This window comes from Bacillus rossius, chromosome 6, assembly GCF_032445375.1.
Source record: "Bacillus rossius redtenbacheri isolate Brsri chromosome 6, Brsri_v3, whole genome shotgun sequence".
Taxonomy (NCBI): domain Eukaryota; kingdom Metazoa; phylum Arthropoda; class Insecta; order Phasmatodea; family Bacillidae; genus Bacillus; species Bacillus rossius.
In genome coordinates this window covers 58,156,460-58,300,638 of record NC_086334.1, presented here as the reverse complement: position 1 = coordinate 58,300,638, position 144,179 = coordinate 58,156,460, and the positions used below count along the sequence as shown (strand labels likewise).

The 144,179-nt window shown below is 39.3% G+C and overlaps 1 protein-coding gene across 1 annotated transcript; it reads left to right on the top strand.

Annotated features, from left to right (window-relative positions):
- The first annotated feature begins 36,302 nt into the window (after positions 1 to 36,302).
- LOC134533231 (putative helicase mov-10-B.2) lies at positions 36,303 to 134,601 on the top strand. The gene is made up of 20 exons (XM_063370638.1): positions 36,303 to 36,535; positions 41,624 to 41,677; positions 47,740 to 47,930; positions 58,755 to 58,851; positions 65,956 to 66,124; positions 67,798 to 67,928; positions 70,572 to 70,687; positions 73,869 to 73,991; positions 80,582 to 80,744; positions 81,498 to 81,655; positions 84,273 to 84,458; positions 84,746 to 84,893; positions 90,599 to 90,735; positions 93,664 to 93,786; positions 94,556 to 94,797; positions 103,245 to 103,402; positions 104,499 to 104,629; positions 110,939 to 111,059; positions 118,073 to 118,249; positions 124,545 to 134,601. The coding sequence occupies exons 2-20, from the start codon at positions 41,675 to 41,677 to the stop codon at positions 124,749 to 124,751; spliced, it is 2,781 nt and encodes a 926-aa protein (XP_063226708.1). The 5' UTR covers positions 36,303 to 36,535; positions 41,624 to 41,674; the 3' UTR covers positions 124,752 to 134,601.
- The last annotated feature ends 9,578 nt before the right edge of the window (positions 134,602 to 144,179 follow it).

Genomic DNA, 144,179 nt, shown 5'->3' with positions numbered 1-144,179 from the left:
TGCATGGCTTGCTATGCACTCGCTTAATTTATTTAATTGTGAACCCAGCCTTTAGCCTCCAGTTAAGCAGCTAGCGGCCGGTTCATCCACCCGCTAGGTTAGCCAGGACTTTAACTGGTAGGTAGACGTTAATAGGGAGTCATAAAACCAAAATATGAGCTAGCCTGCGGTTAAATTTTAGCCGGAGGTTTAGGCGGGGGTCATAAAACCGTCCCTAAATATAAAATGCTTCGCCGTATTCGTCAAAGTTTTATTAAAAATTACATGAAAGTGTAGTCACGATTTTCTATTCTCGTCGAGTCATATATTATTATTTGACTTTAATTGATCACGAAGTTCATAAACGTATGCAATGTATAAAAACTTAAATATTCCTGCTTAAGAATATGTGTAAATTAGTGCATTTTAAAATTGCAAAACGAGGGTTATCGGCATGACCCTTTATATGTTGGTCTTGTTTAAATTATACTTTTGTTTTCATTTAGAATGTTGAAAAATCCTGTACTTAACACAAAATACCTAACATATCACGATACAAACAAATTATGTCAGGTCTTGTAAGAATGTATTTATTTCGTATACATATTACAATCATAATTATTTCACCAGTGAATACCTATGTCTAGAATCTCTCGACCTACTAAATTAAAACAGCAAGCATCCTATACCACAAACTAATTCCATCACGATCGGATTAATTTGGATACGTGATACGAAACTATTAGTACAAAAATGAAACCTACACCAGTGAAATGAAAATCGACAAGTATTTTCCCGAAACAGGGTCTATATTATTTTGATTACCTATGAAATAAATTTATAAAAGAAATAAGTGTTCTCTAGCAAAAATGTCTTATCCCTATTTATTTGTTTGTATAGAATTACTACGTAAGTTTTGGCTTAATATATAACCTAACAAAATCATGAGTTTAAATACAAGAGTAAAGTTAAAAACACACGGTTTTGAATCTTAAATTGTAATTTTATGGTTTAATACAAAGCAGGTTTGACGTCGAAGTAGTTTTTGGTTAATTTAATTATATCTGTTGCAAGATAAAGATCGCGGCATATTTCTTGACTGCAGCTGTAAACATTACGATTCACAATACAAACAAACAGCCGACTAACATTCTACCAGAAAAAAAAACTGTCTCGCAACAAAAGTTAACAAATTCTAGTTTATTTCATTACCAACACACCCATTATTACACCACACGCTTCGTCAGGTTCCAGTTAGCCAACCGCAGGCTAAGTATGGGTTATAATACACCCCTCGTTCGTTAACCGGAGGCTAGCCTAACCTGATAGCTAGCTAACCTGAAGATTTAGCCGAGGGTCATAAAACCTGATTCACATCTCACCAAATATTGTAATAGGATAATATGGGAAACATACAAAAAAAATGCGAGACATGTTGTTCAGCGAACCTGGCGGCGTGGACTGAACCTACGCTTTGGAAACGGCGGTAAAAGGCATTGAAGTGTGTTTGGTGCGATAAGATGATGGTTCTATTTGCGAATAAATAAACACATTATTATGTGAACAGTAATTCAGAATGGCCGGAAATATTTGTGCGGTGTTTGGCTGCAAAAATTACAACGTTACTAACTGCTGAAAGTCTTTTTTTCAGATTTCCAGCGGACCCAACGCAGTAAGTGTTTCGCGTTTCGCGCATTCACAATTTTAACCCCTTTGTTTTATATTTTTGTCTCTTATTATAAAGTAATTATTTATTATAATTCCTTACCATTCTTGTAACATGATTTGTTTGCAGCAGTTTCTTTCGGTTTAATTAAGGATTTTTATTTAAAATGCAGTCACATTTTCAGGTGAGAAATTAATTTCATACATACAATTTACTTCCGTTACTAAAACTAGTTGTTCTTGTTTCCTTAAAAATAAAACAGCTGGAAAACCAATTAGATACTACATGGGCCTACTACTTGTTCAGTTATTTTGATAGATTATATTTTGCACATAATTACATATCTATCTTTGACACATACCTTTAAATAAAGCCTGAGAACAGTTCTGTATGAATAATAGTGTTTTAATTTCTAGTTTTGGTAAAAACAGCACTTATATTAATTGTGTAAACATGTTGCCTTTAATATGCACGTAAAATTGAATTACGCGGGGCTTTCTTCAGTCCACGCCGCTAGAATGCGCTGCAGTCTGATGTCTCGCGCTTCGCCAATGCTAATTGGCCGGAGTTTCCCATATTATCCTATTACAATATTTGATCTCACTGAAAAACTATGCAGCACAGCTAACCACCATTTTTGTAGCACAACTGATACCAACTTTGTAGAAATTACACGCCCTTAGAAAAACTGTCAGCCATTTTGTATTCATGAAACAGCCACTGTATCATTTTATTCTAGTTTGCTATTATCGGCCAGGTTCCCCTACATCATAAGCTTCCCCCGAAATGTTTCTTCTTTAAGATTGATGTGTTATTCACAAGGTATTTTCTTGGGTTATTGTACGAAAGTTGTAATACATTTAATTATGATAACATCTAAAAGTCAAGTTTATCACAAAGGATAATATTAATTTTCGTCGTACTTCCAAACCGTTAGTACCGTTTTTCCACTGATGGAACGCACCCTCCCATCCAGTCCGCATGAGTCAACGATATAATAGTCTCAACATGCAAGTAAAGTATAAGTGCCGTGCCCATTGTCCCCGTCATCATGTGTTCTTAAATAATTTTCACAAGAACTCAAGTAAAGTAATTCCCTTCCCATAGCACCCACAAAGAGAAGGGCGCCATGAAACATGTGTGTTGGCTTCTTAAAGACACAGTGAGTAACGTACGCTCCTAATTCATTTTGCGGCCTTGGACATGTTTTAATTCATAGTGCCAACAATTGTGTTTTCTAATGTATTTAAATGGAGTAGTCACAGCAAGCAACAGACAGTCTACATTTGTTTCATGTTTTCAACTATGTAATTACTTAAAGTAATTAACAATGGAATTTTTGAGCACTCAGCAATTTGCTTTCCATTCGAGGAATTTATTGAAGGAAATTATAATATGTTTACCTTTTAGGGTTTACGTAATGTATTTACAGTTTTTGACGTGACGTCTAATAAATCGATGAATGCCGGCTGCACGCACGAAAAAGTGTCCCGTAATGCACATTGTCCCACTACGGATGTCCCACTATGGATGTGTCCTATTATGCTCATTGTACGCATGCGTGGCATCTTTCTTCCACTCGATTGGAACAACCATCGATTTGATTTTTCAATCATATTTTCGTCGTTTGAATTATTAATATTATGTAATTTAACGATCGTCCACCGATTTTCAGCACAATCGGTATGGTTATTTAGAAGTAATGTTGAATATTCAAATACGTTTTTATCGAACAATGGTGATTTACAGTTACACATAATAATTCAAATTACACCCAGGATCTTTTGCACAATGTTTTAAAAAATATTGTAACACATTATAAATAAGTTTGGTGTATATGGGATCTGTATTTGTTATAAAATCGTGTTATAAAAACGAAATAATATTATTCCCCTACTGTGAACAAAATTTATATATATATAAATATATAACATCTGAAACTATTATTTCATTAACATTGTAAACTGCATTCTTACCACAGGTCATTATCCACTCATGGCGTGAGGCTACAGTTGTACCAATTTACAAGGGTAAAGGTGCCAACCTGCCAGCTTCGTATCGCCCCATATCTCTGCTGTCTATTATCTCTAAAGTGGCAGAGAGCATTGTGTTGGCCAGGTTGGAAGCGGAAGTAGCACGCCTACAACCGCTGCCAGAGTTCCAGTTTGGTTTCCGACGTCACCTATCAACCCAACATGCACTAGCTCACGTCACTGACAAGATCACCCTCAACTTCACATAACGAGTTCATACCGGCATGCTGTTAATAACACCTAAGTCGTGCATTCGATTCATTTAACCACGAAGCCCTTATCCTCAAGCTGGCCTTTTTGGGATTCAATCCGGCACTCCAATTCATCCTCCACTCATTCCTGGAAGCTCGCACATTCACTGCACGGGTGGAAGGGTCCACCTCATCCAGCAGACAGATCATCACAGGAGTCCCACAAGGGTCCACGCTTTCTCCTCTCCTCTTTTCTCTTTACTGTCATGACATCCCGGAGCCCCCAGAATGCACGATAGTCATGTACGCGGACGATACCGCGCTGATGGTGCCGTCGTCCGGGGTCTCGGGTTCGAGTCCCGGTGCGGTTCCTAGCGGGAGTGGCTGTTGCAAATGTAATGAGTCCGGGTGGGCGCCAGACTAGCTCTGGTGCTAGTCGGTAGTTGGGTCGTGGGGTCGATTGCCCTGCGTGGCCCACTAGGACTGTCGGCGATGTTGCGTGGGTTTAAGGAATTCCCTACTCGGCGGTGATTGGGGATAGCAGGTTTAAAGAAGCATACGCTAAATGAGGTAGTAAATGACGGGCGTCATTTATTCAGGCGACGGTGGCTCTGGTGTAACTTTGTTGGTTACACGCCACGTCGTACAACAGGTGACGTCACAAGATACAAAAACTACACAATTACACGCAACTAAGTCTGAAAGTTACTTAATTAACGTGGCACAAGTTTACAAAAGGAATGTTACACGAGGTTACGTTACACAAGTTTACGAATGTTACGTGGAGAGATGCGTCGCACAAGTTTACAAAAGAAATGTTACACGAGGTTGCGTTGCACAAGTTTACAAAGAAATGTTACAAAGTCACTAATTGTTCCGTATTATCGTGTCCCTAGGCGTTTCTGAGCCTGGCTGCTCAACGAGGGGTGAGGGTGATTGGAGGCGGCCAATCCCGTAAATCTGCGTATCGAGGCGGTGCTCGCGTCCACGGCAGTGGAGCGCGGACCGCAGCTAAATTCGCTCAAAAGTTCCCTTACGGGGAGTGTCAGTGCCGGAGCGACTGAGTTTAACCAAAGTTCTGTCCTCGGGAGACGGCCCGTACCGGATACTGAACCTACCCCGCGGACCAAGTGTGGTGCAGGGGGGGGGGGGGTTAGATCTATGCGGCCGGATTAGGTCCTGGACCGAAAAACTGGACCGGGGTACACACGGAGAGATTATTAAAAAGGGGTTTTAAGAATGACTATATTTACCAGAAGTGAACTCGGTGTGGACAAAGGATGATGTCTCTCCATGGGACGTGCGTCCGCCCCGGTCCACGAGTCGCGTTGTACTGGTGTCATGTCATGGCATCCGGCCGAGGCTCGGTGGCCCTCGCGCCAGGGTTGACCTCATTACGTTAGTTTCTGATATGATATATTAATAAGAGAATTTAATGATGTTAAATTCTTACATTAATTATAAAAGCTGAATCAAGGTCATTCGTCCCTTCTACAAATGAAAGTTATTATATTTAAGAATTATTATGTTTGAATTTTTACGTCACACCAGCGACTGTTCGTCTCTTGTCGGATTGCTCTGGTGGGGTTAATGACGCAACACAAGGTTTGAATAATTATGTCATAAGGTCTGATTGACTGATTCAGGCAGAAGGCCGCCAGGGGAACATTCACACGCGTATTGCTGTAGTTACACACGTGAGTGCCCGGGCACTCCTACGTCGCACTTTCGTTGACCAACTTCAAATAAATACGTAACACTGTTTAATAATCTATGTTTGTTTTTTAACGTGGTAGTTTTTAATGACGGTCTGTTTATTTTGGGGGGGCCGGGTTCTACCTTGGTTGCTGGTGGCTCGCCTGACTCGGGTGGGCCATGGCTAGGGGCGCGTTCCGTTAGCGGGGTTGCATACTGGCGGTTGCAGGTCGGGCTTTAGGGTGGCCTTCGGTCGGACGACGTCAATGGTAACACATCATGATCCCATTCAAAGTAAAGCCAGGCTGACCGCGGCCATCAACCTAGTTAATAAGTATTTCATGTCATGGGGCATACTTCCTAATCCCACCAAAACAGAAGCCATCTTCACCAGACAACGCCCCCGTCTGCTCCCTGCACTGTTTGTGGGAGGCACGGTGATAAAGTGGAGCGATTCAGTGAAATACCTCTGTGTAACACTGGATCGCACACTGCGCTATTCACCGCACTTCTCATCTGCCACTGCCCGGGCCTACCGCGTTTTTAACTCGCTCTCCTCCATTCTCCGCCCCCATAGCCCCTACCAGACCAGGACAGAGTGCGCCTCTTCAAGACGTACATTGTCCCCATGCTACTCTATGCTTCAGTAATCTTTGCACACATTCCCAACATCCGGCTCCACCCAATAACCACATGCTTTAACAAACTTCTCAGATCAACACTAGGTAAATACATATAATGAGTGCAAATAAAAGTAAATTTATCAATTAAATTGTAGATTTCATTTCACTCATTCTTTGAATCCATACAAAATAGTGATAATTCAATAAAAATGATTCAATTTTATTCATAAAAGTATGCAGAGGTAGATTTTATCATACAAAAGATAGAAAAATTAAAAAAAAATTACTTCCTCAAAGATTAACATATTTTTAACAAACAATGGTGTTTTACAGTTACACATAATAATTCAAATTACACCCGGGATCTTTTGCACAATGTTTTAAAAAATATTGTAACGCATTATAAATAAGTTTGGTGTATTTGGGATGCGTATTTGTTATTAAATCGTGTTATAAAAACGAAATAATATTATTCCCCTACCGTGCTGCTATCTACTGACGCCAACCGCCGGTGCTCCCTCTGGTCCGCACAGGCCGTTATGTCACCACAACACTTACTCTTAAGTGCATCGAACACGCCCGAGCGTGATGTCCGCCGAGTGAGTGAAAGTGCACCGCAACGAACACCAAGTCGATTACAGCGCTTGGCCGGGTGTGGCAATGCGCTAAACTAAATCAGTAATCATTCTTTTAAATCAGAAACAACCAAATTAATAGCAATTAAAAGATAATTAATTCAAGGGAAATTATGTCCAATTGTTCAATAATCATATATTGTGAAATATGTAATTTAAGTCCAAAACTGGTCGGAGCTGTTTTCCCGCGCTTCACGTGTCTCGGCGCGAGGTCGCACGGCACTCTCGCTCCAGTTACCGTCGGGAGCTCACAGGGGTCGGTCGCTCCGCGAACACAGAGCCTTCAGATTTCGCACCACATCCAAGTCTCAGCAATAGTGTAAGTTCTTCAAATCCTTTTTCCAGCCCTGCGCCGACTCCACTCAGTCGCAAGTCATTTCGTGCGACTCGTTACTTAATCATTTAATCCCAACAGGGAGGTTTTCTACTTATTACGTAATTTTCATGTCCAAAGTTTAAGGACAACGTAAATGAGTCTTACGCAGTTTTCAGGCTTTGAAGCCAAGTAATCATTATCGTCAAAGGCTCCTAGCCAGCCTCGTGTGTCGAGTTCTAACTCGTTAATCTACGTATTTAATTTTCATCTTATTTAAATGTGTAACATCTAACGTGCAATCTAACCACGTAATAATTGTTTCAAGCTGTAATAAGTGACTGTGACTTTTATGTTTTCATCTAACCGGTCCTACGTACTTTTCGGGACTTTAATGTTTTGTAACAGGTTAGATTGCAAATAACTTTAGAACATTCATTTGTATGTGCTGTTTTACATGTTAACGTCAATGTCTGCATAAGCTGTTGCAGCATAGTAGCTCCGCGACTATCCGCCGCATCCTTCACGCCGATAACGGCCTCAGTATAAGTCTGCACATACTGTTTTGCCATCTATCCTGGTCGCGCGCATCGTCTACGTATAGAGACTCGCGTGCCACGACGGTCAGACAACAGACGCAGCTAGTACTTGGACCAGTGTGTGTAACGGTTCTTAATAAAGTGCAGTGTCGTGTCAATCAGTTTACCATTTATTTATAAGGCGTCCTGGGTGGCCTGAACAGCCCAGGTAGATTTCGAACTGCGACGCGCTCCTGCCTGCAGCCACGAGGCCGAATCCCCGTTATTGTCCCTGAGATCACTTTTCAGATTAATAATTACTCAAAAAACTTAAACAGGCAGCGGGAGTGGCGTCACTACATGACGGACGCGAACCGAATGAAACGTGATATCTATCCGTTATTTTTAAAAGATTTGTGCAATGGGAGTGCATGACTTGATGTAAGTTTTTGGACATACGCCATTGCTAAGAACTTTTTCTGTTAAAGAAAAACTAATAAATAAAATAAAATAAAAACAAATGCGACACAGGTCGCACCTGTGTTTCCGTACCATGTGCGTCTCTGCCTGAGGACGGGAGCAGATAGCAGTTCCCGAAACTTCGCATGTTTCTGTTTTGGTAAAACTATTGTATTTTTTTGTCTTTTCGTTTTGCCGTGTTTTTGTCTCGTTTCAAGTGTTGTGCTGAATTATTTTGGTTTCAATATTTTTGTGTTGTCATCATTTGTGTGTTTTTTGTTTACTTAGTACTTTTTTCTTTGTTTTTTCTTTGTTTGTTGACCATATTTCTGTTTCGGAATATTTTGTGGTATTATATTCTTGTTGACAACAGCAATTGTTTGCTTTATTTTGTGTTTTTTGTCTTTCTTGTTTTTTTTTGTTTTTTTATTTTATTTATTAGTTTTTCTTCAACAGAAAAAGTTCTTAGCAATGGCGTATGTCCAAAAACTTACATCAAGTGATATCTATCCGCTATCGCTGGAACCAGGCACGCGAGTGCAGTAACAATAGGTTATGTTACAATTGACTAAAGAATTATGGTAATTCATATAATGACGTTCCTCGGCTTCTGGTCCCTATTTCCCCGTTTACTAAAAATTCCTGTTGTGCCTGTACTGCTCTCGTCGGAGAGGTGTGGGTCCAGGCCAACGTGGCCGGGACCGGGGAATACAGGACCTGGAGGGAGGGAGAGGTGATGAGGAAGAATTATAGGCAGTTTTTAAAGGACCACTCGATGTTAACAGTTCTACGAGCCCCTTTATTGTAATCCTGAGAGCCTGCCGCGGCCTGGCGGATCCGTCGCGGGATGAGCGCCCTTCCCACGAAGACCCGGACTCCCGAAGACCGTCTCGTGCATCCAACCCGTCTCGACACGATTTACTAGAAATCCTCCCACGTAACAAAGTTCCTGATTGCAAGTTGCTCCACAAAGGCGCGTGACCCGTGCGCGGTTCTTTACGTAACAGACTCGTAACGACGGCGAAAGTTCGGCAGTGCGTAACTACGCTTACGCGTCCTATAATGTTCGACTCGTGACGTAACTCGTAACTCGTGACTCGTACGCTCAATCGTGTGAGCGGCACAGCGAAGGCAGCTCAGCTGCCGCAAACCCGTACAGTGGCGCTGTCGCCGGACCGCGAGCTCGGTAGGCGCGCCTCGCGATCAGCGCGGAGTGACGGGCACATCCGCCGCTGAACGAGTCCTGAGAAACACTGCCCTTCCCCGCCCGCCCGCAGACCGTCGCGCGCGGGCTGCGGGGGAGGGGAGGAGAAATCGGCCGGCGTGGGAGAGCGCCACCCCTCGCGACGCGGACGAGCGCCAGGCCGCGATTACATATTAACACTGCGAGACATTTGCGAAAATTACAAGATTATTTACACAATAATTAATGCATCACGGTTACATTATTTACACACTTACTGAGGTTCATGATCCTTTGAAAAATATATACAACACAGAATTATTCGTAACCCTAAGGAAGCCACTGGCATGCTAGGGCGCACGCGGGTGCGTCCCTGGCCGATGCACTACACTGATGGTTCACTGGGGAAACAAGGGAGGACGTTGACCAGGCATAACGGCCTGAAGGAGCCGAGGAGACACTTGGGTCGACGTCAATAATTTATGATAGATATTTGTTTATAGTTTATTTATATGAAAATTTGTTCATAATTATATTTAAACTTTATATCTAAACACCAGTTTTTAAAATTAATTACAAGTCATCTAGACGTGAACTGTTTCGTCGACTGTTTATAAAGTGAAGTGAAAAGTTAATGTGCTTTTCATTGCTTATAACACCAATTTCGGCAATAAAGGTTAATTATTCTTGCATTTTAAAAATCTGATTACTAGTATAATTTCAAGTATTTATTCTTTTATTATTAAAATAAAAATTATTCAAATTTATTCATAAAAGTATGTAACCATTTCATCAATGTTTTGTTATGACGTCACGTTAAACTATCGTCCGTAAACCGACTTTACAGACAACCAATTTTTTTTGTAATTTTTTATAATTACATTACTCTTATGTGATGTACTAGCCCGCTTTGTCGATATGTAAAATTGCTAAAATGCGAAGCACCTCATTTTTGAAAATAAAACAAATTTTTTTATTAAATTTCAGTTTTTCACAACAAACACATTTAACTCCTTACTTTATTATAATTTAGCATTAAAGTATAATTGTATATATTTCATGGAACAATTGCTCACTGAAACAACATTCCTCAGAGTTTTATAAAAAAATTTATAATCATACATATATATTGGTAATTCTACAGCTTTGTATCACAAACACATACAAATAATTTATTTGTTTGAATATGTTGACACCAACCGACGGTGCTTCTCTGTCGCACAGGCCGTTATGCCACATTGACGCCTGCCGTGTAGTGTTGACGCCACTCCCGCTGCCTGGTTTTAGCTTTTAATTAATTATTAGTATTGTAAAATATCTCAGGGTTTTTAACGGGGGTTCGGCCTCGTGGCTGCAGGCAGGAGTGCGTCTCGGAGTTTGAAAATTACGTTCAGAAATTACCTGGGCTGTTTAGGCCACCCAGGACGCCTTGAAAATAATTAATAAACAGATTATCAGAACACTGCACTTTATTCAACGTCGATACACTGGATGGTCCTTTTACTGGCCGCGTCCGTTGTCGTACCGCTGTGACACACGTAAACGCCGGCGAATAATACGCGCGACCAGGATAGGTTGCAAAGTGAATCGACGGGCTGAAGCTGTGGCTACGTGTCTCTGAGTAAGATTTTGCATACAGTCACGGAATTGTGGACGCGACAAATTATACAGAAAAGTTAACGAGTAGCGGAGTCCCTGTGATCAGGGTGGTTTGCAGCCTAGCCTGCGACAAAACTACAGACTCGAAAAGTTATGCAATCACGTCAGTGAGCGACGTACGCGTAAAGTCTCAATGCGTGGCAAGATAGTCACTTAAAACACACGTTGCCAATTACACTAAAACATGATGAAAGTTACAATATGAAAGTTATTCAGTCTTTCACAAGATTCTCGACGATAACAATTAATTGGCTACTGGAGCCGAAAACTGTGTGCCAATATTACGCGGTCCTTAAACTGGACATGGCCTTACGTATTACGTTAAAAATCCCAAAAGGGAATTAAATATTAAGTTAAGTGTCGCACGAAGTATCGTGCGACTTAAGTGGGGTCGGCGCCGAGCTAATTGAAAGGTTTGTAGAAACTTACACTATTGCTGAAATGTTGATGAGAAACTAGAAGTGCTGGCCCGACGTTCGCGAAGCGTCCGACCCCTGTGAGCCCCCGATCCAGAGTGCTCGAGACCGCTCGGCGGCCTCGCGCCTAAAAGCATGGAACGCGGGAAAACCGACCCGACCAGTTTTGGACTTAGAAACAAATTACACGACATATGCTTATAAGACAATTAGACATAATTACCCTTACATGAACCCTTCTTTTAAATTGTTATTAATTTGGTTGTTCTAATTAACAAAATAATCAAGAGTTTAATTAGGCGCATTGCCACACCCGGCCGGGCGCTGTCGTCGTCGCGGCGTTCGTTGCGGTGCACTTTCTTACACTTAGTGAAGATCACGCTCGGGCGTGTTCGTCGCACTTCGGAGCCAGTGTTGTTGTGGCATAACGACCTTTGCGGACCAGAGGGAGCACCGGCGGTTGGCGTCAAATGCCCCCCCTCAACGAGGCCGCTATGCTCAACAACACTGCTCCTCACACGCATGGAAGGGGTACGCCGATCGAAGCACTGCGGGGTAGGCAAGGTGGGGACCTGAGTGTGGCGTACCAGTGGAACCGTTTATAACAGAATCATGGGGTGATCTGGCGTGGCCCATCTGAGGGGTGAGAATAGTGATTGCGAGCCTACTAGTGGGTCGAAAATTGCGCGTAGGTCCTCCCTCGCTGAGGTGGGAGACCGTCCTATCATCCCTCGGGGTTCCTCTACCATGATCTGCCCCAGAAAGTAGTCTCCTAAGCGAGTGGGTACCCGTGGAACACGGCGAGATACTCTGGTAGGAATCAATATTGGTGTCGTCTGTTCCCGTCGCCCTCCCTGTTGTGCGCTAGTCACCTCCGGGACGCTTGTCGTTACCTGTTCCTGTGTATTTCCGGTGACGTAGTCTTGTGAATGTACCGGGGGGCGAGGTATGGTATTTTCGCTAACACTAACATCTACAAGTGCCTGCTCCTCCCCTTCACCACCGACCCTATTGTTCTCAGCCGTGCGCTCTTTCTCGGAGCTTGTCGCGTCTCCAACTGTCGGTTGTGGTTGTGAGCAGCACGTGCGGGTCATCAAACGCCGCTGCCTCTGCGGATACCGTCTCTGCACAGTCTCACCCTCCCCCTCTGACGTAGGCTCCTCAATGGACATATTAAACGCGGACTCGCTCAAGCTGACGTCCAGCGGCCACCAGGGTTCGTCGACCTCGCCCTCCACCTCGGGCGCGTCCCCATCGTCCAGCTGCCAGACCAGGGGAGTCGTCTCCTCCCCCTCCAGAGAGATCGGGTTTAGGTTGGTATTGTCTGTCGCAAGAGGAAGGAGGCTGGGTGGGAGGCCGTTGGGGACCGTGGAGTCCATGATGTTGATGGACTCGGCTGGAGTCCTTGGTGCGGAACTTCCTGCAAGAGGAAGGAGGTTGGGTGCAGTGGAGGTTGTATGGCCGTCGTGGTGTCGGTGTGGGTTAGTTACGTCCGGTTCGGGCGAGCCCGGAATCGGGCCCGGAGGTGTGCCTGGTGGCCTATCATCCGGGGTTCCCGCCCCTGTTGGGGCCAGGTGGAGTGCTGCGAGACGCAGGTCGTCTCGGTGCACTTTGGCCGGTCGTCCGCTGGGGGTGCGCACGGTGTATGTTGACGGCCCGGTTCGCCACAGAATTTGACGGGGTTCTGACCACTTGGGGGCCAGCCCCGCGCAGAAGTTATTTTTTCCGGAAGACAAATGGTGTTGCCGCACGTACACCCACTGACCGGGCTCAAGCTGAGTCGGAGGGCGGGTGGACTGCGGTGTCTTTTGGGCCAGGAACTGTGTTTGTTTTACGCGTGCCTGCTCCCTCATGGCTGCGATCTCCTCCCCCCATAGATCTTCAGTGGCCGCCGCGGCTACCCGACACTCCCCAGGTAGGGCCAGGTTCTGCCCCAGGAGGAGTTCGGCTGGAGAGTGGCCCGTGACCACATTGGTACGTCGGCGCAGACAATACAGAAGTTTTGGTAGGTGTATGTCCCACTTTGAATGATCCTCCCCGAGGCGGAGGCGGAGCTGAACCTTTATCTCCTGGTTCCTCCACTCGGTGGGATTCGCCTGAGGGTGGTACGTAGGAGTGGTATGGTGAAGAATTCCCCACTGGCGGCATCCGGCTTGCCAGCGCCCCCCAGTGAACTGGCACCCATTGTCTGTCAGAAGTACTTTCGGGAAGCCGAATCGTGGGTAAATTTCCGTTTCAAGGAGGGACAGAATGGTGCCTGACCTGACGTTGGAGACCGGGAAGGCTTCCACCCAGCGGGTGAAAAGATCGGTAATGACGACCAAGCACCTTTTCCCGCGTGACGTGCGGGGGTATGGTCCCATGATGTCTAAGGCAAGTGTGTGAAAGGGTTCCGTTGGTCTGCGGGGCTGCTGCTGCTCTACTCCGTCGGCTCGCCGCGACTTGCGCTGCTGACACAGCTGGCACCTCCGCACGTAGTCGCGGACATCCCCGGTGACACCGGACCAGTGAAACTCCCGACTTAGCGCCTCTCGTGTCTGCTCCGCGCCCGGGTGGCCGGCCAGGTCATGATCGTGGTAGAAGTTGATGACAGCTGCACGGGCCGCTACGGGCACGTATGTTCTCCAGGCCCCCCTGTCCCCTGGTACCCGGGTCAGCAGCGTCCCGTCCACGCATCTGTGGTGCGGCTGCACCTGCTCCCCGCACCTGGCCACCCACCCCCTTGTTGACTCGTCGTCGTGCTGTGCCTCCAGCACGACACGATGTAGGGCCGTGAGCGTGTCCGGGGAAGACGTGTCTGGATCTGGGTTGGAGTTGGTGGCGTACAGAACTGCGGGTTCGCCTGTCCCAGGAGTGTGCGCGGGGTGTCCTACGGGCGGTAGCAGCTCCTCCCAGCTGCCCTCGTCGTGATACTCCGTGTTAGGGTCGGGATGTCGTGAAAGTTCGTCTGCCAATTGGTTTTCGCGCCCTGGAACATGATCGACGTGGAAGTCGAAGTTCTGGAGTGCCAGGGCCCACCGCGTGAACTTCGACTTCCGGCCCTGTGCCGAGTCGAGCCATTTGAGAAATTGGCTATCAGTTCTTAGGGTAAATGGCCTACCCTCCAGGTGATGTCGGTAGCGCCCCACTGCCCACACGACCGCGAGGCACTCTTGCTCGTTGACATGGTAGCGGCGCGCCGCTGGGCTGAACTTGGCGCTCGCGTATTCCACTACGCGCCGTTCCCCCTCCGGACCTACTTGGTACAGCACCGCCCCCATCCCTTCCTGACTAGCGTCCGTTTGCAGGAACACGTGCTCCTCGGGGCGGAGGCGGGCGAGGGTGTGGCACTCCCGGAACAAACGCTTCACGTCAGCCAGCGCGCGGTCCGCCTCGTCTGTCCACCTGAACCTGTTCTTGGGAGAGAGAAGGGCTGTCATCGGCGCCGTGACAGTGGCGAAGTGGGGAATGAAGCCCCTCAGCCAATTGAGTAGGCCTATGAGTTGCTGCAATTGTTTGCGGGTATGTGGTGCGGTCTTGGACTCAATTAGGTCAAGTTGCGCTGGCAGGGGTCGGCATCCGTCCGCGCTCACGATGTGACCTAGGTACTCAAGTTCTGTGGCGCCTACGTGGCATTTGTGCGGCGCGCAGGTCAGCCCATGTCTGGCCAGCCGCTCGAGGACCATGGCAAGATGCTGCGCATGCTCCTCCCATGTACGTGACCAGATGATCACGTCGTCCAGGTAGGCCGCGGCAAACTTGCCCACGAACCCATCCAGGACGCGGACCATCATGGTCTGGAACGTCGCGGGGGCGTCCATCAGCCCGAACGGCATGGCACCGAACTGGAACCTGCGGCCATCGGGGCCAGTGAAGGCTGTCTTGGGTCTGTCCTCCGGGCACACTGGGACTTGCCAATACCCTGACTTCAGGTCTAATGAGGTGAAGACGCGGGCGTCCCCCAGCCCCGCCAGAGCGTCGGTTATGTTGATGAGAGGTGGAGGTGCTGGTATGGTGACGGAATTGATGGGCTTAAAGTTAACGCAAAATCTGAGTGAGCCATCTTTTTTCTTCGCCATCACTACTAGACAGTTGTAAGGCGACTCGCTTGGCTCAATCACCCCGTCCCGTAGCATCTCTGCTATCTGCACCTGTATGGCCTCACGTTCTTTGGGTCCAAAACTATAAGGTTTTACGAATTTAGGTTCGTGAGGACGGGTCGGGATCGTGTGCTGCGTTACCGAGGTGCGGCGAAGCATGTCTGCGGCCGCGAACACCTGCGGTTGCTGCGCATAGGACCTCATTGAACCGACCTATGTGTTCCTTCGGTACCTCATTACGCAACTCCCCTATGGTAATGGCTGGTGCGGTCGCGAGGGGCCTGTCCCCGCCGACGCTGTACACCGTCCTGCGGCTCGTACGTCCCACGTGTACCTTACCGTCCCTTACGTCGATGGACGCGTTCTCCTGAACGAGCCACGGGAGGCCCAGGATGAGGTCGTCCCTCAACTCCCGCAGCACCAGGGCAGTGGTCTGACTAGTCATATCTCTGATGGTGATCGTTACCTGGGCGCGCCCAGACGTGAGCGCGCGGGTCCCACGAGTGGCCAGGAGGATGTCCTCCTCCCCCGGCTCCAGCTCTGCCTCAGGTACCAGGTGGGCGGCGATGTAGGAATGGCTCGCCGCGGTGTCCACCAGTGCGTGGACAGGTCGCCCATTGACCAGGACCGGCACACGGATCAGCGCCTCCGCGTTACCCCCTGCACGCCCCAGTCGGTTTGGTGTTGCCGTCTGCGCTGCCTGAGTCGCCGGGTGCGCCGACGAGTCGGCGTGGCGCGGCGGCGACCCGGGGCGGGGCGGCGACACGTGGTGCGGGGCACCACCGCCTGACGTGACAGGTGGCGGTGGTGCGTGGTCGCGCCCCGCAGGTGGTGCCGGAGTCTCCTGGTGCGCCGACGAGTCGGCGTGGCGCGGCGGCGACCCGGGGCGGGGCGGCGACACGTGGTGCGAGGCACCACCGCCTGACGCGACAGGTGGCGGTGGTGCGTGGTCGCGCCCCGCAGGTGGTGCCGGAGTCGCCTGGTGCGCCGACGAGTCGGCGTGGCGCGGCGGCGACCCGGGGCGGGGCGGCGACACGTGGTGCGAGGCACCACCGCCTGACGTGACAGGTGGCGGTGGTGCGTGGTCGCGCCCCGCAGGTGGTACCGGAGTCGCCTGGTGCGCCGACGAGTCGGTGTGGCGCGGCGGCGACCCGGGGCGGGGCGGCGACACGTGGTGCGAGGCACCACTGCCCGACGTGACAGGTGGCGGTGGTGCGTGGTCGCGCCCCGCAGGTGGTGCCGGAGTCGCCTGGTGCGCCGACGAGTCGGTGTGGCGCGGCGGCGACCCGGGGCAGGGCGGCGACGTTCCTGAGCGCTGAGCCTGCTGCAGCGCGGCGAAGGTGGGGCAGACTTCGTGCCAATGATACACCACCCCTTGGCAGTACCGGCACTTAGGTGGCCGTGTATGTTGCTCGCCTGTTCGTCGGGTCTGCTGGGCTGCCTGGTCGGGACGGCGTGCGGCCATCGGAGGAGTGCGGTCCCGTCTTTCGCCCGTCGGTGTAGCGTCTGAAGGCGCAGGGGCCCTGTAAGGCACTACCGCCAGTCGATCCTCCGGCGCCACATGCCGCGGCAATGCTTGTACGTCCCGCTCGATCTCCCTGGCCAGCTGTACGAAGTCCTCCAGGTCCCGACCAGTGGCCCCCCTCAGGTGAGGGCGCAGCTCCCGCCGCATCAGCTCGACCACTATCCCTAGTGCCTCACTTAGATAACCGCCCGTGGCTAGGCGGCGATGAAGTCGTACCTTGGCCCGAATGAACGCCTCCACGTCCTCTCCGTCGCCTTGTGGGGTGCAAAACAGGGAACGTCGACACTGCGCGCGTGCCCGCGCGTCGTCGAAACGGCTTTCCAGTCGGGACATGAAATCGTCCCAGGGCATCTCTCCTTCTCCGACCATGGTCCACCAGTCCCGTGCGGCTCCCCTCAGCTGTTCACTCACTAGCTCTGTCCATTCATCGAGCGGGACGCTGTAACGGGCCAGACGGTCTCGGCAGGTGCGGCCGAATGCCCCCGGGTCTTCATGTGCTTGCCCGGCGAATTCGGGGAGTCTTATTCCGGCGCCTGCGCGGACTGGGCCGGGCATGACTGCTACTGGCGCCGGCGCGATCGCCCTGCTCTCGCACGCTTGGCACATGAATAGTCCGTCCCGAAACGTCAGAAACTCCCGCGCGACTGTACATGTCCGGTGGCGCAGCGTGCCACACTGGTAACACGTGGCTAGCTCGTCGTCCCGTCCGCGGCACTGCGCGGACTCGCACTCGCCTACTCGCGACTCCAGTTTCTGTGGTTCCTGCTTCGCGGCTTGGTCCCTCTCGTCCCCGGGACGTCTTGCGGTGCCCGTCTCCGCGGCGTGCTTTCCCGCCCGTAAGCACATCTCCCACGGGTCGTCCCCGTTCATATTGGCTTGTGACCTGTTACGCGTTCGCGGTTGACTGTCCGGTCGACGGATCAGGGCGCCGATGACAGGGCGCGAGCAGGTAGGGAGGATCGCCTCCCCTCACCCCCGGGTCGGTGTCCCGTGCTCGCACGCCTCCTGTCACGCGGAAGACCGGTGATGCGCGCGCGGCTGTGCGCGGCTGTCTGTCCGGTCGACGGATCAGGACGCCGATGACAGGGCGCGAGCAGGTAGGGAGGACCGCCTCCCCTCACCCCCGAGTCGGTGTCCCGTGCTCGCACGCCTCCTGTCCCGCGGAAGCCCGGTGATGCGTGCGCGGCTGTGCGCGGCTGTGTGTCTGTGACGTCACTCTGCGCCGCGCAGGTGTCCCGCGGTCGTGGCCCGCTGTTCCCGCGGTACCGAGTCGTAACCGATCGCGGTGAGACGCCGCGTAACCGATCCCGGCCGTATCTCGCGAAGCCGACGTTATCGTGTCGTGGCAAAACCGATCTCCCGTCGTTATCTCGCCGCGCCGTCTCAGGTCGCTATCTCGCGGCGCCGTATCCTGTGACCTGGCGCGCCGGCTTCCGCTGCCGCCTTGGCGTGAGACTCGCGTTGAAGTTATGAAATGAAGTTATAAAAAATTTTAAAATATAAATGTTCCTTATTAAATAGTCCCGAAATGTACTTTACAGTTCAAAACACGTTCACTAAGTTCGTTTTTGAAAGCCACACTAGTTGGGCGACAAATTACGCCACTCCCGCTGCCTGGTTTTAGCTTTTAATTAATTATTAGTATTGTAAAATATCTCAGGGTTTTTAACGGGGGTTCGGCCTCGTGGCTGCAGGCAGGAGTGCGTCTCGGAGTTTGAAAATTACGTTCAGAAATTACCTGGGCTGTTTAGGCCACCCAGGACGCCTTGAAAATAATTAATAAACAGATTATCAGACCACTGCACTTTATTCAACGTCGATACACTGGATGGTCCTTTTACTGGCCGCGTCCGTTGTCGTACCGCTGTGACACACGTAAACGCCGGCGAATAAAACGCGCGACCAGGATAGGTTGCAAAGTGAATCGACGGGCTGAAGCTGTGGCTACGTGTCTCTGAGTAAGATTTAGCATACAGTCACGGAATTGTGGACGCGACAAATTATACAGAAAAGTTAACGAGTAGCGGAGTCCCTGTGATCAGGGTGGTTTGCAGCCTAGCCTGCGACAAAACTACAGACTCGAAAAGTTATGCAATCACGTCAGTGAGCGATGTACGCGTAAAGTCTCAATGCGTGGCAAGATAGTCACTTAAAACACACGTTGCCAATTACACTAAAACATGATGAAAGTTACAATATGAAAGTTATTCAGTCTTTCACAAGATTCTCGACGATAACAATTAATTGGCTACTGGAGCCGAAAACTGTGTGCCAATATTACGCGGTCCTTAAACTGGACATGGCCTTACGTATTACGTTAAAAATCCCAAAAGGGAATTAAATATTAAGTTAAGTGTCGCACGAAGTATCGTGCGACTTAAGTGGGGTCGGCGCCGAGCTAATTGAAAGGTTTGTAGAAACTTACACTATTGCTGAAATGTTGATGAGAAACTAGAAGTGCTGGCCCGACGTTCGCGAAGCGTCCGACCCCTGTGAGCCCCCGATCCAGACTGCTCGAGACCGCTCGGCGGCCTCGCGCCTAAAAGCATGGAACGCGGGAAAACCGACCCGACCAGTTTTGGACTTAGAAACAAATTACACGACATATGCTTATAAGACAATTAGACATAATTACCCTTACATTAACCCTTCTTTTAAATTGTTATTAATTTGGTTGTTCTAATTAACAAAATAATCAAGAGTTTAATTAGGCGCATTGCCACACCCGGCCGGGCGCTGTCGTCGTCGCGGCGTTCGTTGCGGTGCACTTTCTTACACTTTGTGAAGATCACGCTCGGGCGTGTTCGTCGCACTTCGGAGCCAGTGTTGTTGTGGCATAACGACCTTTGCGGACCAGAGGGAGCACCGGCGGTTGGCGTCAGTGTGTTTCCACGCCACAACCGCCACAGCGGTGTAAGAAAGTGCAGCGAGTGAAATGGCCCCGCGGCCAATATATCGATAGTTGCCCGCGTGGCTTTACACCAATTATAATTATTCACAATAAAATGTTTCGTATGTTTATTTTACTTGAAAAATTAAAAATTGCAATATGTAAAAATAATAAAAATGATTTATTATTACCGGTGACCAGGAATATGATCATTATCCTAGAAAGTAGGTTTCATTTTCTAACTAGTTCATAGGTGGCAGCACAAACACAATGTCAGTACAAAACTAGTCTTTTTCTTCTAGAGAGTATTGTTGTTATGAGTCCCTATGACAAGTGCGATCTCAGTTATGTGTAGTTTACTTGTTTAAAAGTTAATTCTTATTTTTCCATGTAATGTTTATCAATAGTCATATTCCTCGACTTTGACTTATGATACATCTTGGTAAGTGAAAAACTGTTTTATTATTCTAATTAAAATGAACAATGAATGCATGCTAACAGTGCTTTCAGTGTAAACCTAACCTCAAAAGACTTGGAGGGAAATCTCAATCTTAATATGATGCACTTTCCACTATTGCCCTGCCTATTTAGTCAGGACCACGGACATATAGATAGGTCTGGCAACTTACCTTCATTCTAAATAGGCTTAGTGAAGCTTGCGGTGGCCTGCGAACTAACGGCACTACTAGTAGTTGAACCCATCATTAACATTGTGTTATATGGGAGTTTCATGTAAATGTGGATATATTTTTTAAAACTCTGTTTCGTTTTAAACATTGGGTAAAGTTTTGAGTTTTTTTATTTATTTGGAAGATTGTTAGGGTTTAATGCATAGCAATAACTTGTAACTTTGCTGCAATTGTCAGTTAAAGTTTTAATTAACTAAAGAATCTATATATCACTTTTTTTTTTTGAGAATTGAGAAGTCTCTGGTGTAGTGTAATGGATAAATTCATGAGCTGGCAGCTTCTGAGCTCGGGTTCGAAACCTGCTAGATCCCTTACTGGTTAGATTTTAATTTTTTAATTCTCGCAAAATTAAACTCTTATTTACATACGTTAAATATGTTTAAACAGTTAAAAATGTATTATTTGATTGGAAGATGGACAAATGTTATGTTTTGTCTGATAATAAATAAAAATCAGAGTAGTTACGTATTTACTAGCTAGAATGTTTGTTAATGTTTATTTTATTCAAAATCTCATCTAATTATGTAATTTAACAGTTTAAACATATTTAAATTATGCAAGTATTAGTTTACTTTGCATTTTTATTTCTTTTGTTATTTTAAGATTACCAGCATGGACAATCGTGAAGTAGATAGACACAGACATCGCACAAGAATTTGGGAGTCTGGTGCTTCTAAAAGACGTAAGGCAGAATAAGCAACAATGAAATCAGCAGAAGAGGTGACAAAGATAAGAAAATTGGACCAGTTCTTCACTGTTCAATCAAGAAATGTGTCGGAAAGGAGTGATGATTTTCCAGAACGTGATCAACCTGACAATGCTTCAGTGGAAATGGTTGTAGATATCGGCGAAGAAAAGGCAGAAGTAGTAACTGGTCCAACTGAAGAACACATAGAAAAGGAGGCTGATAGTGTCACATCTTATGTAGAATCTGAGGGCCCACCAGGGGGAAATGACATTGGACTTTGGCCATCCATGATTTCGGAACAGATGCGGGATTACTGGATGAAAAGGGGTGTGTCAACAATCCAGCACTGTGATGAAAGTTTGTTCATTGCACACTCGGTTCAGCAACCTAGAAAGGGCCGCAATATTCCAAGAATATGCACACTTGGGCTTTTTCGTCGTCAAAATCATAATGGAGAAGTCATAACGAGGAATTGGTTATGCTTCGCTCCTTCTAATGGACGTGTTTACTGCTTCACGTGCAGATTGATGTGCTTAACTACCCTTACAGCACCTGAGTCTTCTCAGCTTTCGTCTAATGGATTCTGTGATTGGAAACATTCACAAGAACGTATACAAAGTCATGAGCGGTCAACGTAAAATGTGAAGGCTACTATTGCTTTCAATTTGAGGTTAAAAGCAATTGGGCGAATTGATACGGAGCTGACCCGACAGGTCGAATGTCTAGAGCATTATTGGAGATCAGTGTTGAAACGAGTAGTAAATGTTATTCAGTTTATTGCCGAGCGTGGCTTAGCATTTAGAGGAGATAACGAGTTGGTGGGATCACCTAGAAATGGAAACTTTCTGGGTATTCTTGAACTCATCGCCCATTATGACGACTTTCTTGCACAGCATATAGAAACTCAAGCCAATCGCGGCAAGGGTCACACAAACTACCTGTCATCTACAATAATGGAAGAACTTATCAGTGTAATGGGTGAACAAGTCCTCCGAAAAATTATTTCCAGAGTTAAGAAATCAAAATATTACTCCATCTCTTTGGACTCCACACCCGATGCAGCCCACATTGAACAACTAACCCTTGTATTGAGGTATATGGAGAAAGATGGCCCCGTGGAACGCTTTGTAACATTCATGGCAAACAAAGGCCATGGTGCTCAAGACATGTTCAATGACTTAGTGCAATTTTTGAAGAGACATGACCTAGACCTGGGAAACTGCCGCGGACAAAGTTATGACAATGCCTCTGCAATGAGTGGGAAGTACAATGGTTTACAAGCCAAAGTGAGAGAAAAGAACAATCTTGCATCCTGGATTCCTTGTATGGCACATTCTCTAAATCTGGTTGCTAAAAATGCTGTAGAAAGCTGCTCGAGTGCTATAAATTTTTTCTACTTCCTTGAAAAGCTGTTCGTCTTCTTCACAGTTTCAACGCATCGGCATCAGCTTCTGACTGAGGCTTTGAAAAATAATGACTCAGCATTGACGCTCAAACATGTCACAACAATATGTTGGTCCTGCAGAGCTGACGCAACTAAGGCACTTAAGCGTGACTATCAGCAGATTAAGAATGTACTTAAACATATTGCGGATGACTTAGAAGAAAAAGGCTGTGTACGGTGTGAAGCAGAAGGACTGTTAACATAGATGAATCAGCTTGAAATTAGTATTTACACCACCTTCTGTAATGTTATCCTGCAAAGAACAGATGCTACTAGTAAAAATCTACAACAAGCAAAACTCGATCTAAATACAGCTGTGGCATCACTGACCAGCTTGAAAAACTATGTCGCATCAAAGCGTGACTCCTTCGAAATTTATGAGAAGCAAGGCGGAGAGCTATCTGGTTCAACAGAGTATGTTCAGATGAAAACTCGACATAAGCGCCAAAATGTGCGTCTTAACCCATTGGATCATGGCCATATGGATGAAGTACAACTCAGCCCTTCTGAAAAATACAGAACAGAAACTTTCTTGCCTGTTATTGACCAGTTTATCACTTCTCTTGACCAACGTCTTCAGGCATATAAATATATAGCAAGCCAATATAGCTTTTTTAGCCATATGAAAGAACTGTCTTCAGATGAGCTTAAGGCCGCAGCAGAGCAGCTCGTCAGGTCTTATTCAGATGACTTGGACATTACATTTATTGATGAACTGTGTCAGTTTGTAGCATTTGCCAATATATTCACTGACGAAGAGCCAAACGATATCAGCACTGAACTTTTCATGTACAAGCTTATCATGAAAAAGGGTGTACAGGACACTTTCCCAAACATTGAGATAGCTTCAAGGATATATCTAATTTTGATGGTAACAAACTGCAGTGGCGAGTGCTCCTTCTCAAAACTAAAATTAATTGAAAACCGATTAAGGACATCAATGAAGCAGGAACGACTTGTTAATTTGGCTATCATGAGCATCGAGTCAGATATACTGCGTGAATTGGACTTTGGTGACATCATAAGCGATTTTGCAACACGAAAATCAAGGAAAGTGCCTGGATTGTAATGGTTTTATAATGCTATTCATTTGCTGATTTGTAATATATTTATGTGTTATTTATAAGTTATATAATACTTTTTAATGAAAAAAATCAAATAATTCTAATTGAATTATTTGCGTGAATAAATTTGGTAAATAAACTTGTGTTCGTTTCATTTTGTGATTTTGCATTACATATTGCAACACCTTGAATCAATGAGCCTCCCACCCAAGTGGGCCCCGGGCCACCCAAATCTTAAATCCGGCCCTGATTATATGTGTATTTCGGGTAGGTAATTTGATACAGTACATGGAATTTATCTCATCACTAAGTACTATTAATTTAAAATAAGAATTGGGCATTATGTTGCAGTTTTTAGCTAAACATAATCAAAAATGTCTAAACAATCAATTAAACACAACATCTGTTCATTCGTCACGTAATTTTACATAATGAACATAATTCATCCCGTAATATTACATAATTAACTTAGTACACTGCCACTTTTCTGCTGTCAACGTACGTCGTCTGCTAACAAAGCACTGTTTGCCCACCATTCTGTCAAACTCAATTGGAATCAAAGATGGCCTCCCACTAGCAGTCTATATATATATATATATATATATATATATATATATATATATATATATAGGTCGTTGTAGCAGTCCGAACGGTTTACCGAAACTCCTCCTGTTCGACTGCTGACCATTTGAATTTGGCACATTCTCCAAAAGAAACTATGTCCAAAACAGGGATTCTGTGAGGAGAAAACTGAAATTGAGACCTTTCTTTAAAACAGATTTTTTTTTTTTTTTTTGTTTTCTGAAAGAATTCTTCTGAATGTTTTTATGACTGAATTTTTTTCTTTTGTTTTTTTTAATTTGGTGTTCGATGTGCTGACGTCCCTCGGCCTAAGGTCCCTAATTTCCTGTTTGCGAAAATGTCCTGTTTTGCCAATGTAGCTCTCGTCGGTGAGGAGTGAGTTCAGGCCAACGTGGCCGGGACCGGAAAATACAGGACCTGGAGGGAATTTTACATGGGGAGGAGGAACGGTAGGTAGTTCCAAGGATAAATCGGTGATGTCCGTTTCCACGAGCCCCTTTTATTTCCGTTTAGAGAACCTGCCGCAGCCTGGCCGGCACGAGTTCTGTATTGATGCACAGCGCGTACACGGCCCGTCACGTAAGAGGAATAAGGTCCTATGAGTGTTCGTACTGACTGAGAGGTTCGGCGGTCCGGAGATGCAATTACACGGCCTATAACTTAGGCAGGTGAAGTCCCGGAAAAACTCGTAAAACTGAGTACGTTCAGCGATATAACGAATGCAGCTCAGCTGCAGAGACAACCAGTGACGTTTCACTGTCGGCGAACTTCGAGGCCCTCTCCCCGCGTGAGCGGTCGTCATCGGCTCCCCGGAAGGCAAGACCAGGACTACCTGCTGGGCCCTGTCGACATCGCCCTCCCCATTGAGGAGCCGGACCGTTACCCCGTCTGTCACGTCCTTGTTCACGTCCGTCCTCGTCACCCGCCGTTCCCAGGGGTGAACGCGTCTCCGTCCACGCCTCTGGACAGGCTCCGGCAACGTCACTACTGGGTCACTCAGGTCGACCAGATCGCCCTGTACAATGTCGTCATGCTTCACGTCCTCGATGAGTGGTCTGTCGTTAACATTGGCGTTGGCGTTGTCGTCGTCGGGCGGAAGTACCCGGTCCACAAAGCGCTCCAGCTCTACCATGCTCGCACCACACGGGCCCTTTCCACCCCTCCTGTCGGGCGTCCTTGCCCCACCCCCTCTCGCCAGCCGGGAGCTGCCGTCTCCTCCCTGATGTCCCCTCGTAGGGGGCGGAGTCGGTATTGTCGTCTGGGCCCGTCCGTGCGTCGTGCCCCATGTTTCATCATCTCCGTCAACATCCTCGCTTACCACCCGCCGTGACCCGGGGTGGGCATGTCCCCGTCGACGTCCCTGGTCCAGCTCCGGTGGCGTCAACACGGGGTTACCGAGGTCGACCAGTATTCCTACGGCGATGTCGTCATTGGCCCTGTCGGAGCGATCTACGAGGTACGTGGTGGTCCCCAGTCTGTCAACTACCTCCTGCGGGCCTGGCCACTTAGGGGCCAGACTGGCGCAGAAGCCAATCTCGCCAGACGACAGGTGGTGACACCTGACAAAAGCCTGCTGGCCAGGCTCCAATTGTCCTGGGGGGTGGTTCGTCTGCGGCGTGCGTCGGGCCTAGTAGTCAGCCTGGCGACATCGGGCATCTTCGCGCAGATCGTCCGTGGTCGTGTCGTGCGAGTCGGGGGGTGTGCGTGCTTCCCCGGGCAGGGCGAGGTTTCGGCCCTGCACCAGTTCAGCGGGGGAATGGCCCGTGACAGCATTCGTCCGACGGCGCAGGCAAAACAGCAGCGTCGGCAGGTGCAGGTCCCACTTGGTGTGGTCCTCGTCCAACCGGATGCGCAGCTGAGTCTTAATGTCCTGATTCCACCTTTCGGTCGGATTCGCGCGCGGATGGTAGGTGGGCGTCGTGTGATGCTTCACCCCCCATCCCGCGCAGGACATTCGCCAGTTCCTCCCCGTGAACTGCACCCCGTTGTCCGTCAGCAGGACCGCGGGGTACCCCTATCGCGGGAAGAACTCGCGCTCGAGCAGGGCAATCACGGTGCCGGCCTTCACGTTTGGCACTGCGAACGCCTCCGCCCAGCGGGAGAAGACGTCCGTGACCACAACAATGAAACGCCAGCGACTAGACGTGCGAGGATACGGCCCCATGATATCCACCGCCACAGTGTGGAAGGGATCCCGGGGCCGTCGCGGGACCTGTTGCTCCTTGCCGTCGGTTCACCTGGACTTCCGCTCCTGGCAACGCAGGCAGGCCCGCACGTAGTGTCTCACTTCTGCCACATCGCCAGGCTTGTGGAACGTCCGTCTGACCTCATGTAGTGTCTGCTCCGCACCCGGGTGTCCCGCCAGGGGGTGGTCATGCAGGTAGCCCATGACCCAGCGCCTAGCCTCGGGCAGCACGTGGGTCTGCCACCTGCTCGTCCTGTAAGCCCCCCTGGTCTGGAGCACCCCGTTCACACTCCGGCAGCTCGGTACCAACCCTTCCCCGCACTCCTCCAGTCGAGTCTGGGTATCGGGGTCCCAGAGCTGCGCAGCGTGGACCCACGTGAGCAGTTCAGTCATAGTCTCTGGTCGCGCGTCAGGCGCAGGGGCAGTGGAGCTGGACAGCGCGTACAACACACACGGTCGTGGCACCGAGTCCTCGACCCCGCATTCGCGCTCAGGGAGGAGCACTTCCTCCCAGCCCTGGTTGTCGCGGAACTCATTCTCAGGATCCTAATTCCAGGACAACTCGTCGGCCAGCTGATTTTCACGTCCAGGAACGTGTTCGACCGTGAACGAGAATTCCTGGATCAGCATGGCCCACCGAGTGAACTTAGACTTCCGGCCCTGAGCGGAGTCTAGCCTGCGGAGGCATTGGCTGTCGGTTCTCAGCGTGAATGAGCGCCCCTCGATGTGGTGACAGTACCGCTGCAGGGCCCAGACCACCGCAAGACACTCCTGCTCATTCATGTGATACCTCCGTTCAGCCTGCCCAAACTTGGCGCTGGCATACTCGATCACGCGCCTCACGCCTTGGTCATCCATCTGGTACAGTACCGCACCCATCCCCTCCTGACTTGCATCTGTCTGGATGAAGATGGGGCGGCTGGGCACCAGGCGCGAGATCGTGTGACAGTTCCTGAACCGGTGCTTCACCTGTCGCAAGGCCTCGTCCGCGGCGGGGGTCCACCGGAACTTAGTCTTTGGCGACAGTAGGTCCGTCATCGAGGCCGTGATCGTGGCGAAGTCGGGGACAAAGGACCGCAGCCAGTTGAGCAGCCCCAGCAGCTTCTGGAGCTGCTTCCTGGTCTTCGGTGCCCCCTTTCCCTCGATCAGCTCCAACTGCTCGGGTCGGGGACGGCACCCCTCCGCCGTCACAATGTCTGGGCATGGGGAACTCGCGGTGAGGTCCTCAGCTCGTCCTGGAGTTGATGCGTTGATGTTCCGGTGGTCCACGAGGCGGCTGGTCCGGCCCGGAAAAACCTCCGTCGGGGCCGCTGTGGTCATGGTGACACTCTGTTGTCCCCGTGGCTGCCCCGGCACGGAGACCGCTGGCGGGATGCCTATGTCGATGCTCAGGTTGCCCACCTCACCAACAGCATGTCGACGAGGCGGCTGGTCCGGCCCCGGTAAAACCGGCTTCAGGGCTGCGGTGGTAATGGTGGTACTCAGTTTTCCCTGGGGTTGTCCCATCACGGGAACAGCTGATGGGGAGCATTTCTGTTGCCCCTCGCTTCCCAGCGACGGACATGATGGTGTTGTAGGCGCTGGTGGTGGTCGACGAGTCCTGCTGGTTACTGGGTCTGCCGGTGGTTGGCGGGTCTGGGAGCTACACCCAGTTGTCCCTCCGCTCCTGTTCCCGCGTTTCCCGCCTGCGACATGTTGCCCTCCCGCGCCTCCTCCCACGCGGCTCTGGTGGGGCACAGGCGATGCCAATGGTATGCCTCCGGGCAAAACCGGCATCGCGGCAGACTCTCGTCCCTCTCCAGCGTTCCTGTCCGCTCGTGACGTCCCCCTCCTACTGCAAAGGTCTCTGGGCGCCCCCTGGTGCCACTTCGGTCTGCTGTCTTCTGAGGTCCCACACCGTCGGCGTAGCTCACCATGGCCATGTCATTGTCCGTGACTTCTGTGACGGTCACCCCCCGCGGTCCTGAGCGGGCCCGGGAAACTCTAGGGCCCCTAAGTGCCGTCCTCCACTGCGACATTTCGCGCTCAATCACGCGAGCAAGGGCCACGAACTCCTCTGTGTCACGTCCGGCAGCTGTCCTCATGAAGTGGCGGAACTCTGGTAACAATTGTTCGACGATGGTTGGTAACGCCGCACTCACGTCCCCACTTGTCCCCAATCGGCGGAACATGCGCAGCTTCTCGTAGATGAACTGTTCTGCGCTCTCGTCTTCGTCCTGGTTCCGGCAATAGAACGTCCGTAGACACATCGCACGCGCCTGATCGTTATCGAACCTAGTCTCGACTTGGCGTACAAAATGTCCCCACTCAGTATCAAAACTTCCGGCCATTGACCACCAGTTTCTCGCCTCGCCGCGGAGCTGTCCCGCCACTCGCGACACCCACTCTGCCCGTCGCACTTTGTACAGCTTTAGGAGGTGCTCGCACTCCCGCAGAAACACCCGCGGGTCCTCATTGTCTCTCCCCGCGAACACTGGCAACTCGAACTGCGTATTCACGTACCGCACTACCGGCCCCTCAACGTCCGCGGGCCTGTCGCTCTGTTCCCATTTACAGTTGGCATCTGTGCTGTCCATGCCGTCCGCGCCCTCGGCCGCCCCGCCGGACCCGCACACTACGCTTTTCACGTCAACTTTCGCGGGGTCTTCTTCCTTGTACATGCCTGTTTCGAAACAGATCAGTTCGTTTCTGTCTTGTCCTGTCTGTTTCCACGCCATCCTACCCGCCGGCGCTACTGATCCGGGACGTAATCGCAATCGCCCCCAGTAATACAGTCCGATCCTTCCCGTCGCGTTATCTTCAACCGGAGATCCCACTGCGCCGTCGTCTTGAATTCCCGTCGCTCCCACGTCGCGAAATCTCTCGCCGAAACGTCTCGTGTTCGCACTGTTCCCGCACCGCGATATCTCTCGCCGACGTCTCGAGTTCGCGCCTTCCTGTGCCACGTTATCTCCCGCCGGCGCGCCGGCGCGACGGCTCGACGGCTCGAGTTCGCTTCGCTCTCACGCCGCGCGGCTGCACCTGCCTCTGTCCTGTCTGCGTGCGCTTACGTGCGCTTACGTGCGCTTACGTGCTTTCGTGTGTGTTTATGGCCACACTAGTTGGGCGCCAAATGACGTCCCTCGGCCTAAGGTCCCTAATTTCCTGTTTGCGAAAATGTCCTGTTTTGCCCATGTAGCTCTCGTCGGTGAAGAGTGAGTTCAGGCCAACGTGGCCGGGACCAGAAAATACGGGACCTGATGGGAATTTTACGTGGGGGAGGAACGGTAGGTAGTTCCAACGATAACTCGGTGATGTCCGTTTCCACGAGCCCCTTTTATTTCCGTATAGAGAACCTGCCGCATCCTGGCCAGCACGTCGCAGAACGAGCGCCCTCCCCGCCGCGACCCGGACTCCCGGAACTAAGTCTCGTCCTTAGAATACGTCCCGACACGAACAGAGGAGGTAACCCTGTATCTAATGGGTCCGGTTACGATTGTTCTGTATTGATGCACAGCGCGTACGCGGCCCGTCACATAAGAGGAATAAGGTCCTATGAGTGTTCATACTGAATGAGAGGTTCGGCGGTCCAGAGATGCGCTTACACGGCATATAAGGTAGGCAGGTGAAGTCCCAGAAAAACTCGTAAAACTTAGTACGTTCAGCGGTAGAATGAATGCAGCTCAGCTGCAGAGACGACCAGTGACGTTTCACTGTCGGCGAACTTCGAGATCAGAAACGCGTCTCCCGAGCAGCACGGAGCGGAGCGCATGTCTTCTCGCTCTCGCGTCTCGTTCACCACTGCCGTCCCCCGCCCGCTAGCGGGCCGTGGCCCGAAGGCCGCGGGGGAGGGTGGGGGAAATCGGCCGGCGTGAGAGAGGCCCACCTCACGGTGCGCCAGGCTGCGATTACATTACTAACATAGCATAAGCACTTGAAAGAATCACAGAATTATTAAAACGACATGACAAGTAATTAATTTATAAAACGAAATACACGTGAATTAATTAGTTAGGAATAAATAACAAGTGAAGTATTTACACAATGTTTCAGATGTGACAGTTTTGTTACGTTACAAAATATACGCAATTGTGGAGGCTCGTGACCACTTAAAAGTACATAATAAGCATAATTATTTACAGCACAAAAAGAAGTCCACTGGCATGCTAGGGCACACGCGGGTGCGTCCCTGACCGTAGCACTTCACAGACGGTGCACTGGGGGGACAAACCTCCCTTAGGACCACGTTGGTGGACAGGTACGGCCTCTGCATCTGGGAGGGTACGACGACTGTCGTCAGCGCATTACACTCTGTCGATCCGAACAGTGTGGCAAGTTTTGATTTTTGGTTGTCTGCATTTCAGCGATTTCTTCGTCACTATATTCAAGATATATTGGTAAATACTATTGAAACCTTTGGTGCTAAGAAATGACTGGATGTCCAGTTGAAGGGGGTTCATAAATCTCATTGGAGAGCTGTGTTTTGCGATAATGGTGAAAAGCTTTTTTTTTTTTTTTTAAAGCTTGATAATTGTTTTTGCTGTGATTTTACAGGCCTGTTTGCTGTTAACAGGACACTTACAGTTAGTCCATTCGGGATGAACCATTCCTACGACATTTGCAAAACAAAGTTTATTAAAGCACTCAGATTGAGGGATCATTTTATTTTCCAGTTTCCTAATTTAAATGTGTATACCAGGTCCATACAGGGCATTAATATATTATTTAAATGAATCATGCATTGGGGAATTTTTTTTAATGCTGTTTTTTGAACATATATGCAATTGCTTTTTTGCACTGTTTGTCATGGAAAAATTCCGATAGTCAAAAAAATAAATAGAAATATGAAGATAAAATATTCACAGAAAACAATACTGATTCATCTGATGTCGGACAAATGGAACAACAATGAAAATAAACAAGAGTTATGGACAAAAAAGATGATGGCACTGACAAAAAATGTTCTACATATAAATATCATACAGCAAATAAGACAAGATAAGGTGACAACTAAGCCACACAAAATCAAAACATATGAACACATTGACACAGATCGCCAGTGCTCTTTCTGGTTGTGCAGACAATTTTGTCCCATCTATGCCTCAAAAAAGCTTGTGTAGTGGGTGTAGGGCCTGCACCATGCCGAACACTACCTAGAGTATGTCAGTGCAGCATAGTGGGTGTGACAGCCTCAAACACAGTGTTGGCTATGGTCCACACGATAGTCACAGCTGGAACTATTTGCAGGAGTTACAATTTTAAATTTCTGTAGTTACAGGAAACATTTAAAGGTGGACAACACACAAATTAATGAGAAGGGTTATGTGTTTACACAAACATGACCTACACTGGCCACAATTGATGCTTGTCTCCCGCGCAAACTGCCCCAGGTGGTGGTCTCTCTCTGCCAGAGAAGAGCAGTTCCAGCTAAGCTCCCCTCGGGTAAAGACATGTCTCGCAACCACAGCAATCAAGCATTTCTGCAACCTACATCCAGTAGCAGCAATAGTGAGTTCCTCAGCTAACCATCATGTTAGTTCCAGGGCTACACCCACATGGCACATTGAGTATATGGCCCGCTACATTTAATAAGAACATGAAATAGTGCATCTTCGAAATCATCTGTAAAGTTATGCTGGGACATGAGATTGTCCCTGGCCATTGTATAGTGAATTTGGTCACTTAGGCAGTGTGCTGGGATTATTTGCATGCTCCCCAACCAGTCTGTGATATTTAACATAAATTGACTTAGTACTGTGTTAAGGTAATTGTCTGCACAATCCCCTGTGCCACACATTATGTAATCTCTGCACCCATTCTATGCATTTCCGCATAAAACATGTGCTACTAGTAAAGCTTTCGCAGTTACCCACTGCACTCTCTTTGTGCCTCGATTGCCTAGTTTTGCATCCCTTCTGACTCAGTGATCTGGTCATTGAACAGCTGTAGTTTGCATCAGAAGATCTCTCAATGGTTTAGGAACCCGGTTGCCTTCCAAGAATCCCGCAATGGTTTATGGTCCTTGTTGCCTTCTTTCTACCATAAAGAGATGTGTAACAGCAAGTCCACGGACTTCACGCAGAGGAACAGGTAATGGACAAGCATAGTTGCTGTAAAGGACGTGCAACAATAAAATAATTTGTACTTGTGTTCCGAGTGTAATTACGTAGTGTTAGTAGCAACCTAGGGTATGTAACACCCTGGGGTATTTCTGTCTGACCAAACACACTACTGCTTGTACACCACATGATTATGTCATGCCCAGAATTTCCAGAGTCTCATCGCTCTGTGAGTTGTCACATGGGTACACCACCAGTCAACTGGCGCCCAGAATATTCACCCTTATCGCAAGTGCAGGAAGGAAGTAGGTGTAAATTTTTTTTGTGGGAAAAATTCGGCAAATTTCAACATCATCAGTCAAAACCAGCAACAGTTACACGTGGGGACAAAGGCGTGGCAGTGGTGCATGGAAAAATCTGGTAACAGACAGTAACAGTAACAGGTCTCCGCTTGCAAGAATAACTACCTCACACCCCATGATGTGGGCGAAATTGAACATGTCTGTATTTGGTTGGCCCCATGCCACTCGAGCACAACCGAAGAGAACAGAAAGTGGTAGAAAATAACATGCTGCCACTGCTCCATGCCGTTTACACATCGAAGGAGTGGAAAGATAAAACAACCGAGTCATGAACAACACAATTGGTACAGAACAACATGGAACCCTCAAACGACAGCAGCGAAGGACTGCGAGTTCCAGGAACATACCAATATGGTGATGTGTGCAATCACGGACAGGTGAAGTTTTTAACAACCAAGCCAAGACTCGTGGCTAGCGCACTCTTCGCGACTTCGGAATGCATAGTTCGCACAGAAGAAGCTGTTCAGTGTACACATTGCTATATAGTAAAGCATACGCATAAGCGCGACTACTGGAGTTTCTGACATTTCGGGATGGCTTTATTCTGTGCGAAACTAGTGAGGAGAAATAAAAAAACCGACAAGCATCCACGGCACTCATGACATGCTCACCAAGTTGCCCTTTTACCCTCCCTGAGTTTCTGAAAAGATGAGGACCTATGCAGGTTCGTGCGAAAATATCAGTACAAACTCACTAGTCACAACATTGAGGCGGACAAGTGTGCAGAGCAGGCCAGTGTACAGCTGTGCAGTGAAGGGCGTGCTTGGTGAGAGCGCAAAAGGGGTTATGACACTGACTGGCATGAGCCCACAAGGCGACTGGAAACCTGGTTAAATGACACGCGGGCACGAGCTCGATGCCAAAGCGAACTGTAAAATTTTGCGCAGGCACCGAAAGAATATATCTAATAATTTATGTACGCGAAATTGCAGTTGTACCGACGCCTTATGCCAATCAGGAGAGACGACGACGTTCTACCGAACATCGTCGAATTGATGCAACCAGAGCTGAGACCATTTGTGCGAGCAGCGACAAAGATGGATTAAAAAATTCCTGGCAGTAACTCACAACATCGTGCACGACTTGGCAGGAATCGCGAGCCCAGTTTGTTTGTGATCTGCATTCCAACACTCCAACTTTTAACTGACAATTACGACAAAGTCACAAGTTAATGCTATGCGTTAAAACCATGGAGTTAGGAATTGTTATTAAAACCCTACAAGCTTTCAAATAAATTAAAAACCCTAAACTATACCTGACGTTTAAAACGAAACAAAGTTTTAAATATATACCCACTTTAAAAAAACTTCCATTTAACACAATGTTAATAATGGGTTTCAAAACTAATTAGCACCGTTAGTTTGCAGGTCACCGCGAGCTTCACTAAGTCAAAGTATATGAAGGATTTTTTTTTCCTAGCCTAAGTTAATTCTAAGTGTATAGGGGAGGGTCCAGGTTAGGGGAGGACCTAGGTGTGTCTCAGGCCGAAGCCTATACACTCTACCATGCGGGTTTTTAACCATGCGGGAGAAGGGCGCGTGCATTGTTTGCTTATTGTGGTTTACTGACCAGCCATGGCTGCGATTGGCGCCATGACTGACGCCACATTGGTCGCCTAGCTTAAAAGCTAGCTAATGTGACCCAGGTAAAACCTGCATAGACACAGGGAAAACCCTGGGCCGGTTCATGCGGGTATCAAGTAACATGCATTAAGCAAGCAGGTAACTACTGGACAAGAGGGAAGGAGGGTCCAGGTAAGAAGAGTTGGAGGGGCTGAAAAATCAACCATGCTGGAGTTGGGTGCTTGGGCCTTGCGGCCCGCATTTAAAGTTTGGGGACTCCTGGGTTATTATTAACCAGGGGCGCAAGCGCCCCCAGGGGCGGGCGACTTCATTCGTCAGCCCAGCCACAGCCCAGGCAGCCACAGTTAAAACAGAAGTGGGCAGACGAGCCAGTAAACCAGCTCGAACTGCGGGCGCACGGAGCGAAAGGCAGCCTGACATTGAACTATCTTCATCTTCCTTCTTCAGGTTAACAGCAGTACTTTTCAAGCCAGGGTGGGGGGAGGGAACCAACCTCGCCACCCAAAATCCCCGAGACGGTTGAAGGTCGCGCTGCTCGAGGCTACTACTGCCAGACGTACAGTAGCCCCAGCTGAAGGTTCCTGATGTCTTCCTTCAGAGTTCCGATGCATTTCAATTCCGTTGCGCGCGCAGCAGTTCACAGCTCCGCAAGTTCCAGCCCGCAGTTCGTCTACAATACGCATCCAGGGAACATCGAGCTCCCCTGCGGTGCCTTCGCTGACGTAACTGCTTCCTGCCACGCGCCGAGCTACATTCAGGCTACCTTTCACCCCGATAGCCGTAATAACGACTCCACAGGCCGGCCATTTGTCCGCGGACTGCTATTGGTTATTCACAGCCACCCCAGTGAGATTGCAACTCTCGAGCTGGGCTCCCGTATCCGCCACCCGCGGGTCGCGGTCGGTAGCAGTTGGCACTGCTAGGACGCCCCCAGGCAGCCACAACCCCCCCGCAAACTGCCAGCCTTCGGCTACCCAATAGGGCGCAGGGAACTCCCAGCCAACAGTACGCGAGAGAGATGTGCACTTCCCGAGAGACGACCACCGACCGTATATGAAGGAACGTTGCCAGACCTATTTATATGATCGTGGTCCAGATGGCTAAACTATATATGGTGCAATTAATTCGTATATAATATTTTTTTGTGATCATCGGGGGACGTACCATGTGTGTTGGTGTGTCAAATGAAACATTACGATAGCGAAACTATCCTGGAACTCATTTTGTACACTTTAATGGTCATAACAACAAATAATCGCAATTTTAAAGGTACTTGAGAAAATTACAATTACACCATTTATTCTGTGCTGCTATCTTTAGAGCTTTTGGGGTAACAAATGTATCGATGGTTGCTAAATGTTAGCCAGAATGCATGATATCAGTTTCTAGTCTCGTGCAGGGGACAGTGTATTAAAATTGTTGCTTTTTCTTTACCTAACAGGGCTGACCTCCGTAGCGTAGTCGGATGCACACCGGCTTACGGTGCGAGGGGTTCTGGGTTCGAGTCCCGGGTAAGGCATGGGTGTTAATTTACAGTAAGAGATTTGATTGCTACGAAATGATAAAGATTGGAATGATTTAGTTCTGGTTGTGGGCGAAAGCCGTTAACCATACAAACAACTAAAAAAAAAAAAAAAAAAAAATTTACCTAACAGGAATTGGGTTTGAACACATTCTGGATTCGGCCAGCGATTTTTGTTACGTTTGTTTTCCAACAAGGTATTGCTCGATCGTTACCTTATTAGAATGTTTTGGAATTCCCCCGTTTGACAGAGCTTCTAAGGTGCGTGCAGTCAAGGTTTTGTAGTCTATGGGGGTTTTCCAACCAACGATACCTCGTGATAATCGCGTGTGTATTGTTTTGTTTTTTTTAATGCCTCGGTATTTTTCGATTTGACTTAACCTAAGTTAATCAAAATTATTACTTGTCATTTTTTAAGAAATATTTTTGCGTATGTAGAAGATTGCAACTGACATTGTCTTATTTTGTTTTATATTTTATGTTTCTTATTCTAATTTGTTTGGTAAACCATGCGGTAAGTTCTTCGACATAGTACTTATTTGTTTGTATATATATATATATATATATATATATATATATATATATATATATACATACATATATTTTTTACTTGTTTAAGTTTTGCAGTTAGTATTATTTGTGTGCTTAATATTTTTAATTAGCTAATACACTATGGGCTATTCCCATTTAGGAGCACACTAGGTAGCATACCAGCGGGTACATATAAAATTAATGTATTTGTTGAAGAGTGCTGCTTTTAGTGTTAAGCGGTAAATTCTAACCTGAGCTGCGCATTAAAAAAAAAACTGAAAAGGTTTTTTTAATACTCTCATTGATTATTTGCTATGTCGCAAAACAGCAGTTTTCAATCTCTCCTGAAATCTGGAAAACTGTTAAATCTAAACTTTTTGCCGTTGGCCATCTGCTCGGTTGGCAGGGAGGCGTCACGTAAGTCAAAATTTTAAGTATTAAATTGTTAACTTTTGTATATTTAATTTAGTAAAGTCTGTCAACATACTAAAATTTAGTTTATTTATTTAAATCTAATTTAACAAGTGCTGGTACTCCATGGATTATGTATACCACAGCACATGTACTGAATGTATGTTTGGTCTGCAATGGGAAATTTTCTGAACCAGAACTTACATTTTTGGGTAAATATGTAGTGTACGGATTATCGTCAAAAAAAATTTTAAAAATCTGAAATAACTTTCATTATATGCTCTTTTACATCCTCTTTTACTTGTATAGTTTTAAGTAGGTATTTATAATGTAACTGACCTGACCGAACAACGGGACAAAGGTAGATTAGGTCAGGTCAGCTACATTATAAATACTTTGAAACTGAACGGACATTAAAAATAATAAAATTAATTTTAATGGTTGTTTAGTTTTAAAGTATTTATAATGTAGCTGACCTGACCTAACAAACCGGGACAAAGGATGAACAGTAGGAACTCACGTAATTGCAACAAATAAAACATTAAAATCTGAAACGTTAAAAACTCACCTAAGTTAGAGGCGGGTACAATTCCTTTGCCATTAGTAGAAAATGATGCAGTCGTTCATCTACGTCGCGGAAAAAAAAAATCATACTTGTAAACAAGTAACAATGGTGCATGCCGCAAGAGTGCACAGGATGAAAATTAAAAAATTCGAAATCTCCTAAAGTATTGGAATTTCTTATCTCCGCCGGGTTTAATGAAAAGAGGAAGTTAAATAGTACAGAATAAAAGTATTTTCCGAATTAAAATTTTTTTTTTAACAAGTATTGCCCAAATATGAAAATAAAAAAATTCGATATCTCCTAAAGTATTTGGAATTTCTTATCTCCGCAGGCTGTAATGAAAAGAGGACGTAAAAGAGCATATAATGAAAGTTATTTCAGATTTTTAAAAAAAAATATTACGATAATCCGTACACTACATATTTACCAACAGTTTTTTCAGCTAGGTAATAAGTATATCGGTGAGTATGTATTTAATAAATTTTTACTTATTTGTTTAATGTTTTGTTGTAAGACAACTATGAGATTGGTACGGTATGGTTGTAATTATCGGATGTCGACTTCAGCATCAGGCTGGATATAAAGAAATGGCGACTGACCTGTACTCTTTGACCTTGCTGATGTTTGTTGTTACACTGTACCTACTCAGAAATTTTCAAACCCACTTGGAAACAATAAAATAAATTATAGTTGCGATTTTGAATGGTTGACGAGCGAAGCTGTAAAGACATAGGTTATGCTTGTCAATAAAAATAAACAAATTAAAATTCCTTTTACATATTATTTAGGGTATGTTGGACTGTATTTGCCTCCTTTGTCAGTTAGTGGAGCGCTATTTGAATTTTGGCTCGCAGCACACAGGGTTTTTCTACATCCCGAGAATAGCTGGTTAGGGATTAAGCGTATGAAGGAAGAATCAATTGCATCTGGCTTAAGTGTGGGGAGTCCTGAGTGATATTGTAAAATAGAGTGTTATTCTGTCAATTATAACATTCATAATGGTATAACAATGTAATAGGCAGAGAACCCCAACTGCCATGAGCTAAGTCAAACTGTCTCGTGCATAGCTGTCATGCTAGTGTAGCACAAACGCTGGCCGGCCTGGGGTGAGATGACATCAGTGGTCTCGGCTGCTGTACAGTTATCTCTCCACTGCAAGACAATGGATTGTACTGGAAAGCTTCAGGTTTCACTAATACTTTCTTCTCTGCGATATCGCTTAGTATTGCTTGATTTTAAGATCACTGGGCCTTTCAGTTTTACTTTTCCAAACTCCATTCTCATCATTCTTTTTTCTGCTCTTATCTTATCTACATCACTGTGCTGCTTGGATTTTATTTTTTTCCCGTTTTTTTAATTCTAGCTTCTCTTACAGATAGTAATATCCTACCATTAATAGGTACATGCCCAGAATATTTTGCCCTTTATTACATACTCCATTTTCCAATGTAGCTTAATCTATTGCCCTAATAGAACCCACTTATTCATTTATAAGCAATACAACCATCACGTGTGGGTAGAGAGACTACCTACCTAGCTAAACATGTTGTTCAACTGAATTAAAATTGGTTTTCGTTAAAAGAAATGTGTGGATGGTATAACAGTAATTAAAACATAATAAGCTGCAACTTTCTTGGATCAAGTAGTTGTAATTAACAACTATCTAACTTGTTTACTGAAGTAGCAATGTCTAGCCTCGACTAGATCATGAGCACCCATGTTCCCAGCAAAGCTGTTGCACATTCCACACACACAGCCAGGTGTTGGGTGGCGATCAGCGACCGGTGATTCCTGATAGACACTCGCCACTCTCACAGCACGGCTGCGAGCTGACGCTCTTATCGCCTGGGGAATCTAGCTCCTATGCATCAATGCGGCAAGCAGTGCGTCTGCACCCTTAAACTGAAATGGTATATTTCCCTTGATTCTTGCAGGAAAGTGTTATATAAAACCTAGTTTAGAGTGGTAGATCTAGAAGATAATGAAAAGGAAAGGTAGTCTTCAGCCCCTCAAGCTCTTCCTCAGATCCATCTTTGCCACCTTTGGAAGTGCAGATGTTCACGGATAAAAGAAATAGTCCTGAAATTTATTTTATAACATAAATAATTTATAGCCAGTAGCTTGGTCTGAGTGAGAAGTGTCTCCCTGACATATATGGAGAAGGTTAAAAAAGTGAGAACTGCTCAAATCTACAAATTTTGACAGAACACGATTTGTAATGGTGTAGCCACTTACATTTGAATGAACAGTTAATTTAATGTAGGTTAATAAAAGGTAATTATAATATTAAATTAATCATCACAATATTCATTTTAAGGTAACGTTAGCTGATGCTTCTGTGCTACGCTACGAGAGTCTACAGGCAAAACTCTCTTGCACTGCTTATTATACCTCCCTTTTCTCTTCGTTACACCACTGCCACATAATGTCAAACAAAAATAAAACTGTATTTTGGAATATCAACTCATGAACCTACAATATCATTAGAGTAAAATAACCAGAAATATTGGAGTAAACGGTTTTCTCTAAAGCTTTCATGTTCTCATTTATTTAATCAGTGTTACGTAGTTGCAATACCCTGTGTTGCCCAGGTAAGAATATAATATGATCTTCCACAGCAAAATGATGGGTAAGCCAACTTTCAGTTTCAGACAGTGTAACAGCATTCCTAGCACAATCAATGAATTAAAAAAATTAACTATGATGTATCAGCAATGCAATAGCCATTGTCAGGAGACAAAGAAAGCATCAACAATGCAACAGTTGTTGCCATTGAGATTATCGGGAAAATGTGGTTGAAAATTAAATTTTAAAAATGAATACTAAAACAAAGACGCACAGTCACTTCCATCAAACCCTTAGAATAGATGGTGGCCCACCACAACTGCGAGTGGAAAGCGGTGAGTGGTTCTCGAAAAAACTGAAAATATATAAAAATACCCCTTATTCACACACATGCACATATGCGTGTGTGCGTGCGTGCCTGCGTGTGTGTGTGCGTGTGGAGACACGTGTCTCTGCCCCTGCTAAGATGCCCTGCAATATTTAAAGGACAAATTAATTGTAAAATAATGAAAAATATTGTTTTAATGAAAAAAAAACCATTTATTAAGTTATCATTGTTGATTCAATATTTGATGTGTGGGTTGTCAGTAACTAAACATTTAGGGGTAGATTTTTTGACAGTTACAAGAATTTTACCCCTTTTTTAGTAGTGATGCATCAGATGAGTATGTGCATATGTAAACATTTTTATGTTATACTCACTATAGTGTAGAGATGTTCTCACCATAATAAGGCCACTGTACTGTTATTAGTGCATGTTTTTTATGTTCTTTCAGAGTGTTTGATGATTTTTGGCTGTAGGTATGCAACATTTTGTCTTTGACGAGCACCTGTTATTAGCAATACCAGGTACCGTATTCTAATCAGCAGTGCCTTGGTTGGATGAAACTTTGCATATATTTATTTAATTCAGGGCTGTTAGACATAAAGTCAGCCTAGGATAAACATATTGACAAATAAACTAGAGCTGCATTTCTTTTATAGAAATTGACACAACCCATTGTGCTACGCGACTTGGCCATTGCAAAACATTTCCCCGCTGATATGTGGTCCATGTTGGCTGTGGTTGCGCTGCAAGTAGTGTGGACTCGCAGGGGATGTTTGTTATTTTCCGCTGCCTGTAGCTGTAGTGGAAGCATTAGCAAGATTGTTGAAGTGTCGTCGTCATAGTGCTCAAGGCTATCTGGGATCCGTGTGCCTGGTGATGGCTGGAAGTCCCGTCTCGAGGCCTGGCAGCGTGCCTTTAGGTTTCCCCCGAGCATATTGGTGATTGCTTGTCTGAGGAAAGAGTGAAACCCTTTATCTCTGTTATCTTAGTGACTTATCTGTTCATTGTCACTCTAGCAGTCTCGAACGTAGCATTTCTCTGTGATAAGCTGTAATCAAACTTGCATTGTGTTTATTGTACCTGAATGTTTGCATTGGTAACTTAAGCACGAGAAAAATAGACTGAAATTTTCAGGAAGTGTGTGTGTTGTAAAATTACTACCTTATATTGAGCACCTACATCACAATATTGCTTTGTTTCAGGGTTGAATAGATGTCTGCTGATTAGCACTGTTAAACTGCATTATCATCAAAATGGTATGTTATTAATCTTAATTAATTTTTTTTTTTTTTTTTTTTTTTTTAGTTTAATTTATTGCATCCATTATATATTTTTATATTGTGTAAAAGTTTTGCACAGAGATATTGGACAACTCTTATACAAAAAAAATATGATAAATTAAATACATAGAACACAAATAAATATTTCTCCTAATCTTCCATTTTCTGAAACCACCTCTGTTTCTGCAGCGAGTGTAGCTAGTCACCAATATTGACATACCTCATGCAGTCCTATTAAAGATAATTTATTGTACATAGGATTGAAAAGTGCTAGACATAGAAACATCAGAGGCGGAAAACCGAAAGTGCTACTTCTGTTTTTGTCCATTTTGTACCTGTTTGTAGCTGTCGTGCCCACTGCTAAGGTCCTAGGTTGTTGGTAGGCATGATACAAATAAAAAATAAATGAATAAAAATAAAAATTTATTACTACACAACACCTGTTGGGTGTAAAGATAGATTGTAACATATGGGACATAAGAGCAATATTTAATTGATGAACTTAAAGAGTTAAAATATCTGGTTGTTGAATCGCAAATTGACTAGAGGTATTTATGGTTTGGAGACAAGATACATAAATATATGACGTTTTTTGGTTATCATGTCAAAAATAGTAACAATAGGTTTAAAATATATAACTCTTACATTCTCATGAAAGACTAGAAATAACAGTTGAAAAGGAACCGGCCAGTGGAGATAAAATTACATTAGCGGTTAACAATAACAATTTATATGATTTGAGATACATATTAACCTGATATTCCAGAGGCTATAATTGAGGCGGTGTACTGTGCCGGAAATTTGGTAATTCGGCACGTTTTTTTTCTTCTAATTTTATATAATTTATATTATTTTTGGAAATTTTATTTTTCTTTATAATTTGGTTACTTTGGGTGATTTACTCTTTGTTAGGCTGGTGTACTCTCCTAAGTTAAACTTTGTGCCAGTAGTCTGAAGCACCTTTCCCCAGAGACGTATCTGATATTTTGCAGATCTAAGACTTTGTTGGCAGCCCGTTTGAAATTTACCTCGCTTACAGGCACGTCCCAGGCCTGTAACATTACTTCACTTCATGACTAAAACTGCATACAACAGCTCTGGGCGAGTTGTTACCATTTCTCAGAGACGAGCTGACCGTAGCCTTTACCGTCACGCAAACGTCTTAGGTTCACTCCCCTGGAGTCACGTCATGGACGCTAGTTCCCAGCGTCGTTGCGCTTTTTGTTCACCCCCCTCCCCTCTCGGTTCTAAGAATTCGCCTAAGACCATTGACCGGTCATAAACCCCAGCAGACAGCGACCGTCTCCAAGGGCGGCTGGCATAAAAAAATGTGAGTGCAAAGATGGACCACCCCACGACATCTAGCGGCAGAAACAGTAACTTATTATCTTGGCTGCCAGAGCGCAGCACTAGACTGCGCCCTTTAACCCTTGGTTAAAGCAGACGCCTTGGGCGAGTCGTTTCTTTTTTATTTCAGACACCCCTCAACAGGTAGCGCTAAGGTCGGCCAGTGCTACCAACTTCGAGACATCAGTCAGAGTTTTTTTATTACGCCCACTCTGGGAACTTCGGAACCTTTCGGTCCGGACGCCCCATTCCCTCCCCTCTACTTTTGATTGAACCTTTACTTTTAATTACGAGACGCGGTTCTTCGCGTCGCGACTGCAGACGGACTATTTGTGATTATCGGCGAGTCAACGAGACACTGCAAGTCTTCCACCCGGGCGCAACCGACAATGTAGTCGCTTAAATAAGGGATGCTATCCCTATAATCTTCTTTATGTAGTTTAGTCCGTCTGCTTAGTACAAAGAGTACGTAATAGTTATTTTTCTTTTAAATAATTTTTTTTGAAATAATGAAAACATCCGCACCCAGCCGCGCATTCGCGGGATCCAGTTCCTGGCTGGCGACACATCGGTAAATAGAAGCCAACTTCCCTGTCTGACAGGGTCCGAGAGCCGGATGCAGAATTTGCATTTTCATCACCCTTCCTCAACAACACACAGGTGCCCTGGCATCATTTACCTGATGGATCTCCGGGAGGCGAAGCCCCGACCTCCGGTGCTTCTGTATCTTTTAACCTTTTCTACGCCGTTAGACGAAGTTCATCAGATAAACGCCACATCTGAACTTTGAGAATACTGGGATTGTTTAAACATATTTGTATTTTTTTTATTGGTTTATGTATTTTTTTAATGAAACCTATTTTTTATAATTTAATTTAGGGCTAGCCCATATTTCTCTTTAAATATATCTGAGAGCTAATTAATTAAGTAATTGATATTGTATGTCTATATTTTTTAATATCTGTTATAAATTTTCCTATAATAAATTTGACGTAATTATATTCAGACGGAATCACACCTTGTTTCTGTTAATTTCTAATAACAATGTGGAACCTTAAAAGATCCCCAGCACAGTACATAAAAAGGGCGTAGTAAGTAAAAACAATGTTTTGAGAAAACACAAAAAATAATGTTCAATATTGTGTCCTGTTTTACTAATTATAACTCAATTTTCTTTAATAGAAATACGAATATTAGCTCTTTTTATGAAGGGATATCCAAATAAATTATTTCAAATTACGTTATGTTATGAGTAATCAATTAAAAATACATGCAAGTTTATACAACCTTTTTAGGCATTAAATGGGTGGTTAAAAGACGAAGTAAAGAGAGAAACATCAATTCATTACATTTAATTACTAAATCTGGAGAAAACATCTTACAAGTATTCTTATCAATTTTTTACATTTTACAATTAATTTTTTTTATTTTCAGAGATTCGGAAATGACATAAGATGGAGCATTAGCCATTATACGTGAAGCCGTTCCCCCCACCCCCCCTCCTCCCAAATTTTTATTTTATTTTATTACATACAGATATGGCGGACATGTGTTTATCAGCTGTTCTAGCCTGCTTTTATTTACGACTAGTTACGCTGTTCAAAAGAAAAATAAATTAAAATATTTCTGGTTAATATGTCTATATATTAAAAGTCCAAACCCAATTTTCATAATACAAATGTAATTATATAAGTTGACATTATTTATCCAATTTAACCTCCAGTACAGGTACAGCTGATATATTTGTAAATAAACAGCTACCATATTGGTACGTGTAGTACACAGAAATCCCCCTCCCCTTTGGGTTTCATCCCCCTCGTCTAGTATCGGCCTTTATATCTGTATATTCCCCTAATCTCTGTTATTCACAAAAACAGCTGACATTTTCTTAAAACATGTGCACCAACTTCATTTTTAAAGATATACCAATGAAACTTGTATCACTGAGTTCTGTATAAATTGTGGAGTAGAATATATATTTTGCTTTAAAAGGGCTTATGAGCTTATACACCCTTTTTACGTTGATGGCCTCAATTGATAAAATATCTGTATTTAGACATTTAAGCCTTAAACATGTTCGCTTTCAAAGTTATTTACACTGACCTTAATTGTTTTTTCTCCTGAGTCCAAAAATTTCCTGCAGTGAAGTTCAGGTATACTAAAAAAATGTTATGCATTCCTGTTTTAACTTATCTTCCTACATGTGTACTGAGAGCTTGGATGTGAGTTCATCTTGGAGGGTAGTAGTTGATCCATAACGAAACAGAGACCCCACTGCAAACCAGAAGGTGACACAGTGATAAATGTAAAAAAGACATAGTAAAGACAGACAAGAGCTAACATTAGAAATGTACGAGCAAGAAAAAGGAGAAGAGTGAATATGACTTACCACTGTATATGGAGCAATCCTGAAATTAAGTCATGGAGCTGTAAGGTGTCACCACGAATGTGAAGAACTGCAGCACAGTCAATCAATAAAACTAACAACTACATAACGATGTCGTGAAACAGGAAAAGGAGAAAAAAAAAACCTCTTAATTGCCTACATGCCACTGCAACAAACTTAAGCACAACAGTGCCTCCGGAGACTGTACAAGCACTGCTCCTAAGGGGCAGTTTTCGTGCCTAGTTAAAGAGACACTTGGTAGTAACAAAATCGAGGCACTAGGGCAGGAGGTATGAGGTCCATAACTATCTCTAAAAAAGGGGTGGGGGTGTAGAAAGTTATGATTTTGCAAGACCATTCCCGCCACAGCTTTTAAATTTTTTTTTTTTTTTAAGAATATATACGTGTATTATGTTTTCTCAGTAATGCAATATATCATCTGGTTATAGCCTTTAAGGTCGTAATGACCTAGTTTTTCATACTTGTATTTTATGCTTGATAATATTCTTATAATTAAATTTAATGTGTAAGTATTTTATTTTGAAAAGCCTCTTAACTATAATTTTATTGGTTTTCACTTTGTTAACTTGGGTGTTATTTATGTCAGTGTGGATTACAGGATTTTGATTGCATTTAAATATACTTTTTATAATAACTATAATGTTGTGCAAAAGTGTTTTATAGTGGTTTTGAGATGGGGAATATTCTGGGTAGAGAGAAAGAAAGACGTGCGGTGACACAGCGGCAATAATTTATCGCATCCTGTGTAAGAGAAAGACAGACCTTATCTCAGACTGTGGGAATATCTGACTGGGGAATCCCAGAATTCTGTTTTAAATTAAAAAGAGACGGAAGGTATAAGACAAAGACAGAGACTTGTGACAGCGAGGGGAAGCCCTCAAAGTGGGGAATCACTAAATAGTAATTGTAAGAATAACTGTTTTAGCCAATCATAAGGCAGTATTATGAGGAAGTCCCCAGGTAACTGAAATTTTCTTAGTGTTTGGTGTGGAGTGGAGTCAGTCGTTGTTCGAGGGCAGGGCCGAGAGGTCTTGCCGTCTCGGCGGCTGGGTTATTGTATTGTTTAGAATAAATTTTCCATCTTAAGGGGCCGCCTACCTGGGCACACATACGGTGTGCAGAGCTTCAGGAAAAACAACGCGATTTCAAAACTACCCAAGATATCCGAGTGGGGCCTATTTACGAAAAGCATTTAAGAGTTCGCTGAGGGCCGAAAAGTACTTTTAATTTCGGATTAAGTTTTTAAACTGTATTTTTAGAAGCATTAAAATGCCTAAAACGCGTGTTTTCAGAGTAATTTTTAGGCATAAAACAATCAGTACAGATTCTTGAAAGCACAAGGGGCTTGCATAACACCTTTATCTTCATTTCTCCGCCATATAATGTTACGGTCACCGCTCAAATTTCACAGTTATCCTGTGCCAACGAGACGAATGCGTGCCAGTTCAGAGCCTTGCGCTTAGAGACTATACCGCGCTAGAAGCACCAGCGAGCGTCGCGCTTATCAACCCGCCTCACTAACACACATACACTCCTGACGATTCGGCCCCTTAAGTTTAAACTTTTTTACTTAAATTATATCTATAACAGTTATCATGATAGATAATAATTAACAGAGTTATAAACACACACAAGTCGTCGGGACATTTGTTTTACGGTGTTTTATGCATGTGCAATTCAGACCAATTTTGAGCTATTTGGGAGGTGTGAGTTGTTACTAAAGTATCCAACAGGTCGCGTATAATTGAGTCATAATTAATGTAGACTTCATGAGAAACCTTTTTTTTTGTCTCTTCTCTTTAAGAAATTATCATTGATTATGGTTAATTAATTTTTTTTCAAGATATTATAGTCAGAATTAAAACACAGTATTTATTTTTTCTTTCAGTACTTGTTTTTTTGTTTGTATCACCAGTAACCAAGATGGAAGGGGTTAGGGTGACTAAGTGGTAAGATCATTTGCTTCCCCCCAAAAACTTATCCATTCAACAAATAACTTCCTTCGAGTTGCTGAATGTAGTTTAAACAAGTCATCTACAACTGAGGAGAACCTGTCTGAAAATGAAAGTTTTAGTAGATTATTATTATTAAAATCATTTGTCAAACATGGTTTTGTTCCATTTATACAAACCCTTATAAATAACATTTATTTTATGCTAGCTTAGTCTGCTGTAGATGTTTGATTTATGATTTTAAAACTTGTTTTAAAATTTTTTCTATCAAATGTATTAATTTATGTAAACTTAGCTTTGCAAACTATTTTTTTTAACTATCCTTGTTTCAGGGACGAGCTAAAAAAAACAGGAATCTAGAGAATGCCATCATGAAAAGACACAAACAAAATTCTAACACTAAAACAACTACTTACTGCCCTCTGTGTGGATATAAAGCGGAAGATAGTTTGGACTTTACAGATCATTGCAATTCTTCAACTCATGTGTATAACTACATGTTGGACCAGTATCACCAACGAAGGTATGTGAGGTTATACTTTTAAAATTTAGATGCTTGCTAATGAATTTGTATTTCAGCTGGTTTCGAAAGTGAGACACAACCACATTAAGAAATGTAAACCGTAAGGTATGCTTGTGTTGATTATCGACTGAAATTTGCATGAAATGAAATCTAACACCATTTAACTTAAACATTATACGCTTGAGTAAGACTTATTCTTTTATTGAGCTTAAGCTGAAAATATTTGTAGCGATAATTTGGTTGGTTTTAGTTTTGAGTAACAACAACTTAAGGCTGTTCAAGGGTAAAAAAAAAAGTCTGAAATTTAATATTTACACTGTCCTGTCTGGAAACCATTGATTAAATAGTACATCTGAAATAACACAAAGTAATTAAAAAAATATTTATTACTTTTTTTTAAATATTTAATCGTTTTGACATTATTTTTCCAAAACGGCAATACCTTCTATGTTTTAAAGGTGAATTTTTTTTTATAATTGAAAAAATTGTATTTCTAATAGGCCAAGAAAGTTTTGTGTAGTTTCGAGAAGTCGTTCTCAAGGAAAAAAAAAAATACTTGTTGGCAAATTTTGTATCGAAAATTAGCATTATTAGTAGTACTCTAAAAACAAAATCAGTTTTATCTCTATTGAATATTACATTTATAACATATAGCAGCATTCTTCCTGATTACAACGATACCAAGTTTATAGCCATGAGAGCTTTCTATTCATTCCAGTGCTGTACCAAAGCAGCACGTGCACATCCTCTTCTGCGACGCGAGAGCTGCCATGGCGGGCGGCCTCTCCGCCGCTGTTACCTACCAGTGAGGTGGCGCTCCTCGCGCCACCTCTGGCAACTGCGTGGGGTATTTGAGAGGTGTCGGGGGCTCGCTTGCTGTATTTATTTTTCGCGGGCTTTTTGAGGTGCAGTGTTGTGATTGCAGTTGTAGCAAACAGCGGTATAGAAAATTAGGCTTTTCGTTGTCCTCGAGATGTTTAACGATGTCAAAGGCTCGGCGACGGAAGCAATCACGGCCTTACAAACGGAGTAAAAAATCTAAAATACAACGAGCTCTCTGGAAGAAAAAGAAATTAGCCGAAAATCAATTAACAAGAAACAATGAAGTTACGAGGTAAGTATTTTTTTTTTTTTTCAATCGGCTTAAAAATTACTGCATTATATATACATAATGTGTATTTAACGTGAATATTGTCTTCAACGTACTGGTTATGGCTTAGCATTTATCAGTAAAGGTTTTACTACGATAACAAAGGTTAAATACATACTATTTATTCCTTGAAACGGAAGTTACAATGTTGATAAAGATATCTGGATTCAAACTCTTTCGTTGCCTCATTTCAACAGTGATGTTATTTATTATTGTATTAATATTTTTAACAATTTTATATTTCACCATTTTTAATTGCCTATTTCAGGTAAAAATAGTTTATATATAGTTACAGTCTAGAATTTTTATAGTGTTACAGGCTAGGATGAAATGTAATATGAATTGCGATGCAGGAATAATTCTGCCGATGACAAACCATGGACGAAACCGAATTCTCATTTATAGGATTTCTGGATAGATATGTATATCGGTATGCAACGTGATAGAGCTCTTGAATTGTCTCAAATTTTCATGCAGTAAAAAAACGTAATTACCATTGTAATAAAGCGTAGCTCTTTGTAAAGCGAATTTAGGACAATCAAAGTGAATAATTCAAGAGTACGTCAGAAATTGTTTTTTTTTTCATATATTTTTTTTGTAATAATAATGCATCTTAAAATATTGCATACAAATTAGTTGTATTGATGCAGAACAGTATTTCTGAGCGAAATTGTATGCATCATGTTTGGCAGTGATGTTTCTGTTTCATCACAATTTCTTGACTGCGAACAACTTGTTTCTTGCGTTAGATATAACAAATATTAGTTTTTAAATTACTCTTTCCCAGGGAACTGAATACTCCAGCTATCATGTACGGGAGAGTGCGAGAACCGGATGCGTTGCTTAGATACAGCGATGTGAAAGGAGTAAAAGTTTACCCGTGTGGCATTTTTATTGGTGCTCAGGAACCCTTTAGCTCATCGCACACTACAGCACGCCGCGCCGCGCCGCCTTGCGGAAATTTCCGATGGGTTCTGGAGGGGGTCGCACACTACAGATGCCGTTTTCTGATTCCGCGCACTCAGTTCCTTCAATTGTGACCTACAGTACAGGAGTACCGAGGGGCTAGTTTTGCTTCCGTTTAGTTGTGTTGTAGGTTTTCAGGTTTAGTTTACTATTTAATTTCAAAGTCATGAGCAGTTCTAAGGAGGAAGATATGTTTCTATATTGTTTACTGGAATCGGAAGAGGAAGAGAAGAGACAGAGGATGATGTGGGTTCACCCGATTAACGAGAAGAGAGATTTGCTTGTTTTAGTTTCATATAATTTCACATACAACGTGACCCATCACCAATTTAAATTTTCGAAACTTAGGCAACATTAAATTAAAGGCCACAAAAAGGAGAAGGATAGCTTTTTGACTGATACGTTAGTTTGAGGTTAAACAAAATCTACACTTCTGTTATCTCAAAAACTTTTGTTTCCCGACCTGTTTATTTAAGTTTGAAAATTGAATCAATGGTTAGCCCATTTATATAGTTAAATCAAAGATTTAAAATAAAGTAATCTATGCTTTAACTTACCTAAAATAGTCTTCTGTGTACACTAGATACATACAGCCCGTGTGCAGGTCTTATAAAATAGACTCAAAAAAGAATAATGAACGAGAAGCACCGAAGAAACCCGGCACCCGAAGGTTATCTCAGCCCATATTGTGTTCCGTCTGTCACCAGACACGATAGCGCGCCGCTTGGCGCCTCGCCTCGCCCGCCTCCTTGGCGGAACAATTCCGCTCCGAATTCTCCCGGGAGTTCCGGCGCCGGAATAATTCCGCGGCGGACAGGGCGGCGCGGCGCGCCCAAGTGTGCGCATCGTCATTGCTTTACATGCGAAGAGTTCGGCCGGAATTTTTCCAGGGCGGTGCGGCACGCTGTAGTGTGCGATGAGCTTTTCTCGCTGCAACACCGGATGGTCTGGTAGAAGATGATGGGTTGGTTGAGGTCAAATGTTTACCATCAGTGAAAGAGAAGCTCCTAATGGAAGTTGATAAGGAGAAAAAATCGTCACTCTGTTTAGAAATTATTAACGGAAAACGTCAACTACAGAAAACCCACAAATATTATTACCAGGTGCAAGGGCAGCTAAATATCACTGGCAGACGTTATTGCGATTTCATTATTCTCACGGAAAAAGATTTTTACATACAAACTATTGAGAAAGATGAACTCGTTTGGATGAACGTCATGCTGCCAAAGCTAAAGACATTTTATTTACAATGCATGCTCCCAGAACTGGTAGACAGCAGAATAAAACGAAAAATGAAAGTCAGAGATCCACCTTATGTACTTGAAGCACAGAGAAAAGTTAAAAAAAAAAGAAAGAAAAACCCAATAGTAAAGTTTAAAACTTATTATACATAAATTATCCGAAACTCATAATTAGAAAACCACACGGGACTTAATGCAACCATTATGCTATTAGATCTTTTGTGTAGCATACGGTCACTGCATAAGGATATATATTATGTACAGTTGCAGGGACACGTGCCAATTATATGCTGACAATACACCTTCCTCAGATCGCAGTAATAAGAAAATATGAAATTAAAAACTATGTCATTAAGGCGCTGTAGTTTTTCATAGAAAGTCATGCCGATCACATTTAGAAAGTTTACCCTTGGTTATATATACATATATACACACATACATTTGTGCAAAACTAATTTTTTTTAATCATTTGTCAAAGATGTGAGAATTTGTGCAGTCATATGATGTACAAATTTATGTAAGCGATTTTCAAAATTACGCAACGTTTGATTACAAAAATATTTTGCTTGATTTTAACCTATGTTTATATTAAAATTTATGATACTTCATTTGAAATAAAAATTTCACAATAGGTGAGGTATTTTTATTGATAAAGGTATAGTGGCAAAACATATATTTTTTTGTTGACAAGAGTAGGTCCTATGCAATTCCGGCATGCGTACATACCACGAAATCCAGTATTAATATAAAATATGAAACTTTATCGAATATTGTTGTTACAGATAAATAGAGAATTAAAAATAGATCGTTGTAAATTACCATGGAAATTTATTTTTACTGAACGTCATTATTTGGAAATATAATGTGTATGCGCACGTTTTGGACTGCCATTTACTTTTATTTATACATATATTCTTTATATATTATACTTTACATTTTTCTGTGGTGATTTCAAAATTTTATACATTGCATATCACTACAATGTGCTAAACTCGGCTGTTACTTTTTTTTGCTTCTCTGAGTTCTTTTTCTGTAAGCGACACTGCTGCAGTGTTGTGTGAACGAGATACATTGTTGCAAAATTCCATTCCTGTTACAAGAATTTTTCAAATTACTTTTAAACATTAAAGATTCAATTACTATATTTGCAGTACAGATTATAAACTACTTGGAAGAAACTCTACTTATTTGTATGCATTTTGGTTACAACGGTTTTTTACATTCCTTTTTTTTTACATTAAAGCCGTAACGATTATTATACATTTTTTGGTACAACGTTTTAGACTGATTTTGTTTTCTTATATTATTTTGAAAGCTTTGTGCCTGTAAGCCAACACTTTAACTGCTGGTGTGAACATTTTATATTGTTATTTTATATACTATGTGTTTGTATATTTTTAATCTGTATAGTTGGTGAAGTTTTGTTCTTATAGTGTGCATGGTCGTATGTGTACTATGTTCATATTTTTTTTCACCAATTACTCTATTAATTCGTCTATTAGTAGGAAGTAACTAACTATCTGTATTTTGTTTTGGTACCTTCTGGTAGTGTTTATGCATGAAAGTGATTTTATGACAAATAAATTCTACTTCAAATACAAGTTCTAAAACAATTAACATCTTGTATATGTTCGTAAGTTTGTCAGCAGTGAAAATGTATAGTAAACCATGGTCGATCCGCATTAGATAATTTATTTTTAATCAAACCCATTATATTTTTCTTTGACTTAATTGTAATCATAGAAACGTATATCATGAAGTTCCAAGTCATAGTCAAACAATAAATGATACGTTTAACATATTTAACAATTTCCACGATTCGGCGAAACATACCGCGAGTAGTGACAATAAACATAATTACGCTTCTTTTCGCAGGCATAAAAATATATTTTTAGGAATTACTGTATAATTCATTATTATTACTATAATATTAAATTATATTTTCCGAGCAAAAGCAGTTTCTCAATTTATTTAATGTTCACAAATTTACTATATATGTACCTATATGTAAATATGCATGTATATATACTACACACATCATAGATCTATCTATAACATATTGATAAACGGTTTTCCATTTGAATTCGAACTAAAATCAACATATACATAACATTAATTGTCTTATTTGTTTTGTTATAAAATATGTAATATTTTATCTCTTGTTTGTGCCTACTATGCCAGGATAAGATTTCTTGTGTCATGCTGTTCCTTTTTATTGTTTTTTGTTTCGTAGAACAATTAACCAGGAAAAAAATAATATTCAATCCGTGTTTTTTAAGCCCTCTTTTGAGCTATGAATTTCGAGGTTTTTGTACGCTGCACTGAAAAAATGTTTGTAGGTAAAGTATAGGTATCTATGTCAAAATTTCGCCAAGAAATTTTTTTTTTTTTTTTCGTACTGAACTGAAAATCTTGTGAAATATATACAAAAAGAACGTTTTCATAATCAATTGAATCAACGAAACATTTACTTTTCCGTAGACTTGTAGTAAATACAACGCAAAGGTATTTATTGTCGATGCACGTGTTATTAAACTAGCAGTACATAGTGCCATTGCATTGGTTGTTGAAATGGACCCAGTAGCTGATAACCTGTTGCAAGCAGAAGGGTTTTTTCGGAAGTGTTACGGGATATTTCCAGGATACGTCAAACACTGCAGCGCTGGTTTGCTGCCAATGTCACACCTGAATAGATACCTTGTTTGTTATTCATAATACACACAGCATATTCATATTTCGTTGGAGTTATGTGTCGAACGTTTTGTAGAGATAATCAAACCTCAATAGTTATTTTGATTCTGATAAAAATATTTTTGGATTAAAAAAAAGCACGTGTAAACTAGCAGGACACCATCAGCATTAAAAATTCACGTTCCCATTGTAAGTATAAAATCAATTGCTAGCTAGAAAGGATCAAAACTCAAGCCAGTAGACACTCCCTCAGATATCCCAAGGAGAAAGCGGGCACCTAGTTCCGTGGTCTGTGTTCTCCAGGGCCATTCATGAAACCAGCAAAAGTTATTTCTAAGCCAAAAAGTAAAACGATGTAACTATAAATGAATAACTTATTTGACTGCTCACCCCACAACGGCGCCACCAGCTTGACGAGGCGATTACAATGCCATCTCGTGTCGGGCAGTTCTACTAGTTTTAAAACTGCATAAGAATTCTACTATGGCTTGGAGACTTCTATAAGAATTATTTATATTCAATGGTAGTACGTAGTATTTTACCATGTCTGCAATTAAAGTGTTACACAGTGACTATGTTATCAGTTAAATGTCACAATTTTAATATCAGTTTCGAAATGTTAATGTATGTAGGCAATAATTCAAATTATTATTTTTCAACCAAAATAATACTCAACAATATGCATACGAGCAATGGAGATCATGGGCCTCTCTGGCATACCTATAACATTTGGTGGGGACATCAAATAAATGTATTTAAATGCTAGTCTTGGAGCTGCTGTCACTAAGTTCCAGGAACATGAATTTTCTGGGACTCTTCTGTGAGCTCATACAAACACATGCTGGGCATGATCACTCTCCAATTTAGTGACAAAATGCAAGTTTTATTTAGCGAAATATAAAAAATTCCACTAGTTTATTTAACAACACTACGGATGTTGACTATTAATATAGTGTGTCTTTTTCCCAATACTATGCTTTGTATGTAGTTTTTTATTTGACACGTAATCAACTACTATATTACATTACTGTAATTACAGGTATTTCATAAATATGAAAAAAAATACAACTTTAGGATGAACTTGTAAATATTGGGGGGGGGGGGGGGTGTTTCCCCGGACCCCCCCCCCCCCCCCACCCGCCAGCGACGCCCGTGATGGAGATAGTGTACAATTTGACTGTATACTCTGTGGATCTGTCTTAGTGATATTTTAATGGTCTCAGTTGCCAGCTGTCAGGTTTTTAGTTTTACAAAAAAATTACTTATAACAATAATTACACGATGACGTTTATTTTATTCCAAATTATTTGTACCAGCATGATATACAAAATAAAATATATAGGTGTTAAGATAATTTTATGGAAATACTCCGGTTAACATTTTAATAGTTATTACCATAAAATGTACTCGATGTATGATAATATCGTTAGCGGGAGTGGAAGTGTTAAAAAAAAAATTATAAAAGTTATTACTGCACAAAATGTTTTTCTCTACTCAGTGTCATAAACTTTCACACACTGTAAATAGTTGTTTTATTTTTGTTGGTTGTATAATTGTATAAACGGTTTTGTACTTTTCCCAGAAAAAACAACCATTTAGTCTATATTTATCTTACCAGTTATCCCAAAATAAGCAGGAAACAACTCAGTAGCTCAATTTGCAAGTATGATCACCGTTTTCAACGTGCAGCACACCTATCACTGAGGGGAAATGTTGAGTTGTCTGGTGCATTTATTTTTTATTTAAAATATATTTTCTTACTTAAAAAATTTGTCCATATGCCACTCTATCAGTGTTGTAGTGACAAATACAAAGAACTTTAATATTTTCAAACCGTCGTTGACGTGAGGGATAACTGAAGAAGACTGGCTCAGACTCACAGCGTTCTCCGCGTCTCTCAATCACAAAACATCTCAAGTGGTATTTGTCCGGAAACCCGGATTGCCGTGGAGAGATGTTGGCGTGCTATGTGTAACCAAGTGACTGACATCAATGATACCTATAATTACTTTATTACATTAAATATATAATGTACTTTCGTGTCAGTTTGTGCGCCGGCCTCTAAAAACAGTTATTGCATAAATCGGGTAACGTTACTAAAACATGATTTAAAAAAAAGTAATTAAAAATATTAGCATCACTCTGCTCACCTAGGCTACATGCGACGGCATCTACAGGGGTCTAGTGGGCTGTGAACTACTTGACAGAATAATTTCAGTCTTGCTGGAGATAAGTTTCGAAACAACGCAGCTTCGGCTATCTCGCCGCATTTTAAATGAGTCTTCTTTTATTTTCAGAACATGAGGCAAATGACAGTAAAACTCTTTTGGTTTTATAAAGATCTAACAACGGATACTGAATCGATTTATAGCCATTGTAGCTTGCAGGTTTCGTAATGTGTTTCATGTGAATAGTGCAATCAAGTTTACTGGTGGGGAAAATCAAGGAAGTATTAATAAAGTAATTTGATGCAAAAATAGTCACATCGTTAGCCGTGTGATTTAAGTCTTGAATAATGTTTATTCTTAAATATAATGAAACAGTTCAATCTTCCAATCCCCCTTGGACAAGGATAGTATTTTTTACAAATTATTGCAGCAGGTTTTGTCTTGGCATATAAAATACAATAATGCATATTGGAAAATGTTACGGCTCTCATTCTGCAATATAAATGTATATTGATTTACTGTATTATTGGATGTAGACAATAAGTAAATAAAAAATTTATGCCTCTATAAATTACATAAGCTTATCTATTGCACAGGCCGAGCGCATGTGGATGAAGCAACATTATAGAAAATCTAGGAAGTATATGCGAAATGGTAGCTGTGGCAGTATGCCATTGTCTGCGGAGCAGGAACACGTGTGACGCTGCGCCCTGCTGGCCTGTGAGCCGGGCAGCGAGGACCTTCCGAGCCCGAGCTGTCACATCCTCCCCCTTCCCCTAGTCCAAAGGGCGCTCCCACAAGCCAGCGCGACTACCTGCTCCGGCCTTCAAGCAGTTAGGTTTCTCTCCGCTAGGAGTGACACTGTCCATTTTCTTAAGCGCGTCGCCTTTCCATTGTTCGGGAGCGGAGCGATACACCCTCCCCCTCTGAAGGCTGTCTCGCCACTGAATGCCCAGCGGCGCGACCCTGAGTCTTATACAGCGCTGTCAGGGCGCTCGGCCATCAGTTTTCATGCTATTGTGAGTGATGTATCGGTTTGAAGTCATTCTGAAGTAGGGACGATTTTTGGACCTCTTGAACAGCCTTAATGTAATATGTATATGTAAGATAGCTTGACTGTATGTTTTGTGATACTGATTAAGTTTCATATTGCAGTTGACAGGGTTTTAAATTTTTATGTTTTTTTAATATTGCAATATCGTGAATACTGATCTATGTTAAGTGAACTGCTGTATGGAAAAGTCGAGGAAATCAAAAGATTTCAGGAATTTACTAAACATAATATGAACCAACACACTTTCCCCCGTGCTGTTAAAATATAAAATTTTTGTTGTTTAAAAAAAATATTTGTTTTTCCTTTAATTTTTTAATTCTGTCACTGCGATTACAACAGAAAAGATGGCACTTAACAGACCACACCAGATTTTATCGGACACATTTACAAAAAAAAAAAATATATATATATATATATAAAACGTACATATGAGGCTTAGTTGATTTATTGAGAAATTTAGATTTGTACTGCAATATTATTCACACATTGTTTTATATACTTAACAAATAACATTGATTATGTTTTTAAAAAATATTAATAATATTCTATTTCATGTATGTAACTAGATTGACAAAACAACTTTCAAACTTAAAATTTACTGGTTTAAGAAAATGCATTGACAGGTTTTTTTTTTATTTATTTTATTTTAAACTGCTTTGTAATGGTTCCATTTATATTACTCTTTTTTTATTTTACTGTTTTTGCAAAAAAAGGTTTCTTGGATTCTGTGAGTGTGAAAATTTTTTTTGCTGTTTGTTAAAATTTGATTAGAAAATTCGACTCAAGTGGAAAAAAAAAACATTTCGTAGAAGCCTAATCATAAGTTTTTGTTTTTATTGCTTGGGCTCGTGGGAATATACTTTTTATCAGCATTTTGAAATGTCAGAAATAGGTACTATACATTCTAGGAACATTTTATATCTGAACCATGTCACCTTAGCAACTTTACCATTACTACTGTCAAATTTGTAAGTACTTTTTTTTTTAATGTAATCTAATATTTTTGTAACTGTGTGTTAGTTCATTTGTGAACGTACACATATGAATATTAAAATTTCATGTTTTGGTACATTTTTGACAATTAATTTGTTCTACTTGAAGTATAATTGCACATAGTTAAACCACTCATTAAAAGAGTACTTATGCTAACTAACACTAAAATATGAACTTTCTAAAAGAACATGTCTTGCACCAATTATCATATGGTCGTGCTGCAGATATGCTGGATAAAAATTGCAGTTTACAATAAGTCATCAAGTAAGACTACAATCATATGTAATGGTCTGGAAAATTTTCCATATGGACTGAAAAACCTGGAGTAGTTAGGGAATTACATATTCAAAAATGTGTAGCAACCCTGAACTGTAAATGGCAATACGTAGTAATTAATAACTTCCCATGTTATCTGCAAAGTAGAAATGATCAACACTAATATCTTGATTAGCTTAGTCTCCTTTTCAGCAGGACAACTAACTTTTGCCTTGTGAAACCTGGTAAATTTGTTATTGCACTACATTATTAATTACTTTAGTACTCTGTTTCTTTCTTTTGTAGAAATGAGTTGGCTCCAGATCGACACAAAGTGGTGGTCAAGATTGCATGTGACACATACAATATTGAAATTCAAAAAGATGGTGCTTACAAGATAAATGTAAGTCTGATGTGCATTTGTTGAAGCTTTCTATTATTGAGAGCAAGAACTTAATTTTTGTTGAGCTGAGTATGATATAAAATACTGGATAACAGTAAATTATTTTCATGTTAAATGTTTCTGGAATTCAGTGATACCAAGGGCAACTCCTGCCTTTATAGATCTGTGTGTTGTATTCAGACTTGTTTTGTTAAGAAGTTAGGGCTAAGTTATTTTTCTTTTGAATTTAATTGTTTAAGATTATTTTTCTTTATGCATTTGTTTTGTCATTTTTTTCAAGAAAAGTTTATTATTAAGGTCAGTGATTATTTATAATGACACAAAATTAAGAGAGTAATGAGCATTGGTTAAATTAACATGATTGGCCAGTTTTCTTCATGTCTGACAAATACTGATTGATTATCAATTATTTATGTACTAGAGAGAGGTGTGTGAAGACTTCAAAGTCAAAGATCACTTAAATATTTTGCTACATCAAGGAAAATCCATAGACATAACTCTTGAGTGCTTGAGTACGTGTATGCTGCATACAACACACTAAATAAGAACAATGTAGGAAACATCTAGCTAGCTAACCAACTTCTACTGCTTGTAGATAAAAAGCAAAAATTATATAACTAAAAATTACTTATGTAAAAGCAAGATGAACTTATGAAGTACCTACATTTAAAACGTGAACACATTACGATGAGGTATTGCATATAACCAAACGTGTATTTAATCTCTTGAAAACAGGCTGTTATGCAAAGTCTGTGTCAGGAATTTTGCTTTTTTTTTTGTTATATGTATAAATATACAACTTCCAATACACATTAAAAAGTCTTAAAATTTGTTGTAAAGAATCTTGCTGTCTCTTTCGCACTTAATGAATGTATGTAGAGGACTAGAAAGTTTGGAATATGACTGAATGCATTAGCGCGGATAGTTCAAACTTTGTGTTAATGTCGTATTGCAGAACTTTCCTAGTCCCCTACGTATAACTTGTGAATGAATCAAACAATTTAACATTTACATGAACTTGTTAGATACCTACTATACATATATTGTGCAAATGCAGGTTAACTTTAACAAACCATTAATAAGATGATATAAATGGTTATAGGGCAAGGCTTTCCTTTCTTAATATTATTATATCTCCCTGAGAATAGGCATTTGGTTTGGTGAGAGGGAAGGAGGGGGAGGGGTAAGGGAGAAATATCAGTGTCTCTGGTTGGGAGAAACAATTGGCTCTACATTATCATCTTTTCCTATTACTGGATTGTAAAAACGTAAAATGTTTTCTGTAGGTGATGAAATGAAAAAGGTGAGCATAACACTAAAGCAAAGTTACTGATGTCTCAGAACTCTATGTACAAGCTGAGAACAGGCCTACTACTGTAGGGCCGCGACGTCTTGGCGGGTCGACTTCCTAGAGCTCAGCGACCTTGTAATCGACACGTCCCGCCTTGCCTGCTCCGCTGATAGCAACGGCCTGGAAGTCTTCATGCCGTTCCGAAAACATTGGTCGAGAACAATCTCACATACGGTGCAACACAGCGCAGATCTTAATGATACAAAGATGCGATAATGCTTTACGGTAATTTATTATTTGAAGGTAGTGCACCATTTGCTCGACTGGGCAGCTTAGTTAAACATAGTTAAACATAGCTATACAATTCTTTATAAGAACTAAATTTGTAATTGTACGTTGCTGTAGGAAATACAATTAATTAAGACTTGCATGTAACTCCCTCACTGATGCTTTCTTTTCCATTTGGTTTGGCTGAAATGTGAAGACGATCGACATGACACTTTCACGCACTTCAAGAACCTTACCACTTTTATGCACACGGGTTGGTATTTTTTCCATAACAGCACTCTGAAAGAACCATTTTAGTCATTTCGAGCGGGCCGAAAACCATATTTATAACAAACCATCCTCGCGTATTTTATAGTTTCCTGTTGTTGTGCTTGCTTTATAAACAAGAGAGGCTCCGGGAAGGAAGCCCTCCCTAGAACCAACGCTTACAACTATCAGTCTGTGCATTTCCTGTTGCCATTACACCTTCAAAGTCACCTTTCTTTTGCCAATATTTCTGAAATTAGTGTCAACCCAGGATCCATCCATGTCAAATATCTTCTTCCCAGCCTCCCTGCACTGTTTCATCTGAGTCAGGTACCGTGATCGCCAAGCAACAACGTCAGATCTTTCGAGAAGAAGTATTCGCTTATTTTGGCTTCTTTTCCACACAAAACCCATTTATTTGAGTATTTAACGCAGCGATGTCATTCCCCAACTCCATTCGATTTTTTCTTTCAAAACTGGCAGTAATTTCCTTGTTGTGGGAACCACTTTTTTTACTGCATAAAATTCGTGGCTAGTGTCTCTGATCGCACTTCTATCAAAGTCATCAACTGACAACAAACGTTTCCCATTTTTTTTTTTTTTTGGCTTGAAAGGAATAATTAAACACGAGAGGCTGTTTCACGGTCAAATAAAGGAGTGTTACATATATGTAAATATAAACATATAAATTGTAAATAAATAATATATTAATATAATATACATTAATATATATCATAAAATCATATATATAATAAAATATATAATGCAATATATAATGTATGTGTTTGTATAATGTATGTAATGTAATATAGCGTAATATAATATCATGTAATATAATGCAATATAATGTGTAGCAATATTGGCTACACTTGTAGCTAACAAATATTCTAACAAGCGGTGCAGAAAGTTTGGAAAATTGCCAAATGCAAAACAAACAAACTGCGGGTGAAATTACGGGGAATGCGTTTAAAAACGTATAATGTTGTTGTTTGTTTTTTATTTGGCGTGTCTATGTTGTGTTTTCGGATGCGCGAAACTGATCTTTGGCTTATACCTGTGTATCGCGCAGCTCTTTCGGTTGCTTTTGCAAGAGGAACTAGCAGACATTTGTTGGAAGCTTCTTCATTACAACACTGGATTACACTACTTATAATTCCCCTTTCCCCACTATGTAATACTTTATTGTATCTTGAATGTCCTGCGTCGGGCTCCATTGCTCACTTCAGACTGAGAGCGTGGCGCCTGATGTTTTTGCTATGAACCGCATAGCGGCTGATGTGCGCGCGCAGCTGCTTCCCCTCTCATTTACTCTTCCCCGCTTCCCCCTTCACGCCAAGACGTCGCGGCCCTACAGTAATGACAGTATGAATTTTTAAAAAAGTTGTAGTTATTGAGTTATAGACATTTTTTCTGAAAAGATTTAAAATTATCCATCCTACAATTGATAACAATTCAAAGTAAAATCATACATGCTATACTTTGTGGGGGGGGGGGGGGGGATGGGGATTGCAGTTATGACCTATGTAGCAAACATTTTTAATCTGGTAACTTGACCATCGTATTGTAAAGAAAGTACTAGGCTAACTTGTCAAGTTGTTTTAAAAGATGGCTCATCGAAGTACAGTAGGGCACTAACCATTTCATTAAATAATAAATTTCATAAAAAATTTTTTTTTAAAACAACCAAATTTGTAAAAACAATTAAAAAACTTAATAAGCACCACTGAAATATAATTGTTGTACGTTGATACATAATTCAATGAATTAGTATTCAAAGCTCGTATTCAATTAGTCTGAGTGAGACTGTCTGTGAGGACATTCAGTGTGAGTTAGAGTGAGTGTAGTTAAATTGGAAATTAGACTAAGAATTTATTGCAATTATTCTGTCAAATTAAATAAATGACATGTTATCCTCACTGTCTGTTTCACACAGACTAACTGAATGTGATCTTTAAACATTAAATATTAGGTACTAGCTGAAGTACCCGGCGTTGCCCAGGCTAAATCACTCTTGGGAGCTGATTTTTGTACATCTTCGTTCTCAGTTGATGTCTATATAATATAAGGAAAATCCTGCCAATTTTCAAGTCAGTGGGATATACACATACTTGAAAAATGGGAAAATTTGATCCTTAACAACCCTGCAAAGTTTAATGGAGATGAAGAATGCATCAACACTGCAATAGTCATTGTGATGAGATTTTCAACCAAAAATGGGAATTTTGATCTTTAGAATTACACTCCAGATATTACCCACAGGAACTGCATTTTCCTGGAATAAAAAGTAGCCTATGTCATGCTCCAGCTTATAAACTATCTCTATGCAAAAAAAAAAAATCACATCTTGTTACGTTGTATGTTTTTGCCCGGCTAAGCACACATAGAAACGTAACAAAACAAAACAAAACAAACAATGTTCTTGAGGAATTTTTCATTACTATGGTTCTGCTTTATTTGGAAATAAAAGAGTTTGTTAAATTATCTTTGTTTATTTCTTAAAAAAAAATGTTTTTTCTCATTGTTACATGGCCTCAATACACAATTTTACAAATGAATTTAGTTAGAAAAACTTCGTTACTTGCACAGTTTTTGTCTTTTCTTATACAAATTTTAACGATGTCTTTGAATTTTGATAGGATGAGGTCCAAATACATACCACAGCACCATACATCTTGCCGTTGATGGTCGAGGAGTCTTGTCACTCGCCAAAGAAAAAAAAACTTAGTAATGTCCCTTGGTTAATTACCTAACTCAAGGTACCGTTGATCGCGGACCGAAATCACACGAAGTCGGGCCGATGCCGACGCCTAGGGCCTAAATTTCTAGTTACATATTCCGAAAAAAAATGAACTTAGGTTAAAAAATTACGGCGTGGCCCCAGCCCCTAGGCGTTAAATTGTCACTTAGTAATTGTTCATTTGTCTCGCGACTTGCCGACGACGCGACCGAGTTCGGCAACGATCGAGCAACAAGTGACTTGGTTGACGAGATTACCTTCCCTTGTAAAGGTGAAAACAAGGGAGGCAACCCCGTGGGCCAACTGACCAATCAGCGTACATAATTCCAAAACATGACCATATAAGGAAATTTGTACGGGCACATCACTTGACGCCAGGGCTCGCCCTGATTGGCTGGCTAGTGGTAGCCTCCAGAGACCCTTCCAGACGGTCGCTACAGCTGTGCGTACAACGTGACGCGTAAATCCCAAACACGCATTTACAAAGTGAAAAATAACTTTCTGGCGCCAGAGTGTCGCGCCTGTCCGCTCTTCCTTCTGTACCTTCCAGACTATTCTCAAGATATTACACTAGCAATATCCAGTAGAATTTAAAATTACCCAAAAAATTCAAATACAATGTTAAAAATTTAGTAAACAAAGTTGAAATTCATATAAAAACTTTTGTTTAAAAATGATGTCCTGTAAAATTATAATCTATACTGCTTTAATTACTGACATTAATTATCAAATGTCAACATTAATTATTATGAACTAGAGTTAACCCTCAAATTAATAATTAAGTATCTCAAGGAAATAAGTATTTTAAGGCTTTCCATGAAATTTAACCAAAGTAATTAATAACAATTCTTAACAACTCTGAACTATCCTTATCTACATATTAAATAATTACTATCTTTCATATCAAAGTGATTCTTAATATTCTTATGACACCAAAAAAAAATATATATGTATATAACATACTCATTATGCAATGCTACAATCTATTCGTTGCTCTGTGAAAGGACAAACCAACAAACACATTTTCACGTTATAATATTAGTAGGATGTAGTATTATCAAAGTATGTAAATTAATTTGCCATTAGGACTTAAAAAAAAATCAAAAAAGAAGTGGTCACTGTTGTACCATTATTAAATTTTGCTCAAATGAGCAATTTTTTAAAATCTTTTGCCAAGTTAGCGTAGTGCATCTTTTTACATTAGGAATAGTCAAAGTTTACTAAGATTAATAATTTTTTCGTAAATCGTGCTAAGAAAGTTATTTTGAATTTTATCAGTAGTAGGGTTATTCAGGATTTTGTTGAAAAAATATAATAGTAATATGTAAAATAGATATATGTAATTTCTGTATCAGATAATTTGGTGATGGGTAAGTATTTTAAAACTAAAAAAAAATTATTCCTCTAACTTGAAAATTACTACCTATGACACTTTTTTTAATATTCAGAATCATCATTAGTTAGCCTATAAATTGTTTTTTCTTGACGTTGAGTTCTGGGACATCCTTTTACCCTTTTTTTTTTTTGTCCAACATTTAAATTTTTAAATTTAATTTACATGAGATTTTTTGACTGTCCTTTAGCAAGCATTCAGACTTAGACATCTCAATATTGTCACCAGCCATATATTTTGTTAATTTTGTGAGAATATCCAGCTACGTTCACTGAACACCTGCCAAAAGTGTGTCACATAATCTTGAACGGAGTGTAGTAAATGTTTTGGTAGGGTTTTTTTTTTCTTGTGTGAAGGGAGCCGCATTTTTTTAGTGTCCGTTGGACATGAGTCAACCTTATTTTTTTGTCAGCTATACAGAAGAAATAATTGCCTCAGCTGTCAAAAAGTAAACATCACCACAGTATTGCCTCAGATGTCAAAAGGTAAACATTTCTGTGGCATCGCCTAAGATGTCAAAGGTAAACGTAGTCACGGCAGTTGTGGGCAAGAGGGGCGGGGCGGGCATGCATCCACTATCTGCCCAAGAAGTGTGCTAACAGTTCTAATCTATTTTTAACAGCTAGAGTGGTTCTCTTCCTGGTAAAAACCGCAGTTAGCTGACATTGTGGATGTTATTTATGGTACCAAACAACAGCAGTAATTCCAGTTCTTATCGTATTCGGCTATGAAAAACATCCTTCGGAATATTCAAGGTGTTTTAATTTTACAGACGACGAAATCTAAGAAAATTAATCTTCGATTCAACTTAAACTTTCCGGAACTTCGAATGCCCCTATTATTTACTGGAAAGATTTAATGTATTTTGCACAAAAATGAATTAACAGTATATATTTGTAAAAGTACTTAACCATTGTCAAAGTCAATAAAATGACTACTTTAACAGACTCATATTGAAGTATGGAAAATTACCCTGAATGACACATTGTATTTAATCTATCACAAATTATAGAACCATATATTACTTGAAACAAACAAACGCCTTGTTTTTAAAAACAAAATATTTCTTTTTGTTCTTAGTACAAGTGAAAAATAGACTTTTATGTCTAAAGGTTTATTGTGTAAGTGAAGTGTTCTTCTTGTATCCAGATTGGCGGTGACATTGATGAAGTTGAATACACGGTAGAAATTTTAAACAAAGATCCAGATCGCCCAGTAATGTTGTGTAAGGCAGTTTTATTATCACCGTACGAAGCATTTTCTATCTGTGACAAGCTGAACGTTTCAAAATGTGAAGCGATCGCAAAACTCCTTTCAAGTAAGTAGGCTAGACTTGTTATTCTTAATATGTTGTACATCATGGCATTGCACTCTAAATCATCATTCTCATGTAACAGTGTAAGAGGATAGTTTACAACTTATTTACAGCATATCTCATCATTTATGAGCTATGAGTTTGTACCCTAGTCTTTTGGAGTCAGTAATCGGGGGTGTCTTTTCCACTTGCACTTTTATTTATATGAATTTGCCACACAGAACTAGACTTCACCTTAGTAATGAATACCCTGGGCTGTACGTGAAAAAGCAAGAATTCAAATGCCTGGACATAAACTGTGCCTGGTTGATAGAAAAGCCTGCTTACTAGACAAGTTAGTGTATTAATTCATAGTAACAGTAACACATTATTCTTATTTTCGTAGATTAGTAAATAAAACTTTATCAAAACAAGATAAAACCAGTTGGTCACGTAAGAAAAATCCCCAAAAAAATGCTATATTTCTACATAATGTAAAACTGTTACCAACAATGTTGTTGTTTCAGATTACCATAATTTTACTTCCAATTGTTTTTCTAACTATTTTTGTAGTATGTATTTGTGTATTGTTGAAGAACACAACACTTGTCACATTGAATACCACTGCGGATACAGTTCCAATATTTTTCAATTCCAAGAGCTTGGTTCTATGGGCCATCAAATCCTTAAAACTCATCCACAGTACCAGATGGTATACCCAGTTCCGTGTTAAAAGGTTGTTCTGATTTTAATTGTGCCTTTGTTACAAGCACATATTTAATACTAGCATGAAAATTGAAGTCTTCCACTACAAATGGAACATTTTTTAGGTTATCCCCATCCATAAAAAGGTAGTAAAATAAATGTCACTAACTATATGCCCATATCATTACTTGATGGCTTCGCAAAAGTTTTTGAAAAAAATATATTCAAGAAAATTATTTTAACTTAAAAAACAGATTATCAGATAGTCACCATGGTTTTCGAATTGGAATGACAACCTAAACCAATTTCTTTACTTTCATAAACCCAATATATACTGATGATTGCTACATTAATCTTGCTAAGGCATTTATTTTATACTGTGAACCACTCCATGCTACTTCAAAAACTAACAATTTTTTTTGTGTGTGATTACTTTAACATACACAGACACACATTTCTTTACTTTCATAAACCCAATATATACTGATGATTGCTACATTAATCTTGCTAAGGCATTTATTTTATACTGTGAACCACTCCATGCTACTTCAAAAACTAACATTATTTTTTTTGTGTGTGATTACTTTAACATACACATACACAGACACACACACAGATATAAAATTTGCACTTATTGGTTGTACAGTATATATATTTTAGCTTGTGAAGGAATTTTGTTTTTTGGCAGACTGTCACAGTTCAAAAAAATGCTGGAACAGATTTTTTTTAAAAATTTTACATTAATGGTTGATCTTTACAGATGAATCTGTTCAATGAGTTGATATTCTTATTTGTACACATTTGACAAATGCCCTTTAATTTTTTAAAAGTACAGTACTCATTGGCATCAGTTATCATATTTGTGCAAGAGTGTGTGTATGTATTCTTTGTATTGTTTAGATTTAATTTTTGAAAACTTTATAGTTTTAATTAAAATTTTAAGTATATTAATTTAGCGACTGCCATTGTTTTATGTTGTTGATGCAATATAGATTCAACATACGCTGTGAAGGTTAAATTTACAAACTGTGGAATAGGACTTTATACAGTACCAGTTGCCTTAATGTTTGCCAAAATTAACAAACAAGATGAAGAAAAAGATTTCCTCATTGTTCGTAATTTGGTGAGTTACTATCATCACTTTTAGTTCAGTTATTTAATTTTTTTAAGTTTTGGTTCTATTAAATAAAAACAAAGTGAGTGAGTCGGTAGTCACCAGTGATGTGTAACGTCTAACCTATCGTAACAGATTCTGTGTATTAACTCAACACATTTTAGTACACAGCAAAAATTATTTAATTTATATATTATCCATTATTATTGCACGTATTTATAATGTATTAGAAAAGCAACCTGGCAATGTGTCATGCTGTTCAGAGTACTGTTAGCTGAACGAACGGTAAAGAGATTTAACTTTTTTTTCTTCTTTCTCTCTCGTCTTAAATGCCATGAAAATGTTGATACTCACTGACACGCCGGAGCACAAGCTCCGACTGTAGACCGCACCGAAAAATGAGCAGCACGCGCTTCTCCCTACTTCCTGTTACTTATTTCCGTCACATTCACAAAATTACTATATCGAGAGCTAAGATGTTACTCATAAAAAAAACACTAACACATCTTTGACATGCTAAACTGAGGGCTGTGCGCATGTTCCCGGTGACTTTAAGGTGTTATGAATGGGCGCCACCACGTGTAAGGGCACGTGGACCCGGCGGAGTCTCTCTCTCAGGGCGTGACGTAGCCCAGTTGGGGACGAGTTACCAGCCCTTTCTACCCTATCTAGATCCAGACCTGGCCCGCTCTAGGCGTCGGGCACGCCACACTCTTAGGCTAAGTAGGCTCACTCACCACGTGGTTAAATAAAGTACTCAGGTTTTACTTATACCCAGATTGAATTCCACGAACACGCTTCCCTCTACGCACGTTACACTTTACACGGTTAAAAAGCCTGAGGCACGAATCGGCTTAAGTGAATGAATGGTCCACACACGTGGCCATGCTATAAAGTATGCTTAGTACACAAAGGTTAAAAACTCGACTGAGACAATTAATTATTAATGCAGCCCGCCGACCGAGAGCTGCCCCGAGGAATAACGGACGAAAGAGATTTAAGAATTAATTAAGATACAGAATTACTTGATCAGTGGTTCACAACGGTTGAGGTCCCCGGGGTGCTGGCGCGTCTGCTCTCGGTCGGTGATGAAGATGAACTGCGCGAGAGCTCTGCTCGTCTCGACTAACATGGCGCCTCCGCGCCAACACAATTACCGTTATTACATTCTGTGATTCCGTGCCCCGGCGAAAGTTAAGTAAATTATGGATTAACATTGAAAAATATATAAAAGCTACTGGCAATTTAAAGTATATTAATATTTACGTAATTATTGAGAGTTTATATAAAAACATTCCTACCCTCGTCCAAGTCCGTGCCTATTCGGGTCCGCCCGGGCAACGTCTGTAGTTCTTTCAAGTAACATGATATTTAAATTAAAGAATACATGAGTAAACTGCACAACACTGGGGCAAAAAATGAATGAAAACAAAAGGTTTACAATTAACATTAAACTTAGCAAATTAAGGGGTCGCCGCACTGCTTCTAAGCGCCCTCTTGCCGGGCTAGAAACACACGCACACACACACGCACGAGCGGGAGGTTTGAATAGAGGGTGGTGGTGGGAGGAGAGGGGTGGTGACGGCGTGAGGCACATCGGGCTTAGGGAGGGCGTAGCCCCGGCCGACGTCAAAACAGTTAAAGTCTAGCTCCTTACTAGCTCCCAGACTATAAATGGTATTTATTATGGGATGTTGATTTTCTGAAGTTAATAAATATAATATATATTATTACACTACCTATTACTGTGTGTATATTTATATAACTCGAACATATCCAAAACACAAACAAAACAGTTAAGGGCTCTTATCTTCTCAAGTATTTTTTTAAGGAAAAACTGAGAAAAATTTTCCCTTAATGAAATCGAACAATATTTCTGTTTAACAGGGTGGCACTATTGGTTGTTAATATCACTTTTGCCCTGGAGTGATTCATTGGTTTGTTGATATTCCTAAATGTACTTATACCCATTTTGCTTCTGGGTACACTTTAGAGGAGGAGTTTTTTTTTAAATCTTAAAATTGCTATATTTTTTTAAGTGTTAATATTAGGAAAAAAACTGCAAAAAAAATTTTAAACTTACATATAATTCTGTTTAACAAGATGTTACTATGAATTTCTCAAAATAAAATGGAATGGTGCACACTTCTCCATACTTCCTGTTACACATTTGCGTTGCTTGACTTCCATCACATTCATAAATTACTCCCATCAAATGCTGTATACAGCGAACTAAAAATTTAAGCATCAATAATAAAAATAATAATTTTAATTTTTTTTTAAATTTGTTTTATACCTGAATTACAGTGAAAACTCAAGTAAAGCATTAACTGAAAGAAATTATCTTACTTAAAATATTTTTTCTACCTACATACAATATCTCTCATGAATGAGTGCACTTTCTTGCAGGTAATTTTATGTTGGATTTTTTGTCTTTGACAGCTTGTTAATCTTATGTTATTTCTGAGAAAAATAATTAAATTTGTCTATTTAGATTTTTGAAATGCCATGTAGCCTACTTTATTTTATTGAACTGAACAATTAGTGTATATTGACAGCTTAGTTCATGAATCTGTCATAAAGTTGCACTTGTTCGTGGGCTAGAGTATGTCCTTAACATCCGAATAAACGAATCTGTCGCATCTGTTTCAGGCGATCAGTGTACTTGAGTTGGAAGTGAAGGAGACAGTGCAAACTGAGGCTAGCCCTTTTACAGGAGAATTTTGGCGGGGAATGACTGAAACTGTCTTTGGTTCCATGCCAGATGGGTATGTACAGTAGTGTTACTCTTATTTTTTTTCTGGTTGTTATTGCATTTTTTGTTTATTTTTAAAATTAGTAAAATTAGAACTTAAATCAGTTTGCAATCTTGGTATAGGCACAAATTAAAAATTATTCTGTGGTCATTTTTCAAGTTAGACGAGTAGTTTTCCATCAATCCAAAGGTGAGACTTAGAAAACCAGTGTCATTAGTGGAAATTATTACTATAATTTCTAAATGAAAATGTAAAATGAAAATGTAATTTACTATTATAAAGAACATAGCAAACACAGAAACTTTCTTAAAAGAAATAAAAAGATTTTGTATACATGATATTTGCAAACCTAACTAATGTACTGAACGTGATGGGATATCAAACTAAATTGATAATCAAACCATTTAACCAGGGGGGAGGGCATTAGCCTGAATTGTTTCAGACAAGCATATGGATTGGCGTAGAAGTGGACAAATATTTTTTTTTACCAGCACTTGAAGAAATGGATTGGGCACTGTAAATTATACAAGTTCCACAAAAATATGTTACTGTCGTCATTTAGTTAATAAAAAAATTCACAGTCAACATGGCGGCCATCTTCCGACCACAAGAAAAATTGTAGATTGCAGTTACAAACAATGCACACATAACCTGTCACAGACTCCAAAAAACAAACTATTTGACTGTTCGCAGGTACCGAAGGATGGATATTAAAATACTGTTCGTTATTATGTCCTGTGGTTGCAAACAAACTCATGGTAGACTCACAATGAAGTTCATTTAATCATTTTTGAGGTCTACAAGCAACTGTGGTCAGAAAATTCTAGTTGAAAGTTTGAAACTATTAACAAAGGTTGATTATGAATGGGAGTGCCCGGACCACTGCTGCGAAATACTTTCTTTGTGCTATTAATATGTTATTTTGTGAGCAGGTGAAAGACCTCGCCAACCAATCACAGCACATCCCTCACAAAAACATAGCAGTATACACATTTCTTGCGCCCTGCAACAAGGCTTTTTTGACAGATATTACAACACAAAAAAAAATCACAAAGTCTGGTGATGACATTTTTAACCAATCAAAAAAAAACCTATAAAAAATACCAACCAATACAGGCGAATGGCGACAGCACCAAGTCCTTTCTCACAGCTGCCAAACTCTCTGTCTCTCTCTATTTATTACGCAACCATCAAACTACGGCACCTGCTTGCCTTCAGACAAAGAATCATGGCGAGAACAAAAGTACAAAGGAAAATTACGTTGAACATGCTCATTTTAGAACAAAGCAAAACCCAGCAATACTTAAATACGTGAATTAACATAAAAACGTAACTATACAAATAAACAAACGGATAAGAATAATGCCTAGAGGCTTATTCACTATAAAGCAAACAAATCTTCAGAACAATTTAAACAGCATGAAACAATGTAAGGTACAATCATAAAACCTAATGGAAACACACAAATACTTCCTAATCAGAATGAAAAGCTTTTATTTATATGATAGCAAACCTAAACAATGTACTGGAAATGTTGAGATTCCATATTAAATTGTTAACTAAACCATTTAACAAGTAAACTATAAAAACTATAAAAAAAATACATGCACAGAAATCTATAGTTAAAAAAGTAAACTGAAGATTAAGAAAAATGGTAAAAATAGATATTTATGTATGAAATATGTTTTAACTGAAATGTAATACATTTTTCTAAGATTTGCAAGAATTTAAAAATAATGTTAAATTAGTAGTTACTTGTTTTAGCAACAGCTGCTATAGATTTCAAATGAACAAAAGAACAAACTCATTGTTCTGACATATGTTTACAATACTGTAGTTTCCAGCATATAAGACATGGTTTATAAGAAGAGGTCAACTTTTATTTCCTAAAAATAGCGAAGTAAAGTTTCACCTTTATACAGGATGAACACAAATGACATGTAGGTATTCAAAAGATCATAACAACTAAACAGTGCGGTGGAGTTACCTGAAACTTATTTCAGTCAATAGAGAATCTCTGAAAGTTTATTTTACAAATTACAGTGACTCAATATGCACTCCTCGAGTTACGCTGCAAACATCAAGGCGGTTTTAAAACTCTCCCACACTTTCTGCAAGGTGTTGGCAGTGATGGACTCAACTGCCACAATGATTCGCTGTAGCAGCGTCTGCCGCACAGCAGAAGAGTTGGTGTGTGCTTCAGTTAGCGAAAAGGGAGTCAGTAACTGTTGTGCAATATGAATTTCACACACATTTCAACGCAAAACCACCAAGCTGGTGTAATGAACTGTTTGCTAATTGCCATTTAAAACTGTCAAACATTCTCACATCTAAACTGGATGAATCAGAATTTGACTAACAAAATTTGGCAGTTGTTTCAACATAAAAGAAAAAAGAGCCAGTGTAACTGAGTACACGCAAAATCACCAAGCTGGTCATTCATTTATGCCTTTTCATCGAAAAAAAATGTCACAAGTTTACCTCGACATGCTTACTTGTGGGCTCTGCCTCAATTGGGAGAAGATTCAAACTACATCATCTTCCAACAATATGGTGCACCACCTCACGTCCACATAGCTGTGATGGAACACCTAAACACACATCTCCCAGAGAGATGGCTTGGTCGTGCTAGTGTCGACGCTGCGGTGTGAGAGACAGATGCCAACCGTGATCAACAGACTTAACCCCATGCAATTTCTTTCTGTAGGGTTATGTCAAAGACAGAGACGGAAATCACAGTGGCAGTTGAGTCTTATCACCGTTGACACATTGCACAAAGTGTGGGAAAAGTTTGAGTACTGCCTTAATGTTTACCACGTAAATCAGGGAGTTCATATGAAATCACTGTAACTTGAAAAAAAAAAAAACTTTCAGGGATTATCAATTGACTTTAAATATGCACATCTCACAGCAATGTTCTTTCATTACGCCTAACATACCATGATTTTTTAACTGTTCACAAAGTATTCCTATTACTTAGGTTAATTACATTACGAGCTCTGTTCTTGGTGAACGATATACAAGAAATAAACAAGTGCTTCAATCATGTTAATTGTTGACAGCAAAGTAGCTAGCAGTAAAGTTTTCTTGAGTACATATTGTGTTTCAGGTTGACAGATGTGTGCTATGTTGGCATCTGTTGTGCTGTAATGTACTTGGTTTGGTTCTAATGACGTGAATTATGGCTGTGCAGGAGACAGTTGAGACGCCTGAGGGACTTCATGGTCCCAAATGACATTAATGTCATCATGGACAGGAATTTGAAGCCGTGGAGTGACATGACGGAAGAGGATTCGAAAACCCTGTTTATTGTACTGTAAGTGTCAGTTTTGTATCAGTTGTGTTGCATGAAGTGTAGTAGTAAGGAAAGTATATTTTTACGACTGTTTTAAAAAATGTTATTATTTACAGCAAATTCTTCTAATTGTAAACAATATTAAAACCTTGAAAAATTTATTTTTACAAAATAAAACAAAAAATGAATGCAAATAAAATATTCCTTGAAACTTTTAACATTCACAAATCTTTCAGCTTGGAAAAATCCACAAAGAAGCTTTTATTGTTTTCTTTTGTACTTAATTTATAATTTTAATCAACTATCTGTATGAAATGGTTTCCTTAATAAAATACTCAATGAATCTTGAATCTTATTTAATAGTTATAATGTTATAATATATTGGTTGCTTAAAATTACTATCAGAAAAACTATAGAAAATCACATTTTTATTCAATTAATCCTTTTAAAGAAGATATTACATTTTATCTCTCAGGTGACTCTAGTACCAAACTTCATACATATGTTTAGATACTGTATGCTCATGTACAAATTATTTTTTTTAATGTTTGGAATGATTCCTAGTTTTTTGGTACAGTAAAAACCTGTTAAGTTTCTTAATGTACTTACATAGTTAGAATAATTGAAAGGGTAAAATGGTATCTATAGATAAAATGTTAATTTTTTTTAAAACTTACTATGCTACTTTGTAGATAGAATTTTACTGTACTGTTTATGGTGAAGTTTTATGAATGTTTTTCCTATAAAGGTTTTTAATTGCTGTTCATTGGGGCAGCATGATAATTTGTTTGCAGATTTTGGAAAACTTGATCATGACTAAGAAGAAATGCCATTTACCTTTTTAATTTTCGTATGTAAACTTATCTCAAAAATTTCTTTGAAAATTGTCGTTCATGTATTAAAAGTTCATCAATAAGTTTTATGCAAAAGAATTTTAAAGTGCCTTTTAGTTGATCCTGTATAAATTTATGTGCCACAAATTTAAAAAAAAAAGCTTATCATTATAAATGTCATTCCTAAAATAAATTGAAAGTTTTAACTCCAATTTTCGTAAGTATTTTCAAGCCAAAAAAGTAGGTAATCATCTTCAGAACAGTCTAGTTTCTCTTTGTTGATGTTTCTTTAGTAGGTTAGTTTAAGGTTGTGTGAGGTATTAGCCCTCAGCATCCAAACGTGATGGTGGGACTGCCACATAGAGCCTCCAAGCCGGCTGTTTGCTGTTACTTCCTTAGCCTTTGAAGATCCCTCTTCACCACAAGGCAGTGGTTGTCCTGTTTATTTAACCCCGAGTGAAAGGGTTGTCTCCTCCGCCAACTTGGCCGTACCAAAGGCCTTCGCAGCCACCGTAGCAGTCCTGAGGCACACAATGTTCTCGCTGTACTTCACAGTTATCCATTTTATTATTTTATATAGTTTTACATCTTTTTTAATGTAGATTTCTAAGAAAGACTATTTATTGTAGTCTTTACCATGGTGCAACTTCCAGAACATTTTTACATATTTTTTTTTTAGTTTCATGGTTTGTGCAAGGACCTCAAAACCATCATCTTCGCAAAATAAAGTATGTGTTTTTATGTATGTATTTATGGAATGAATGAATAACATGATTGGTGATGGGGGAGAGGAATGGAAGTGAATTTACCGGGATTGCCTATTAGTTAATTATTCAAAATATCTCTAATTGTTCTCTGAGGGCATTAGATTGTGTGTGTGGGGGGGGGGGGGGAGGTTCCCTCCACTATTCATCTTTTGCCTGTACATGAATGAAGGGGCATGAGTCCCTTTTCAATGATACCTAAGAGAGGTCAATACTCAACCAAGAAGAGCTAGGTTTCAAATTCAATGAGAATTTTTTTATTGCAACGACAATATTGCTGAAAATCAGGATGTTCACGTAATTTTCTGAAAGATACTATAAACAACAAACCACATAAAAACATCTCAGCTTATTAGAGGTGGGACGATACCACACTAACGATACTCGATTCTGTATTGTTTTTTTCAGTTCGATACTTCGATACTTTCGATACTCCAGGAAAAAATATTTTCCCATTAAGTAACAATTATTACAAATAACATAAATTAGTTTTAAACTATATAAATTCAATCTAGCATACCAGTACCATGTCAGATTAAACTTAAAGACATGATGTGTAAATAATTGCATTATATTAATGAAAGATATGAATTCATCATTATATATAAGTTACATATAATAAAACCACCAAAAATGTAAAATACAGTCCATAATCAAGTAAAGCTGACATGAGAAACAGTGACCAAGTGATCTTACGAAATGTTATGGAGTTCTTTCTTGGAGAAGGGGCGGGTGGGGGGAGGTCACCAAGCCTAAATTAGAAATAAAAACAATTAGGCTATTGTAAAAAGAAAATCAGAAATTTATGCTTGTTTGTTTGATTTTACAAACAACTGTATGGAACAGAACAATTTTCAATAAAATTTTAACTTGAGAAACAAAATACAAAACAATCCGATCGTAAGAAAACAATAAATAACAAACGGGTATATTCAGTTCAAAGATTAATGAATGCACAAAATATGAGATCTGTGCCTTGGTAAAGCGCGTGCACCATTTTCATAATCATTGCTAGTTTGCGCCACTAGTCTCGCTTGGTGCTGGCCATAGATGCTACTAGCGAAGTGCACAGTCTTCCTGATACTAACTATATCTATGGTGCGATAAAGTTATTTTCTTACATTTGCAAAGGAAAACAATGAACTTTTTCAAAATAAAAGCATTAAAACGTAGTTTATCAGGAGGAATATAACAAAAAAAATTGTGAATTTTAGGACTTTTCCGCTTCGTAAAAACGTATGAAACGGGAAATTAATTATTTTATAAGTGTATGTTCTGGGAAAGTAAACCATTGTAAATATAGTACTTTCGGCGGGACCAAAATTAATCGGCGTATGACACGGGAAAATGAATGAAATGGGAATGTATCATCGAGGTTCTACTGTAGTTGTATTTTGTACGATGGCGACTCAAAACTTAATTCAATACAAATGAACAAGCATTCCGGTATCGAAAAAATGTATTGAACTTACAATTTCGATACTCAATACTTTGCGATACCGTCAAGTATCGAAGGTATCGAGGTATCGAAGTATCGAAAATCCCATCACTACAGCTTATACTATATCCGACCCTATCAAGGATTAGACTTTACATTAACATTTCGTGTTGTCTGCCATTTTTGTTTATAGATTCCGAACCACCTCTGTTTTTGTTTGGCAGTGTTTTGTCCTGTGATTTTACAGTCTTGCCTACTTTAATTTCCACGCAAATGATTTATTTACATTAACTTTAATCAATCTGAAGAGTTAGAAAAGTTTGCAGAGATTGAAAATTTTGTATATGTTAAAAAGTTTTCAGAGATTAAAATGGCATCTTACTTAAGACTGCTCAGCGTACAATAATATGCAGAAGTTGGCAGTGAATTTGCAGGAAGGACTTTTTTTTGGCTGTTGTTGTGTATCTGCTAGCAATTTGCAGCCAATAGAAAACTACCAAACCAAAAACAAGACTGTGGACATTCATAAAATTTAGGCTTGGAGTTTCAATCCAAATATGCAATTTACATAATTATATTAAATATTTATATTAATATGCATTGTATACCTACTGGTTTTTCGTGCAGTGTAAGTTTTATAGATGATTATTTGCACCTCAATACACCCATCATGAATTGGACTCAGAATATAATGAAATCATTTAACATGCATCAGTTATGATAATTATATATTTTCTAATAGATTCAGTAAATGTTTCGTAAAACTGTAGACGTTTGTAGTTTTTAATATGATGGTATTATTTTGCCATCTAGTGAAATATGTTGTCCAATATTCTTAATTTGGTTTTCAATGGTCATTTGTTACTTACAACATTATGATAAAACAAACAAGAAGAAGAAGAAAAATAACACTCTTGCTTCTTAACGTGAACCATTATTAGGCTAACTGCTTAAATCATAATTAGGTTATTTTCGTTACCGATTGAAGTTGGCTTGCATATTTGAAAGAACAGAAACAACCCAATGTGTTCGACATCTCATTAAAATTGTTTAAAAATAGTGCTGTTTTATTAAATAACATTACGTTTAGACTTATAGAAATTTTTTTTTAGTGCACTGCAAATATTATGAACACTGCTTTGCACCCCAGCATGCGTATCAGGTGAATATGCTGCTAATATTTATATAGCATCTTGAAATTTTGATGAAACAGTAGAACATGAAATCAGTGTTGTTAATTAAATGCCTGAATGTAACTTAAAGAAACTGTAGTAGACATTATGGTGACTGGATTGTGTATCAACCAGAAAATTAGAGGAACTAAAAATACCTTTTTCTGAATTTTATTACTTACTTTTCACAGAAGCCACTACAATCAATGTGACTTATTCACACGAAACATAGAATACTGTATGTTTATGCCACGTAACTTTTAGTGGAGATGAGTGGGTTCGAAGTTTGTTCAAAGACCAACATAATCTTTTTTATATCCATCATGTATCACGTCTACATAATTTCTGAGATTATAAGATTGAGGCAAAACATTAAATATGTAGAGGATATATTATTGAGCACATTTGAAAGAATTATTTCCAGTATAAAATGAAAGAGAGACACGTCAGCTGCTTAACTGGGTTAAATGATTGTCTTATACGATGGGCGTGTCATAGCAGTGACGCCTAAATGAAAGACAATTTTCAATCCATGCTCGCGTTTAGTGGTGATGCGTCATACCAATGACGTGTTGCCCCTACGACAGGTGAAAAAGAGAACCATACTCGCCTTGACATCCAGACAGTGTTTGTGTTCGTTTACAACAAAAGCACAAACTTTTCCTTTCCGCTGATACGAAGACTGCTTGTTGTTGATTGGCTGTCTGTTTTCTTCCTCCCTTTCCTTGCCTCCTACTCTCGCTTCCTACATCAGTATCCCTGCTCCCTCTCATCTCTACTGACCTGCTAGTTTCGTACTCTTCAGCTATTCTGAAGGTTACGGTTGCTTACTGCACGTGGCAAACACACTTGTTGTCCCACTGGGCTTGTTATGCTATCGCTAGCAAACTTTGTGCCATCCCAACCTTGAATCACGCTTTTACTTCCTTGTAAAAGGTTTCCACGTTGTGTGTTTCGCTGCCCGCGTCATTCCCTAACGCAAGGATAATTAATCTTTACTAATGTGTTTGTATAAAAACAACAAAAATCTCCCGAGTGTTTAGTTTTACTGTTATGTATCTGTGATATTTAGGGCCATGTCCATACTATGTAAGAGTCATTTCATAACAGAAACTTTTGTCTAAATAAATTTTTGAAACAACCAGCCACAACTCCAAGTGTTGGGAAAAATGGATTTAAATACAAAATAAACTCGTAACTGCCTTAGTATGTACACAACTAATTGTTTGGCAGTCATAAACACTAACCAAAACATTTTTTTCTGAAACATTTTTGATAAAGTCAATGATTAATACAAAAGATTAGGAAAAAACAGGGGTTGAAATACATAAAAATTCATAACTTTCTTACCATGTACAGTATCAAATCCGTTACAATTTTATTTTAAGCCTTCTAAATATGTAGTATCTAAAACTTTGGCTTAAAACAGTTTTTGATAAAATCAGCTATTACTGCAAGTGATTAAAAGCTACAGCCAACAGTTGCATGTTGTGGGATAACTTAACTTTTATGCACCTTTTTTATGATAATAAAATTCTTAATCTAAAGTTTCCTGCATCACAGTGTCTGTCTTTATTTAGTTCTTACTACAGCTTTTTGATTTTAATTTCTTCTATAGGCCTAAGTAGCCGGGCTCAGGTGCTCCACGCTTAGTCATGTACTGCTCGATAGGGCGGCTGCAGTTTGAGACTGCCCGGCTTATCTTGCCTGTGGTGCTGTACACCAGTTCCCATGCCTGAGAGCACGCACATTTGACAACGGATGGTTTCCCACTATGCTAGCATTTTCTCTTCCCCCCTCCCTTTTTCTTCACCCCTCCTACCCCTCCCATACATCATGGTTCTCTAGCTCCCTCCTGTTCTCTCTCCTCTCTGAGGTTGCTCTTTGGCTTCTCTACTTGGCACCTTGTTCCCCCCCCCCCTTCCCCACCTTCTTCAGCCCATTTCCTTCGAGAGGCTCTGGACTCGCAGCGCCCACCCCGTGCTCTCTGGTGGCCAATTTTGGTACTAGGTGGTCCTAGCCTAAGCCGTCTCTTGCGCCACCTGTGCCGTGTCTTGGGCCATTTGTCAACTAAACTTTTCATAACTGTTTATTCTACTTGCAAGGTTTTTTAGTTTTTATTGATTTCGTCATACTTCTCTCAAGAAAATTACTAGGAAAACAATACACATAATTTGTCTCAAGTTTAACCTACCAAATGGCTAATGAAATCATTTTTTGTTTGATTTAAGGGTTATCCTATTCATCATATAGGCTAACCATTAAAGTTAATTTTTAATGCATCCTATTTTTTTTTTGTATGATTGGTTTAGATTCTGTAGTCATTAATTACATTTTTTTCCAGCAAATATTTTGTAGTAACAGGTTTAAACAATAATGTTGTAGAATGTGTTGTGATTTGTAGTGAGTACCTTATGGCTGGATACCAACTGACAGTAGATGAGTACACCAGCTTCTTCCATACGCTCATGTACATGGATGAGCACGATGCTACCAAGAAGTTGCAACAGTACAACATGGCGAACGTTTCCATGAAAGTGGTCAATGAGTACAGGTTGGAGCTTAAGGTAAGATGTCAATTTTTAATTTGTGGAAATAAATTTGATTATACACAACTAAAATTATTTCTTTAATTCCTTCTGTAGCTGTAAGTATTGCTGTCTTATTATTTTTTCTTCTCTCTCTCACATGAAAGTAATGTGTAATAGTGTATGTCCATTAATTTGGTTTTCTCATGAAGAATTTCCAATAAAGTAGTTTTGGATTTGCGACCACAAAAGTGAATAAAATAGTACCTATATTCCTTGGAATTTTACATGTAATATTTCTTGATATCGTTCCCTTCTGACTATGCCTCTAGGCCAAAATATTTATTGTTTTCAAAGAGACACTAAAGTTATTTTGAAATTATCATATTACTTGAAATTTGCATACTACTGCACCTATCATACAATCACACATTGCTAAACATCACTTGACTTTCCCAATCCATTAAACTCATAACCTAAATAATTTTGGAGTATTGGCTCTGAGAGTTTTTTGGTGTGCAGAACATTTCCAGGAAAAAAATTATTTTTCGTAAATAATCACGTTACAAAGTATTTTGGTACATTTTGAGAAAAATTATGAATATTATTTAGCTGATTGTTTTATTTTTTAAAAATTCTAACCACCCTCCAGGATTTTCCATTCTTAACGATGCACTCATTAACATAAAGCAGCATCGATAGGACACTCTGCTGCTCTTATAGCCGCAGCCTAAGACTACTCTCAGATGATCATTGGCTTTACTGATCCTGATGTTTATAATTTCACCATAGGTACCAGGACTGGCGGAGAAACGCCCCTCGGTCTTGAAAGGTGATAAAATCCTCATTCGTGAGTGTTTTGAGGATGACTTGGTGTCAAAAGTGCAATATGAAGCTTACGTTGCAGAAGTGCATGATGAGTGTGTGTGGTTGGCTGGCATCGATGATGAGTAAGTACAGTGAAACCTTATTATGCATTCTTTTTATGTTAGTTTTTCAGCAATTAATGTGAATTTTACTTAAGTTTTAAAACTTTAAGTTTATATTTTCATTATTGAGGTAACTATCTGAAGTTCAAAGTTTCCTTTTAATATCGTATTTCCTTCTGCGATCCATTTGTTCAGCTTTAAAGTGAATAATGTTTGCAGGCTTTCACAGCCATTGTCAGTAGGTAACTGTTACCTGATGATGGCGACTGCAATGTCGACCGAAACGTCGGTGAATTATTCGCCAAGTACACGGCTACAACCCAGAAGCCAAGCTACTTCAGACAATGGCCGTGAAAGCCTACGAACATTAATAATACATTATTTTTTGTATAAATAAAGAAAATTATTGAAAATAAAAACAATAACACAGAAATCACATATTTAAATTGAACTACAGTAAGTCCTCTTTACGTCGTACCGATTTACGTCTTTTCGGATTAACGTCGCAAATTTTTTAGTACTCATGTTTCAATTTAAGTTGTCGCCGATTCACAATAACGTCGTTTACAATGACCGTAAATCTTTATTTTAACCAAAACACCGTATATAATTCGTTTATAATTCTTTGTTTCCTTCGGTAGTTAATTTATGCTATGTAGCGTAAGCTACACGTTCACCGCCTTCTCTTATCATACATCATGAGGGACGCTTCCTGCTCTCCGCTGCTCTCCGCGCGGTGATGCAATGAATACTACCAGCCTGCCCGCTCGGCCACCCACGTATCTCGCACGTAGAAGTGTTATCTACTTCCCGCAACGACACAGCATTTTCTCCTACCCCTTTTCGTCCAACTCTTTGGCACTTCAGTAGAGGTGTAAAAGTAACTAAAAAAAGTGTACCCGTATGTATTCGTTACTATAACAATTAGTACTAGTTACTTTCGTATCGTTACTTCTGATACCGCATAACATGCTATGTTATGTAACAGCAACGAATCGAGTCGTATTTCGTACGCGTACAGTATGACGTCGCGTAAATAATAATAAATCGTATATAAACAATTAAAAGTATTTGATAATTAACAGCTTTTGTTAACCAAGAAACAATAAAATCTCATTATAGCAGCTTTATTATAATATATCTTTTAAGATAAGAACAAAAAACGTGAAAATACGTGATAATAAAAAACAAAAACATACATATTTATAATTTGTAAAAAATACTTTCTTACGTTGTTTCTGTTCCAATCCCAAACTTTGTCTACACACACAATACCTTTAATAAACAGTAAAAAACTTGGACGACGAATTTCCAAATTATACTTTTCTTAATAAACAAACATCGTTCTTTGTAACGAATAAGCGCGCGCATGCGTAAAACATACGAAAAATGTGAGTAACGAAATGCATTCGTGCGTAACGTTTAGTTACTCGTTACTAGATGCCGCACCCGTTACTCAGTAACGAATACATACGGTTTGCTACAGCTCTACACTTCAGTCGCTATATCATTGAGTTGGCCGGAGTTTTAAACGTGCCGTTGTTAACTTTATCGTGATTAAATGCGTTTGTAGTAGGCCTACAGTATCAGCTCACTGCAATTTATGATTTTTTCTTCATAAGATGTCTTCCAAATGACTATATATCTGTTTTTATATTTCAATCAATAAAGGTAATAAAGCAGCTGGTTAAATAACCATTCTATAAAGCTGAGAAGTACTAGTTGGACTTGTTTCCCACGCTGTCGGTTGTAATTTTCTGATAAAATTGCCCGTTGTCACGTCTGTATGCCAGCGCTTCCGGTCGACCTTGGGCCGTGGTCGGCCGGTGGCATGAAACATGGCTCATTTTGCGTCGTTTCTATTTACGTCGCGGTTTTCAGGAACGTAACCCCGACGTAAACCGAGGACTTACTGTATAACTATACAATTTTGTCCGTAGTTATTAGCCAAATGTTTCTTGGCCCACTGTAATCTTGGGAGTTCCTGGTGTCTTGAGCATCTGAGCATTACCATGCAGTGTGAAATCTCAAGAGTTACCGTTAATCTTCTCTATCTTTGAAAAGTAAGGTAATCTATAATTGATTTTAGCAGTCTGGAAAGTAATGCTTCCTTTTTAACTTTTTTGGAAGATTTATGTTTAGAAATCATAATTCCAGCAAAGGACCCACATACATTGATTTACTTAGATGCTTGACTTAAGCCACATTTATTTGAGATTTATAAATAATAAGTTGTTGATTGTCGTCAACTTGAAGCAGTCCATTGTAGTTTTTGTCATCAGAATAAAAGGTTTAGTAATTAATAATAAAATCAAGTTATGGTTTGGCCTTTGATTTTATTATCTTAGGAGGTTCATGGTGGTCTTAATCATTAAGGCAATGTGTTTAACTGTAGTTTCCTTTTTTTTATACTTGTGTTTTATGCTAGACAATAGACTATTTGTGTAAAGTGTGACCATAAATAAATTTTGTAATTAGCATAAAGTGTAAAGATGTTAAACTGAGAGAGTGATACACTGTTTTTACCAAAATGGTAAAAAAAAATTATGGTAATAGTTTTTTTTTTCTCTCTCTCTTTCTTCTCTCTTCAATTTTCTGTTAGCAGTAACATTATGTTCAATTCTTATTGTTTTTGCAGAATGTTTACTCGGATCAAGAATAACGAGGACATGAAATTTGACATCCGATTTGAATTTAATCGTTTTCCAATTTTCTTGATGCACCGTGCCACTGAGTTGATTGAGAAAGAAAATTTTATGGCTGTTTTGTTTCCAGAAGCATCAGAGTTGATTGGACCTAGAAAAATTGATGTGGAAAATCTTGAGTAAGTTGAGTTTTTTTGTATTTCTTTAAAAAAAATTCTCTTCAAAGAATATGTTAAGCTTCATTAATGTAAATTGGAAATAAATATTGTAAGATGGTCTGTCCACCATTATATTCAACTGAGCTACAGCTTAGCTACTAACAATTTATGGGTTACTGTATAACATCAAGTTCTAATTCATTCATTGAAGTTGCCATTTATAAAATAACATTAAAAGATGCATGGTTTACAAAATTTGCATTCCACTTTGTGTGGCTGATTGCATGTCAATGCTTGTTTGGTTGCAGATTCTTCAACAACCAAGTGATGTATAACTCTGAGCAGAGTACGGCAGTGAAGAACATTCTCAAGGGAACTTCGCGACCTGCACCGTACATCATATTTGGACCTCCGGGTACTGGCAAGACTGTAACTGTTGTTGAAGCAATTTTGCAGGTAAGAATGTTACTACTTTGTCTTATTACGTGAATCAGCCAATGCTTTGGCCTTTTATCATGCATTTGACATAGAGTAAGTTTGCAGTTTTTTTGTTTATTTCTATGTTTTTGATACACTTTGTTAACTTTATGCTAATTTACAGTAGTGATGTGTCGGTTCTACTTTTTTCTCGGTTCTTAAATATATGTTCCCGGTTCTTAGTTCTCAGTTTTAGTCACACAAAAGCAGATGGTGCCGTGCAGTGGTATGGAAACGAAACACACACCGAGGCCTATAGTTTCGATACGCCGACAGCTGTGTCACGAATTTACCAATACATTCAGACACAAAGGAAAAGGTCCCGCTTTAAAGTAAATTAATTTTACCAAAAGAATTATAATAGGTAAAACATATAGATGGACAGATAAATTAAACTAAATAAAACTTCAAACAGAAGCACGAGAGAAACTGAGTCATGTAACACGCCTCAGCGCATTGCAAGTGTTTTAGTTTTATGATTAACGTGCAGTTCTCATGATATGCAAGTGTTGCCATTGAGCCAATAATAAACTAAGATAAACATGCAAGGTGTATTGCTTCTGACCTCAGTATCAGTGAACGAGCACTTTAAAGGTGGGCAATTCCATTGTTACGGGTGTGACACTTGTACACACAAAAATTAAAATAACTTGTAAGTAATAAATAATCAGTTTTAAATGTTTAGTTAGCCAGAAAAGTTTTGTCCCAAAGAACACATACCTCCATTCGAGTTAGAAAACATAAATGATAATCAAGCAACGTTGCCTTAAAAGACTCTGTTACGGGTGTGACTCATTTTGGACAAACACTTTAGCAAGCATGAAGATATACATAAAATTCTGTGAAAGTATTGTACATTCAGTTATCAATTCTCTTTTGCAATTGGCTAAATATATTGGAATTAACTAAGCATTAGCTAGTTACAAAAAATATTTTTTATTTATTCATATTCACAACACTTTTGAATGTTACGGGTGTGACAGAGGTCTGTTACGGGAGTGACCACATGCAAACATGTCACTTAATAAATGTATAAAACAGCAAAACAAATATGTCTGGGTATGCATATATTCTCATCAACATTAAACTTACTAAAACATATCTATAATTGCACACAATTCCTAACCTTTGACACTAATGCATTTCATTTCTTAACTATTTGTGACATAATGTTCAACCCCTCTCATAAACATCTACACAATCCGGAAATTCATAAACAACTCTTTCACCTCGAAACTGCAATTTTGGAGAGGGCAATATTTTCACAATCTGTTCAAAAGGTACATCAGCAATGTCATTTTCGTCTGTTTTGAACACTTTCCTATTGTTTCCGTACATTTTGAGAAACATTACTCTCACATCCCCATCAGTTTCACAAACTTCACTTTGACACACTGCTACATATTTGTAGACCAACTTTTTATTTGTTGAATGTAATTCAACGACAACGTAAATGTCAGGTCCATTGTTTACTAGCGTGAGCAGTCTATAATTTAAAATATCAGTCGATGGTCCAGGATTTTGGTTGCTATCAAAGTCGTCGCCAGAATCACTATAGACATCACTGTAGTGTATACGTTTTGTGTGGACTTATTTTGGGAAAACGGTTACCTTTTACATTTCTGATACAGCTGTTCTCCCTGCAAGAATGTTATCATCATCGTATCCCATAAAGTAATGGCACATTTGGATTCCAGGTATTTTTTTGACACCATTCCACCTTTTACTCAACATAGCTTTGTTTTTGTCCACATGGTCATGTGATACAAAGAGAATTTTTATACCTTTTAGTTTTCCTTGTGAAACAATGTAAAACTGCTCAGCTGTATTTACAATTGCCTCTCTTGCCCTCACTGTTCTCCAGACACACCGCTTCACTGACCCACCAATACCAACAGTACCCTTACCGTGTGAGGTAGCAAAAAAAATCCACACTCCTGTAACCCCAAAATCCTTTTCCATTTTGCACAAGTTTGACAATGTAAATTTATTTTTAAACTGTGCAGCACAATTATCTAGATGTAACTAATGTTAGGATTAGCAACTTTTACTTCTGAAATTATTTCTTTGAGAAAGCACCACACAGAATACTTGTCATGAGACAGGTCATCAGTCATCACTTACCACTGCGTATGATTGCACACAATTTTTTTGCCATACACAACACGTGAATAAGGTAACCTGGGAGTGGCTCCAGTGGGCACTTGTGGATTTCATCCTGACAAATCAAAGCATAAATTTCCGCAAAATCGATCTGTACAACTGCTTCATTTTCACCCAGCTCTCTTTTTTTTCCTTTCAAAAAAATCAGATTGGATTTTCCTAACATAACAGTGAAGTTTAAATGACGGAATCAGCATTTTCAGCTCTTTAAATGCATCTCGTAATGATGATATGTTTTCAATTATTTTTAGGTGACCATTGATGTCCTTCCATTGTTTCCATGAAACAGACTCTTCCAGGTTAACCGTTTGTGGTAACTGAAGATCTGGGCAACTACCACATACTCCTGTCATGCACTTTTCATTGTTTACATCACAACTTGCATTACTTAGATCTTTTGAAGTTTTTGGAAAGTTGGGTATCAAATTTGCCAAAGGATCAGTCAAAAAGTTGAAATTTGCATGATGTTTACAAACGCAAACATTGTGGGGTATTTGAGATACAGGCAAAATGTACTGCGGCCGAAGTGAATGAAACTTAGATTTCTTTATTTTTATGTCAGGGTTATGTTTCTTGAATTCCTCATAAGTTTCTCCCACTGTCAAAACCATGTAACATTTTTGAACCAGTTGTCTTGTACCAGTTATTTTATCTTTCACAGACTTGACATCTCTAATGCCAGGAGCCTGACGACTCACATCATCCCGGCAATATAAATTCTCAACTTCAGTTTTGTCGGCATGAGATATGTTCCTGGAACCTTTCTTCACTCTTTTATAAATATTTTTAGATGTTTGAGGGTAAAATGTTTCTAGTACAATTTTATTTAGAACAGCTTGCTTTTTGCTTGGGCTGTTAGGAAGTAATTTATTTTCTTTTGCCACAGCTTTCCCAAATGATTGAGGACATTTTTATGAACCAATAGGGGATGTAATGTGTACCTTTGTTACAGTCATCAAGTTCTTTTATCCTTTGCCTGCATGATCTTTGACATTCTCTATCATTTTTTCTTTTTGCATTGAGCTTTTTATTGTTTGTAAGCAGCTCACGTTTTCTAGCTTCTCGCCTTTTCTTATCTCATTCCCTTTCTCTCTTGAGATACTCTTTCCTTTTATTTGGTTCTGATTTTGTTTTTTCCCTGAATTTCCTAACACAATCCGTCACTGTGAGAGGCATTTCAGCATCTGGAACAAAATAAATGTGATATACTAGTCCTTAAATTTGAAAGTTTAACCTAAATAAAATATTGTTATAGTCATCCTAGAACCACAGCCTGTACGTTGAATTATCTTGTCACACCCGTAACATATCTACTGTCACACCCGTAACACAGTTTTTTCCTAAATTAATTTAATTAACAGGCATTTTTATACATCTGGTCAATAAAGAACACACATAACCTCACTTTGACAACATATAACTATTTTGGTGCCATTATACTAATTACTACATAAACTTTTTTGAGATATCTGTTACGGGTGTGACTAGAACATATTATCATCTTATAATGTTTACCATATTAGTATTACTTACCTGTAAAATGTAATTTTGTGAAAGTACAGAAGGCAATGTCCACTCTTGCTATTGCAGCACAAACAAAACAAGATGGATGTCTCATGGTGTGTAAAGCAGGGTTGCTAGCATACTCACAATGTAATGCCTATACGCATTGGGACGGGTTGGGACACCATAGCATGGCAAGGATTGAGAACGGGTATTTGTACACAACAACAGAACTTAACATTAATAAAGTTTTAATAAAGCCAAACAAAAATAAATAACAAGGTGATCAATTACGTAACAAAATAAACCAATATGGTTTATTAAAGTGCTTAACACACACAGCAAAAGTGAACGAGCCATTATCAAGGCCACAAAAATCAGAGAGAGTTTACGCCGGCGCAACGTGGTACAAAACATGCGCGGTCACATTAAGGGCCATAAAAAGGGGCGTCACAAGGTAGACACATTGAAACTGCTAATTTACAACATTGTCAATATAGAGGGAAAACCCACTACATTATGCGCATTACGTGCGTTACAAAAGTAAGTTACATTTTCTTTAAATGAATAAAAAGAACAGTTGCCAACAAAGTGAAGTTAAATTAAATTAAGTTACATGAAAACCAAACGTAATTTTCCAGGTGGCGATCGAAAGGGAATTTAGACAAAATACACAAAATTTAACAAACGTTTACATTATGGCAAGGGCCACCGCCTCACTCCAACTTACATTTTCTTTCCCCCGAGGTCGCGCACGTCGCACAAAGTTAAAGTCTAACTGACTGACTGACTGACTGACTGACTGACTGACTGACTACTCGAGCTCTCGAAAGAGACTAAAACGAGATCAGACGAGCTAGTAGATAGAAGACAAACAAGACCGATTAATTCAAAATCTCCAGGTTTTATAACATATGTGCCGCGCAGCGCGCATGTGCCGAATGGAGGAGGGGAGGCGAGAAGCAAGCCAGCACACACTAGGAGGGGGAAGGAAGGAGGGGACGACGTGCCGACGCCCGCGCAGACGCGCGGTTTTTGAACGAAGCGGCGATCCTAACGCTTCAACAATATAACACAATACTCTTTACAATCAACAATTACCACAAACTTTAAGAGCTTGCAAAAATTATATATGAATGTATTTCATCAAATACTCTTCAATTTTGTGAAATATAATTTGATTTTAAACTATTTATTGACAAACTGTTTTCCTAATAATAATTTCACATTTTGGTTCTAAGGTTCATTTCAAATGGAAATGCCCAGGTGCTTGAGGATGTAACAGTTAAGTAAGTCTTTCCTGGAGCAAAAACAAACTGCATAATAATTGTGGCTCTATCTATTGGTAAATATTGTGTTCTCACTTTCACACAATTTTGTATGTACCTATTTTGGCTTTATATGTTCTACGTACGTATAATGTGCGAAAAAAAACTGCACTTATTTCATTTGAACAGCAGCACATATTTTGAACATTTACACAATTGCAGACATCCTTTGAGTTAACCACGGAATCTCCGAACTCACAGACATGACTGGCAAAAGACAGCATCTCCACATGTGTAGTATGTTTAAAAAAAATCAAAAGCCACATCTAAATAAAAGTCATGTAGTATCATTTGAGGAAAACCAGTAGCTTCATTCCTTTGAGTTGTTTGTGTGCCAGTATTTTGTCTTCAGGTATGATGGTTTGCTATTATCTTTATAATATATCTTAAGATTTCTCACAAATTACATGCCTGAGAGAGATGGAGAGAGTCAAATAAAAAATTAAATACTGAGGCACCTGTTAACTAACACCCTGGCGTCTGTAACTGAGCTTTGTGGTATTCTGTAATGTGGTCATTCAATTTTAATATTTATATACAATGTTATATTTCCAGTCATTATTTTTGAGAGATTTTTTTCTTTCAATCTAAAACTATGTTAGAGTTTCTGTACAATGCTAACATACATCCTCTTTGATAAATGTTTGTATCTGGTGTAGTAGTTCCTGAATTGTTTCTTTTTCCATGTAGGTCAAAAAACATCTGAAGTCATACATTTTGGTGTGTGCTCCATCAAATGCTGCATGTGACTACCTAACACAGAAGCTTATTTCAAATGGTTGCAAGAAGAATGAGCTACTTCGCCTACACTCATCATCACGAGAATGGTGTGTATACTTGTAATGATTCCATTAGTATGTGTGTGTGAATGGTGTAAATTGTGTAGACTAGATTAATTTAAACTCACAAACAGTTTGTGTCTTATGTGATTGTTTTTGTATGTATGTATGTATGTATGTATGCTCACCAGGCAAAAAAAAATTAGTCACCCTAGTGCGCACGCACAGATGGATCTGGCACAGTGAACTATGTGCTCAACTGCACGTGCACTGTCTACGTGAGTATAAGGAAGTAGTGATCAATGAGACATTGATGTTTCAAGCGGACAGTGTATGTCAACATGGGTAGATGTAAAGTTATGACAGAGTGACAAGAAGGGGTAATCATGTTTAGCCGTGCCCGTGGCCATACAGTGCGTGAAGTTGCTGGATTTGTTGCTGTTCTGCAGTGGGCTGTACAACGTTTTTACGAACAGTGGCGTCCTGCACGTGGCCACGAAACACGAAGTCGGAATTGTGATCGGAAAAAGATCTTGACTAAGAGGGATTGGAGACGCCTTTCACGGCTTGTGATCAAAATCGCTTCCAAACCCGACAGGAATTGCTGCAGTCAGTGAATGAAAATCCATTCCAACCTGTTAGCGAGGGAACATTGTGACAGGAACTGCGTGCAGTGAACATTTTGAGTTGGTTATCTCGCAAGAGGTCATTGTTCACACAGTCACTTACATCTATGCGTCTTTAATAGGCTAGAAATCATCAAATGTGGACAGTAGCTGACTGGCGAAACGTAATGTGGTCTGACGAAACACGTTTTGGCCTGTATTCCAATGACGCACGTCGTTGAGTGCACCGAAGCATTGAAGCATCCAGGATGTGTGCAAGGTCAGGTTCAAGCCAGAGGTGGGTCTGTGATCTTTTGGGGGATTTTTTTTGTATCATGGATTGGGCCCGTTCACAGAGGTGTTTACTAACATGAGCCACTATGTTTCTGGATGATCAGGTGTTGTCTTTCAGTAAACATCTGCATGATGAGTATGCTATTGATACCTCAATTTTTCAAGATGACAACAGCAAAGTTAATCTGGCTGGATGCATATGTGACTGGTTTAATGAACACTCCCCCACCCTATTACATCTGGATTGACCTGCAAAATCACCTGACTTGAACCCCATTGAAAATCTATGGGGTATTTTGGAACAGCGGGTAAAACGCCGACAGTATCCCCGCAATTTGCTGGAATTGCACGATAAAATCCTCAGGTAGTGGCTTAACCTGGGTGCGACATACCTGCACAACCTTGTCGACTCACTTCGTAAACGAATCCAGGCGGTTATCAAGCCCAGAGACAGAGTTTCACTATATTAAATGATGCTTGCAATGATTTCTCCTGGGGTGACTAATTTTTTGTCTGGTGATCTTATGTATGTATGTATTTATATTTTTTCAAACATATATCTTGAATTTACAACTAACTGAATGTTATGTATTTGTGGTTATTTCTTTATTATGTAATTTAATAAATACTATTCTTTTTTTTTATTTGTGATCGTAGTCTTTCTGTGAACATTAAGTGTTATGTTATGAGTTGCCAGGAAGTTCAAACATTTTAATTTTATGATAATGTACAAGTATTAAATGTTTCATCAAACATAGAGTCTTAAATGCACCTATGTATTTAGAATGAAAAGGACTGTAAGTTGGCCAATCAGAGATATGCTTGTAAAGCAGCAAGTAGGGGTCAGCAGTATTTGAAAAATATTCAATTTTTGAAATAATTTGATATTTGATTTGAAACTATAAAAAGGAACATGTGTGAAGCTAAGAAGGATTTTGTAAAGAATTAGGATTGGTTTTCTGCAACATAAGGATAATACATACATGATTTTTAACACGCTTTTTATAAGCAACAAATAATCTGTGATTATAATTAAAGCTTATTAAAAACACTCTATTTTTATATATATAATCAGTTGGATTAACAAAACATTTTTGAAACTAAAAAATTACTTGTTTAAAAAAAAACATTGCCAATTTTTTTCTTATATTTTACACTACTCTATTGGTTGCATTTTACTGATTTCTGCATCAGATTATTGTGGACTCCTGTCAAGTGTAACAAAATAAGACCATTAGATGTTTAAAAATTTTATTCCTATAATATTTTATACTCCTAATTTAATTCAAAATTTTATTAAAATAAAAAACAAACAGGATTTGCAGAATTCAAGCAGCAAGGGAGGACCTGGTACTATGTTGCCCAGCCACCCACCACCTTTCTCAGTCGTGTCGTGTGAGGAAGTCCAATTCATGCTTGGCCGACCGTGCAGAAGTATTATGAAGTTTTGGAGATGAAGCATGTTTATTACAAACAAAACAAGAATGTATGTCTAAGAGAATCTATTTCAGAATCTCTCTGACTGTCTCACCAAAATGATAGGAACTGGCAGTGCTTTTTCCTTTAAATTTGAGCATTAAAACTACCTGTAAGTATTAACTCATTCAGTAAAAAATAAATAAATAACTTTTCTTGTTCTCTTAAATGAGTAGCATTATATTGAGGACACTACCAACTTATCTGCATCCGACTCCAAGCAGCTCAGTTCTCTGTTGTGTGAACCACGTGTGTGTGTTTATGTATGCCTGGTTCAGACTTAAAATAACATTTCTTCTTTTCATAACAAACTTAAAAGAAAAAGAACATCATTATTTAAGGAATATCGGCACAAAAACCACAGCCACACACACACAGAGCTGTGTGAACACCAACTGGACCAAGGAAAGAAGTAAACGAAAGTAACCTCAATGCGCAGTTAAAACAAAATTTTATGCTGTGTAAGTCGAGACCCGAAAGTACCAAAAGAACCAGGAATTGATTTTAAATTCCTGGTTCTTTTACTATTTCAAAAGTACCGGTTACCAGTACTTTTTGGACCAGAATTTCCCAGTTCTGAACCCTAGTAACCTTTGTGTAGGTCAGGTGTGCCTCAGGACATTCATGACTACAGCAACTGGGATGGTGAAGCGTACTTCATGCCCGCGAAGGACTGGTTGTATTCTTACCGCATTATTGTCTGCACTCTCATCTCTGCAGGCAGGTGAGTTAGCTCGTGACATTTCACGAAACATATTTGTAACAGTTTTGTAACAGTCAGTAATCCAGCCAAACATAAATATATGTAATAATTTACTCATTAATTGTTGCTAAACAAGTGTCAGGTTAAATATGTGTATTATACAAGATGATTCATGATGAATTGGAATAATTGAAAGAGCTGATGACTGATGTTATTTGGAGGTATTAATGTTATATCAACATGAAGTAGTCTCAATAAAAATGTAGTTATAATGATGTGCAAAATTTCACCAGTGTGAAACACGCACTCTTGCTGCATTGACCGATGGTATTTACCTCTGAGTATACGCGAGTGTGTGACGCCACAGTTGGTGTTCCAAGAGGTTCGTCACGATTAAAATGTATTGCAAGCAATGTCCGCTTTCCACATGCTGTTGGTATAATGCATTGCCCCCAAAAGTGGTTTGGTTGAATATCTACTGTAAAGGCTGGTAGCCGTTAAAATAACATAATTTAGCTCCTTCATTTATTCCACTGTACCATAACATACCTTTGAGTTTTTTTTTATGAATGGTCTTAAAAATTCCACTTTAAATTTAGCCTTAAGCCCATCCAAAAAATTTCTTTTAATTTTCTGAATTTCTTTCGTAGTACAAAATCAATACATGGGACCGGAGCTTATGTTACTTGACATGTGCTCACTGCACTATTCATTTGCTTCCAAATACTATTTCCTGTACGTAGTGCTGTTGGCTGCGAGTGGGAGTCTAGTGTGTGGGTTGCTGCCGCAGGCTGGTGCCCCAGGCTCCCAGGAACACGCTGGACGAGGAGCTGTACCAGAAGACGTACCACTTCACGCACGTGTTCATAGACGAGTGCTGCCAGGCCCAGGAGCCAGAGTGTCTGGTGGCCATCGGGGGGATTCTGCAGCCGCCCGGCGACCAGTCCTGCCCCGGCGGCCAGCTCATCCTGGCCGGAGACCCCAAGCAGCTGGGCCCCATCTGCAGCACCAGCTACGTCCAGTACACCCTTGGTGAGCCACCCCTTCAGGGGCACACCTGGCTTTTTATCACGGGTATTTCAGTGAAGCGGTGGGTTTTATAAGTTGGTTTCCAATGTGGGTGTTCCGAGCTCCCTTTCATTCTTCCGTACACACAGGTAGGACCTAAGTTGTAAGCACGCTAAACAGTCTATAGAGAAATTGCACGTCAGTCTAGAAGTGACAACGTATTTTAGGAGGCAACAAGTAAATTTTACAACAGTAACACAAATATTTGATAACAATACACCATTGGGGAGATTTGACCAAACAATATCATCAGGAGCAGCCCAAATAGAGAAATGTTAGTAGAAAGAGTAGCAAACAAAATATGTAGCAATATCAAAAGAACAGGGATTTTGGTTGGGATGAACATTACCGCTTGGGTATGATGTAAAAGATAAAGAATAAATAATAAATGAAAAAGTGGGAAAGATGATGAAACCTATGTATGTTAGGTACATGGAGCGAAAGTTGATGGCAGAAATAAGGGAAAAGGAATGGAAGGTAATTGAACTTGACATCTTATAAAATGGAGGTAATCGGAGGCATATGTGAGTGCAATGAAATTATGAATTGGTGAGGGAAGAAACCTACTGTTGCACTGAGATGTCTGCCATGTTCCCTACTTGTGGAAATTTTTTGTTTGACCCTACTGGGATTTGAACCCAGTTATTTTTGGTGGGAGGTGAGTTATTGACCACTCGACCACTATTACCCCTCTAAACAAAAAAAAATCTTATGAGCTCTGTTTTCCTTTGAGTGTTTGCAATCAACCAATCATACATGTGTGCATGCACATGTGGAAATGCCGTATTCAAGGGCTTCCTGACACTGCCATGGCATTGCAAAACCCAATTTTTCAGAGTATTTTTATGACATGTTTTTCAGTATTGCAATATATGAGCTAATTTTATGTCGTTCAAAGTCATGTTGAATTGTGTGTACATATTTTGTTTGTAAATTTTTTATATTGTTTTAGAGGGATCTAAGCAATTTGTTTCTATAAAGCTGTTTAGGTCCTTTTTTTTTTACATGTTGTCTATCTAGTGACTGATTTATAGTGTACTTAAGACTGATTATGAATAGTTAGAGCCAAGATTTTATGGTGTTATGAAAAAGGACTTTTCGTCATTAAGAATTGTGGATTTCGTCTTTATCGTCATAAAAAATTAAAACACATGTAATAACATGTACACACCTAGCAGAACTGCCTTGATCAAATGCTTCAATAATTCGTGGTTAGAGACTTAAAAGTATGCACATTAAACAATACTATGTTGAGAGTACATAAAAAATTAACAACTAAAATATTCAGTATTCTTATGCAGGTAAGTACTGTTCCTGAGTTCAGGAGAGAGTCTAAATTAATTAAAATAGAAACTACAGTTAAACTTTTGTTCTATAAATGCAATATAATTAAGCTCAGGAAAAAGCCACCATTGTCAGTAGTTCAGCATTCTCTGGTTTTAGAGATCTTCTTCTGTCACTTACAACTACAGAATACTTAGAAAAAGATCTCTCTGAGTCCACATTCGTTGCAGGTATCCATATTAACTTTAAAGCAGCAGCTGCAAATTCAGGATAATCCGCTTTCATTTTACATAGTATGTCCACCATGTCTATGTAGTTCACATGCGGTTTCTTCTGCTCTTGGGAAACCAGGTTTTGGAGTGTTATGTAACCTGTCGCTACAGAGGTCTTCTGCACCTTGCAAAGGAAAGGTAGGTTCCCAATATGTTTCTGGAATTCTTTTTCCTCCACACGAATGTTTCCTACATTTTGAGGATTCATTAGAGCGCTGATTCCCAGAAATAGTTGACGAGATGGATCAGTGTTCACCAGATCAATCAGTTTCTTGAACTGCTCTTTAAGGGCTGCAGAGTTGACAGTTTTCATTTCAGCCAAAATGTCTTCAACATTTTCAGGAAATATTCCCTTAGCCAAGACATCAAGAGTAGTTTGAAGTTTACTCAATTTTGTGCACAACTGATGAGCAGTAGGATACTTTGTTCCTTCAAGAAAATTAATTAGCTCTACAAAGGTGTTACAGTTATGAGCCACAAATGTAAGAGTGGCCTCAAGACATTGTAACTCTTCCTTCTGGAGTCCCTTGATATATTTAACACCAGAGTTATCTTCGCTAAGCTGCTCAAAGAATTCCACAATGTCGTGCAGATGGAGTGCGAGGTATGATACAGATTCAAACCATGTGTTCCAACGTGTAACAACTGGCATGGGGAATAACTTGACCAGAGCCTTGTTTTCTCCATGTTTCTGGAGAAGAAATTGAAGGTATGCATGCCTCCTCTTTCTGGTGTTAAGAAAGGCCATCTTTACCTTACAAACGAAGAGGTTCAGTTCTTCCAAGTTGTTTTGCCAGATCTGCCCAACAATGTTTACTTTATGGGCCCAACATTGTATGTGGTACATGTGGTCACCAAATACACCTTCAAGGGTGCCAGCAGATTTTGTCATGTACCTGGCACTATCTGTAACATACGCAATTATGTTTTCTTCCTTGACTTCATATTTGGAGCATACATCAATCACTGCCCGAGAACAACAAACAGCATTTGCTGCATCAAGGACACAAGAAGCCCCTAAGATAACATCTTGTTCAGCACCTGGTTTCAGAATTTTAAACAAGATGTTGAAAACACAATTATTACTCTTGTCAGTGGTTTCATCTGCGAGTATGACCACATCTTGCCCCAAGAGCTGCTGCTGCTTGATTTCCACTTCTTTTTTCTCTCTAAGTAGAGGAATGTACTTTTTCCTCATCCAATCCGCTGTTGGAAGATCACCAGCACCACTTACATGCTTCTGCATCCATGCAGTCAGCTTGCTGTAGTCAAGTTTCTCAAGAGGAATACCTGCAGCTACAAAGGCTTCAACAGTTTCGAGAACAAAATCTTCCTTTTGTTTTTTTGCGCATATTTGCGCCACTCCTGCTTCTGGGATAGAAAGCTGTCGTTTCAAAGTGCATGGGGATCGTTTAGCTTTTACATGTTTGTCGCTAATTATGTGCTTGTTTACCGTGTCCTTACGTTCATGCTCCAAACGGCAATTACAATATTTACAGAAAAGTATTTTTCCGTCACTGACATATAATCCCTCATTCTTAAACTCGTCAGCACGTGATGCCGCAGTAGCTTTATTTTTCGGCATGATTAAGAAATTTAGCTTTCATTTATGCACGTCATTTGTAAACAAAGCCCGGAGGTACCAAAAACTAGTATTTACTGAAGTTGTAGCGAAAAAATAAACCGCGGGAAGCCTACTTTTTACAGGCGAGAGAACCATATACTCAACCCGAAGTAAAAGGTTAGGTTATGTTAGGTCAGTGAAATAAATGTTTTTATTTATTTTCCGGGAGGGTTGGGTAGGTAAGAGTTATTTAAAATATTTAATGACCGTAAAATAAATAAATCCTTGCAATATGGTGCTTTTTCATTAGCGATCGGAAAACTTCGATTATGTTACGATTTCGGCTCTCTCGCCTGTGAAGTGTGAAATGAAAATGAAGGCTTCACGGCGTTGCTTCACGGTAAACTGCTTATTCAACAAGCACACAAAATTGCGTTACAGTGAAATTTCATTAAATATCAAGTGATCATTAAATATCAATGTTCGCTTTTATTTTCATAGGTATTTATTTAATGAATGCAGTTTTTGTTCACGTGTATTTTTCAAAGGATACAGCAAACAAGGCGCTGAGATTTTTTACGTTGTTGTGTTTGTTAACTTGTTTACGATCGTCAGTTGTTATAATTGCGTGATCTCTAGTGGCTAGATGCGTTTAAAAACCCTAACCTAACTGCGATAACGATCTGTTTTTTGTTCGTGAAATCGTCAATTTTTGTGATATCTTGTAATTTTTTAAGATGAATAATTAACGCATTAAATAACCACCACACTGCAGTTGGATGACGACCATTTCTTCTACAAACAGACGGAATTTTTGTCAATCAACCAATAGTCAGTAGTTAACGATTTAAATCAATATTGAGGTGTTTATTTGTGGTTAAAAAACATTTCGCATTTTTCGCGGTTTGGGATGAATTTCGCGTGAAAATTCGCGATTTCGATTAAAACCATATAATCTTGGCTCTATGAATAGTGCATTGGTGTAGTTTACTCAACTGGAATCATTTGTAAGAGAGAGAGAATTTCATTAGATCCATGAATGTTCTGCAACCAGGGAATTGCATAATAGTACAGTAAAAGTCCGTTATAACGTAAATTTATAACGGCGCCAAAAGTTTATGTTATAGCGAATTTTCGTTCAATTTAAAAAAAATCTTATTTTTGTAGCATATTTAAAATATATTATTTTTTCGCTTGTTTTTACTATGGAAATTCACAACAAAAATAAAGGAAATATACATAAAACTTACTAAAATAACATTTTTAAGCTGTATCAGCACTTGCCGACTGTGAAATATGAGACCGCGTGGCCGTGATAAGGCCATCACGCACATCGTGGCTAAGCGCACAGCTGTTTGTTTACATGGAGACGGGCGGGCGGGGTCACGCAAGGTCATGCCGGCCGCTTCCTGTCGCTCTGACCGTAGCTGGTTTGCTGGAGACATGTGCGCTAAGCTGATGATATCGGGTGCATATTTGCGTAGTTTTGAATACTTACTAACAATATGTAAACTCAAAGATGTAGTGAAATTTATTTTAAAATTTGTCACATTATTACTCACGTTGACACCTATGAAAAATGTCAAACACAAAAAAAAACTTTAAAAAATCTCTAATTACGTTGGACAACCATACAAATTATAAAAAATAATTTTTCCGACAATTGGTCAGTAACACAAAAATAATCACTCGTACAGACCCTTGGAAAATAACACAAAATTAAAAATCATATTTCGTTTGCCTTAATTTCACTAGACTTTCGGACAAAATAAATGACTGGACCTCTTGGAAGTTCATCAAATCTTTCATCGAAGCATTTGTATGCTGATAAAAACGACTGATTGTATCAAGCGCCTCCATCATTGATGTTTTCGACGGAACAGATACGTCACTTGGTTCGTCGTCATTATTGTCATCGTCTTCAGACGCCGCTTCGTTTTGATTAGAAGAGACGAGTAATGCTCTCAGCGGGGCCCTGTCGCAGTGGGTTAACAACACTTGCTTTCGTCGCCGCGAGGCAAGCTATGCTCGCTGTGGGGCCCCACCTTGTGCAGTGTTGCCAAGACGGCCACATCATGCGCGTTGTTTCATTTGCCGGACGCGTGGAATTGTGCGAAGCTGTTTCTCATTTATTAAGGAAATTGTAGATGTTTTCTCATTGTTTTAGCTTTTAGAGCAAAATTACAGGTGTGTAATCTATCGCTATAGCGAAAATGAGCCCACGCTGCATTCGTTATTTCCGTAATTTTTATCCTACGCAGCATATGCAAAACTGATGGTGTCGATGGTAATTATCGTTATAGCAGACTTTATGTTATAGACAGTATTCGCTACAATGGACTTTCACTGTAGTTGTGAGGAAAATCTTTATAACCAATAAGAAAGTACCGTATTGGTCCAAATATAGGCCAACCTTTTTTGCCAGTTTTGTCAACCTTGAAATCTAGAGTCTGCCTATAATGGGGCACTAGCCAAAATAGTATAATTAAACACATACATTTCAAGAAGAATCACTTATGGCATAAAAATGTTATCAGATATACAATTCATTGACCTAAAATTACGCCGTACTTACGTGGAATTAGTAATTTTTCCAACTTAGAAATTTAGTAAACACATTAACCCCAATAACGTACATATTTTAAGTTAAGTACACAGATGTGGTTACTTGTAGCACATAGCTTTGAAAAGCTCGGTCTGGTAATTTTTTGAACTGTATTCAACAGGCTGCGGTAATTTTATTTGCTTGTAAAATGTGGTATTTACAGTAAACAATTAGTAAAAACAGCAATTTTTCCGTAAGGTTATTTACCGTAGTATGCTTTATTTACTCTTCTACCACAGGAAAAACAAAATGGCACCAGTGTTGGCAACTTGTAGTTGCGACACAAATAAACAAGTACCGGTACATATATAACAGTAACAAGAACAATAAAACCTATTTGCAATATTGGCTGTTTTATGGTTGATTCATACACGTTTTACATGAAACTATTTTGGGTTTTTTACGTCAAAATTAAACTTACCGGTAAATGTTTTTACGTCACAATTTCTATTAACTTAGATAATGTAGCCATTGCTGTATAAAATGTTGGCACCACTACAAAAGAATGTGAAGATAAACTGAAAAACAGCTTATAAATATTTATATAATTTCGTAAGTAAGAATAACACATTTTGTCAGTTCAATAAATATTAACTTAGTTGAAGTGTTACTGTGGTAATATGCTGCTGATAATCATTTTAGTTAGTTAAAATTTATTTTTTTCTGATTTTGAGTGTGCTGTAGAAGGGGTCGGCCTATTTTCGAGGTCGGCCTATTTTCGGACCAATACGGTAGCTTTTTCAGGGAAGTCCCTATTTTGTACTGTTTTGTGTGTTTTTTGTATTATCTTTTTTATGGCTATTCATCGCTCGAAAGTTGCCATGTGAGGTATCGCTGGTTAGTGGAGATGAGTCACCATTAATTGTTACTTTTGTGTAATTGTGGACAGCGTGACAAATTTTTGGTTAAGTGAAATAAACCTATAACATTCAGATATAAACTATTTTATTTTAAACGACACTCCAAATTCATTAATAGTCCTAACAACGTTAATCTTTGTGAACAGTCTCGAGTTTACTAACTGCAGAACATCATAATTTCCAAGTGCTTTATGTATGTGCAATTCAGACCATAGCTACCCAGAGAGTTCTGGATTGTACAGTATCATGCAGAAGGACCTTACAAGATGTGTCTCTTCATAACACATCATGTAACTTCCTTAAGGTTTTAACTTGTAAAAAGGTCATTGTGAGACATTAAACTAAATGGGCTAGCCATAAAATGAGCTAACCATATTGAACCAACAAAATGGTGAGGTAGTCTGTACTGTGTACTTTGGCTTAAATATCCTCGTTTTCATCTGCAGTGTCAAAACCCCAGACCAGGCAATGGTGAGGATACAAAGCGTGTCACGAGTAACAAGAGAAGAAAAATATGGTGCAGTGGCAATTTCATATAATCACAGCCAGATGTCACCAACTCATTGTGCGTCAGTTTATCAATACTGCCGTAACAATTTTACAATTGTGCAGACACAGTGTAGAATCTGACATTTAATGCAAAAAGATAACTGTAGTATGAAAGTACCATATTTACTTGCAAAAGGGTCACCTCAGTGGAGTGTTTGGATTTATAATTTTGGGCATAAAAAATTTAACATTTGCACTGTAAGTGTCGCCTCAGAATATGAGTAGCACCATCTTTATGGTCCATGTTAATTTTTTACTAAGCTTATTGCCGCATAAGATTGGCGCTGATGTTGACTCTTGCTTTTTATTCTCTACCCTCTACATCCTTTATGTTCCATCCTTCCCCCCCCCCCCCCCTTTTTTTTTTGCTCTTCACTAGCAAAAAAAAAAATATGAAGGAAAAGAATACAATTTTTAATGCTGTGTTTTCCTTCTTGTCTATTTTATATTATTTGTACCCATCCCCTTCCTCAATAGCAGGCTACTATTAGTTCCTTCAATAAAAACAAGCATGCCCTTTGACAGCAGTTTTGTCATGGAATATTTAAATTTATAGCTTAAAGCGTGAGAAGTCACAATGTTTGGACGCAGTTGCATCATGAAAACCTGTCGAGATAGACACGTGATGATTGTGTACAGTGCCAGTTCACACACATTTAGTAGGATGAGTGAGTGAGGGAGGGAGGGAGGGAACGAGGGAGAACCTAAACACTGCTGCATGGCCACACACATGCACCTCTCCCTCCCCCCTCCCCTCTTTCACACACTCTGGTTGGTTTATTTGTAGAATGTCTCCTCTTACCGAATACCAACACGACGGCAGACAACCACGTACCTGACCGATAGTAGCCGGGTAATTCAATAGCACAGTTTGATGCTTTACGTGCACTATTGAGATATTTTAATCAAACAATTTATTCTTTCCCATAACATATTTATTAAAAACCAACACCGGCTAGTTATTTAAGCACATATTCAACCACCCAGTTCAATGTCAATTTTTTTTTAACCAAAATGAAAAATTTGCAAAAAAAATTATGAACCAGACACGGTTAAATACGGTAAAATAATGTACTATTGCACGTGTTTTTTTTTGTTTTTTTTTTATGTTTGTAAATAATGTTACTTTAAATATTTATAGTTTTGTGTTTATGATTGTATGTCAGTTACTTTAGAAACTTCATAAAAACTATAATAATAGTTTTAAAATAATTGTAGGAAGTTTTTAGTGTATTAGTGATATTTAGCTTTTGTTAGAACTTTTATGTTTTTACTAGGTACTTCCCTCATGGAGCGGTTGATGAAATTTGATCTCTATGCATCAAGAAACGGACAATATGACAGCCTTTATATTACCATGTTGAGGCTTAACTTTCGTTCGCACCCAGATATTCTGGAGCTGCCAAACGAATTATTCTATGAAAATGGCCTCATTGTAAGTATTCTTCCTGTGTTTGATGGCATAAATTAAATTAGAATAATGCTTACCCCCTCCACCCAGCCCATGCTTCATATGATGACATTAAGGTCTGCGTGGACTTTTTGCTTATGCGTGGGCTGTCAGATACTTTCAGAACCAAGTAGCTATAAATTTTAGTCAAAATCCGGTTGTAACATTAATTAATGTGTTAATGTGTAATTCATACATTCATATTCATTGTCTTAATAATGTGGGGCTTATGTTTTATGTATAATATAAGCTGAAACATTTCAGAGCTGGTGTATGTAAGGCTGTAAGATTTGGAAAGTGAACATGAAATATTGTGCTAACATTTCTATAAAAACTTATTCTGCAATAAGCCATTTAAAATGGACTTCACTTTAATTTCAAAACATGCGCAGCAATAGTGTTTAGGTTTGTTTTGGTGATAAGGGAAGGGTTTTAAAAGACTTTTAATGTGTCATTTTTCTCTTAAGGTATCTGCTTGTTGAATTTATTCAGTTTTGTGCTTGAGAAGGTTGGGCTTTAAGTAAAAATGGTTATTTTTTGGTTTGGATGTCTTAAATAAGTCAAAATCTGTTTGTATGGAATTTAAATGTCTTGCGGCAGGTATTTGAAAATATGAGTATACTTGGGTATGAGGTACAGTAGAATCTCGCTAATCCGAACTAATTGGGACCGAACCCTGTTCGGATTAGCGAAAATTCGGATTAGCCGGAATTTTGTCATATAATGCCATATATTGTCTTTTTGAGGCGTATTTAGTGTCTGATGTATCAAATATGTAAGGAAAGTCAGATGAAAAATACACCTTTATTATTTAGCGTACATATTTAGTGTCATATAATATTTTTAATTACTCACATAGATAGATTGATAGATAAATTATAAGTTTCTTATGTACATATTAATAAACGTACAACATTACTTGAAAAAAACTTGTTTTTCTTTACTTTTCTTAGTTCTTAAATTATATATAAAAAAATTCCTAGCCTGTTCGGATTAGCGGGACTCTACTGTACCTTGTAAGGAGACTCCGCTGTGTCGGCACGCTAACGAGAGAGTGTTGCTAGTGATGTGTTGTTCGCAGTCGAGGTGCGGTCCGGACGTGCTGGAAGACCCGCTGGTGAGGACCTTCCTGCTCAGCCCCAAGAAGCAGGGCTCGGCCATCATCTTCCATGGCGTGCTGGGGCAGGAGCAGAGGGAGGGTCGCTCTCCCAGGTCCGCAACTCGTGCTCTGCCTGTCCCCACTTGAAGCATACAATAGTGTCCCACTGTTCGGTCAACGTCAATAGTTTTTCCTTAAGTTTCCCTCGCCTGGCTGTGCATGCTTGCCTAATAATCAGTTAGTTCTCTATATTTCTCGTTACGTTCGTGTAGGAAGCAAAGGGCTACTGCTATTGCTCTCTAGTCCAGCTTGTAGGAGGGTCTTGGGCTTTCTGTGAACTTTTCTGAAAATTTTATCACTTGAGAGTACAGTAAGTCCTCGGTTTACGTCGGGGTTACGTTCCTGAAAACCGCGACGTAAATAGAAACGACGCAAAATGAGCCATTTTTCATGCCACCGGCCGACCACGGCCCAAGGTCGGCCGGAAGCGCTGGCATACATACGTGACAACTGGCAATTTTATCAGCAAATTACAACCGACAGCGTGGGAAACAAGTCCAACTAGTACTTCTCAGCTTTATAGAATGGTTATTTAACCAGCTGCTTTATTACCTTTATTGATTGAAATATAAAAACAGATATATAGTCGTTTGGAAGACATCTTATGAAGAAAAAATCATAAATTGCAGTGAGCTGATACTGTAGGCCTACTACAAACGCATTTAATCACGATAAAGTTAACAACGGCACGTTTAAAACTCCGGCCAACTCAATGATATCATAGCGACTGAAGTGTAGAGCTGTAGCAAACCGTATGTATTCGTTACTGAGTAACGGGTGCGGCATCTAGTAACGAGTAACGAAACGTTACACACGAATGCATTTCGTTACTCACATTTTTCGTATGTTTTACGCATGCGCGCGCTTATTCGTTACAAAGAACGATGTTTGTTTATTAAGGAAAGTATAATTTGGAAATTCGTCGTCCAAGTTTTTTACTGTTTATTAAAGGTATTGTGTGTGTAGACAAAGTTTGAGATTGGAACAGAAACAACGTAAGAAAGTATTTTTTACAAATTATAAATATGTATGTTTTTGTTTTTTATTATCGCGTATTTTCACGTTTTTTGTTCTTATCTTAAAAGAGATATTATAATAAAGCTGCTCTAATGAGATTTTATTGTTTCTTGGTTAACAAAAGCTGTTAATTATCAAATACTTTTAATTGTTTATATTCGATTTATTATTATTTACGCGACGTCATACTGTACGCGTACGAAATACGACTCGATTCGTTGCTGTTACATAACACAGCATGTTATGCGGTATCAGAAGTAACTAGTAACGATACGAAAGCAACGAGTACTAATTGTTATAGTAACGAATACATACGGGTACACTTATTTTAGTTACTTTTACACCTCTACTGAAGTGCCAAGGAGTTGGACGAAAAGAGGTAGGAGAAAATGCTGTGTCGTTGCGGGAAGTAGATAACACTTCTACGTGCGAGATACGTGGGTGGCCGAGCGGGCGGGCTGGTAGTATTGCATCACAGCGCGGAGAGCAGGGGAGAGCAGGAAGCGTCCCTCATGATGTATGATAAGATAAGGCGGTGAACGTGTAGCTTACGCTACATAGCTTACGCTACATAGCTTAAATTAACTACCGAAGGAAACAAAGAATTATAAACGAATTATATACGGTGTTTTGGTTAAAATAAAGATTTACGGTCATTGTAAATGTCGTTATTGTGAATCGGCGACAACTTAAATTGAAACATGAGTACTCAAACATTAGCGACGTTAATCCGAAACGACGTAAATCGGTACGACGTAAATAGAGGACTTACTGTACTTCACTCAGTATTACTTAAAAAGCGTATAAGTTTTGGTGTGTGTGATAAATATTTAGGTTGGCTGTCAAATTATCTTAAAGTTTAAAGACATGCTTTTTGTGTTTCACTTAATAACCTAAACCCTTCTTTTCACCCAACTCACTCTGGTGTCCCTCAAGGAGGTTCATCATTATTATTTAACATCTTTATTGATGAGATAACTCAGGTTTTAAATTACTCTGGTCTGTTATTTGCTGATGATCTTAAAATACATTGAAAGTTTACTTTTGAAAATTATTGTTAGCTACTTCAGCATTTATAAAATTTATTATTTGTTAGGGTTGTGCGATTCCATGATTTTCAGTTCGATTCGATTCCGATTCGATTCTCACCACAAGAGTTGAAATTCGATTCCGATTTCGATTCTTTGGGTAACTTTATCTACATAGTCATTAGTCTGGTAGGAATAACTAAAAAAATTGCATTTATTTTGAACCATATGTATTTAACTTAAATGAATAAGAAAGACAATTCTGGCATAGTACCTATGTAACTAATAATTTCATTTTAACACTGTTGGGGACCTGAGACCTGCCTTATGTTATAACAGGTACATAACTGGATGATAATATTTACACTATACAACACGATGCAGCATTAAATAATAGCTAACTAATAAACACTTTTCATTTGATAACTGGGTCCCGATTAGAAATGCTTTGAACACTACATTATTTCACGATTAGGCCTACAGGTTCTGATGTAAGAAGGTTAACTGTTCTACACTTTCAGGGGACAGATTCTCTCTCCGTGCTGTTACGATATTTCCTGCCGAGGAAAACAGGCGTTCACTTGGAACAGATGTTGCAGGAATACACAATAGTGTTCTTGCAGCATCAGAAACATCTGTGGCGAACTTGGTTTTCTTGCCACCACTGATATGGATTCGTAGTACGTTTCTGAATGGGTTCATTTAAGTACAAAAGGATGTCTTTTTCCACCATATCTATCCGAGTATTTGAACATGATGCATCCAACTTTGCAGACTGTTCTTCAAAGCAACTCCAAACACTTAAATTAGACCCTGAGGTTTCAGCTTGGCTTTCAACTCTTTGTGCTTTAGAATGGCTGCTATCAGCACAGTCTTTGGAAATTAATGTTTTTAAAATACTTACACCTTTCTTTTTCTCATGATCCTTCAAAAGTACTGATTTAAATCTAGGATCAACAAGCATTGCAGCAACATATTCATCTTTTGATTTGTAATCAGGAAATCTTGAGAATACAGCCTTCAACAAATTTCGTCCGAAAATTATGCCTTCGCCTGGTTCTGCTTTGCACACAAATATATCTAACATGTTTTTTATCCCATCAATAACTGGTATAACTAGAGAAATTGTGGGGTAGTCTTGTCTACTAAATTCTTTAGTTGCTTCATTTATTGGCTCTAAAATTCTGACTGCCCCTTCTGCGAGTTTCCATTCATTCGCAGTTAAATTGTCAACGCCATCAGAAGAAGCTAATTCTGCAGCAATAGGCTCTTTTTGTTCAACAAGTCGTTTCAACATAGCAAACTCACTGTTCCATCGGGTGTCTACATCCTGGATCAATTCATGTTCTGGTTTTCCCATCTGCTTTTGTAATTCATGAAGACGCTGACGAGCTTGGGAGCTACGTTTGTAGTGCCCCACTATAGCACGACTTTTTTTGCACAGCGCCTCAATCCCAGGAGTTTCCTTTTTGGCATCATTTATGGCTAGCTGCAAAGTGTGCCCTAAACAGCTAAATGAATGCCAACTGGTTTTAGCAGCTGCAGATTTCATGTTTCTAGCAGAATCTGAAACTATGTAAATAGGTATAGTGTTTGGAATTTCCCACTTTGCATTTAGTCTAAGCAGAGTATTGGCAATTGCTTCCCCACTATGTTCTCCGGTGAAAAGAACATTCCCCAGCATGTGATGAACAGGAATGAAATCTGTGTCCACATAATGACATGTTAATGATAAATAGCTGTCATTACTGCGTGACGTCCACATATCTGTTGTAAATGCCACCGAATTGACGCCTGCTTTGAAGTCATTATTGATTTTCGTGTGAATTTTTTCTACCACACCATTGTACAGCTCTGGCACTACACGCCTAGTGAATGTTGTTCGGTCTGGTACGGAGTACTTGGGTTCAACTAGCGCCATCAAGTCTTTGAAGCCTTTATCTTGAACCATACTGTATGGCTGTAGATCCACAGCAATCATTTTGCCAATGGCATTGGTTATGGCAATAGCTTTTGGATGGTCTCTACCATACTTTTCTTGGCTACTAAACGAAGCTGACAGAGTGAGTTGTTCTTTGTTACATGATGTGGAAGGTGCATGAGTTAATTCTTTCTGTAGTTGTAAGTACTCTGCATATACACTCTTGTGTAATGTTAAGTGCTTCGCCATGCTAGAAGTGCTACCATGTACCTGTTTGAGTTTAGTTCCACAAGTTTTACATTTGGAATGGCTTTCTGATATTTTGTCATAAAATTTCCAAAGATGACTGCGGCCTTTAAACTTGCCACAATTTTCATCCATTACATATTTAATTACTTCACCACTGTTTAAAGATGTCAAATGTTACCAACGGTAAAGTCAGCTGCCTCACTAGAGTCACCGAGATAGTGTGATGCGTGCTGCGCACAGAAGTATAATTTATTACTTAACCTACATTTGCACATATGACGTACGCAGCATGGCCTAGCCAGTAGGTTTATTTAAATTAAAACCAATAAGTAACATATATTTCTTCGTTTTTTTCAACAAGATCTGTTCCCCTAAAAACTGAAAAAATACGTAAATAATATTAATTTATTAACTTCACGAAGTTAAAACACACAATGATGATCAGCTTTAATTAAGTTTTGTAAAAGGCAAAAGCATAAACAGTACCTACTTCGATACTGACATAATGTTACGATTCAGTGTTTCGATTCCTTTGTGTCGGCACGCGCGATCTGTGATAAATGGTGACATAACTGTCTACGCGTATGGCACCGCTAAAATATTTTCATGTCGTGAATGTTGGTTATTCTGTTAACAGAAGACTATCACAGAATGGCGATCTTTGTAAATGTATGGTTCAACAAGGAAATATTTTAACTGTTAACAGAAAATTGTGCGTTGATGGTTGTAAAATTCATTTTTAATACGTGTTATCTATTTTTCAAAACAAATAAACCAACAAATTTTTTCCCGTGCAACGTGAGAAATGGTCATGAGTAATATGCCGTAAGTAGGCAGAAATAAAAATGTTTGAGCAGATTGTTAAACTATTTCATAAACAAGCAGTTTTCGTAAGGTATTTATCTTTGCAAGCCTAAACAGGTAGGTAGTGGTTTTGAACGTGTAAATATATCATACACGATCTTTGAAAAAAATTTAATGTTCGGCCTAACCTATATTTCATAATAACGTTATGAAATTTGCTTGAGTGAATGTGCGCGGCATTTTTACGATTTACATTAATGATAATTGACGAATAAATTTATGTCTAGCAATCAGTTAAACGGTAACCGTCATTTCTTCGAATTTTTTTACTTTTGAAATATTTGCCCAAATTTTTCGATTCCAAATTTTAGTTTCGCTTCCGGGTTCAAATAGTTGAGGAATCGAATCAAAGTTGAATTTATCGGGTACCCGCACATCCCTATTATTTGTGTATCTCTAATTTGGTCACTCTTAATAAAGATAAAACAATAGTTGTATCCAATACAAGGAAACTTTTTCCTGTTAGGTACGATTATATGCTTGGTAATATGATTATAGAAAAAAATTTATTTTAAAGACTTAGGCATTACTTTACATTATATTTGCATCAACATATTAACACTTTGGTGTTTAGCTCATACAGAACCAGCTTTGATTAAATTCATTACACCAATCTCTCACTTAGCACGTCTTCAAATTGCACGAATTAATTTAGCGCAATGTTAATTTCACTGCTCCAGTCCTGAATAGCACGTCTGTAAATTTCAGTTAGTACGAAATCGCCATTGGCAAAAAAAAGTCATTCATGATGCCAAGAAGTCTATTATCTTTCCCTTTTGGTTGAAAAAATCAAAGGTTGCTTCACAGTATAAAAAAAACCTTTACACCTTTTACTCACCTTTTACTCAAGCTTGGAAAACACTGCACAGCTGGCTGGTGGTCCTTCGCAGCATTCCCCTTGTCAAGAATGGTGTGTAGTTTCGGCCCATCTCTTTAAAATTAACATTTTAATAAAAATTCCTTTAATTTTTCTTATGAGATCTGTGTCAAATAGACTTTTGCTCTTTAAATAATCCATTTGCGCCACGTATTGTGCCGTGTTAATGCTCTTTTGGTGATTGTAGGTGGTCCAGTATGCTGCTATCATTATAAATTTATATTTAATTTTGTAACCTTGTTATTTCTTGCCCAAAATGAATTAATGTGTAGGTCAGTCAGACCAAAATGTTTATTACGACTCTATTCCCAGGAACCGTGAGTGGTCATAACAAGGGAGTTTTACTTCCTTGAAAATTTTCTTTGCCATGTCTAACACTGTGAGAACAAAACTCGTAATTTTCCAGTCATTTCAACATGCACGAGGTTTCCGCTGTGTTGTGGTACATGGACTACTTGCTCGGGGCCAAAGCCCGAACTCCAGTCAAGCAGTCCGATATCGGCATCATAGCTCCGTACATCAGACAGGTCAGTATCTGTGTCGTCTGCTCTTTCTTGTCAGTCCCCTTTTTTTGCGTTTTTGTGCGTTGCTGTAGACATTATACATTATAGTCCTCTAGAGATGTGCTTGTTTCCGTGTTCTCAGTACAGTACAACCCTGTTAGTGTTTTCCTAGGTTGTTGTAAGCAGTAACATTATTTATTTATTCCTTATTGGTTGTAATTTTCCAGATCGGCTATTTTAATAATTGTAAATGAAAATGTTATTGTTCCTTATTTATTGTGATTAATTTTTGTGCAAAACATAAAACATGTACACCCAGTGATTGAATATCCAATTTTCTGCTTATTTTTAGACACCTATAGACATTTTTTCTCCAAGAAACTTAATGAAACGTGTAATTTATTGGAATTAAAACATGTACACTTGGCAAATAAAAGGTTTACATTTATTTTATTATTATTGGCGAAATCCACTGCCGTTTCATCAGAGTTTCCAATTTGGCTGTACAAATAATCGTGTTGTTTACACAAACCAATCACATAGTACTGAAATTTAATCAATTTCTCTTGGAAATCTTTTGGCAGTTTTTACGCTAGTTGTGTTCTGCGCCGCAAACAAAAACCACGACACATCAATCTTACGCAACAACCAGTACTTGCCTTGAAGCTAGTCCACAGAATGTTTAATTCACGAGCAATATCTTGGACTTTTAATTTTATTATGTCTCGTAAAATTGGAATTTCATCTCCTCCCTTCTCTTTGATGAAATTCATCACACTGGTTTCAATATCAGAGAACCATCTCTTTTTAGGCCCTCTGAATGCTTTCCTCGGACCATTTACATTCTGGAGATGAAGCAAATCCACCCTCCAATTATGCACGTTGCTTTCAGTAACGTCATTTACGAGTAGCTTGGCAGTTGTTGGTTTGAATTGCGTTATTTGTCACTACGTATTATCTTAAAGCCCAGTCCTGCTGTTAGGCATTTTAACAGTTTAACTTTAATTGTAATTGTTTGTACAAGAGGCATGTGGTGCCGTGGCATGTATTAAATCTCAGTACTGCAACTCTTGTGCACGTGCTCCTGTGAACCGGTGTGTGGGACGCCATAAGAGCACACTTCAGTGATATCCAGACTTGCCAACCTGTACAATTTTTTCGTAAAATGTACGAAAATTACGTCCGTTTTACGATTGTACGAGGATGTCTGCATTTTTTATGAATTTTAAGTACGAGATATTTATTAAAACATGTATTTTCCATCTGCCTTAAATGTTTTATTGTATGGTTTGTGAAAGCTGTTGCCATGTGTTGTTGCTGTGGAAACGAGTGCTGTAATTGAGTTATATTATTGGTCCAAGGCCAGCGAGCCACGTAATTTGTTGTTCAATTGTATATCTTTCCTTATTGGCCGCCTGAGTTACTTTGATGCGCTTACAACCAATCACGAACCAGTTTAAATAGCATTTTTAGTTTGGCAAGATGGTGTCGTGCATAAGCATATGTTGTGATTCTTCAGTTAACATTGAGCCAATTTTGATTTTGTTTATTACAGGTTCGGAAACAAATTTATTGCATGTTTTTTTAATAAAAACGTGGTATGTGCACAATAAACGGAAGTGGAATCAAGTGAAGAAGAAAATGCCCCCGAAACGTGATACACATTATTCTCAGGCATTTCGTGATACATAAATTGATAAATTTACTTTTATCTGCAGTCATTAATTCAAATATGTTTATTATTTTAACGAAGAGATTATTTTAACTATAACGTTTATACATGTTTGCTATTTAACTTCTTCCAATCTGTGTTATTCTGTTAAGGATAGGACGATGATAGGAAATGTAGGAAACGAATGGGAGTGTTTCAAGTTTAATGTGCCTCGAAAAAGTCAAATCGAGTGGAAGTGAGATAGATGCGGCGCAAGCGTACAATGTGCGTAACGGGACAAAGCATAACGGGACAGTGAGTCATCTTTTTTCGTGCGTGCAGCCGGCGTTTATCGATTTATTAGACGTTGTCACGTCAATATACAGAACGTTTTCCGTAAGACTTGGTTTCGTTTCACAGTCATGGTTTTGCAAGCCTTAAATCACGCAAAGGAACACAGTTCACATTTTTTTCAGTGTGTAGATGCGACATCAACATTGGGCATGGCGGAAGATATGACATCAATCTCCACTTGAACTGTTCAAAACATCTCGCAAATGTTAAAAGTGTCACAGTCAGTTCAAAGGTTTGTGATTAGTTCACTAAAAATAACAGCACAGACAATTTTGTAATACGTGCAGAATGTATGTTTACAAACTTTTTGGTTGAATTTTTCAATTCCTTTAAATGTTTCGGATTACGCCGGCCCGTTATTCAGAAAAATGTTTTCAAATTCTGAAGTAGCAAAAAAATTTGGTTGCTCAAGAACAAAGTCGATGGCTATCGTGAAAGAAAAGGCAACAGATGCAAACATAAAATTGTTTGTAATTTACAAACTGTGGCATTTTCAGTCGCGACCGACGGGAGCAATGACTCTGAATCCAAATTATATCCACTAGTAGTAACATTTTGTGATGCAAGTTTGAAAATGATAATGTCAAGGTTGCTTTCATTACCAGTACTCCAGGGAGATTCTACTGGAAGATAACTGATATCAGTGTATATTGTAACAAAGGTACACTCTGTTGATTTGTAGGGTACCACAAGGAACAAAGTTTTTTTTTTGATGTGATAATGGCAAAAATGTTTCCATAATGGTAAATAATGATAATGATTGTTGGTCTGCAATGTTAATGTATGTGAAAACGATTACATAATTTCGATTACTAGAAAAAATGTGATATCATGAAAGTTTATTAATTTTTCAATTGCCGCGAGCAGTTTACGCGTGTTATACTATTTTGTTATGTATTTTACTAATTGAGGGTTTCAAAAGTTGGCAAGTCTGGATATCTACACCGTGCCAAATGCTGTGAGCACTGAGCAGGCCAAGGTTCAGGTGTTATTGTGTTATTGATGATAGTTGATAGTGCTAAGAGGGACACGAGTCACACTCCCAGATGTCACACCCAGAAGTTAGTCTCCACCAGGTTTGTGCCCATTAAGTACGGTAGTGGCCATTAATCACAAACAACAAAGAGCCAGCAAAACCCTCGATCACTACAAAACATTAATTTTTGTGATATTGGTTAGAAAACTGTGTCTAACTGTTTGTGACTTATTGAGTATCATGTGATGTTGGACAGGGTTTTTTTTTTCCTGGGAGAACTAAAAATAAATTTACGAGAAAATTTTAAATATCTTTTTCTTTAATAAAGACAGAATAACGAAATTCAAACAAACATCAAAATTTAAAACATCTCCAAACATTTTTGGTGAACACTTACAGAATTAATTTTTTAAAGAGTTTTTTTGTGAATTTTCATGTCTGGTTGTCTTTTAGCGAGGCCAATCTGAGTTGTAATATTTCTCAAAACATAACTCTTGTAATAAATGCCTAGCACAGTAGTATATACAAATACATATAAAAAACAAACAAATGTTATGCTCCACAAGAATGTAAATATTAATTATGTGTTTGTAACCTCAACATCACCATTATTTGCCAAAAGAAAGACAAAGTTAATGTATACAATGCTCTCCTGTAATTTTGATGCAAATGCAGTTATGGAAGGCATAACATAAAACTTTGTCTCAGTCCTTTTGACATTTTAAATTGTGAACTCTCATGCCTCTCTACAGTATCCATTTTAAAAGAAATTTTCAACATTACTACATTGCAAAACAAAGCACAAGCGACCAAACAAATGACAATTACTTCTAATACTGACCCATGCATCACTGGCGGCGGCCGTGACCTCGACACAAATTTGTTTGCTGCGCCGTTTCAAAACATTCTTCCAGCAGCAAAGATGTAGGGTTTGCGATTATACTGCGGTCCTCACTTTCAATTTCAGCAATTTTGATAAAAATCATTGCATTATATTCAGGTAAATACGTTATGTTGGTTTTTAATAAATATAACTCCACGAGTAAGTATAAATTGTTTAATCAAAATTTCTCTGCAGTGGTGTGTACTTCCATAAACAGCGCAGTTTTACGTGTACTATGTCTGCTGCTCGAACTGTTGTGGCTCTGGCAAGTGACACTGCTTCGCTGTGTGGACAAGGAGAGGAGAGGGAATTGTAAAAGCATGGTTGCTACAGGACTAAAAAACCGGGAAAACCGGGAAATTTCAGGGAAATTTAAATGGTCAGGGAATTCCGGGAAATGTCAGGGAAAATTCTACGAATTCTGGAAATTTTAAAGGTGCGTATAATTCAAACAAAGCTTTGTTTTGATGCGCTCGTACCGCTATCGAGCGACTCTGCTAAAAGGCTGCTGCTTAAGGCACACGGCAACTGCAACCTTTTTTTTACTTGGTCTACGATTGTCCGTTGCAGTAGGCTGTTACAAACACCCACCATAACTTCTGGCCAATCCAGGCACTCATTAGTTCACTAGCGAACCCAGGCCTTCATTTGTTCGTGTTTTGCTCCTTTTTGATTTGCCCTTGAGACTTTGTATTATGTTCCGTTCCATGCAGTGAACTACAGAACGGACATGGCGTCGTTTATCTTTTGAAGGCTATTTTCACGTGGAATAAGGTGAAAACAAAGCTTATTACGTGAATTTAAAGTCGTTGTTTCAGGTGAAGTTAGTTTTTGATGCGATCATAAGAAAATAAAGTGCATTTTGTTAAATAGGCAATACTAATTCTCATTTTGAAAACTACCAAGCTGATACAAAAAAACGTGGCTTTTGTGTTCGGTTATGTTTTTGCATTCTTTCTACGAATTATTGTTTTAAATTATTTTTTATTTTCAACCGTTATAATCCTTGAGTTCTGTGGCGTGACACTTACATTGTGTATAAAAAATATGTATAACTGAACATGTTTTTCCCCAGAATCGTTAGTTAACATTGTAAGATTTTAAGAGTATTGCATGTTGTAATCAGGGCTCGATTTTAGCACCTGTCCGCCTGCCCGGGACAGGCAAAATCTCGTCCGGGCAGGCAAAATAAAAAAGGCAACTGTCCGGTGGACAGGTGCAACTTGTGACGCCGAGGTTATTCGCACACACTAATGCAGCAGAGGTGATTAATAACATTTATGCGACCGTGACCGCAAATAAAACGTCTTTGACAATATCTATAAATAAACAATAATGGCTGAAAGTGAGTTTGATCCAGCACCAGCAATAAATCTGTGGTATCATAATGTTCAGAGAAATGTCGACCCTTTCAGCCTCCTTATCGAAGATGTTCAAGACAGAATCAGCCAAGTAATTCATGCAGTGTCTCAGACAGTGACTCGTCTGAAAATGATGATTAAATAAGGATGTTAAGTGTGTGATAAAAATAGGTGCAAAATATACCAAAAATCCTTTTTTCTCACTTTTTTAGCGACTTTGAAATTTTTTTTATTTGGGTAAAACGGCGGACAGGCAAATTGGATGGCGGACAGGCAAATTTTCAATTACACCTGTCCGTTGGGCAGGTTAAAATATTCCTTAAAATCTAGCCCTGGTTGTAATGCTGCTATTGTAATTCTCTAAGTAGGCCCGTTATATTGCTAGGTGTGAATTTGTAATAGTTTTTGTATTTGTGTAGTTATATTATTTTAAGAATTCATAAACAATAATGTTTTAACCTAACCTGAAAATATTAATATATATTTTTTAGCTTAGAGATGTAGAAGAAAACTACTTTTAAGGAGAATTGGCTCAAGGAGCCACAGTTTCAGCATATCAAACCCTCTGCTAAAAACATAAATTCTGCGTACTGCACTTTGTGCTACAAAAGTATTCAACTCAGCAATATGGGTCGAAGAGCTCTCACCAGCCATGTCGATGGAAAAAAACACATTCGAAATTTTGCCTTCAAAATAACACAAAAAAAAACACTTTATTTTACTTCATGTTTAAATTTTTATATTACATTTAATCATATGCACGTTAATATTTATGGTATGTACTTCAAAAGAAAGTCAGGGAATTTTTCTCTTAAATTTCTGGAAAACAGGGAAAAGTCAGGGAATTCTAAGATTCTATTTCTGTAGCAACCATGAAAAGTAAACCAGCCGGAGGGAGAGACAAAAAGTGTGTGTGAGGCCATATGGCAGTGTTGATGTTTTTCCCTCCCTCCCTCTATTTGTAAATGTCCCTTGAACAGGCACCCACACAATTAACGTGCCTATCTTGATAGGTGTTCATGGCAACTGTGCCCAATTATTATTGTTTTTTGAATGAGATTTCCCACGCTTTCAACTGAACATACCATGACAAAACTGCAACTATCGCTGGTGTTTTTTTTTATATTAAGAACGCCTTTCATATTCCTCCAGCCTCACGGTGGTATACTGTGTGCTAGTTTTTATAGACAGAACTGACAAAGAGTGGCTTGCCGCATCATCTCTTATCTCTCTCAGCAGCAAAGGGATGGGTAAAAAAAAATAAAATACAATGGAGGAAAGGGAAACAAGGGTATAAAAATAGCAGTCTTCTCCTGTGTCTTGTTAGGAAGTGCAAGAATTGGATGAGTCGTTAATGTGGGTGAGAAGGGCCCGGGGGGGGGGGGGGGGGGATTGGGCCGCCTCACACCCTCCTGTATTAAACAAACAAAGAAGAGCCCAGGGTCACCGCCAGTGTTGTATTTCTTACGTGCCAATAAGCTGAGAAAAAGAACACAGAACTCTGGTGAAGACAAATATATGGTGCTGCAATCCTTAGATCCTTACCGTGAAAATGTTATTTTATGTTTGCCCAAAATAAAGGGTGCAGCCTATATGAAGGGGCAACCTTTCTGTGGGTAAATACAGTATATCAGTCCTGAGATATTCAACTTGTAGTGCTGTGGTTTTTTAATGTTTTATGAGGACTAGTGTGTGGGTGTACATGTAAATGTGCATATATGAATGTATGATGTATGTGTGTGTAACTATTTATGAATTTATTTATTGTGTACATAAAGTGTTTGAGACTGACAGGAAAGTTCTAATTTGTAGGTGTACAAGCTGAAAAATGCCTTGAAAGACAAATCGTGGGAAGAAGTGGAAATTGGGACAACAGAGACATTCCAAGGCCGTGAAAAGCGCGTGATTATTATTTCAACAGTTCGAAGCAATGCCAACCTTCTTGATTATGATCGCAAATTTTGTTTGGGATTCCTTACGAATGAGAAGGTAAGAAAGTTAAATTATTTTTACTTGTTGATGTTACTGCCCTTGTGTAGTTAAAGAGAGGTTTATTTTAATTTAGTTATAAAAGCCCTGGAAGCTGCTTTGAGTGGGTGAATAACACTACAGTATACTCAGAGGTACACAAGGGAGAAACATAAGAAAAAAGAAACTTACTTCTCACAAGAGGAAATATAAAATGGATTGTATTTAAAGAAATTAAAAATAAAGAGATTTGCTTAAAACTTATCCTTTGTATTGTTAATTATGGTTTTCATTAATTTCTTTGGACATTTTCAGGTATTACAAAATTATACAAATCAAAATTACTGGGGCCCCGGCTGTCAAAACTTATCGATTACAATTAGATTATTAAGTGTACAAATTTAACATTTTCCTTTGACCACTTAAGACATGTCATAATCAAGTTTTCACAAAAATTTACATATATAATTCAATTATAAAAGTTTAAATGTTTGTTAGCTGAACCAGTGTGGGACTATATATAATTTAGGTAACTATTTCAGGATTAACAATTTCTGATATTGTTGACTGTTCACTGGCGGCGACTAAAAGCGAGGAGAAGAGGTGACGGTTCCAAGATTAGCCGGCTGCAGAGACGTGTAGCTTTCATGTCTAAGCACAAGGGAAGCATGTAAATTTGTGGAATTTGGCTATGGACTTGAGCCGGAGAAAAGGCCAAACTCTTGTACCATCTCGTGGACCATTTCTTGGACCCCACTGGAACCGAACAAAAAGGTGGTCCAGTGGTAAAGAATAGAAATTAATGTGGCAAGCAACAGGAATCAAGAAGTCAGGGCAAAAGTTAAGTAGAGAGTCAACTATAGGCAAAAAAGTTTGATTTTCCCACTTACCATTCTGGGGGTGGAATGAAGAAAATCACTCCCTTTGAAGCTGCACAAGTGCTCACGGTAGCCACATGTGAGTCATGCTACGAGATTACCTAGTAAGTAGTCTGAACTAAAGTGACTAGCAATCTAGAACATAAAAACAAGGGATAATTCCCAGACTCTCTGGGATAACACCTGTGAGTTAGTCGCTGCAAAACTGCTTCACTTAAGAGCTTGCGGGTGAGAAGCATCGGAACTAAATGACCACGGTGAAGACAAAAGGACAAATCAATCAATCCATAGGGCTGCATGTAGTTAAAACTTGTGCTAAGGGTTCGGAGGCCTAGGAAGTGGAGGAACTGGCCTCTGATTTGTTGGGGGTTGCGCTGACCAAAAGAAAAATAACTTAAGGGCATCGGAGGTCACTCGCACTGGAAGCAGCACACTCCGTGGGAGCACAGGTGAAACAGACTCGTAGTTAGTTCACTAAAGTCCCGCAAGAGGGACTAGAGTAAGCCTGGCACTTATGGGCCCTGCTGGTTCGTGCTCTGTCGAGTTAATTTAGTTGGCTTCTTCGCCACCAGATGGCAGAGCCAGGTGTTTCGCCGGCCAGCAAGATGACCTCGATCCCGGCGCGCTGAGAGGCGGGATTAAAGACCTCGGTCAGTGCGCTTAGTAAAGTTCCTGGGTAAAGATGGAGGGGGTATCTGCTAGCTCGTGAGAAATGTCTGAGGCCAGGCTACGATACGTGCCCGACAGCCTTGGAACATTAGAATGGGGCGTGACTGGAGCTGCCAATCTAAGCTGAGCTTTGGGAAGTGGGCAGTCCTGGGAGGACGCTGAGAAAAGCACTCTCGGTTACGAAGCCAGACACTGTTACTGGTCGTGTTCGAGGTCTTGAGACGGGAAGAAAAATGATGTCTAATTAGAGGTGGGACAATACCACACTTTCGATACTCGATTCTGTATTGTTTTTTCAGTTCGATACTTTCGATACTCCAGGGGAAAATATTTTCCCATTAAGTAACAATTATTACAAATAACATAAATTAGATTTAAACTATATAAATTCCCTCTTTATTACAAAAATACAAACTGCAAACAACTTTAAATACTTGAGTATAAAAAATAGAAGCGAAATACAAACTATCTTCAAGCGAGTTAGCCCTTTATTTTCCAGTACACTTTTTTTTCCACGAACAAATGTAAATAAAAAGAAAATCAGAAATGTTTTCTTGTTTGTTTCATTTTACAAACAACTTTATGCAACAGAACAATTTTAAGTAAAATTTTAACGTGAGAAACGTAAATACAAAACAATCCGATCGTAAGAAAACAATACCAAACTAGTGATGGGTTGTTCGTGAACGATTCGTTCAAAAAGAACGAATCTTTGAGAGAACGAAATCTTGCGATTCGTTCGCGATGCAAAGTTCCGGCTCTTTGAGAGCCGGTACCTTGAAAGATTCGGAAGAACGAAAACGCGGAGAGAACGAGAGAACGAGATGAGAGAACCGGCCACGCGCCCAGTCTGATTCGTTCGTGAAATGATTCATGACGTCAGGAGTCTTTATTTACTCTATGGCATTAATAATCACAGCGTGCGCATGTTCACAAGAGCAAACAATAACTGATAAAATAAAATAGTGTAACATGAAAAGTATCTATACCTGAAAATGTCAACTGTTAAGTAGTGGTTTAAAATTGCTTTTTTACATTCACATACACAAATTTGGAAATAAAAAACTAAAAAAAAACCGTATGAATTAAACGTAACAGGGAAAGTAACTACAAATGTTCACACTTACCATTTTTGGGTTAATTAATGTACTTCATTTGTCTCTCTTCATACTGAAACGCAGTAAGTTAGTAGTATTAAATTTTTGTATTTTTTTCTCTAAATGTGTTGGTCTACATGTAAACACTTTACTGTCACTAGAGTGTAAATAGCCTCTAAAAAGTAATAAAATATAAATCATCTTGTTTCATATACGCAACTGTGATTCACTGGCTACGAAAAGCAATGTTCAAATACTAGCTATAGTGCGATTACAAATTAAAGTTAAGAAAAATCACTTTCGTAACATTCTTAGATTTAATGGTCCCTTATTATTGATAATCACTGCAGGAAGCATTTGCAGCGATCAACAGTCAATAGTTTTAACAGTCAGTATACAACTAGACGTTTGAAATTTCATTTACCCATGCAGAGTAGATAAAGATAACCACCCACGCGATCCAGCCTCCTCTCGTTATCGGGTCACGCGATAACGAGGGGAGGCTGGAAGCAAACACGTAGCTAATACTCTAAAGGATGAACGAGTTACGACACCTGATAAAGGAGCCAGATCCCATACACAGAAAAGAACGAGATGAACGAATCTTTCACGGAACTGATCCAAAAGAACCGAATCGGTCAAAAGACCCGTTCTGCCCATCACTATAACAAACTGGTATATTCAGTTCAAAGATTAATGAATGCACAAAATATGAGATCCGTGACTTGGTAAAGCGCGTGCACCATTTTCATAATCATTGCTAGTTTGCGCCACTAGTCTCGCTTGGTGCTGGCCATAGATGCTACTAGCGATGTGCACAGTCTTCCTGATACTATCCATATCTATGATGCTATAAAGTTATTTTTTTACGTTTGCAAAGGTAAACAATGAACTTTTTCAAAATAAAAGCATTAAAACGTAGTTTATCAGGAGGAATATAACAAAAAAAATTGTGAATTTTAGGACTTTTCCGCTTCGTAAAAACGTATGAAACGGGAAATTAATTATTTTATAAGTGTATGTTCCGGGAAAGTAAACCATTGTAAATATAGTACTTTCGGCGGGACCAAAATTAATCGGCGTATGACACTGGAAAATGTATGAAACGGGAACGTATCGTCGAGGTACTCAAAAAACCTAATTCAATACAAATTAACAAGCATTCCGGTATCGAAAAAATGTATCGAACTTACAGTTTCGATACTCGATACTTTGCGATACCGTCAAGTATCGAAGGTATCGAGGTATCTAAGTATCGAAAATCCCATCACTATGTCTAATACTTAGCTGGTGTAATAACATTAGGTTCTCAGTTGCAGCGCTGGGAAAATATTGCGCAATTATAGTAGGAAAGATTTGATCATGATGAACAATGGGCTAAGAAAGTTTATATTAGGGAATTTAGGTGAAAAATAAATGTGTGCCAAATATTTCACATTTGTGGCACATACTCCCCCTCTGATGATTTTAAAAATTTAATAAAAGCTTAAATATTAAATTTTGAAATTTGAGAAAAAAATCTTATTCAATTGTGTTGAGGTGGAAGTAAAAATGAAATTGATCTCAGATGTTGGACATGGTGTAGATTCGCAAAATGGGCACAATGAGGGAGTCCGAAAAGCACTGAGAGAGAAATGGAACTCTGTCCTTGAGAACTCGGTGACATATGGGGAATGTTCACCCCTGAATATAAAAAAATGGGTATGGTGTCCCTTTATATGAATTATTTGGGTATGGTACCCCTGTACATGAATCATTCCAGAAAAAACCTGAGAAAGGCGTTGGGACTTAGCCGACACTTTGTCGAACTGGATAAGACCAAATGAAAATTTAATGCATGCTCAAAAGGTGAAACGAAACCTCAGACCTGGAATCTACATCAAGGATAACTAGGATTGGAGCAAGATAATTATAATTTGCAATTTAATATTTAAATATTTTTTATGTTATTTTTCAATTTTTGGATTTATTATGTAAATGATTTACTGAAAACCTTAATTAATCTTAGAACTCAGATTTAAATCCTTAAAAAAAAAGAGGAGAGAAATCACAATAAACTATAATATAAATCAAGATGGACAACTATCTTTTCATGTGTAATCGGATCTTCCATGGCAGGCATAAGGTTTAACACTGCCTGAGAGGGGGTTTGAACAGAGGTCGTCCAAAGGTGAGTTGTGGGAATGTAACCCAAATAACTCTCGGAAGGTCATGAGTTATTTTACTCGGAGGACCGAAAGCATTTTAGCCTTAATTTAATAATGCTGCTCAGTGGATAAGCGTGACCTAAGTTCTACTAGAGAGCTGGTTGCTAGAGTGTGTGGCTAATAGCTTCCTGTGGAGCATTTGAACGTCACTGTGCTGCGATATCAGCCACTGGAACATGCACAAAATTCAAATTTGCGAGCTACTGTTTGCTGTGGTAACTTTGCAGGGTTGCATTTCCGATCAATTGTTTCTAACCAAAATTGCTTGTTTTGGCATTCCCTGCAACCCATTAAATGCATGGCCAGCAAATTCCAAACAACCTGTATGTTAGTAAGATTAATCTAAATTAAGTGCCACCTTTAAAAATATACCTCTTATGCCTAAAGCTCAGTTGAAAAGTATGTATTATACTACAAACTGAATACATTATGATTGCTTTTTTTTGGTTTTAGCCATGCAAATAACTACCTGTTTGCATGCTGGAAATGTAATGAATTTGGCCATTTACTGGTAGGTTTTATTTTTAGAATACTCCCATTTTCCACTTGTCCATATTTTATTTGTTATGCATTGTAGGGCTACATTCTATATCATCTTTCGGAAAAAACGAAAGACTGTCTAGAAGGGTTCTATGTTTGGATAATGGCTGTCCTTGAAATTAACATTTCTTGCAATTGTTTTTTTTTTTTGTACATGCTGCAGTAATTAATTGAAACAACTCTATATTATGCTAAAATACTGATAAGTAGGTAGGTAATGTCACAAATAGGCTTCCCATATGTTTTATAACTTTCATGGTATTATGTTGTTTGTTCTTAAGCATTGCTGTACAATTTATGTTGACTGTGTGACATAATATTGACTTGTAGTGAGGAAGTAGGTAGCCAAATTTGGTTACCACTTCTCGGTTTGACTCGCTCTGAGACCGAGTGAAGCAGCAGTGTGCCGCTTGACTGATCTACTAGTTAATTAATTAGGGCCTAGCAGCTTGTCGATATGGGGGTCATTGCAAAACTTGCAAGGTGATGAAATGAAAATGGAGCATTGATGGACCAAATGGTCAACAAGAGTACCCACACAGGCACATTCCCCATGCAAAGCCAGCTCCAGGTAGAGTTTTCGGAAAGGGATTTCATACAAAGAAAAAGGATGCAGTTGCAAAAAAAAACATGACAGTAAGTAAGTTGGAGATTGACTTTGGAATTCTTACAAATTCATGTTCTGAAGCACGGAACCTTTAATAGTTTCATACAACTTTTGATGAGAATGAAGTTTAACCCGTGAATGTAAGTGTTTAAGTAAGAATAAATAATATTATACTTTCTGAAATAAATTTTAAAAAAATTAGTTATTGTGCTTGGGAGGGGTTGTTGCCACCTCAGCCCCTTCCTCTGGAGTGTCACGCCTGTCTTAACCCGGATCGTCCGGGAGGCGGGGCTGGACCAGTGCGGGGGGCTGTTCCAGCGCTTCAACGTGGCGATCACACGAGCGCGCTCACTGCTGATCGTCGTGGGCAACCCCCACCTCCTGGACAAGGACTACAACTGGCGCCGGCTGATCCTCCTGGCCCGCGACGTGCACGGCTCTTACCGGGGCTGCGCCTACAGCCCGCTGGACGACAGCTGGAAGCAGGAGGTGTCCTCCCGGTTCTCCAGGGTGGGGCTGGTGTAGAGTGGCCTTAATCGTATTGCAAGACTGAAGTGTGTTGTTCGTGATTGTAGATTTTATATTGTTGTACATTGTGCCGTTGGTTTTTTAAAGTTCATTCAGTTGTCACTTGGCTGTTGATTGTGTGTCAGCTAAATGATTTGGTTGTGTGGGTTTGTTTGTTGGGTAATTTTACCACAATTGAGGTGGTTTTATTATGGAAAGTTGGGCAGTCACATAGGGATTGTGAATGTGGCTGTAAGAATAATGTTGTTATAAAATTTATACAATAACTTTATTAAACCAAATCTAACTAATAAACACACTCTGCCTAGCCCGCCAAGGCCTAGTTGTAGGACTGAGACCTTCATAACCAAGTAGCTATGATAAAATGCAGTGGTTTTCATCTGTAAAGGGATCAAGAATAAATCTTTTCAAAAGGAAAAGAAACATATACTTTTTGAACATACATGGGGGGAAAAAGGGGATTTATAAAAAATAATCTGTTTTGTATTTTTGTGCACAATTTTAAAAATTTCTTAAATGCATGTTAGTGTGTGTGCTGTTGGGTGTGTATTGGCCACTATAATCATTCCTTGTGGAACTCTTGTTTGTGCATTTAGTTGTTCTGTTGAAAACTGCTGGAAGTACAGCATTTAGAAAATAAAGGAGATGGCAAGATCTTGGGTAATGCTGTTCAAATATTGGCCTTATTGAGGAGCCACAAACATTTTGTGATGCTTTTGCATCCATTCTGTTTGTTGTTACCTTAATGCATTTCTTTTGTAAGCTTTTTTTTTTATTATTATTCAATAATCTGTTCCTGCAAGCGGATGTTGATAAAACTCCATTCTGAGCTTTTATTCTGTGGTATGTTTGCTAAGAAATTAAGTAGTGAAATAATAATGTAACTATTATTTATACCGTATATGGTTCTTACAAATTAATGTATTATGGTAATATTGTTAAGCATACGCATTTGAGGCTTTAGAATTCAGGTAAGTTAGTCTTTCTCAGACTGCACCAAAACAGCCACTAGCCAGAAGCTGGTAATGACAGTGGTGACAGTGTCCTTGAATAGCTGGACAGCCCAAACATCCCAGTTTTAAAAAAAAAACCTACAGTTAACACAAGTTGAGCTGTGGCCGCTACCATATCAACATTTTAACAAAAAACTGCCATTTTCCAGATAGCCTCAGCACCGAGATGTGGAAACTGTCTGCACATTTACCTCGTGACTGTAATTCATCCATTTCACATTCTTTAGGCGGATCCATTTTCTTTCCAAAAACATGTGTAGCAGCTACTCTCTCTTTCCATTGTCTTACCACGTGCCAAAACCTGGCCAAAGGCCAAAGACCTTACGCTACTTCGTACTCAAGCCTCCGCTCTCATTCACTGACTTAGCCTGAGCCAGTCCGCTGCCAGCTTTCAACGCTACCCACTCCTGACCTTCATACCACCTTCTCTCTTGCCCAATCCAGCAGTCCTCTCTCTCTCTCTCTCTCTCTCTCTCTCTTGACGTCTAGCACCCAACACAGCATTCACATATGAGGGGCTTCCATTAATTATGTGAGACTGTTTTGGCAATTTTTCGACCCTTCCCTCCACCAATCTCAAATAAGATTTTTCAAAATGCGTATTTTTAGTGTTAATATTATGTTAATCTGTGCATGATTGCATTGGATTTATTTATATTTGTATTTAAGACAGAGTGTAGTCTAGAATCACAATGAGAAAATCAAACAATAAAATACTTAAATAGGAATACTAAAATTTGTAAAAGAATATTCATTATAGAATATTCATTATAATTCAGTCAAGTGATGTGTGGTCTCACGAGTGACTTCTGGAACCCCAACATGTCCATGCAGTAAAATCATCTGCTCCTTCAACCTCGCTCTGATTTAGCCACTCTTAACCTCTGTCGCTTGCACACAGCTCAGTAGCTCAACGTGTGACAAGCATTTGGCACGCCGGTGCTCTGCAGCTCTTGTGATACCGCATGTACTGCAGCATCACGAGTTTGGCTGGCCAGTGGCGGCTAAACAACCAAAGGGCTACTGTGCTACTTTGTTGTGTCCCCCTAAATGCCTCACGAAACTAATGGACGCCCCTCAACAGCTGCCAGTTGGCAAGAAAACAAGTTGGCTGAATTGCAACCAAGGGCTACATCGGCTCATTGCGTAAACGATCAGTTCTCATAGAACCACATCAGTTATAGAACATCACGAAAAAAAAACCTTACAATAAAAAAATATTGAGAATCCAAACAATATTTACCAAGCATAACTATGTTAATAAGGTCACATCCAAGTTGCAGTTTTACTCAGTCAAAATGTTTTAGTTGTTCTAGTGATAATTGTTTTAAATCTTGTTACATCCTATGTACAGAGTTGTGACATAGTACTTAATATGTAAATATTTTCACATTCTTTACTGTGCAATCTAGTGATGCCCACATGACACCATACAGTATTATTAGAGATGGTGATTTATAGCATTTAAAATAATGACATTTAGCATTTTGAATTTGAAATTTAGCATTTTGTAGCATTTAAAAAACACAATTTAGCCAATTCTCTCATTTTACATTACTGAAGAAAAGTATATTTTTAAAAAAGAAACCGTTGCGCTTGCCGATTTACAGACATTTTTTTCTTCAACCGACTTCTCGGTGAATCTTTTTTTTTTTTTTTTTTCTTCCAGTCTGATGTTCCTCAGATTTAATGTGCTTTTCAAGTAAATCTTTTTTTTTTCCATTCCAGATGGCGATTACATAAATTAAAATTGCGCATTAAAATATTCGTATCACTTTCCTATAACTGTTCACTTTTGTATTCATTTATGCAATTGCGAATGGAAATGACGTTTCGTCCCATTTTTACCACGAGAAATAACAGTATACAACACATTCACGAGTATGCACGTATTTGTAAACACGCAACATTCCACAGACTACACAAGAACGTGGCTTTCACGTGAAACACAGCCAGAAAATGGGACTTACAATTGTTAGCGCAACGAAGCAGAGATGTCGCAATATGGTGGCCTAAAAACTTGTACTCTGCAAGATGACGGACAATCTTCCAGCTAGTTGTTCTTTGCTTTGTTTGCAATCGCGAGGCACGGATGGCCATTCTACATTCAATATTGACAAACAATAGTATGTAGTTGTGAATGACGTGACAATAAGATACTTGTGCCGAATACGCCATAAAATGATGGTTTCTTTTGATACTGAACTGAAACAAAATACAATCGGTAAATAAATTGTGTAGAGTGAAGACGAATCTACGTTTTTTACCTTGATTTCACATTTATCTCGGAATAGTCTAAATTTAGCATTTTATAGTGGAAAAAATATAATTTAGCATATTTTAGCATCTATTTAGCAAAAACTAAAAATCACCATCCCTAAGTATTATACATGTAGTATGAATAATCATTAGCCAATCAACATTTTGATTTTAAGTTTCAATTTTTAAATTTAAAATACAATTGTTAAGTAGTATTGCAACATATGCTCAGTCTGTTAAGAGCCGCGTGGAAGTTCGTAGGAATGTGTTAGCCTTGTTAGTAGCTCAGTACATTAAGTGTAATTTCTATATAAAAAATATAGATTATGTTTCTTAGTGTGTTATAACAATATTCATAGAATTGTATAATTTGCTTAATAAAATAATATACAAATTATTTTATTCAAAATACTTCACGGTGTATTTTGTTGCAAACTACATTCTGTCAAACATGTTATCCTTGAAAAAAATTTTTGCTTGATTTTTGCCCTGTGATAGTCCGTTTATCAAAGTAAGAAGATAATTCACAATTGAAGCATCAAAGTAATGAACCATGCTTTTAATGACAGGTAATATCAACTGTGTTTGTATAACTGTCTTTCAGCACTGATCACCGACCAGCTGCTTCTGATTTTTTTGTTAATCTATTGTTTCAACACCCTAAGAGCAGGTATTCTAGATCTCATCATAAAGAATGTGTTTGGTGACTTGTCACTACCTTAAAAATAAATTTTTTAGTCAGTATGCACATATAGTTATGGGGAAACATTGAAACTAGCTAAATGCTGTTCATGACATCGTCAGAAATTGACAGTCATACTTGGCTAAAAATGGGTTTTCCTATGTACCGTATTGGCCCGAGGATAGGCTGACATCAATGATAGGTTGACCCCTTCCTTGGTGTCCTTAAAGGTAGGAAATATTTTATATATCTTTTAATATTTTGTCCCCCTTGTTGGCCATGCTAAATTGTTCCTTTTATTCACAGTACATTATTTTGGTTTATCATTGCAAATGTTAAATATTGTTTATCTGCAGTAAATCTGCATACTATGGATAATTTTACAATTTTTTTTTTTCCTTGGAGGTTGTGATTATAGGCAGGCACAATATTTTGGGATTACTGCATATTTGTGTGAAATTTCACCCAAATATTATTATCTTTCCTTTTAAAATACCAATAGATTTACGTATGAAATTCACACAGAACTGCAGCTTATTGCTAGTACCAGCAGTAAAAGGTAATGCACTGCTCAGCAAAATATCTACATATACCATAATGCAATAAAAATGGCATACTTGAGCTTTATGCGTAATGATGCTAAAGTTAATCTTTTAGTGATTTTATTTGTTAGAAGGTGAACGTGACATTGTGAAAAGGAATCAAATACTGAACGTAAATTTGTTGTATTCTAAATTTTTGAAAGTGGATTCTCAGTATTTTTAAGAAGTAAAAATTCAATTTTATAAAGAAATAAATGCTACATTTTTAATTAAAATATGCATTATTACAAATATAATTAATTCATGTCTCCTATTGTAGAATAAAACTATATGAGGGTGTTCATGCCATCTCTTTACCAAATAATTTTAGTACTTATTTTTAAAAATAATGAATAAAATGTTATTATTTGTGACCAAAGCAACATTGAAGAATATTTAGTATGTTTTCTCAAATGTGCTTTATTACATAAAGTGCAACATTAAAATAAAATGTAATTTTTTTAATAGTTATATTTTCAGTGGTGTTTAGCAATGTTTGTTAATTATATTTTTAATGTATTTTTGTAATATTGGGTTGAAAATCAGTTAAAATGATTTATATTTTGTTTTTGTATGAATAAGACTGTATATGTATTTAAATGTGTTTACAAAGTTTTCCCAAATGTCCAATTTGTTTTTACATGTTTTGCTTTGAAAAGAGTGAGCATGCACGCACATTTTTTGTATTCACTTATGTATTATTCATCATTAATCATGTATGATCTTAATTCTTACCCAAAGAAATAAGTATATGCTGAATTTATTTTAAGTTTTCCTTAATGTGGTTTTTGTAAAACTTTTGAGAGTTATTTTTACTATAAAAGGTCATTGTATTAAGTTTCTTATGTGAAATGGGTGATATTTATAAAGTATGAAAATTTTATCCTTGTATTATTAATTTTTTTTCTTAGTGAACCAGTTTTCTATTTTCATCATGCACCTTTAAACCTGTTATTTTACTACTAGGTTTCTTCCTGCACAAGTGTGATTGCCAACTTAGGTTTTCTGCTTTAGGATATCTCTTCTGTAGTGATGTATATTTAAAAAAATTTTGCCATAAATATTACAAGTGTAAAAGGTATTTTTAAGTTGTATGTACATATATGAAATATAAATGTTATAACTTTATTAAATTGAACATTTTCTAAACATTGGTCACAGATTTGTAGTTACTTAAAAAATAATTATTGTAGAATTGTAACACTTGGGGGGGGGGGGGGGGGGATGGTGTGTACGGCTGCTTCAATTAAGAGTGTTTGGCCAAGAATTGAGGTACTTGCTATCTGTAGATCAGACACAGTTCACTTGCACCGCATTCAAGGTGGACCTCAGCCATGTTTGTCGTCTTGCCTGCTTCCGACACGGAAAAGACATTGCGTTTGAAAAACAGACTATCTTCTTTGCTCAGTAAATTGGTGAAGCAATTTAAACTACATGAGGTATTGTTCGTGAGAAAATGGGTTATGTTTGAAATTGGGTAGGAAGATTTTCTAAAGAGTTTCTTCTCTGTGTAATTTTAAATTTTTTGAAGGGGTTGGGGTGTGTCATTTGTCCCTACAGCAAAACATGATACACCACGGTGTTTAAATAGACATTTTAAGGATCATGGTGGTACAAAACTACCGTATTTACTCGCGTAAAGGCCCCCCTTTTTTTCCAAATTTTCGACTCCAAAAAAGGGGAAGGGACATAGCTTTCTTTATCTTTATGTTGTTTGAGATAGGACTAACTGCTTACGTCTGGCATGCCTCACGACGGTCCTACTGAGAACGGACAAACTATAATACCAGTCTCTGTATCACTGCCGCTTACAAAATCACCTCCCGCCGCTCACAATACATGGCTTGCTGTTTGATGCATGCCAAGCTGCCCTGGCCTCAGATAAACCAGAAAAACACGTTTTTAAATTTTTTCCCAAAAATGTTTACAAAAAAAGGAGGGGGGATGTATACGCGGGCGGGGCCTTTACGCGAGCAAATACGGTAGTAGTAATCAAAAATTTGAACTTTTTTTTATACTAATATGTCTTTTAATTACTTTCAAACATAATAAACATGGCTGATTGCAATCAACATTAATTAAAACAGCTATTTAATTCATTCAACTTATTTTATTTGCTCTGAAATGCAGAGTTATTTTCCAGAATTTGATTTTTCTAAAGTTTTGAAACTAATAATGTAAATGGAGCATATACTTTGTTCAGTGTCAATATACTACATTTCAAACAATCTACCAAATTACAGCATAAATAATCATTGTAAACAAAGTTAATGTATAGAAATTTTTTTAACTGTCACAAATAAGCCTCCCTTGTTTAAAGACATACTTAGATGTGTGTGTTTTTTATACTTTAGGTTAGCTTTGTAAACTTATTTTAAAAATAGTAACACATGTGTTTAATAATCAGTTTTTGATTCAAGTAAATAATTAAACTTCTGTGATAAATGAAGTTCCTATGCCTATCTATAAGATTTGAGGTGCATATGATTTATTCCTGTAGAAAGTAGAACTGGAATAACAAATTTGGTTAGCATGTGGTTGAAAATTTATAAATGACTTTTGTGTGTTAACTTTAAAAATATATTAAGAATGATTAGATTATTTATCACAAGACTGTATCACAGACTGTATTGTTCGACCTTGGTAACTTTGCTTTTCACTTACAGCCACCTGCCTGTCCACCTCCCTCCACTAACTTGGCGAGCCCTGACTTGCCCTTTTTCCTGGTTTACCTGCTTGTACGATTACTGGCACGTTTGTGTTAATGTGTTCGTTTTGTGCCTTCTGCCTTCAGCAAGATGTTTGTTTGGCACATTATTTGCCTGTTTCAATGGGATACTATTTGAAGGACAGTCTGTTTCAGTTTCCTGTGGCAGCAACTAACTAATTTGCCTGCCACTGATATTAAAATTAACATCAGAAAAAAAGTATATCTTGGAAGCCAGTAAATGTGATACCTTGAAGAAAATAAAATCTGTGTAATTTTGCTCCAATTTCTTTTCTCCCATAGACACCCATGCACCCTACTGCATGTTCCCAAAGAATACTGGCCTTGAATTGAAAGTTAAACAAATACATATATAAGAGGCCAGGTTTTATTATGCTTAGTATCAGTTTAATTCTCTTTCTAGGAATGTTATAGTAGTAATATTGAAATTGGATTAATTTATAAGAATAACCTTCCAGTAACTGTGTCTTTGTTTTATTTTCTCTTCTCACCAAAAGTATTATGTCTGTAAATACTTTGTTCATATTAAGAGGTGCAAATGTTCTACTTTGGCTTTACTGAAGAAAGTATATTTTTGTTGTACAGAGGTTTTTGCTGTATAGTGACTTTGTAAAGGGTTGACTGTAAAATAATTTATAGATCTAAATTTATAAGTGAACCAGCCTATTGTGAGGTACTTTATGCTCTTGTAATTGCTTCATAAATTTTTTGACAAGTTAGGGTATTGATCTTCAGTAATTGCAGTGTGCCTTAAATAGATCTTTCAAATATATGTAAAGGTACAATAATATTTTTATATTATAGAAAAGAAAATGGCACCTATCAGATTTTTAAATATTATCTCAATAAATGTTCTAAGCATATTTGAAGCCTATTGAAAAATTTGTATTTATCAGTTGTAAGAATTAAAGTGTGTTTGTTAAATTTTTTATTTTACTATTCATATAATTTTTTTTCCTTTAATTCCTTAATTGTGTTAGTTAAATAGCAGTTACCCTCAATACAAATATTTTTTATAATTTATGATATAAATTGGTTGAGGGAGGGGAGGTGATTTTCTGAAAACTGGCGAAACCGAGAACTGACCCATTACTATAGCAGGTTTAATGGGGTGAATACAGACATGATGATCTACAAGTATATCTTTGTTATTCCTAACAGTAAGACTCAATGCAAAGGTGGGTTATGATGCATATTGTAGAAACCCTTTGTGACATAGATCACAAGCAGGAGTTGGAGGATATTGCAAGTCTGCTAGGCAGACTGGATTAGAGGCTATAGTGCCAGTCAGACAGACTCAGGAGTAGCAGATAATGGCTTGAAATGGGAGGAATAGTAGGTGATCCTCCCAGCTATGGACATTTAAACCGATATGATGGCTTCCATCCTAAGTTTGTCTCAGCAACAAAAAAAAAAATTAGGAAAGCCAAACATCTTTTTTTTTCGTGGCATCAAAATTATTGTACCTTCCTTGCGACCCATCAACTAAAGGCAGTCTAATCAACACAAATGGAAATTTAATTGGACCCTGCTACGCTAGCCATTTTGCGCGATCCACAACCTGAGAGCAGCAAATCTGCTGTCTCTGGCCGACAAGCAGTCGCAGCCCTGCAGAAACTAGGTCGCTCAGATGTGACGGGAGACTCCATGCAAGCTGCAAGCAGCCGGACACCTTCTTTTTGGTTCTCATTGCCACTTATTGTCTCTAATGCCCCTGATGATGAGATGAGTAGTCGTCTATGAACCTTCACGGATATTGTATGTATTCCTGCCTCCCACACTGGCCAAATGCTTCAAGGCTGAGAACTGTCGTCACGTATCCACTACCCGTCTGGAGTGGGTGATAGCACCACACATTTTGGCCTGGTGAAAAAGTGTAATGTCTGATAACCGCCATCAGTACTTTTTCCAATGTTGGCTATAGGTAATGGGAAACAGGTATATTTGGTTAAATGATTTTGAAGCTGCTTACAAAATCACAAGTAAAGTTTTTGTGCAAGTACAAACTGTGTCTCAGCTAATTGGCGCGTAAGCAATACGGCACTTGTGTCACTGGGCGGTCCTTCACTCTCTGCTTCCTGACATATTTTATTACTACTTTGTCATGGGAGGGGAGACAGTCCAATGCCAAATATTGCGATAAGCCAAATCATCTTCGTTGGGCAACTCTTTCAGTAAACTGCTCGAAATGTTATGGCCTTTGCTTCAGTTTGTTATATTATTATATTTAAGAGAATATAAATTTATTTTGTAAGTGGCAGGCTTTGGAAAAGTAACAAAACAACAATGCTTTAAAACTCAGAGGTGACACTAAAGGCCCAACAACAAAAAAATCACTTCAAATTAATAAATTTAAAAAAAAATGCAGGTTCGTCTATAGCTATGCCTCCATTTATTTTTGTTTCATAGTTAATTGTACTTGACAAGAGAAAACAAACGTCATTTTGGTAATAAGAATTTGGTTTGATGAAGTTAATTACTTAAAATTGATAATAGGGGCTGGCCTGTAAACATTTTAAACAATAATATAAAATACAAATCCATTTTAAAAAAATAAACAAATAACCAATTTGCATGATCACGCTTTCCTGTTTTGCTTACAGTTGGTACATCTAGTTATGGAAAATACCAAAATTATAGTCATTAACAACTTAAGCTATCGCATATTTTATCAACTGCTGGCATCCCATGGCGAACTGGCCGGCTGTGGGTGTCGCGGAGAATTTGGAGGTAGTATTGTCGGGAGTGATAATTTATGATGGAGCTAGGCTACCAGGTGGCATCTTAGTAGCCTTCAGGTACAGAGGACCAGAGATCTGTGTCTGGGATACCGATTTTTGGATTCTTGGACAGTTCTTCGACCCTGTCTGTGAATAAGCCAAATCCAAAAGAATTATATTTGGTCCACAGACAGTTGTTAATTAGGCATAAATGCCCACAAAAGGGGAATGGTCGGGGATGAGAATGTGTGTCGAAAACTCACCAAAACAGGCTGCTGCGGTGTGGCTTCAGGAGAAGACTTGCGAGGTGCCCGCGAAATCAGGACCGAAACTGGTGCTGTGGATGCGGAAGCACTCATAATTTAATTAGGAAATGATAAAATTCTTTACACTACAGCACAGTCCAACTAATAAGCTTTCTAAAGGCTTAGGGAAGGCATCCCTAGACGAGGCGACTACATCCTTGCAGTAGTAGCGAAGTTGAATAGTGCTGATGGCTGGCCGAGAAACGATACTGCTCGTGAGAAGTCGCGCCGATAAGTCTCTTGCAGGGCAACTGTGAAGCTTAATTAAATCAGCACTTAGTAGTGATAGTTTTAGTCGAATTATTTTTCATTCGCTGCAAGCTGAACGGTGTTGTTATTGATGACTGAATGTGTGTGAACGATTAAAAACTGTTCCAATTGATATTCACTCTGCAAATATAATTATTATTTTTGTTGTTAATACCAATTTTAAAACTATAATTACCGGCTCAGTGTTAACATAACGAAAATTACTGAGTATAATATAAGGGTTTAATGTATTACTAATAATATTGTTTAAAATTAGTCAAATGATTGAGGGAACTATTTTAATAATATTTACATATAAAATACCGCGAGCACAGAGTAATGAAAAAAAGTAATAAACTGTAACCATAATTTCTGTGCTGAAAACAATCTTATGGACCAAACCTCAAAAATCTTAATACTGGTATTACCTACCTCTTTAAGCATGACTTGCATTGTAATTGTAACCATGTATAAGTAGCAAGGTAATAATAATAAAACAAATACAAAATCAAAAATCTGTTAAAGCATTTTATCAATCTCAGTATGGACTAGTCGATTGTTACAATAAAAAAAAAATTACGAATAGACAAGACCTACTGCATAACCATAGTACAAAACTTTTGTTTAAATACACAAACACAATACATAAACCTTTAAAAGCATTAAATTTTATCCCGAGCATTGAGCGCAAGAACTTTAAAGTATATCTTTACAAAATGGCTAATATCCTTACGTCGCTGCTTTTCCGGAAATTAATAATAAATTGCGGGGGAAAAAATCTTTTTTTGAAAACTATGGATGTTCTTGTATTTATCCAGAAAAAAAAAGTATCTTTATATTCCTACTGGTTTCTAAGAAAAAACAATTTATAGCTTACATTGTAATACCTATGCATTGACATAGCCATGGCCATTTTTTTTTATATGGAGAATCACTGGATCAGCAAACCTAACATTTACAACCTTCCATTCTGAAGCCATATTTGTGCATGTTCAGTATAAATATTGAAGGTTTTGAGGGCGTACCAGTGTTAAGGCTTGAATACTGGTGGAAAATAATGGGCGCCACCACGTGAGTGGGCACGTGGACTCGGTTTGAAACTCTAACTCAGGGCGTTACATGGCCCGTGTGCGCCGAGATATTAGCCCTCCTGATTTTTAATGCACACCTGTTCCTAACCAAGCCCGCTCTCAGCATCGGGCACGCTTCTAATTATCGCAGTGGGCTCTTAGGGCGTCCCATACGCCGCTGACTGGTTAAGGACCCACGTGGCTCAATTAAGTTGGTTTTATTACTCACATTACACGTCCTTACACAATCCTTCCTTGATACTGTTATAAAATGCCTGAGGCACGAATCGAATTAGGTGAGGAGGCGAACCACGCACGTGGTCGCCTCAAGTTGCAGAGACGTCCGCTCTCGGCCGGCTGAAGGAGACTGGGCTGAGACAAGGGCTTGCGGAAGGCAACATGGCGCCCTTCACGCCGAACACAATTACCATTAACATCTTGGCTATTGCGTGCCCCGGGTTATTATTGAAAATAACATGAACTCTTTATAAAAATTAGTACATCACATCCATGACCAGACTGTCTGTAATTATTACTTATATGGTAGAAAACAGTTTAAATCAAGTTACATGCTAGTTCCTCCGTCGCCCGCTAGGGAGCATCCTTGCATCGCTTGCACGTATTTTATTACAAAAACATCATAATTTAATTAAACAAAAGACACTCACATACATAGCCGTCGTGACACTATTTTGGGGCGAAAAGAAAAGGATTACAATAATTATTAATACATATAGGGGTGCGGCGCACTGCAGCTAAGTGCCCTCTTGCCGGGCTAGCAACACACGCACGCACAAGCGGGAGGTTTGAACAGATGGTGGTGTTTGGGCGGTGGCATATCGGGCTCAAAGGGGCCGCAGGCCCGGACGACGTCAGTTTGTTACATAGTGAGAATGGTTGTTTATATTAGGTTAGATCCATTAAAAATAATTTAAAATATTGTGGATGGTTGGTTAGATTAGTATAGCTACAGTAAAAATACTGTAAATTGTAAGAATTGTTGGTTAGGTCAGGATAGCTACATCTTAAATTGGTAATGCCTAAGCAACCATAAAAAAAAATTTCTGTATAGTTAGTGTAGCAATACTAACCTAATCAACTGTCCACAAAGTTTTTAAGTATTTTTAAGGTAGCTAACTAACCTAATCGACTATTCTCACAATTTGACTTACGTTCTCCAAAACAGAACATACAGACCCAGATGGAAAAGAAAAAATGTCAACTGCAGTTTCAATGCACAGATTTTGTAATGTAAGCTATACATTTTATTTCTCAGAAACCAGCAAGAATAAAAATATGTTATCAGGAACGTCTCTAGTTTTTGAGAAGAAAAAAAAAATATTTTCTGAATTTTATTATTAATTTTTGGAAAAGCCACTACTTAAGAATTTTACTACAAAAAGTTTTTTTTTGTTCTCTTGGTAATATATCATCTTAGTAGTAGTACATTTTATGTGTATGTAATTTGTAAACATGTTTCATGTATGTATACAATAATTAACTGCATGTTGTGGATAGCTTCTAATTGGGGAATTTCAAGTACATAAACTGATGTCTCAGAATATTAATAAATTAATTATAAAGGCAAGCTTTGCAAAAAGATTGAATTTGCCTTTTACATAGCAAAATACATAGTACTTATATTTAATTTGTTTAATACATGCACTCTATATAATAAATGTTTTTACAACATTCTTATCAATACCATAATTACATAAATAACCCAAAAACTGAAATTAGTTTTTTTTTTTTTTTTGGAAGGACATCCATTTAAAAAAATAAGGATGTCCATATTTTTTGGTTTAATTCTGTTTCTTCGCTCACTCATCTGCCCTACCTTGGAAAATACTCTTTCAGATGGTACTGATGAGGCTGGCACACACAAGTACTTGTGTGCAATTTGGTACATATGTGGCATTGAGTTTTTTTTTTTCCAGTATGAAAGCGGACAGTTTTCGATCCTGATATGGGGATTCAATATATGTACTGTCTAACATTAATTGTTGCATCACTTCCTAGATTGGAATTACGTTTCAAATTGCACGAGTCAAAAACTCCCATAAGTCATCACTTTTTGCACTGATGTTGGTGCAACTGGGCTCGATTTCAGACACATGCCGTGAAGCACTTCTCGTACACAGATTCTGAACTTCTTTCATTACCAGTTCTTGAGCACAGGCCTCATTAGCATCTGACGTCGACCCAAGTGTCTCCTCGGCTCCTTCAGGCCGTTATGCCTCGTCAACGTCCTCCCTGTGTTTTCCCCTGTGAAGTGCGACGGCCAGGGACGCACCCGCGTGCGCCCTTCCATGCCAGTGAGCCAGTGCGAGTGTGTAAATATTGTATATAATTTATTAATTCTGTAAACGTGTTGTAATTAATGTTTCGTTTAGCTGTGAATATTCTGTGTCTCCGCAAGTATGTTAGTATGTATTTGCAGCCTGGCACGCCACGAGACGGGGCTCTCTCCCACGCCGGCCGATTTCCCCTCCCCTCCCCTCAACCCGCGGGCGCCGGCCCGCGGGCTAGCGGGGAGAGTCAGTCGTGTTCAGGGCTCGAACGAGGACGGTCGAGTACGCCGCTCCGCGCAGCTCGCGAGGCGCGTACCCGTAGCTCGTGGCCACTTCTCGTTTTGCAGTTCACGAGTACGGCAGTCAAGCTGCCTCCGCGAGTCATTCGCCGCGTTACGGAGTTTACGAGTCGTCTAGTGACGTTACCAGCCGAGTACGGCAGTCAAGCTGCCTCCGCGAGTCATTCGCCGCGTTACTGAGTTTACGAGTCTCCGAGACGTTAATCGCAGAGAATTCCGGACCATACGTTACGTAACAGGGCGCACGCGCACAGCGCTTCTTCGTGGTGTAACTTAACGGGACTAGTATTACGTGTAAGCAGCATCTGTGCCGGGACGTCATAGCGGACCTTACGGTGTTACGTGAGTCTGGGTCGCCGTAGGAGGGGAGCTGGTTCCGCGGTGATTTCGCCTGGCTGCGGCAGGGTCATAAACCGTTAATAAAAGGGGCTCGTGAAAACCATCAACACCGAATTGTTATTGGAACAATTTACCAATATTCCTCTCCACCTAACTCCTCCCTCCAGGTCCCGCAGTTCCCGGTCCCGGCCACGTTGGCCTGGACCCACTCTCCGCAGAGCAGTACGGGCATAACTGGACATTCACGCAAGCAGGGAACCGGGGGCCTCAAGCCGAGGGACGTCACATCATTTCCGAAACCCATCTTTTTGAATCGCAGATCTACAAATGTAGCAATGGATGATATTTTGCCTTTTTCAAACTGGCTAAATCTGCTGTAGAGATCTTCCAACAAATTACGTTTTAGTTCGCATCCAACTGCAGTTTTCATGCTTACTATTTGTAGTTTCATTTGGACACCTATCATCAAGGGAATAACTTTTGAAATGGTTGGGTACTTTTCTGCAGAAAACTCAATTGTTAAAAGGTTGAATATTTTAAGAACAGGTACATAGTCTTTTATTACTTGCCATTGGTCTACTAAGGGCCGATATTATGACCTCCGGCTAAATCCTCAGGTTAGATAGCCTTCAGGTTAGGCTAGCCTCGGGTTAACGAACGAGGGGTGTATTATGACCCATACTTAGCCTGCGGTTGGCTAACCGGAACCTCACGAAGCGTGTGGTTTAATAATGGGTGTGTTGGTAATGAAATAAACCAGAATTTGGTAACTTTTGTTGCAAGACAGTTTTTTTTTCTGGTAGAATGTTAGTCAGCTGTTTGTTTGTATTGTGATTCGGAATGTTTACAGCTGCAGAAAAGAAATATGCCGCGAACTTTATCTTGCAACAGATATAATTAAATTAACCAAAAACTACTTTGATGTCAAAGCTGCTTTGTATTAAACCATAAAATTACAATTTACTATTCAAAACCGTGTGTCCGTGTGTTTTCAACTTTACTCTTGTATTGAAACTCACAATTTTGTTAGGTTATATATTAAGCCAAAACTAACGAAGTGATTCTATACAAAAAAAATAAATAGGGATGACATTTTTGCTAGAGAACACTTATTTCTTTCATAAATTTATTTCATAATCAAATAATATAGACCCTGTTTCGGGAAAATACTTGTCGATTTTCATTTCACTGGTGTAGGTTTCATTTTTGTACTAATAGTTTCGTATCACGTATCCAAATTAATCCGAACCTGATGGAATTAGTTTGTGGTATAGGATGCTTGCTGTTTTAATTTAGTAGGTCCAGAGATATTAGACATATTCACTGGGGAAATAATTATGATTGTAAAATGTATACGAAAGAAATACATTTTTACAAGACCTGACATAATTTGTTTGCATCATGATATGTTAGGTATTTTGTGTTATGTACTGGATTTTTCAACATTCTAAATTAAAACAGCAAGTATAATGTAAAACAAGACCAACATATAAAGGGTCATGCCGATAGGATCAAGGGATAAACTTGGATACGGGAAACAGAATAATTCCAGTGCTGTTTTTGTTTTGAACTTGCGTGGCAGGTAGATAATAAATACCTAAAGGTTTATAAAATAGGAAAGAAATAATTGGGTAACATTTATTTTCACATTCAATTATATTCATTGAATTAGAACCACGTCTGAAGTCGTATGAAGTGCATTTCATTCCCGGCATATGTCCACTGTATTACGAATAAAAATTCACAGATACAACTTCCACGAAAACACGCATTTTATAGGTAATAATAACCCTCGTTTTACAATATTAAAATTCACTTATTTACACATATTCTTAAGCAGGAACTTTTAAGTTTATATACGTTGCATACGTTTATGTACTTCGTGTTCAATTAAAGTCAAAGAAAAATACAAGACTCGACGAGAATAGAAAAGCGTGACTACACTTTCATGCCATGTAATTTTTAATAAAACTTTGACGAATACGGCGAAGCATTTTATATTTAGTAATAAATTATTCCATCGCATCCTGCAAATATTCAATAGAATTCCTTTAATAGTCATCATCACTATCAACAACTAACCTCGCCTGATTCATCGCCATTTTATTTTCTGTTGCTTAGCCTCCGGTTAAGCAGCTAGCGGCCGGTTCATCCACCCAAATCCACCCGCTAGGTTAGCCGGAACTTTTTTTTTTTTTTTTTTTTTTTTTTTTTTTTTGGACAGTGGCCTACAGCATGAAGCCCACGGCCATAGTTCAGAGTGTCGGGAGCATGTTAATCAGAAGAGGAGACTAGAGAATAAACTACATCTTCTTGGTAGAGGCCCGTCTACCGAGGGTGGAGTAGGCCGTGGAGCATGGAACAAGGAGTTAGGGAGGGCCAGCCACCAAGGAAGTTACAAGAGCAACCCCAGGGTTACAAAATGATGCCATTGGACAAAAAGTAAGCGATGATTGCCAAATATGCAGCGTGGGTGGAGGTGTATACCATATTAGGGTATGATAGTGGGGACGGCAATTCCAGTTCTTGAAAAGTACGTAGGAGGTGCGTTCTCGCACTCAAACGGGGACATTCCAATAAAAGATGCTGAACATCTGCGACAGGAGCCCCACAAGGGCAGGTCGGATGGGGTGTCATGTTCAGTCGACAGAGGTGCTCTGGAGTCAGAAGATGCTCGGACCGAAGACGGAAGGACATGACCGCCTGACGGCGAGAAGTATATGGGGGAAGCGTTTTGTAAACTGGAACCGTAGAGGGATGGAGAGAAGGGTAGAGCGATGAATGCGTGTGGGCATAAGCAATCCAATCCTGGAACATAATCTCCTTGAAGTATCTCTTCACGAGAGGGAGCAGAGGCTGGTACGAGGCGGGTTGTACTAGGTGACCGGTGGATATGGCTAAATTGGCCATCTTATCGACAGTTTCATTTCCCCCCAAGCCAACATGGCTGGGAACCCAAAGGAACGTAACAGGGCCCGAATGTGGTTCAATTTGAAGGCAGAGGCGTTTAATACGTAAGAGAAGCAAGTCGGAGGTCTGATGAGAAGAACAGAGGGACGTGAGAACGCTGGCAGAATCTGAAACAATCAAGGGAATGGGAACCACGTGCGACAGAATATATTGTAAGGCCATAAGTATTGCAAGCGCTTCGGCATAGTAGATGGAAGTGTAATCAGGAAGCCTGTAAAGTCCAGATCGACCGTGCGAGGAGTCAAACCATGCGGCACCCACACCATCCTGACGTTTAGAGCCGTCCGTATATATGCGAGAGGCAGAGGGGTAGGATGCAAGAAGTTCCAAGTATATTTGCCGAAGCACCGCGGGGGGTTTGTCTTTATGACCCTCAATACGAACCAAGGGGACATAAGTAAGAACATCAAACGAGTAGCAGTATTTATAACAATACAGTCCGGGATCAATGGATCGAGCAGCAGTAAGAACTGGAGTGGGAATGTCATATAGGGCGTCCATAGCCCGTCGTAAACCTGGCAGCCTTACGATACGAAGGTGAACCCAATGGCGGGCATATAGCATACGGCGAGATAAGGATAATGGAATAAGGCCTAGTTCAATGTACATATACATGATAGGTGTGGATTTAAACGCACCGAGGATGATTCGCATAGCATTATTCTGAAGTGTTTCCAACCTTTGCAACTGGGAAGTGGACGCATGCATTAATACCTGGCTACCGTAGAGAAGGATCGGTCGGATAGTAGAAATGTAAAATGAGCGAAGACTACGGACATCAGCCCCCCAAGTTTTCCCCGCTAGAGCCTTAAGGAGGTGTAACCGACGAGAGCATTTATCAATGACATAATTAATGTGAGCGATACCGAGCATTCGTTGATCTAAGAAAACACCAAGGTATTTGATGCACGTGACTATAGGTAAGGGAACACCATCCAATGAAATAGCATGAGCAGGCGTCGTAACCCGTTTTCGTGTGAAGTGAATTATCTTCGTTTTCGATAGGGACAGACTGAACCCATGCGTTCCCAACCAATGTTGAGCCTTAGTGAGTGCAGCTGAAAGAGTAGTACTAGTGTCAAGAATAGTAGAACCACGATACCACAACACCACATCATCGGCGTACGCAGTTAATTTAGCCGAAGTTCCAATGTGAAATATAAGGTCTTGAGTATAGAGAAGGAAGAGAAGAGGGCTAAGAGAGCTTCCTTGCACTAATCCCTGGGACACCTGGCGGGTGTAAGGTGCAGGTCGTACCATCCGCGGTGTATAAGTACGAGAAGAGAGTAAGGCAGAAAGGATCCTGATAATCTGACTAGGAAGTCCTAATGCATATAGTTTCGAGTACAGGATGGGAAGTTGGACATTATCAAAAGCCGCAGATATGTCCATGAATATGGCAGAGAAGATCTCTTTACGTTGAAAGGCTAAACGAATTTGAGAGTATAGGGAGCAGATTGCATCTTCAGTGCCCATACCAGAACGAAAGCCAAATTGTTCTGGACGAAGGAGGTTATGATACTCGAACCACCACACCAACCTATTTTTGAGTAACTTCTCAAATAATTTAGCCAAGCACGAACGGAGAGCGATAGGTCTATAGGAGGTGGCCTCAAGAGGAGACTTGCCTGGTTTAAGTATCGGAAGGATGTAGAATTCGCGCCAGCTAGGTGGAATAATGCCAAGCCGTAGAATGAGGTTAAAAATGTTCAATAAGAAGGACTGCGCATTTACAGGAAGATGACGGATCATACTATAAGTAACCAAGTCCGGTCCGGGTGCAGAATCAGGCGTAGTCTGGACACATTGAGAGAGTTCTGAAAAAGAAAAGTCTTGTAGGAGCGAGGTACAGTCCTTATCCTTTGACGTGGGGCGAACCGGAGGAACGTCATCGAGGAAAGGCGGAGGAGAAACTGTAG

What these genes read in the sequence shown, in the direction of transcription:
- LOC134533231 (XM_063370638.1), top strand. An exon ending in CACTCATCATCACGAGAATG is followed by an intron (nt 90,736 to 93,663) that starts GTGTGTATACTT and finishes ACCTTTGTGTAG; the next exon opens with GTCAGGTGTGCCTCAGGACA. An exon ending in AGGGAGGGTCGCTCTCCCAG is followed by an intron (nt 104,630 to 110,938) that starts GTCCGCAACTCG and finishes GTAATTTTCCAG; the next exon opens with TCATTTCAACATGCACGAGG.